Genomic DNA, 144,179 nt, shown 5'->3' with positions numbered 1-144,179 from the left:
ACTCTGCCAGCAGCGCTTCAGACTGTCTGACATTTCGCGTGGTATCTTTTTTTTTTTTTAAACACAGAATTAAAGGGAAAAGAAAAAATCCTTAACCCAATATCTTTAGAGCTTTTGTTTTGGTGTTGCAACTTTTCTGTTTCTGAAAAGAGCACCAAGTAATCTGTTGACAAGAGAAGGAAAAATATATTTAAGTAAGGAAAAACATGCAGCTAGAGTAAAACTGTGTCAGATTCTATTAATTCAGTTTTTCATTGTCTGATATTTCCAGGCACAGTGGGCTTTTTGGTAGACCTCTGAGCTCTGTTTTCTAACAGAGGCATAGCACAGGGCCTGTCAGGAAGAGGCAGTGCTCTCATTGTTATACACCTCAAAGAGACAATATAATCCTCATGCCTTCAGAAGGGCCAGGACTGAACCCCAAAACAACAGCCCTGTCTTCCTTTAAAAGGGTGAGCAAAGCTCAGTCAAAGCCTTGTTAGTGCATGCCTATGAATTATTCCCTCATCAAGTGGCCGATCACACTACATTAATATCGTGGGCACATTCTGCTTTGTTAGCAAACCTGAATTCCACTGCGGCACTAATGAAGGACCAGTCCTCCTGTAAGACACGATATCTTCAGGATGTGTCTATTCTGCTATGAAATTATTTTCTTTTGTAAAGAGTATTATGAAATTACTAACTGGAAAATATTTAAACACAACACAAGGGGGAAAATGTCTCTTTTGGGGAAGTTGCATGAATACATGGTAATGTAATTCCAATAAAAGCAAATGTAGATAGTCAATATTAAGCATCTGTTCTTAGTGTGTGAGCCAAGGAAGCACTGAGCCTTTTACACAGCACTCCTACAGAAGTTGGTTCTTTATTTGTAGAGATTGAAGCAAGAATAGGCTTTGGAAGATCCTCGTTCTACCCAGAGTGTTTTGTAAAGTCCACCTAAGTGGCATCATGGTTTCCCTGTTGGATTAGGTGACATCAGATCCTTACCAGCCCTGTATTGAATTTCACAGGTAGCAAAACCAAGAATAACAACCATTTCCTTGGCATTGATTTGGTAGTATACCAAGAGGCTGAGGCCAGCCTGGGACTGATCAGGCAGGAGAAGGGCTTGCTGCACAGCAATACTGCACTTCAAGGAAACAAATTTTGCCTAGTCTCTTCTCCCTCTGCTCACATCACAACTGAGCACAAATTCCAAAATATGCAGGAAAAGAAATCAAGTTATAGCCAGATGTGTTGCACTGAATTAAACACTGTGAACCACAAAACACATTTCCTGAAGTTAACTTCTATTTCAGCCTTGACAATATCCATCTACCTGGAGAAATGTTTCTCTGAGATTGTGTGTCCCTCAATAACATCAGAAGTAGTGGAATAAATTATAAACACTGTGTGCAGTGAAAAAAATGCTGAATCTAATTTATATCTGTATCTCAGAAAAACTTCTACCTTTATTTTAAATTTCAGAGCAAAAAGAATTCTGCTCTGAATGCCACAAATTTAAAAGGTGTAACTGGTACCAATCAACGCCTTGTGTTCTAATCCCCTTTGCCTGACTATTTTGTACAAAACAACCAAGTTCATCCAAAACAAAATTGATTCCAAAATTGATCCAAAGCTTTCTGAAATCATCAGAACTTTTCTCAACTTCAAAGGGTTTTCAGTCTGGTCTGTTAAACAAGGCATTAATCAATTTTAAAAGCGGAAGGCTGATTTAGTGCACAGTCAAGGATTTGATAACCTGTACACAAACCCCAGGATTTTCCAGAGTCTTCAGTGCTGTTCAAGCTCTTTTCTCATTTAGGTCAGCGGAAGTGCTAACATTATATGTTTTTAAAAATTCCTATATCCTGCTTAAATTTAGACACATTTATCTAGTACCAAAAGAGGACTATGCATCTCATACAGGGCTTGATCTTTTCCAGCTTGCACAGGAGTAATGTCACATGTTTACCAGTCTTGGTGGGATTCCACAGTGTACACTTCTGCAATATCAAGAATAATTTATAGAAAACTCATATCAAGATGTGTTATCCTTCACAGGATGTCTGCATATATTCTTCCTCACTAATTCCATAATATTCCTTGCTTGGGTGCTTTGGGATCATTATACTCTAAGTCACTTCTTTTTCCTTTATTATTTTATCATTACGTGAAGGAAAACTCAATTTTAAATAAGCTTGTGTATTCCACTTCACCAGTGCTGACAGACAAAGTGTCACATATTGCTTCTTTTTGTTAAGAAGTTACTATTCTCTCTCTGTTGCATAATCCTAACACAAAGTAGAGAGTATTTGAGGGTTTGTTTAAAATTATTCACTTTCATTATACTGCTACAAGTGGTGCTGACAGCAAAACCACTTGCTTGCCTAAAATAAAATGAAACATGAAGGATTTCTTTTCTTGCATATGGAAAGTTGTGTAGGCTACTTTACAGCATTTGTTAGTTTTACAGAAGTAATCTCACTATCTCAAATTTCACTCACTTTCTACCAAGTAAGCACCAAGCTTCCAGAATTATTGCATATAATATTTTTAATTTTCATGTGATAGCACACAGTTCTCTCTCCTGTTCATTACTGATTTTATGATGGGTAAATTCTGCCTCCAAGAAAAGATTGTCTTCCTTCTCCTTAGTAATAATCTGCAGGAATCCAACAAGAAGAATATAGTAGAGAAAGGAAATAACCAGAAGAAATCTTTCCAAACTTTTATAGTTATAATTAAAGAGAAAAGGTGCTCAACTATTTATCATTTAGAAAGGATTGTTTACTTCAGTAGTTGCCTGACTCAGCAACATTGAGATAAAATAAAAAAACCTTAGCCCTGTGCTCTTCCTGAGGTTGTTAATCTTGCTTCTGCCACCACACCAGTCAAATAGGAAGAGATCAACACACTGCAATGAAGGGGACAGTACGTCAGTAATTTTTGAGATGTCATGCACGCAGGTCCAGCTGCTCAGCCATTGTGGTTGTTAGCATTTGGCCTTCTGCCATCAGCTGACAGCCAAGCAGAAAATAAACCATAAGGGTTAAATCACATCTACTTATAGACCAAATCTGCTGGCCCAAGGCACACTGCAATGGTGGCCAAGAAAAGCAGGAGCACGGGGAATTAGCCTTTACCACGACACCCGCAGCAGGAACAGGCCAAGCCAATCACGAGGTAATTCCTCTGAACTCTGTGTCCAGCAAATTTCTCATTAAACCCAGGCTACTTATTCTGCAATGTCACATTCTTGTCATATATTTGATCTAGGGAAGGGTTGAAATTTTTATAAAAATATGTTGCAGACATAAATTCAGTCAGTCAATCCAACAGCTCTCCCTTGGGGAATACCTACTCTCTATGTCTCAAAAGTTGGCATTTGTAAAGTGAGCAGACTTTTGGCAATAATAAAAATCGGGCTAGTGATTGCACACACACATATATATATTACCTCCTGCATAGGGCATTGGGTTTACTTAATTATTTGCTAAGCAGTTTTGGGTTTTTTTAATGTGTCACTTGAAAATCTGAACAAAATATTTAAAGGGACAAAGATCACCTGAAGAATTTTCCAGCTCCAACCTAGATGGTTGTGGGCTTTGTTGTCACAGAAAACTCTTTGGCAACATTAGTAGAGACTGGAGACTTTAGCCACTCTCCTACTGATTTCCTATGCTGTACAGAGAAAACTCTCAGAACTAATAAAAACCGAGGGGTATTATTTTCTATCAGAAAGCATCTGATCAGAAAAATCAAAGATCTTATCCTGTGCCCACTGTTTCATACAGTACCTGAACTGGCACTCTCTGCTATCCTTCCTGCAGATTCAGAACAGCACCCAAAGCACTGCTATGATTTTTACTGCTATTTTGCATAAAGATGTGAAGCAAAACTGCTACACTGTTCAGTTCAGGACTAGAGGACAATGTTTCTTGGTCAGGCTCCTCTACTTTTCCAGATACTTGCTTATATAAGACTATTAAATAGATAAAGAACATTCAGTTTACAATCACAGTCGCAGGTTACAATAGGAGGAGTAGTAATACAGACATCTGATATCAAGGAAGGTACACACGGGTAACAAGAAGATGTGTTCTTGTGCTTACATGTCCCGTTCATCACTTATTGAAGAACACTCACAGATCACATCAGCCTCTTGTTAACACCAAGAACCAGTGAGTTCTCTGAGCCTCACTCTTTCCTCTCCCTCTGCCACACAGGGAGGCAGACAGGCACGGATGCAAACTGATGGTTGATTTTTAGAGCTGAGCAGCAAGTGCCTGCTCTATGGCCAAGAAATGGATCTGAGTCAATGCTGCAGTAATTGGAAATCTCATAAATGAGGCAAGTGACTTCTTTCTCTACACAGCCAGCTCTGCCCACACAACTGAAGAACTGGTCATGGGAGGGAAGAGAGGCTGTTTTCTTCCTGGCCTTGCTTGAGGAGATCTATTTATTCCAGCAAACCACAGTCATTCAGGTGACACCTTCCTTGCAGAAAGAGAGAGTCCAAATGACTCCAGGAACCAGTGAAACTAGAAAAGCTGCAGAGTGGACAGTAGAAAACAGCACAGTGACTTTGCTGTAGTAACAGCCAACTATGTGAAGGAGTGGTGAGTGGACCAAGAGATTCTGTAGGACCAGGGAGGCTTGAGAGATGCCACTGGTTGAAAGAGCACACATGGGACTGCCAAACCATTTCATTTGTTGGAAACATTTCATTTGTTGTTCAAAAGTACACACCACACTTAATATGAAGCACTATTACTGTAACTGAAAAATACTGTCCCTTTACTTCATTTCATTATTAAAATACCTAAAACCTTGTAGTCCCAAATAATTCAAAGCATAGAGTATAAGTAAATCTTAATTGACAGATTAGGAATGTTTTCATTGCCATGAAGATGTGACAGATATTAGTGAATTAAAGGCAACTATATTCAGGCATTTGGAAAACCTATTTTCTAAGTATCCATGGGGTCCAGAATCACTGGAACATAAGAGAGTAATACGTACAAGAAACAGAGCTGCTTTTAATCCTCACGTCTGTGACAGGTGGAGATCGTGAGAGGAATGCTCTTATAAATAAAAGGGACCCATGTTGTTAAGCTTCTCTCCTCACTCCAGGCCAGGTAAATCTCACAAGAGAAATGTGTGTTCTGAAAGTGCTGGAGATTATATAAAGAACCAGAGAAAATGCAAAAGCTACACTGACCCAAAAAGACACAGAGGCAGCAAACAGCACTAATGTTTCTGTGGATGCAAAGCCTGAGGCTACTTGTCCTCTCTCATTATAACTGAGTGGGTTCGTTTCATATAAACTCTGGATATTCATGTACAAAGAGGTTATTGCATGACCTCTGATTCATGGTAACTGTCTGTGCATGTGCTCTAAGCTGGCGGCTCAGGTAACTGGAATTAGCTAATTCCTTTCTTTCACTCAGAGCACAGGGCTAAGCCAACATGAATTACTTCATATTTTTCAAGAGCTAAAAGCATGCATGGAAGATTGAGGTAGATCAGTTGATGCACAGGAAATGATTACCTAATATAAGCCTTCACTTGTGTTTATGTTTTGGGTTCCTCTTCATTACTGAATGGGGAATACTTATCTGCATCTTTACACATGTTCAAAAGGAGTCCTTGACACACATATGGGAAAGGAATAATCATGGCTGGTAGATGCTAGAACTCTTTTTTATAGCTATAGCACACCTTTTAAGCAAAGCTGAATGACTACATAGTCAGTTTCTGCTGTTACCTGGGGTACTTATCGTCTGGGTTTCTCCCTGATTGTGCTCTACTTCATTCCTGGAGTTTGCATTCTGAATTCACTGGGTTGATCAAACTTCACCTAACCGTGCCAGGCCATCTCTCCACTTCTCGTCATTTTCTGCTATTCCTCCAAGTAAGACACTTCAATGATGCCTCAAAGCAGACTGATTTCTAGTGCCACTTACATAGGACATTTCTGGCAACCACCTGCCAGTGCAGAGTCTTTTGGCTGGTATCTGACAGACATTGTATGCAGGGAATTATGTTGTGTTCCAGTTTTAGAGATAGATTCTACCTGCAGGACCCTGTCACCACTGAAAGTTTCTTTAGCTCTGAATCATCAGAATGATATTGCTCCATGGAGCAATTTCTAAAAACAGAAGCTCAAAATTTAAGAATATGCTCCCCAGGCTGACATTGTCATTCAAACATCATTCTTGTGATATTTTTCATTTGCAGATCGAAATGTACTATATAAAGGTGGGGAAACTGAGACAAAAAAGAAGGAACCTGTTTCACCAGCACTGCACAGAAGGACAGAAAAAAATCCAGAAACAGAAAGCTCAAACCTTGCATTTTTACATGCAGAGTTACTCTGACAGCTCCTGCCTACGTACCAACAAAATTAATATCTAAAATTATTTGCAACTCAGCTGCATGTGGTCCTAAGTGAATAAATTGATCATAGTGAATCTTAAAGCTACAAATATATTCATTCTTTTTCCTACCAAAAATAATCTATGAATTTGAGTTGTAACTTGTTTCTTCCAAATTTCTATCCCTAAAGAAACATTCAAATGATTCTCCTCTAACATCTATGTAATATAAAGAAAGATTTTTGTCATATCATCATTTAAAATTAAACCTAGAAAGAAAGAACCCAAGGGATTCACTGAACTTCTAGCTCTTTATAATTTGTGGGCAAGTGCATGCAATTATATTACAAAGCCTAAATATAATATAAATTGTATCTTGACGCTAACTTAAACCGAACTTGACTGTGTTGGTGAGCTATTGTGATAAAAAATTAACATGTTTGGGGAAGTCTGATTTGCATTACACAGTGCCTGTAATCAAATTACCTCTAAATGTTATGCCATGTCACACTGTGTTTGAGATGTTGCTGTCAAAAATGCATACATACGCTTTGCAGTTTGACTCAACCTGGCTTCCTTTTAAGTGATCATGTATGCCTCTGAGCCACTTCAGCCAAATGGTGGTAAAATACAGAGGTTGGCAATTCAATTTCATTAAACCTTTCAAGAAGGCAAGAGCAGATAAGCTTTGCTTGTTCATGTCAATGATAATATTCAGCGCAGCCTAAATCTAATTCAATAGGTTCGCTCCCGCTCTCTTGTCACATTGTCATTTCCGAACCTGGTCCCCCGCCGCCCCCTCCCTGCTCCAGTTGCAGCAAAACTTTGTGAAGTGCTGAACCCACAGCCATGGGCTCCTTCCCAGTGGATGTGTCACAGGTCAAGCCCAGCCCTGGGGTCTGTGCACGGGGCTGGGCCGCTCAGGTGGCGGCTGCCGGACACCATGTCCGCTGACCCCATTGCAGCCACAGATGTTTACTGCACTTTGGGAGATCCTCAGAAAGCAGAGCAGTAAAGTAGGCCAGCTTGCGGGAAGGCTGTTACCCACAATTCATGGAAAAATGCCGGATAGTTCCCACTAGGTTGTGGTCGGCTAGGAAACGGCAACTTATTAATCTTGTGTCAGAGGGCCAGCTGCAAGCCTGGCAGTTACCATATTTCACCACCAACTCCGTGTCTGGACAGCCATTGTCTATTTTTTATGAAAAACTCCACAAATCAGCTGCTATTTTCCCCCTCTTTACGTGCAGAAACCACGCTCGGGGCTGAGGTGGCTCTGGCGCATCATCCGCACGGCAGTCAGGTTTGCTAATTCAGAGCGACTGCTTAGTTTCCAACTTTAATGATATTCCCTCAGCATATCACTATGGTTGCCTGGCGACCGGATTTCAGCTAGGCCTCTCATTTGATTCCCACACATCAGACCCTGAAAAGCACTTTTTTTCCTCCCTCCGCTTTTGATTCCGGCTCCTCTGAAACCCTTCCCCCTGCGGTGTCGGTATGGGTGGGCAGCGCGGTGGCAGAACAAGGCCAGGGGTGACGGGAGGCCTGGAGGCTCCTGGTCACACATCAAGGCCTGGAAACAAAGCCTCCAGGAGCCCTTCCTGACAAACACAAATTCCCTTCAGAAAAAGCAAATTTGGTCTTCCCTTCGTAGCGTGGGTGTCATTTTAAGACTTTCTTTAGACACTTTACTAAATCTGACGCTTTCCATTGTTTTTTAGGCCATTTCTCACAAAAGGCTTCCTATTATCAACAAGTTGCTATTGGAGTAAGCAAACAGCTTGTGAAGGCCTGAAATAATCTAATAAGCAACGGGCTTGCGTGCTTTATGTACCCACACCTTTATGGGATACAAAGTTTGTTTGGATAAATAATTTTCCACTTTTTGCTCAGTTTCAATTAAAGTATCCTTTTTTAATTAGTGGTTTTGTTTAGCTCTGCACCCGTCCCCATAGCATATGAACAAACTCTCTCCATGCTGTATAGTATAGACATTTTTCATAAACTGCTCTGGCTCAAACAAAAGAATTTTTAAAACATTTTGTTTCTTGGCGCAATTAAGGTCTGATCAATAAGACAGATACAAGGGCTGCACTGACTTTCTTATTCTTCTCTTGGCTACAACCGAAAGTCTTCACAAAGTTAAAGAATTGACTACACTGGAAGCCAGATCAGCTTACACCAGCTGAAGGCTTAGTCCTGAATCTTTAATGTGCTGTGGCAAAAAAAAAAAAAAAAAAAAAAAAAAAAAGTTAGCTATAATGAATGTTTGCTAAATGGTTTTACAGACAAAACACCGGATAATTTCAGTATTAAAAAAATAATCTGTAATATAAATTGTACCAGATGGGGAATCACCAAGTATATAATAATAACATAAATAATTTTCAGATATTACTGTTGAGAAAAATGCAGTCGGCTGGATAATTTATTAAAGGTTCAATATGAGCACTACAGAAGCAGCTTAAATGCAATGTTCTGCTTCTTGTTTGCATGGCTTTCAGATCATCCCCTATACAGCCTGCTGAGGATATAAAAATTCTTAGTTATTTGTCATAAAACACTACTCAAATATCTATTAATGATGAGCACAGAGACACTCAAATTAATGGCAATGCATGAACAGCAGGAGTAGGTCAAACCTTGTTAGCCTGTACAGACCTGAATTGCCTCGTCTTTTGTACTGATTGTAGTCTTGTGTTGTTTAGAGATCCTCAAAAATCCCTAACTTCTCAAGTAATTTGGTTACAGAAGAAACTTAGATCATTATTTTTTCAAGTTCATAGATCTTATCTTTGAAGAAAATGTGATTTTATTTTTGTTATAAAAAATAACCAAACAAAAAAACCAACCAATCAACTGAAAAAAAACAGCCAACCAAAAAACCCCCCAAAAAACCAACTAGAACATCTGAGAGTTCCTTATGCTTTGAAGTTTTCATTTTGAGATTTCCTGATTTTTCCTGAAGCTTCCACATTGCAGGGAGAGACACAAAGTTTCTCCATACATTATCTGGCAGTCCTGACTATCCATGACGGGAGACATTTAGGTTTAATTTGTCATGATCACATCCCAGGATAAGATTCTGTTGGGCATGGACCGTCCAGATAATGACCAGCTCAGACTAGAGATCTCAGTGGGCATCTGCAGTCCAATTTGAATATTGCATCATGGTAATATGGAACCATGTTAGTTTTCAAAACAAGAATGATGCAGTAGGATTTCACAGCGTGCCCACAACTGGTCCTCCCCACTTTTGAGTCATGTGACATCACAATAACGTGGGGAGGACTTTTCAAAGGTTCCTTTGCATTCTATCCTGGGCTTCCCAATCCTCATGGATTGAGCTGTCTCCTAGAGTCCACCCTGCGCCCTAATAATTTTAGGGTTACTTGACGCCTCACATGTGTCACACTTCCTGTGACATTAGTTTTCTATGCACCACTTATTGCTGGTTACATCCTAGTTTGAGACTCAGCTGAGAAGAAGCTCAGTTCCAGAAATGGGACTTGCAATTGGAAGTAGTCACATCTCAGAAAATCTCTTGAGAACAAAGGTCGCCAGCTAGAAAATGTGGGATATACATTTCTAGACCTCCAAAGCCACACAGAAAAGTTTTAGAGGCTAGTAATGAATTTGCATTCCACGTGTCAAATTAATTTTCCAAGGAATTGTAGATGTATGATATAAGGAGATAATTTCCTGGCAGACAATGCTGCTCATCAGAGTTATCATCACTAAATGCTAACACCTGCAGGACAGAAAGTTCTAGTGCATGAGTAAACTGTTTTGCTTATCTACACTGAGACAAATTGTGCTCAGTTACCTCAATAACAACTGTATCAGGGAAATATCCTCATTTTCCCACTAGTGGGAAGGAGAATTCTGCCACTGCATAGTATTTCATGAGAAGTGAAACTAAAAGAAGTCAGCATATTGGGACACTTTAAAATACATTTATACTGCTGTAGCTCCAATTAAATGTACCTCAAATGCACCTTGTGAAATGTATGCTCACATGAACATAGAAAGGATTTAGATATATAGTCCCTGTTACTATCTGAAAATTTCTTTGTCGAAAGAACAGATGTTTGATTTTGTGTTAGAGCTAAAAGTAGGACTTCTAACCTTTCCTTCTCTCTCTCTCCCCTAATCTAGAGCAGGTTTCAGATCTGTATCCTTTACTCAGCAACAACTAAATGCTCACAAGTTAAAAGACTTAAACTCTTTTTTTTTCTTATCAATCATTTGAATAACTTGGCATTGAAGATCCGCTACCCACTGCAATGTTTCTCACTTACTTATTAAGTTGTTAAGGACATTGTTTTGTACAGTACACTCCTGACATGTTAAAAAAGAATGTTTTCAGATTAGTTTTCAAGCTTCATTTTTCTTTTTGCTGAAAGTTTTAATTAATACATTAAACACATTGTAGCTGTGCAGATGGGTAAAAGAGATACTTATTTATACATTCTCTTGATTCAGTTATTCCAATTTTTAGTAGCATTATACTATACATGCAACAAGAACATAGTGCCCTTTGAGAATTGCTTCCATACTGTTTAATCAAAATTGAAATACACAGACAAAAAAATCCCATCTGCAATAAAGGCATGTATACATCACATTAAGTTACCCCTCCCCCTCATCTGCTGGAAGTATTTCCCAGAATGAAAGGTAAATGCTCAATATTGTTTTGCTGCTGGAAGGCAGCCTCGTGGTGCAGTCTGGAAATAGGATTGCCCTCTAGTTATCTCACAACCTTCTAGCTCTGGGCAGAACACCCAAAAAAGGTAGATTTGCCAAATAAGTACTTTATCTGAAAGCTTTATTCTCTCATATTGCAAGAAACTAATGCATCAGCATTAACTTAATTTTTTTGTTGTTGCTCTTTTGTGGCAACACATTATGGTTCTGGCTCCAGGTTTTCACTGCAGGCCAGAAGTTTGGTATGGAAAGCTTATTGGGGACTGTGATAATAGACTGGAATTTTCTTGTCTGTTATTTGATTGTACGGCTTCCAGTGAACACTAGAGGCTGGATTTGATAACCTAGGAAAGCTCTTCTACTTTCTGTCATCCTAAATGAAAGGCAATGAAAATGACTAGAGTTAAAGTGAGTTAGAGACTGCATGAGTACACAGAATTATTTCCATTGTCCAGTTGTAGAATCTGTTTAAAAGTTTTCATAACTATTAAAAAAAAGAAACATAATTATGACTTTTGACAAAATTGTAATCAGAATTTTGATACAAAAATGGACATCCTCAGCTCCAGATTTGCTCCCTCATAAAGAAAAAAGAAAAGAAGTCCTGGGCATGCTATCTATATAAAAGTATATGTTGCTATTCATGGTATATTTAGAGTCCCAGATTTTAGAAAAATACTTTTGTGTTGACTGAGCAATAGAAATAAAACTGACCAAATATGGAAGGTGCACAGCATGCCCAGAATCAAGTTTGCGGAGGAAAGGGACTGCAGATGTAGCACATCATATTTCTTGCATCAGAATTCTGGTGTTCTAGTAAGCAAGACAGGTTAAGAGACACTTTGCCTAAAACATGACTTTTATTTTGATGTGATTCGTTATAGGTCACAGAAAATTTGGCCCATTTTCCACTGATTTGAGATCCAACCAATAATGAATCAGAAGCAGAACCAAGAATAGATCTAAGGAGTTCTGAATCACAAGCCACCTCTTTCTCAAGACACCCACTCCCTCCCAATCAGACAGACGTCCCTTGTTTCTAAATAAATGCATTTGGTTACAAAATGGATTTATTTATTTTTAGCAAAAATTGCTCATAGTGACAAAATTTTCCATCCAGTTAATGACAAAATATATTCTGTTGCATAAGATTTGCACTCGTGCATAAAATTGCCTCTCTTGCCATAATTAATGTATAGATTGAAATTATAAGGCATCTAGAGTTGCTGATGTGTCACTTAACACCCCCATTTCTCTTCTCCACTTTTCTTTCACACTTTAGGAACACAACAGAATACCTAAATACTACAGAAAGACACACACACAGAGAAATGCCTCTTTATTGCTTCAAAATTCAAACAACTGTTGCCCCACATGAACCCAGAACACCTTCGCTACCCTTCCATGGCAGAACCAGCTGTGACAGAGTCAGCTACACCCCTGAGCTAACAGAGCTTTTCATCTTGGTTCAGACCATTGGAGGACTTGCAGATCTAGAGCACAGTGCTCCTCAGTAGCAGCTTTGCTACTGCCAAACTTCAGCAAAGCACCTGCCTTATGCAAGCCAACAGAGAAATAATCCCAAAATGGTTCTTATTCTTTGCACCACCACAGATATCTCCAGTCAGAAATCTTTCATCTGAATGTGTTGTTAAATTAAGATCTGTGAGTGGTGCACAGAATTAAAATGAAGATAAAATTATCTCACTGTGATTTAATTATCTCAATTATTTGAGTGGCATAGTGTTTCTACAATGCAGAACCACCTCTGATGAACAAACTACACTCAATAAAATAAATAGCAAGTCAAATCACTGCATAAAATTTGAAAATAAACTAATTCCAGGGATAAAAGACACTTTAATTTCCTGTCCTCTACTCCTCCCTTTTCACTTGCATCCACAGAGTAAGAAAGGAAAATATCTTATCTTGGCAAAAAAACTAAAGTTCTGTCCTAAAGAATACATGAATATTTAAAGAGCAACTTTATTCTAAATAAACCCCTTGGGAAAACCATCCCTTCCTAACTGCCTGTTGCAAGAATTCGGAGTGTCTGTGAAAATTTTGAATGAACCTCTAGACATACAGAAAGCCTCCTCACTGCCTCTGCTCTTTTCTGAAATGTTTCCAAAAGAAAATAATTTCTATGCTTAACAGACAATCTCAAAATATGTTTGCCACTGACAAAAGACTCCCACACACACTTTTTATTTTTTTATTTTTTTTTTGGCAAGCATTGAGTCATGGAGAGAGAAAGTTACTTGCCTCAAATTTGTGCCAGAGCCCAGCTAATACCAGACCTCTGTTCATTCTCCAGTCCTGTGTTTTAACCACGAGACTGTGCCTTTCCTGGCACTCATTAGAGGATTGGAATGTGCTTATGGTCAAGATTTTTCCAGTCTAAGGCAAACACATGAAAGAAAAAAAAAAAAGGAAAAAAAAAAAAAAAAGCAAGATATGTAAACAATGGGTTTTTTTAAACAGCATTATATTAGGTCTGTTAGAGAAATCAAGGATAGATTTGAAAATGAAGGTGGGAGGCAATTGATGTTAGCAGCAAAATCTGAATTAATCCAATACATCTGTGGACATTTTCTGATTTAACATATTTTCAAGTAAGCAATAGGTTTCCAGAGCCTGCTGTAATTACCAGTGACTGCTCTGTCACTGTATGATGTGAATGAAGGCTAAAAATAACACACATTCTATGCTGTGGCTACCCAGTAGGGATTTCATTCAGCCTGGGTTTGTGTATATTTCCTGTTCCACCTTCACAACACTGATATTCAGAGAAACTGCAACAATGGTCTATTTTTGTGTAGTGTGGATCTAGAATGCAGATTAAATCTTTTTAATACAAGGCCTAGTCTTGATCTACTAAGCCAAAGATTCACCCTAAGACAATGAAATTTCATCTGATACAACTCAGCTCAAAAGACTTGATTGCAAAGGGAAGATAAGCCATGGTACAGTGACAGAACACAGCCATGAGAAGATAAGCTTTCCCAGCAAAGGTATCTCACCACAGAAGCAAAACTTGCACTTTTAAGACAGACCATGAGCAAACAAAATCTCGATTCAACATATTTCTTGGGGGATGTTTATCCTTTGTGCCGAAACCCATCTCACCAGATGTTGTCCCCTTGAAAGTTTTTGTTAAAACTAATCTCTAAACTAAACTTTTTGTCTGTTATCCAGTAAACAATTATATCTGGAAGAGATTGATAGAAAACAATGTATATTAGGATAAAACTGTTTCATTACTTACACAGAACCAAAGTTGCTGTCATCTCTTACACAATATATACATGGTCACAGGGAGGCTGACAACGTATCAACCAGACAAAATCTCTAAATGAGCAGCCATTGCTACAGGCAGAAAAGAGTTCCTCCATCCTTTCTGAGTGACTGGGAGGAAAAGTGTTTCTGTAGAAAAACACGGAGGGGGCTACTTCAGCCTTAGCAGGACTGCCTGGATTTTATTCTACATCCTATAGAAAATATATTGCCAGATGAGCATGCAAGCGTGGCCCTGACACAGATGCTGGGGGAGATTACCCAAGTCTCAGTAGAGGTTCCTTTGGGACCAAGTGTTAGCCATTAGCAGAAAGTACCCTGGTAGCACATGCCACTCATGCCCAAGGTCAGCATCACCTCCCAGTCTGCATCAGCTTCATGCAAGAGACAGAAACCCAGAAACATCCTTGTCACTGAAATGATGGCTTGCCTTCCTGTGGAAATTTTCTGAGTTTTGGGGGAGTGGGGTAGCTTTTGGTTGTTGTTGTTGTTTGTTTCTTTGGGGTTTTTCACTTTTTTGAGTAAGGTTGATGTCTTTTGGGGGGTGGTTGGGGTGGGTGTCAGCAAATAAATGAAATATGAACAGGAGCTCTGGAGAGCTCCCTACAGCTCATAAGGATGGTAATTAGATTTGAAACTACATACCCTCACCTCATTCCACAAAGGGCAGAGCACAGACGGGGGATCCACTCAAGGCAGAACTGAGATAGAGACTTTTTAAGAACATGAGTAGTCCCATTCTAGGCTTGTGTGCTTTTTAATAACAACACCACATTAGGCCTCTTCAATGGATCAAACTTGAAATACAAAATTGGACATGAATGTAGCTGAGGATACAACTGAAAATTGCAGAAAATCACTTTGTGCAGAAGTTCAGAAGACAAATTTGAAGCTGCTCTGCTCCAGTGGCTGAGATGAGAGATTACGTTTATAAAAAGGAATTATCTACCTTATTAAAACTTTGCAAGCTTCTGTTGTCTGTGGGTCATCTGACTGGTACTCAGCAAATAGTGCTGAGGTTTTCTTTTTCCTACTTTGTAAATAATGAATGAATAAGAACTTACTATGAAGTGCCAGCTTAATTTTAAGGGGCATTATCTGAGGCCTAGTAAAACCAGAGGCTGAGAGGATTTTTTAGCTGAAGACTTGCACAGCCATTTCAGCACCAGGCTCATATTCCAGACTTTTTTTTGTCTAAGCCTAACATACATTAAGTACAAATTCACCTTGTGTGCTGTGGCAGCAATATGTGGAAATCAACAGGAGTTCTGCCACTGATTTAAAGAGAAACAAAGCTGGATAGATAAACATACCTTAGCTACTTGTTAATGTGATAAGAGAAAATATAAAACAAACCCCACCAATATTTGAAATCTCATTTAATAGTATTTGTGTTTATAATTATTAGCCTTTAGAAAACAGATCCCAGAATGACCTCCAGAAGAACAAACTCTCTATGAAGGAAGTTCAAAAAAACAATTTAGCTTATCTTTTAAGCAATCAAAAGTAACTACTCAAAAGACATTTTTCTTTATGTACTAGAATATTGCATGGAACAATCTCTCTCTTTTAAGTAACCATGTAAGCACTGATTTTAAAATCACCGTCTGAATACCTTGGGGAAGCAGAGCAGCAGTTTGCTGCAGTGGGACTACCCTGATATCTGATGACAGAAGGCACCATCCATAGTTTTGTATCTAGTCCATGCACTCATTCCTACAGCCTCCATCTCTACCAGGCTGGCTTTGTGTGCCCCAAGCACAATCCCCCGGGGTGTCTGCATTACTTCCAAATGCCCAGGGCAGTGTGACAATGCCCTCTTGTCACAGGAGCTGCCACAGACCCCTAACTTGGCCCTGGCAGGTCTGTCTGCAGTGGCTGTTCCCGGCTGTCCCCAGGCAGCTCTACCTCGAGATGCCGATGGACTGATGTCAGCTTTTGAAATGAGCTTGCTGGGAGTGCCTAGATTAGCTGTGTTGCCAGGCTCTAGCCACTCTAACCCCCTTTTCCACTTCAGTGGGCTGAGCTTTTGACACTCTGAAAAGCACCATTTAAAATTAATTAAAGCTCCTTATTTTGTACCAAATCTCACCGCTACCAACTCTGTTTATTATGTTTTATGCAGGGTAGGGGGTACCAGTCTGCAAGGTATTCTGGGCTGGGCTACCAAAACTCACGGATGAGGAGATATTTGCAGGGCAAACAGGATGTTAACAGTGTTTCCACAAATCACAGCTTTTGCACAGATTACTGGACTCCTCTGGTGGAATCCACACGTCCCACTGCAAGGCAAGGCAAACTTCCTGGCAACAGCTTCTTACAGAGATTTATTCCATTATTTTTACTACTGCCTACAACGTCATAAAGTTTTACTTGTGGCATACATCAAGTGATTTTTAAAAAATAATTTACTATAAACTTCCACAAAATAGGTTAATACGCATATGATTGTGCCAACTATTTTTGCATTTATATGTTACAGTGGATTTATAAGTATTTTTAACAACTTGAGGCAAATGTTGTCTTTTGGTTTTCTTTTCTGAAAAATGTTCTGCCCATCTGATAAGAAACAATAAAGGAATTTAAAGACTCTTTTATCACACGTTTGAACTGTCACCTACAAGACAGGGTAATGCAGTCATGTAAATCTGTGCATACAAAATTTTATTAGATGGCTGCTCATTGTGAAGGAGATCACAACAGTGAACTAATCCAGCACATGGAGTGTTCTTCAACGCTTCATATTTGGCAAACATCAAATTTCTGAACTATCCACCAAAATGTAAATGGCATACTTGATATTCAAACTAACAGCAGGTTGTCCCATACAAAATAGTGTTCTTTAAGTGTTAGACACTGATTGTATAGCACTCGGCACTTCCACAGTGTTTCTAAATATACTGTTGACAAACACCGAAGAGCGAAAACATAGCAAAAGGTGCAAAGTGAAATAATATAAAAGCAACAGTTAGAAGCAACCACTGCATTCAGAGTGCAGGGGCATGAAACCCTAAGTAGCTGTGGTATTCAAGATCCAGCAAGCTCAGAGGATGCCCAGCTAGTCAAAACAATTAGTCTGACACATCATTACTCATACTGGAACAGCTTCACTCTACGTTGCTTTGCACAGGGCAGTAGCATAATAGGCTCTTCAGAGTTTTACAGCAAAAATTCTCCTGGATTCAAAACCACTTAGGAATGCAATTCTGTGAAATCCTCCTTCCTGAACAAAACTAAAAGAAGGGAATTTTTGGATGGAATTTGAGTTATACACAGACATGACTACAGAAGTATAAACGTTAGGAATTTCTGGGGATTTCTGAAAGCAGTACTTTTTTTGTTGATCCTGCTTTTTCAGCTACTTACAGAGCAAAACCCGCATATATCTATTAGAGAAACTGTGTCAGAATCTGGCCCTAAATCTAATACACGTTAACTCTTCTGCTGCACAGTCTCAATTTTAATTCAACTATGAATTTATGCCAATTCCCTCTTGGCAGCATAGATTAGGCAATGTTAAAAGCTCTCAACAATATATACAGAATTGTATCTTTTTTATACTCATAAAAATTAGAAAAGCTTTCATTCAAAAGGAAGACTAAAAGGCTGTATATCTGTAAATATCTATAGCACCTAAGTGAAAATCCTTTCATTTGAGATTTACAGGATTCCTCTCTGCTTCTAAGGATCCCAACCTGTACAAATCTCCTTGCATTAAGTTAAAATTGCTTCTTTGCTCTGCCCCTTGTGGAGATTCCTGCACCTATGCAGGGCTAGCATAAACTAGCATCAACACAAGATATAAGGCAGAAGAGAATCAGACACTGAACACTACAGCCCCATAAGAAAAGGTCTCCAGAACATAAATGATGCTACAAGTTTCCTTTTTAACCAGGGAGTCTTCCCATACACCTCTCAGAGAGCTAAATCAGGTTAATGACAAATATGTCTACATGACACATACAAGGGCAAGGAGTCCTAACAGGTCTTATTGGAGATTAACAGGACTTTAAAAGTGGCACAGTATGGACTGAGACCTTGAGTCACTTTTGTGAGAAATCCAAGTGATTAAGGTAAATAAATTGCAAAATGTCTCTGCACTGGCTACTAGTGTCCCATAAACCCTGCATCAGCATCTCCTCCCAGCCCTGTGCTGCCCACTGTAGGGAGATCACAACAAACCAGCTTGGGAGTGGATCTCCAATTGAAACATCTCTCACTATCTGTTATTATTTTGAGCCTGCCAAGCTCTGTGTCTGAGTGTGCTGCCTTCTCACCTACAACATGCTCCCACAAACTCTGTGCCAATATGGAGGGGCAGGCCTGCATCAGGAACAGGAGGCCAACAGTTTTGTCAGCAGACATCTCCTGCAAAAAAGACTTCATTTGCACAAATACGTTTGATTACACAGAAATTTTATAGTGTAAAAAACGCAAAGTCCAACCAACCTTATATCTTGCCTTCTTTTGATATAATCTTATGCAATGCTAAGCATGTTGTCTAATACTTAAGTAAGCAGTCCAGTTACTTTCAGAAAAATACAAACGTTGGAGCCCAGGGTTTACTCTGTGAGCATTTGTGTTGATAGAGTTCATCTGCAAATGTGCAAATGGGGACTGGAGATAAAGTGGGAGGAAAACAAATTTTGAAAACTGACCTGGAAATGCCACCCTGGGTCTTCAAATCCAGTTTCCTGATATTATCACAAAAATCTCTTACATAAACCAGTCAAGATGCATTTAGAAACGTTTTAGCCCACTTCCCTCATGGCTAAAAGTTGTGAGAGGCTTATTGTGTTAAACCTTACACATCATGACCAACCTCTGCTCATTTCTTCTCATGGCTGCACTAGTTCTTTACTACACCTTCATTTTGCTTATCTTTCTCATAAGACAAAAAATCTCCCTTCTCAAGAGAGAAAATAATTCATTAAAAAATAATTTATAAACCATTATAGATCAGTTTTGGACTCCTAGAACTTTTTTGAAGTTATGCTAATTGTAAGTCTTTTGAAAATTAATATAGGCCCCTATGCCAAGGATTTAATCCCATCTCATTCAAATTTCCATCAGTTTTTGGGTCTTTTTTAAATGTGAAGGATCTGATTTGACTCTCCCATAAATTTTATCTTTTTTTTCTCAGAGAAACAAACACCCATAGGGTTCTTTTTTAGCTAAAAGGAACAAAAACAAAAGTTCTGAAATCAAAACACCACGGATGAAATCCCTCTTAAGTCATCTGACTTACATACATCATTGCCAAAGATTTTTTTTTTATATATATTAAGCAAGGAAAAATCTCACTCTATATAGGTGATGACTTCTTTTTCCTCACTACACTCATCAGTAATCATCTATCTCTGCATATTTGTACCTCTTGTATTGAAGGCTGAAATATATAAACTGAACTGTAAATGAGTCTCTACCTGTAATTGATCAGTTTATAAATTGTCCATTGGTTGTTGCATGCTACTGACATGACAGATTTTCTTTCCCTCTCTCAACCAGCATAGCACAAATACCTATTTAAACAAAAGCAAAACATCATCAGTGCACATTCTCTTCTCTTGTCAGAATGGAATTGACAAAGGAATAATCCCTTGTTGAGAGTTTTCTCTCTTTCTCCTCTCTTTTCCCCCCTGCTTAAAAGTCTATGAACATCTGCTTCCCTTGTTTTCCTAAACAAGTCTTTGAAAAACATCAATTCATCCTGCAGGCTTTAGGAAGTTTACTGATCCTATCGGCTTAATAGCACACTGCTACACTCGAAAGAAGGCAGTAGTGCTCTCGACTATTATGTCCCTTTTTAAAGCACGGCAAAGACATCAGGCACTCTAGCACATCCTTAGTACTATATGACAAATTAAATAACGAGATAGTCGTGAATTACCAGGACTAGCAAGTATTTTTTTTCACCCCAGTGTTACATTTTACTTATTTATTTACATCATCAGAAGGAAATGATTGCTCAGCATCCAGCTGGGCCTTCAGTTGTGCTGTTCAAAGGGAAATCCTTTCAAATGCCAATACAAAGATCAAGGGTTAAGGTCCCAGTTCTGCTCCATTTGCAGATGCTGGAAGTTGCTTATCTCAGGAGATTTTGGCCCATCGAAAACCAGAATATCATAACAAAATCTGTCATTCTCCTAAGAACAGAAAGGTCAAATTTCTGCATTTTGGATTTGCTAGGAATAATGGAATTTGGATTATTCCCGCAAATGGCAATGAATGGTTTGTTTGGGATTATTGGAGAAGGGTGAAAAATAGCAAAAGCACAATCCTTGTATTCCTCTTTCTGTCCAAATTTTTAGGCTGGATACTAACAGCTTTGCATTGTGTTTTTCTGCCTTAAATCCTCCCATAAAGGTAAGATAGGCTGTCACTGTGGAAAGCTGCATGGGAGCTGCAGGAAGACAAGTGCCATATTTCAACCCTTTCTATCTGCTGCTACATATAGGAAAGATGAAAATTTATTATGTGTGATTTGGCAGTTGTGTCTCCTCTTAGACTAAGACTAAAATGTTCATTTGCCATGAGTTCGCAGGAAGTCTTTGTGGAGCAGCTTTTTTTCAAACAAGACAGTCTTCACCTGCACCAGTGAGGGGTGGAATTTTTAAGCCTGAAGGAGAATATCTTGATTTTTTATCTCATAAACAATCATAAACAGACACTGGTGTCAAATAATATTTTCCAGCTGATTGTTTAAACTGTCAACAGTAAAGGGAAGTTGTACCCCACCAAATATCAGTGTCCAGTCCAGATGGGCCAAGTTATTTCATTTCTATTTGAAAGCTCCACTAAATTCAATATTTTCATTGAGTTTTGCATACTTGCTCTTGTAAATGGCTCAGAGTCAGACCATACAGATGAAATAATTAAAGTAAATATCACTAAAGAAGTTAAGAACATCAATGGCTTAGGCATTTGAATACACAGATGTCCCTCAACTTCTCAGGCTGGTTTTGGTATCAACCCTTTTCTGCTATGGAATAAGGAAAATTAAGGAATTTGGCTAATAATTTTACACAGAAAGCACAGAATATTTTAGTTGAGGTAAATCTCTCTGTCTGGTAGATCTTGACCTTGTTCCTCTCATTTCTGTTACAGTGCTGTGCTGGCTCCAGCATTTCCATTACCAGTAGGGACAGAAAGAAGGACAAGACTGAATAAATTCCAGACTTGTGTGGGTTTCTGAGGGCTTGTGTGACTGACTAATAATTGTATATCCTGTCCCTCAGAACACTTGGGAAGGCTTGTATAGTTTCAAGCTCACAGTGCAGTAAAGTGACAGTGTGTGAGAAGCCACTAATTCTGTGGGATGTTGATGTTTGCTAGAGAGAAATAATGTTGTCTAGCAAACACCTTTATTTGGTATCACTGGATATTTGTTGTACCCATTGGCGTTTGATACATAGTGCTAGTTCAATCAATGATTGCTAAACTGACAGACTGAAAGGGTGCTCAAGAGAAGAATTACATCACTTCAAAATTAATTTTTCCCATTTTTCCACAAAGTCACAGGCATTTTACATGAAATTCAGGTCAATGTTAGACAAAATGTTTTATAACTTCAGATACAAAAGCCAAAGCTAAACCACACCCCCTTCAAAATGTTTAAAAACTGTGAAAATAAATGTCAACAGCAATCCAATTTTATTAATTCTTTTCCATGCAAAAAGCTGTGAAAATTCATTATAAAATTGTAAATAATTTCAATTAAATTGGCTGAGTTTAGCAACTAAAACACGTATTTTGCTTCACTCTAGAGTTTGCAGTGCTTAAGCATATTTAGTGAGATTTTCATAGAAGAAAGCAGTTAATGAGACATCTTGAAAAGGGTTTGGTGTTTGGATTTTCCCTTCATCTTGGACGTTGGTTGTAAAAAGCTTTTGCTGCCAGGCAGTGTCTAGCTAAACATGTTTCCTGTACAATTACAGGTACATGGATGTACAAAAGGCATTAACATGGCCATTTAATAGCAAAGTGCAACAGTGTCTGCCTATATCTCACTGCAGAGTCACACACACAGTTATGGCTGGCTGGGTTTAGCCAATTTATTTTGTTTTAAAGAGGTTCCTCACCCTGCAGTCCATGGAATCTCTGGGTCAGATGTACTGCCTTCTTGGAAAATGGGGAAGTTCAACCTTGCTTTTTTCTGCTGAGTGGTATTGTGAACTAAAAATGCACCAATTCTTGCAAGTAAGGTAAGTCTCAAAAGAGTTCACTACTTTCCAAACTGAGAGCCTTTATTAGTTTTCCTCGTCACAGGTTGCATTTCTGAAGAGCACTATGGTATTCAAATAATATAAATAAACAGTTTTTGAAAGAGAAAGGAAAATAAACATTTTAAAAACACATATATAGCATAACACTGTGTACAGTCCTTGTTTATGACCTCTCTTTACACAAATCAGTGATTTGAAAATTAAGATTCTTGATGAGTCAAACTGAAGCAGATGCCAAAACTATTCAATATCAGTGAAATGCAGTTTAGAGTCAATAGGATTGGCCGTCTAATGACGATTAAGTATGCTATAAATTTAAATCTTTGAACTACTTGTTGAGATTTATTCAGGCAGACAAACAAAGATAACAAAAGTCTTTTGTGTGTTTGTCACTCATTTCCGTTGCTCTGTTGTTGCAGTGTCAAATAATGTCAGTTATTTAAGCACAATTAATGTAATTTTAAATTCTCAACAAATTAAATTATAAAGACTAACAGCCCAAGGAAGACCCAGCCCATTTTTCTCGTACATTTTCTTTTTTCTCCCAGTTTTGTGGTAAATTTTAAATCAATGGAAGGTTAGTTTCAACCTTGATTCTTAGAGAAACAGCCCATTTTGATTAAAAAAAAAAAATATTTTCTTTAAGTCATTCCTCCCTGGTTTTGACCAGGTGAAATACATTTTGGAGTATAATTCAGGAATATGTAATAATTTTCAGAAAATTTGGGAAAACCAGAGAAGAAGAGGTGATAGATTCCAAATTACTCTCTCTTGTGCCAGGATTGTTTGTTTTCCTTTATGATTGTATGTGTTCATTCAGTGCAGGGGGAGCTACCTTTTTAAATCCAGGATTTGGCTGGGTACTAACTACATTTTAGCAGAATAGGAAGGCAGCGTTTTAAAACAATGCTGCAATGTAAATGACCCCTGAAGGAAAACTGGAGGCTAGATAAGGAAACATACAGTTGTTTTTATCTCCTTAATAAAAGAATGCTAAGTCCTTCATTTAGAAATCTTGAAAATTAATTGAAGACAAAAAGTTCATCTATGTCTGGGCTTGTTTAATTAGACTGGGATTGGCAAAGTTATTCTGTAAAAGCAACTTAAAGCTGGTGTTCTCAAAGAAGTAAAATTAACACCCATTGTGCTAAAATTACGTTGAATTTCATATAATTTAGCAGTAAGGGGGTGAGATATTTTACATTTTGTGAGATCATATCTGAAGATTTAGTACAGCATCTAGAATTTCTTTGCAAGTAATAAAGACAATGATCCATTGTGTACTTCTATTACTAATTATTCTGTAAAGATTGTCTGTTCCAAAAGATAATTAGAAAAGGTGAAATTTGATTCCATTAAACAGAACTCATCTGGGACACAATGAAATTTTGTTGTGAAGTAGTAGACTCACTTTGAAGCCAAATAAAAAGCTTTTAAATTGATGGAATGAATAAGATTGTAAAAGCTCACACTTTTTTTTCCCCTTTTTATTCCTGCACGGACAGTATTTAAGAATAATTAGGCTAAGACTGAATTATATCTGCAAGAAGTTTCAGTTTTTAGTTATTTCAGGAAAAAGTAGTGACTTCTGCTTTTTACACAGATCAGTCCTTAGTATTTGTGTTGCAGAAATCAACTGTTGAGGCACAAAATACCAGAAACTGAAGTGACGTAAACTTGTACAGGACCGGACTTCCCTGATTCCCCAACTTGGCCTTCCAGCTACTGCTGGGAAAATAACCCCAGTGCTACCCAGAGAAACCCCATACAAGGCTCATCCCAGGCCAGTTCTGAGTCTGAGGAGAGAATTAGGTTGGCTCCAGGTCTTGATGCTTGTCCAAACCCTCTATAAGCTATAATAAGTGATGATGTAGCAGTGTGAACCTGTCTGCCCAAAAGTAGCCTGAGGTCCAGTCAGGAGCTGGAAGATTTAACTTTGCCCAGACACCAGAGAAGCCAGAACTGCTGCATGAAAGGTGTGTTTGAAGTTATGGCTGGTACTGGGTTCAGGTCTTTATTGTCTCATTTATAGGTCATATGAACCTACTTAATGGCACGGATCTTATTGTAAAGAAAAGAATGGCCGGAATATGTTGGCAACCCATTTCTTTGAGGCTAACCACGGAACACAATGCACCAGGAGATAATACGCTTGGGAAAACTCTTTGGGAAAATACATGAAGCTGCTTGAAACCAACTTGCTTCAACTCACTGGACCAAGTCCAGACATTACAGGCTTGAGTTTGGCTGACTGGAACTTAGAGCTGCTCTTGCAGCGGGATGAAAATGTTTCACACCACAGTTGTGTCCTGTGACAATCCTTTACAAGACCCTGAGCTCTGCTCACACATCCTGGGAAGAATGGCTGAGAAGGAAGAATACATTAAAAACTGCCTGGCCAAGAGGAACATGAAGATGCAGAAAAGGAGCAGAAGCAAATTTCTAAACCAGATTCTAACCAGAGTGCTCAGCTCCAGCATTACTTTCATCTGCCTTGATGTCCCCAAATTAGATGTCTGATTGCTATCAGTAAAACAGAGGCTCAGGAAATATTGCACAAGAGGGCATTTTCATGTCAAATTCTAGGAACTTCACAATGGCCTATCTATCTTGTATGGACACTGACAAATATCTGAGCACATCCCAACATCCCTGTGGAGAAAGGAAATGTTGTAATTACCAGCTTATAGAAGGAAAAACAAAATATACGCAGACCAAGAGAGCTGCCCAAAGTTCCATTGATAAGGCTATGCCTTTCTTGATTCCAGATAAGCATCCTGAAGACATGGTAAATTTCTTCTCAAGGATCACACTTTTAGAGGTTTTACAAAAAAAAAACCCAAGCAGCTCTTTTCCTCACAGTATGCTGAATGGATGTGGTTTTATTTTTTAAGACCGATTCCTATTTTAACAGAAAGTGCCATTGCTAAATTCTGAAATAAAAAAGAATTTCATCAAACTGCAACCTAATTACAGTAGATGTTGAGAACACATGTGGCTTTTTGGAGCTTTGTGGAACATTCCCATGAAGAGACACTTAGCAAGTGCAGCTTTGTGTACATTTCACAGAACTCTGCCAGCGTTACTGACTTTTACCCAGGTCTGAGCCTTACTCTAGACTGAAGTCACAAAGAAGGGATTAGTAGGGCTACACTGAGGCTGTCTGTCACATAGCAGCTAATTAACTGCTGATTGGGCACTGCTAAATCCCCATTTCCTTTGCATTTTACACATCTTCCCCCCAAAAAAGTAGTTCTCATCTAGTAGAAAAATGAAAATTGCAGTCCAGGGTAGTAATGAAATAAGGCCCTTCGGAATAAAAGTTGTTATATCAATAAGTGACAACAGCATGGTAATATTGCATCCTCTTGAAACTGAGTTAATTGCCATGCTCAATTCATCACTTCTAAATATGAACCAAAAATATAAAATTACAACCACAAAACCCCAAGCTGATCTTCAATAAAGCATCTCTTGCTACATTCTTCATAAAGTAAATTTGGAATTTGTATGTTATTTGTTACCTTAACTCAGTAGAATGGGTATAAATCTAGAGCAAACTGGACATAAGGTACAGACACAGTGAAGGTATGACAGAGAAAAAAAATAGAATTACATTTCAATTTGCATGTTTTGGTAAATGTGTGGTTTATATCAGATTCAAGGCAATCAGAACTACCCTTCCCTTTCACAGAAGCAAGTTTACACCAAAAAGGGGGTGTCAGGAGATTCTTCCCCACAGGTAGAGTGACAACACAATAATCTTCCTCTGCTGTATTTCCAGTAGCTGCCTTGTCTCAAGGCATATAAGCACTTACTACATGACCTGAATTTCGTTCTTTTCTGTTTCCTGAACGTCAGTTTATTATTTTTCATGCATTTTCTAGGTGCTGATTTGAATATATAAAAGAAAAAATTGTATCCTTCCACATTTTTGGAAATATCATTTTCCTGAAGTTCAAAATATAAAAGAAGAAAATTAAGGAAGCGTGTGGCTATAAAAAATGTTTACTTTAACTGTCTACACTGCTAAGCACTTCAATCAGAACTAGTAATTTTTTCTTTTAGAAATACCAAGCTATAAATTTATTTCCCAGCTGCAAGGAGAAATTGCTGATACATAATGTGTCTGATTTTCCAAAGTACTAGGCAGCTACCTTGAGCTGCTGCATGCCCTTCACCCCCTCTGTACATAAGAAGCCCTTTTCTATATGAGCACACATCAAAGGTTTACATCACCCAAGTGAAAGAGAATTTCAGAGGTGAGAATGGGAAAGTAACAATTTTAAGGACACATCACAAATGACAGTGTTAATCACCAATAAAAGCAAATTGCTGTTGAATAAAGGAAAGTTTCTCCTCTGGCAGAAGAGAATGTGCCCCTCAGTCTGAATCACAGAGCAAATTGGTTTTGCCACACAGAGTCACACTTTCTACTGACCCCTTGGTTCTTCAGCCCAAGATTGCAACATAACTTAAATAGATAACATAAGTTACAGGAGGAAATAGATGGGAATTAAATATGAGCATAGAGACCAAATGACCAGGTAAGTAATTCAAACTGAATGCAAAGGTTGGAAATCCAATAAGTGGGAAATTCACTCCCATTTTTGTCATTATTTAACTCCCTTCCACACTACTGAATACCACAAATGGCTCCTGAAATCCAAATTACAAAATGACTTCCTTATTATATCAGGAATATTTCTACATTAGCTGTGAAATATATATGAAAGGTGCTCAAAAATCACAGTTCATGTGGCCTAGCCAGTTACCCTAGTGCTGACAATCATGCTAGGGATGCCAGAGATGCACCAATACCTACACAGCACTTCAGCAAGACAATTTCTGAACTGTCCCCCTCAGATTAGATTTCAGCTAATGCCAAATACAGGTACATGAAGGCCTGACATGAAGGTGAAAGAGGAAGAAGGAAGGGAGGGTGGGGTGAGAAAATGCCAACTGCCTTCAGAAATTAGGTATTACATGAAATAAAAGAGCTCAAGACAGAGGGTCAGGTATCCTCTGCTATTAAGAACAAGCAGATTTAGTCATGGTTCCCAGGCACTCATTAAAGTGAAACTCAATAGTCATTATTTCATTACCAACTCTAACCATCCAATGGATACTCCAGTCCTGCCACTGTCAGTTTGCTGGGAGCAATGAGAAGATGCCTACTGCAATCTGCAGAGTCATGAAAGGTGTAATAGAGGGGAACACAGGAGCAGCCTGTCTTTCCTTTGTGTTTCCCTTATTTGACAGCTTGGTACTCAAAGAGCAAAGTAAAGCAAAACATAAGTGTTTGAATAAGGAATATAATCCAGTCAATGAGATAGCATGTGGTTTTTTTTTTTTTTTTTTTTTTTTTTTTTTTTTTTTTTTTTTTTTTTTTGTTGTTGTTGTTGTTGTTGTTGTTGTTGTTGTTCTTTGTGTTTTTTGTTTGTTTTTTTTTTTTTTTTCATAACCTCACCTTTGTTAAGTCTTATTTGTTTCTTACTTGTTACCCACCTTCACTCCATCAGTGCCGCCTGTCTAGGAAGGAGGTCTGAGAAATGATGCCAAGCTCCCTGCTATTACTCTCTGTCCTTCAGAAACAGCAAAGGTGAAATTCTGGCTTTGTTGCAATAAATAGAACACACACCAAAACCTTGAAAGGCAGAATTTCCCTAGCAGGCTGTCATCTGTAACATTAATACAGCCTTCCTCCATACACACCCTTCAGAGGACAGTGGGTTGCAGGGGGATTTACAAAAAAAAATACTAAAGGCAGGAAGGGGAAAGACTTTCCAAAACATCTGTCCCTAAAGAATGTGATTCCCCTCTACAGATATCCTCTTCACCTCCAGTCTGTTACACTTTGTACTCAAACCCCATTCCATACCTAAGCAGACAATTGTGCACCATATGCACCTCATGAACTTTTAGTATTTACTTTCTGATTCTAAGATTCTTGCCCATCTCCCAAGGTTGATGCTTCCAAAGGAAAGGATAAATTGACTCTTAAGAACAAAGTCTGCAATGAGAATTATATTTCTTTTAAATTTTGAGCACGTGCTGTGGGTTTCCAGTATACACCAAGGAAAAGAAAGCCCACATTGTGTAATAAGTGGAAATTATCCCTGTTAGACAACAGGAACAGAATCGCTTTTTTGGTGGTTACTAGATTTGGGATTTTTTACATTCTCCATTATTTTTAAAGAGCCTTTCCTTATGCAAACAAGAGCATTCACTGATCAGCACCAGTATGTCGTTGCTTTTGGTGTACATTAAGAAAATTAAATGGAATATTCTTAGAAAGACATCTGTGCCTGGGGTGACTCACATTTGATCAATCCCTGTGAACAGTTCTTTTCAGAGGATGTGCAATTATTTGCTCAGTTAGGCTTAAACTTTTTATTTATTTAATCACCCTCCTGTAAAGCTTTGATCTGAGCTTCCAAAACCCATTTTTCTAACTACTTTAGCTACATATTTTAAGTCTTATTTTCTAATCAACTTCAGCCTGTAAAACATGCAATGTTCTACTTAATGCATCCTATTAGGAAATCAAGCTGCTGCATGGATTTTGAGATCTCTCATTTTGCAGCCCCGTGAGCCATTTGGAAGCATCATTAATGTCATTATTCCAGGGGAGAAGGAGAGAACTGGCAGCAGAGTGAGCCCTCTACACTGCTGTCAGCTCTGCCCTTCTAACATTTGCAGAGTGACTCAGAGGTGAATCACAGGTTTCTGCAGGTGTACACCAGGGAGAGCTGGATGATTTCCATGTCACAGTGGTTGCAAATGTTTACTTCATTAGTTCATGGGGTTACTCAGCAGTCCTAGCCAACTCAATTTCTCAATCTTACTGTATGGCAGTTTAAAAAAAATAAAAGAGAGTAGATAGCAGCTTTGAAATTAAAAACTCAAGATCAACTGTCAATTTGTAACTAGAAAATCTGAGCAATGATGGAAGCTCAATGGATTTACGTATAGCTGCCATTAAACACACATTATGAAATATTTCAAAGCATATCAATGTTAGATCTATTATGCTCTTCACCATAAGAAAAGGATCCAGTAAAGGTTATTTACTAAAGTATCCAGTAAAGGACAGTTAGTATATCCTTCTTCACAGCATTACTCTGCACAAGGGATGGCGATCTCTGTCCACTGAAAATGCATTTGCCACAGGAAACTCACAGTGATGTCTCTACTTAGCAAGTAATTCAACAGCTTCTTCCAAGTGTCCAGATGTTTCCCAACAAGCCTTTGCATGCATGAGAGTAGTCACTTGGGATTTACAACAGCACTTCCCACCCACTGCTCCTGGTGTGGCTGCAGATTAAACTGGTGTAGCCGCGTCTTCTCCTTATGCTGCCATAGGTAGGAGAAAATTCCTGTGTACAGGACACCAGGGAGCTGTGTGAACTCCTCTGCCTTCAATTTCTCTAAACTAGATTCCATAAGTCACTGATCGACTCATTTTATTAGTCTATTTCAGTTATTTTGAATTTTACCGTCTTTTGACCTGCTCCTCTCAAGATTGTGTCATTGGCAAATGTTATCACTTGACTTCTTCCACTTTAAGCTTCTGACTGTCTAAATTCTCTCAGGACTAATCTTTGACCTGTGCCCTACTATAAGTTACCTATTCTGGGCATGAACTCCCAAATGTTTCCACTGAGATGAGCTATTTGTTCTTAGATGTAGAAACTTTTTTCCCAAACCTTCCTAAGTTTTTCATTATTTTACCTTGTAGACTATAGTTACCACACCCAAAAGATTCTGGAAATCTTGGTGGAATTTTCTCTCTGGTACAAACCAAGTAAAAGGTTAAAACCAAGTCTGTTCATTCCTGTAATTAAAATTGATCAAACTGCCTGAGACTCACTAGAAATACAGACAGTAAACCTTAATTTTCCCTTAAACAAGCTTGACCACTTCTAGGGGAGAAAAACGCTGGCTGAAAATTGAAGACTACGAGGAGAAAATGGAACTAAGAGACACACAAAAGCTGAATGCTCTGTTTTTTCCAGATTTCCTTCACATTTTATGCAAACAGCTGACATCTTCAAAAGATCTCATTAGAAGGTACCCAGCCAGAGAGCAGCGTGCTATGGCAGCTACGCACTCAGTGCATGACTACACCAATGACACACTCCCTTAAGGATGCAGTTTTAACCTCTGAAACACTTCTCTACCTAAACTATGATCTTTCAAAAATAATGTAGAATAACAATGCCAGCTCGTGAGAAGAGAGACACTTAAAACACATGTTCTGAGCACGCCCCTGTAACCCAATATGTTGTTCTGCATGTTCACATTGAAACTGCAAATGAAATCCAGGGAATCTCTGTGGAGTCAGACAATGGCAACACAGAATTGGCCATGTAGCGTTTACTAATAAATCTAGCTGGATTATTCTGGTCAAAGGTCCTACCAGGTGTCATCTACACGTGAAAAACCTCCACAAACACTTGCAGTTACAACACAGTGGTCTTGGTAACCCTGATTGTCCTTACCAATGCACCACTCCCAAAAGAACAGGCTGTGTCCTAAAGCCCCGGGTGGGCAGCAAAGAGCAGAGCTGACAGTTGGCACAGACAGATGGAGGCTGGAGGAGGCAGGATCACACAGCAGGAGCCTCAGCACCCCTCACCAGGCACCACCAGGCTCTGCAGCACCAGCCAGATTGTGCTCTGGGCAGTACAAAGTTTCCTGGGCTCAAACACAAGAGCAGTGTTCAGGTTACCAGGGGGAAACCCAGGGAAGGAAAGCCTCCTGCTCTCCTCAGCAGCAAACAGCTTTGTCACAGCTAATCCAGGTGTCTGGGAGCAGCTTTGGCCCAGACACAAGGAAAGGGCAAGGAGAGAGTGGCTCCAGAGATCCTCCATTACAGGGTGGAATAGAGGGGTGAGGACACTGTACAGAAATTGTACATTGACCTGGCCTTTAATTTTTGTATTGTTTTAGTAGTTTATGTTCCAGACCCTATGAAAAAACAGTCAGGTGAGGCAGGTACTGAATTGATGCAGTCATATTTATGAACATCTCCCCTTAAACCCATGTTGTTTTGGATTTAGCCAATAAACCCTGACTTAGCATCCCACCAAGGCAATGATACCCATAAATACCCATTTTTACTCAGCAGCAGCCATCTAAACAGGGTTAAAGACATATTTTTAAATCCCATTAGAAAGAAGTACTGTCTCAACTAAGTTACCAGCCTAAAGCTTGCACCAAATTCTTTCCAGATTTTAAATGCAGAGGACAATGGCAAGAGAGGAAAGAAATGCATTTCAAATAAAGTATGAAGCTGAAATTATAAGAATACAGTGCTAAGCTGTAAATCACATGGCACTGCACATCTACTGTTTAGATGTACTTTATTTAAAAGCTTATTAGCATGTTATGCTATACTTACTTAAGTAAACTATAAAGATGTTCTCAAAACTAGCATTAGCTATTATGAATCCATTTCTGCCATGAACACACTGCCCCCAGGGTAAAGGAGCACTAAAACTTACTACAGTTATAAATATCCTGGTTTTCACATGGCCTGATTGAAAACTATGGAGGTGTGCTTGGCATTTAATTTGGGGAAGTCGTGTCAGCTCCCCTCCCTTCCTCCTCCCCATGCTAACAATGCTGTTTGGCAGCTTTTTTATTTTATCTCACCACAGATCTTTGCCAAAACTTGAATCTGCTCCTGACAGATTAACTGCCACCGTAAAAGAAACTGGCTTTTTCTTTTTTTTTTTTTTTCCTGTGGATTCTGATTGAAAGGATAAGCTTGAACGACAATCTTCTCAAATGGCCAGGTCTTGTCTCAGGCCTGGAGTTGGGAAATGAGGACCAATACACTTGGAGAGCCTTTAGTTAGTCAGTAACCACACTTTGAATTCAATTATTTGAACAGTACAACCGACTGTGAGACCAGATTCCCAGCTGTTTTTTAACTTATGTTTTCACTTGCACCTGTGCAAAGTGGGCACAAAATACTTCTAATTTGGCAGTTGGGAATTAGACCCCATATTTACATTTGCTTCCTGATTCCTGACTTTATTCATCAGCCAGCATGTGGTACACAAGCTGATGAATTATTGTTTAGCTTGTTTTGAAAACACATCACTTGCAAACATACTTTAAAAAGATCTGCAATAATTAGCTGCATTTTATTTTCTATGCTAACTGCACCTTTTTGTGCCTTTTTATGTATACATGCATATACAAGTACATTTATATTCAGTTAAATTTAGTCCCTTATGATTAATTTAGGGTCAAAATCAGGTCTGAGTGAACACAACTGTAAAGGTGGAATTCAATATACTTATACCAGCTCTTAATTCTCCTTTTGCCTTAAGAGAATTTTCAGATTTCCAGTGTATAAGGACATTTTAATTATTAAATATTTTGCACTCACTAAATATAAGCAAGACTGTAGATAATTCTGCCCTTATATCTTGACCGAAGTATGATAAATTATCTTGCTGTGGATCAAAGGGCATGCCTGCTGTTTCATGGATATTTGGGGACCTGACTAGATATCTGAACCATTAACTCTGCAATACTGAAGATACAGCACAACAAACAGGGTCCAGTCCTCCCTGCACCAGGCATTTTGCCTCTGCCATGAAATATGAGGAAAATGATTCTCTAGCAATGATATTTGGATAGTCACAGCAAAAGCCTATTTTTCGCTCAGCTTCTGCAGAGATAAAAATTATTTTTCAGGTAGTTACATAACTGCCTGCTTCCAGTCTCTGTGCTGTACGGTTCATAATCTGGTTCAGTATATTTTTTCCCCTCATTAAAGGAGTTTTTCTCTTTGCCTTCAGGGGATGCTGGGATATCACTATCTATCTCCAGAATGTGGCAGCTTCTGGGGGTTGCCTTTTGTCCCATTAGACTTGCTTCAGAACAAGACTGAGGAAAGCCGAAGTATTCCCAAACTTCATGAGAGGGTGGTTGAGCCAACCAGCAGCTCAATCAGCTTTGTGTGCCACCCTGAGCCTTCCAGGAGACCATGTCAGCAGCAGGGCTGGTGGCAACACCTCCCAGTGCTCCTGTGTGCCCTCCAGAGGGGGGATCTGCTGGGCTCACACTGTTCCCCACCAGGAGGAGTTTCCTCTGTGCAGAGGAGCCCCACAGAGCCCCTCACGCCAACTCTCATCTTAAAGGTTGAGAATCTGGCTTATCAAAATGAGCTTTATATAACCAAATGTTCCTCAGCACTTTCCCCACATTCAAACTCATCCTTCCCACAAACATCACCTCCCCTCACTTCAGGCTCTCATTTGACACCTCTCCTAAGCTCCCCCATCAGCAACATTGAGGCCCCTCAGGGTCAGGGATCTGTATTTTCTTCAAAGCCTCACAAACAACAATAGCACTCTATAAGTAATAAATAACAGCAACAGTCATTCTATAACAAGTGGCACCAGCTTTAACAACTCATACTGTAAGTAGTGTTGAGAGTCCACTGCAGGATCTTAACATCATCTCTGTTGATACAGACAATGAAACTAACTTCAGGTTGGGGAAAGATTGATCAGAAACATTCATCTGGGTTAATATCTGTAGGCTGAGGGTCAGAACATCATTGAAATATCAGTCACAGCACTTGGGATATTGCTGCCAAAAAATATAGAATTGTAATAATGCATAGAAGGTAAGAAATGCTTGAGGCCACATACACCCAGACCTCTTCTCTTGAAATGATATTCCATGCCATATTTTTTCAAAGTGTCACACCAGCATAGGAAAAGCCTTTGCCCACCTTAATTTACAGAATAATTAGCACTGAAGTTTCAGTTAGATTTTAATCTGGGAATGAAGTGTGCAAATCTGAAATATTATGAATGGAACAATAATCCACCAGAAGTCCACCTTGCTTTCCTGCAATGGTTTTCGGTATACAGGTTAGTGAATGCTGTCCCACAGATGTGCTGGCTGCACTGCTGGCTGGGCACCCCAAGGTTGTCCTGGTGTGGCCTGGGAAGAAAAGCCCTGCCATCTGCCCATTTTCTCACCTGGCTGGATGGGTTTGGGGAGGCCACATCAGCAGCTGAGGAGACGAGAGGGGGCAGATACCCATCCAGCTGTGGAGAGATGGCTGCTGCATCAGAATTAAGAGCAGAGAAAAAGATTTGCCCTCAACTGTATAAATTCTTGTTAGATCTTATTCCAAGTCATGTGTATTTATAGGTATACATTTACTTACATAAGTGTGTAGATATATATACACACATGAAGGTCAATAAAAATGGTGTGCTATCTCATCTATTACCATAATCTAGAAGGGGAGAGGGGGAAAGCTTTTCATCTTCCAAGTTTTTAGCCATTCTCTGAGGCAAACATCACTCCTAACCTTGTCTACAGTGTGACATTATTGCAAAGCTAAGGACATGTGTAAAAACCCTTGAAGGAGTTTGCTTTAAATACTTTGAAATGCACTCTGGCTTTTTGTTTTGTTTAAGTTGGGCTGGACAATTGACTATTGTACAGAGGTAGATTGCATCCACAAGCCAATATCTGTAAAGCAATTTAAAGGTCACTTTAACAAGTCCAGTAAGAGTGAACATTAGTAATTCTGCTAAAAAACCAGACATTGCAGGATAAACCAGTGTTCTGAAAGTAACTGCTATTCTTTCTTCTCTGTGTTCCTGAACAACTCCATCCTCATCATATCTGATCACCTTCCAGCAGCACAGTAAGGGATGTGGCTGCATGTATTGCATCCACTGTACTTGTTCCCTTATTTTCTTCCAAATTGCTTTATGTGATCATCTTGTCCTGTCTAAAATCAACAAAATCATGGAAATTTAATGCAACTTAATACTTGTACATGGAGGGCTATCAATGCAGTAAATCCCAAGACAATTTCATATATTTATTAGACATTTTAAAAATGTCTAATGTGTCTGAAGAAACCTGATATTTTTCAAGAGTAGAGTTTTTTGTGGTTTATGGTGTGGGATTTGTTCCTTTGAACTGAACAACCCCTCACTACAGTCCTATGACAAGACACTGGAACTATAATATAGCCTTTGCTTTAATCCTTTACAAAATAAATGTTTAAAAGTCTTACTTATAGTCATCCTCTTAAATGCAGTTGGTACTCCTGACAGTGATACCCAGACTGAAAGTTTCTGCAAGCATAATTGCAAAAATATTAATTACTAATATTACTCTAATTACTCAGCTTTTATATACCTCTGCTTTCCAGAAAGAATAAGAAATGGGACACGTGATCAGGACTGTAAGTATTTTTTCGAAGTTGGATTAATTAACATCATCTCAAAACCAGAAAGAGCAAAGTTACCAGGTATGTGGAACATTAATCACATCACTAGTAATTAGTGCTTGAATACAGAAATGAAAAGACAAAATGAGGCCATAAGAAATTAGTCTAATCCAACTAAAATTTACCAGAAATACTATAAGAAGTAAGATTAAAACTACTCTTTTTTTTTTTTTTTTTTTTTTTTTTTTTTATGGACAGAAGGATGGGTAGGGAAATCCTGTCTGTCTGGGCCAGATCAACAGAATAAGAATGCTTGAGAAAAACAGCAATGACAGATGGGAAAATTAAAATTGCAATATGTGTGATTTAACTATGTTATGATAACACCAACACAGAGGTATCAGAGGGCAGTGCATAGAGCAGCAATAAACCCATGAAATACATGGTAAATTATGACTCATCCAGTCCTTCTGTAAAGGGCCCTAGAAATTAAGGTTCAGAAACAGAGCAAAGTCCTGAACAGGCCCAGAGGGACCTGGGACTACTAATCAGTGAGATGGATGCAAATCAAGTTTGTCCTCAGAAGGGGAAGTTTGGACACCTCCAGAACATCATTTTGGAGGATGTCTCTCATATGTAAATCTATTTCCTATTCCACCAACACTAAGGTGTCTCCCCAGCTCAGCACAGGAACAATGAATGGGCTGCAAAATGTCACTTGTGGCACTGCCCAACTATACCACAGCAAGCAAACACCTGGAAGAGAATTGCACTGTACCAAACCAAGTCATGGCCGCAGTTGTTCAAAGTGACAACAAAAATAAACAAAACAGAGATAGGAAAACAACCATCAAACATCATGGGCATCTCTTCTGTCATGTATTCATTGCTCCTACCTTTGTCAAACATTCTGCTTGTTTCACTCTTTCAAACATTGACTCTTTCACTCCTTTTAACCTGACGGGCCTGCTGCTGATAGGTGGTAGAGATGAGCTTCCTGAAAAGAAAATCTGAACTCTGGCACATCTAGAAGAAAATTATTTTATCCTGAAGAATTTATTTATACATTCTCAACCATTTTATTTCTCACCATTGCTTGTTTTGATACTTGCTTTCCTGTATGGCCATGCAGGTTCTCAGTTTAAATTATATAGCACAAGGCAATAATTAAGGTCCACAAATACGAAAGAAAGAAGTCACTTCAACAGGTGAGTCTTATTGGAACTTCTCACTAGGGCATAAACATCCTGGGTATTCCTACACAGTGATTTTAACCTCAGCAAGTCCAATTATACCCAAGCATGTGGACTGGGAACAGACTTTTCAAAGCACAAGGGAACCAACCTTTCAGGTTCTCGAATAGTTCACAACCCGATCTCTGCAAACCTATTCCTATGAATGAATGTTATCTCAATGCATATAAATAGATTTCCACTTAAAGAGAGATTGCAAAGCTGGCTGTTTGCTCTGCATTATTTGTTGTACTTCATTAGTCACCTAAACCCCATGCATCTGAGCATAGTTTACAGCTGCTATTGCCTCGTGCCATTCCTTGGAAAGTGCTGAGCATTCCCAGCCACATACAATGAGCAGACAGGGCTTAGGATGAGCAACTAAGCAAGGTTATTCTCTGAAGGCCAGGGATATGGAATCAGGAATAAAACCAATTTCTTTTGCTATATGAGACCATCTTTTTCCTCCCTGAGATGTAAAGGTTTAATTTCCAACAGAAATCTGGCTTTTCATCATTTAGACTCTGAGTCAAGAAAGTTCTGAAGTTTATTGAGCAACAGTGGAATGGTATCTTTAAACATTTGGCTAAATCAGGGCTTCTGTGTCTATATTGTAACACAGCTTTTATCAAAGAAACTAAAAATAAAATCCCCACAAGTAAAAGAGATCTTTTCTTCACTTGTGGCTTATTGGTTTTCAGCAGATAACCACTTGGTTCCAATATTAATTTAAAAGAAAAAAGGCTAAGATACAATCAGCGTAAAAGCAATTAGCCAAATTATTTAATGGATTAATATAAATTACATTGTTTAATTACAAGATCAAACAAAATAATGCTGGTTTCAATTAGAGCTATTCAAACCCGTGGTGAAAGAAGAAAACCAACTGATTTTTTGAATGCTGCCATCCAACTCTCTCTCAGCAAGGTTAAATTAACTACATGAAGACATAAAAATTTGCAGTAATGACAAGTCACTACATAAATACTCTCAAATAAATTTTTTTAGCTATTCAGTAATTCGGATTTTACTACCAAAACTTGCAATAATCATAATAAGGTGCATAGAGAGGTAGAGGGGCAAAAGAGAGGCAGGGAAAGATGTAACCCCGTATCAGAACCAGATATTGTCTGGTTCCTGCACAAAGACAGTCCTCTCCATGTAGAGGCTTTTATGCCACTTAGCTTTAAAATTCTGCATTACTGTTGGACTTGTAACCAGCCCACCTCACTGACCTTTTCTCCTGCACTTCTTTCCCCACACGGCACTGCCCTCCTCATGGGCCTATGAGCATAAGGGTGCTCATTTCCAGGTATTGTCCACCGAGTGTGATATCTCCATCTCTAACTCCTTGTCTTAACCATCCTTGTGTTTATTCTTCTCCAGTTTCTGAATAAATTAATGTCCCCTCACCCTGATCTGCTCTTATTGGCTCTTACCTCAGTAATTGTGTTATACAATGTGTCTCATTGCATGAAAAATGCTACGAACTGAGGTTTTTTATTAAGGCTATGCTTCATGAGGGAAATATCAAATTTTCTGCAGCCTAAACTAGCACAGTCCAGAAAAATGCATGTCCCCAGCTGACGTGCCCCACTGGCACTCCAGGGCACCATTTCCATGAGGGGTCCAGACAACAGTTTTGCTGCCAAATATCACCCCAGTTGAGTGAGCTGCTTCTTCTTGCCTATATCCATATGCCCTTCCCTGATGTGGGTCTGCACACCACTTCTCCTGCCTGAATGGAACCATCACCAGCAACACACAACCTGTGTGCCAGCCCAGCTTCTCTCCCAGGACACCTGGAGTAGCTGCAGCACTGAGAAGGAGCCAGGCATCAGCTGGGGTTCAGGGCTCCTCCCTGCTCCCCCTCTCACCGACTGTCTCTGCCCTCTATGCAAAAGTACTGCCAGAGCCATCGAAACCTGAGCCATAGAAACCTCATGAGGAGCGTGACTCTGCCTGCACCTAGAACAAGGGATTCTGCCTTTAGGCTGTGCAGAAAGAAGCACCTGACTGTTTGATTAGTATTTTGTGTGCTGCTTTGAAGCACTCTGCAGAGCCCGGGTCCTTGGCCCAGCACAGCTTGCTTCCTACCCTTTCAACATTACAGCACTGGTTGTTCCATCACAACCTGTCCTCCCACCCAGTAACTAGGGATGCAAAAGAAATCCCAGTGCAACCCAGGCTAAAAATGAACGTGCCCATCATAAGGAGAAGCTTAAATCATTACCTGCCTAATGCATTTGTAGAAAAGAACAATTGTAGGACATGAAGCATTACACAGACATAACGAGCAGCATGACCTTCACTATGGTCCTGCTTGCTGACAATTAAGGATACCATCTCAGAAATCTCACATCTTCTGACACAACAAATTTCCAAAACAAGGGAGAAAATACAATGCGGGAAGAGGAAGAAGGAGAGCAAAGAGCTGCTGTGGCCAAGCAGATGGAGGCCACCAGAGCTGGGTCCGGGGCTCTGACAGCCAGCACCCAACTGCTTGGCACCGACATCGCAAAGCACACAGGCTTAACTAGTTGGATTTCCCTCTACAGATAACAGCAACCCAGATAAAAATAGAACTAACTCTCTGTTGAGGATTTTTGTTCACCAAGATGTAACAAAATGCCAAAGACCACATGTTTTCAACACTGCTTTCCAATACATTCCAAGAAGTATCTTCCTTTAAAGCCACCATCTGTATGAGCACAGCAGATTGACAGCAGTGTTGCTTTGGCAAGGGCTGGCACTGCAGTTCAGGTGAGCACTGAATTCACTCCTCGTTTTAAAGGCATTTATGATTTTTAATGGGTCTTGGGGCCTATCAGGGGTTGTTCATCAGAACTCTGTTTCATACAGGAAGCTTTAGGCTACATGGGCTGCACGTGAAACGAATACAAAAGGTGGTTAAAATGTAAATTAATCATTTGACTACAGGAGTCAGTGGAGATATTTCTCCATCCAGCTTGTGGTTTGAAAACTTCATATCGAGATTGTTAAGCTTGTGTAAAATATAACCAATTCAATATATTTAAAACAAGCAGCTCTCAAATAAAAAGAATAATTTTCCCTTTGTCCAATTTCATTATTTGGGCTTCTATTTGGAGGGCGGAGCCAGGATGCTGGATGGAAGGGGGTGGTATGTGTATGCAAGAGGGAAATCAGAAATAGAGCAAATAAACATCTCAGCCAGACTAAGGCAACAGGAGTTATGCTTACTTTTCCTGTGAATCTGTATGTTGTGTTGGGTTTGCTCCACTGTTTGTATCCACAACAATGTGAGGATGTTGCTCTACAGAAATCTCTGCACAGCCAGGACCAGGGGAGTGTTGCTGGTTTCAGCTCCTGAACTCTGCAGGCAAAAAAATCTCAAGCTTGAGCTCACTGCAACTCTAATTAAAAATGAAGTATGGATGACTCATTTCACTGCTTATTGTTAATGGTTAAGCTACTGGAAGAAGCCCTACCAGAGCTCCTCCAGACCCAACAGACTTGTGCTGCTCTAGCAGGAAGTGCATTTAGTTGAGAGCTGGAGTTCTGGTCACAGGTTAACAAGGACCACTGAGGGCCCTATAGCCAGAAAAAATATTTGCAATATATCAAAACAGAGATCTATGCTGGGGGAGGCAAGGGGGAAATAAACACTCACATACAGTGTAATTACAGTAATTTCTTCTTGCATGGGACAATATTTTCACCCAGTGCTTTCAGCCCAGAGGTAAACGATGGTTTCAGCTGCAGTGAAAATTGACAGCAGCAGAAGTGGGTCTGCACAGATGTCTATTTTTGTGCCATGCTCAACTCAAAACGAGCAGAACTTACTGGATCTGATACTCATGTTCACGGTAACCCCTTTATCTTTGCTGCTAAACCCAGAGAAAGTGATATTTAATGCAGGTATGTTCCAAGTATTTCACCACTATACATCACTGTGGATCCTGTTTTTGCTGGCACTCCTTATTTCAGCTTCCTATCAAAGCTGAGAAAGTTATACCATTATCAAAGGTATAAAAGCATGGTTTTCTCTTACATCTGCAGTGCAGTTACCTGAGCCAGCAGCAAGGGAGCTTGTTCCACATATCAGAAACAACACAACAGCATTAGTACAGACCTCTACACATGCTACTCTAGTTTAAATTCACCCTCTCCAGTAACTCAGGAACAGCTCTCAGGAAAAGCAACTCTACAGTGGACAGTCAAGCCAGCTCATTTACTCTTAGCTTCATCATCTCTAGGCTGCAGGACACCATGGACAGTGCAGACCTTCATCACACACAGATACAACCTCATCTTGTCTAGAATGCATGTATCTGGGGAATGCTTGAAACACACAGGTTAAGGTTTCTTTCTGTCATAATGACATTGATAAATGAGTTTCCTGTAAATAAAGTTTCCTTCATGTATCTGGTTTCCTTAGGTATTCATTCATCTGGAGTGACTTGTGTTTTATACATCAAGAATTCTTTATTCTAAAAAATGCCAAGAACAATGATTCAGTATCTGACATTTCATCACTGTCATTCTTCAATGTTATGATCTGCTATTAGCAAATGCATTAGTCCATTTATATTTTATATTCTACTTCTCCTAAAGATTTTAAAGATATTTTGGTAACACTGTCCCTTCATAGATGGTATTGCTTGAGAGAGAAAACATTTCCAACATGATCAAGAGTTACAGAATGAGCTATCTATAGCAGAACCTATTGTATTAACAAGACAAGATTTGTTTTAAGTTCAATGGAGAAAAGACACCTTTGAATTGGAGGAGTTAAAGGGTGTTGCATTACCTAGGCACAATAGGATAAGTTAATGATGAAGTTTCAGTTTTAACTTGGAAACTGCTGGGTTTTGTAGGTTTCAGCCTGTCACTAATAGGTATATTTTAACGAGATACATGGGGATTTAGGGGAACAACTCCCATTATTGTTAATGGGATTCACACAGCTAAATCCCTGTGCTGGAAATGTTTCTTGTAATATGACTTTAATATACCCTCTGTGTGTGCACACACATGTATGTGCGTGTCTAGTTAATGGTTAAATGTATAAATAGGAACATTAGACTTCCAAGTGTTACTGTTTCATTCCATGGTGTATAACTAAAGTAGAAGCAAAATAGAAGTCCTGAAAGTGTGATTTTTTGACAGCAGTGGGTAAACCTGCCCTGAATGTTTGGCAGGAGCAAGGACATCACATCAGTCACACACCTGTGGGCTCACAGCACAGAGACCTGCATCCCTCCTGCACTTTGCTGTGTATTAAGGCAGGGTGACTTTTGTACAGTCACTCTTCTTCCAGCTGGATCCCAGGCAGAAGAAGGCTATTGAAGATCTAGTCAGTGATACCTGGGAGCAATGTGCATTGAGCTGGAGAGGAAATCTGTGAAATGTCTTTGTGCTGCTGATCTGTCACTGAGCAGCTCCTGGGGCAGCGGCCGATGTGGAACCTGGATTGCTCCTGGGAGAAAGCTGGGCCTGTGCCCTGCAGAGCTGATTTACCTGCACATGGCTACTACAGCAGCAGCAAATGAATTGCAACAGCTCTGTAAAGAGTTTCCTGAATAAAAGAGAGTTTAATTTTAGAAACATGAAGTACTCTCATATTATTACCCACCAGGTGGGAGGCGATGCACGCAGGAAGCAGCCAGCCTAAAAGAGACGCCACAAGAAAAGAAGCATGATTATCTGAGGGGCCAAGCAGCACCTTGAAACAGAGCAAACACATTGCATCAAAAGGAGTGGCCACCAGGATGCTGGATTTTCAGAAGTACACCTGAGGGCACAGAAGAGCTGAGACTTGAATCGGCACAGAGAGCTGAACATTGAGGGATGAAAAGAAAAGCAGAAAGTTAAAACTTTTTTTCCTTACCATTTAATCAGTGAAAAAGAATTAGGAGCAAGTCAAACTCAGTGTCAAAAATAACATCTAAAACGCTGGAACATCAGATAGAGGTATTTGATGAGAAGCATCAACCAAAACAGAATGAAACTTTGCAGAGGGAAGAGGGCTTATGGGTGGGGAAAAAAAAGAGAGCAGAAATTTTATGGTCATAGCTGAAAGCAGTGGCATGCACATATAAAGATTCACAGAAAAAAGAAGTGTTATCCAGTGGAAACATGCCTCCACACAAAAAGGACAGCTGAACAAGCCCCCAGGTTTGGAAAGCAATGACAAGTACCAGAGTGTGAGGAGGATGTACTTTCTTGAAGAAGTAAGAGCCAATAAATAAAGGTTTCATACCATAGAACATGAAAGGGAAAAGAAAGCCAATGTATACCCATAGTGAAGGTGGAAAACAGAACTCTATGTCTCAGTGACAGAGAGATCCAGGAAAGAATATGCAAATAAATGTGCACTGATTATGGTTACAGAGATTTCCAGTGATAATTAAGACATCTACTGAGGTCTGGAGCCCATTTACAAAAACCCCAAAAGGATATGTGAACTGAAGATGAGGCTATTGCCCATGCTGCTGGCCTATTTGTGACTAGTACATGATCAGTGACCAACTTGCTTTCATCTGTATTAGACAAGTGGTAATTTAACTCCTGAAGCACTGATAGGCATCAGCCTTGAGACTAAACAATGGGGTCATGGAAGAACATTCACCTACATACAGAGGAGTAAAAGAAAATAAACAGTATTTCTGGTTTAGAGTGACTCGTGTCCCACTGTGAACATGGGACTATCAAACAATGACCAGACTAAAAGACATAAAAGACATTTGGTCATTTTTAGAGAGATCCATCTTGCAGACACTCTGAACACCTCTCTGAAGCAGGTACCCTCTTGTTACCTCCAGAGAATTTAAAATGTAAATTGAATCTAGACTAAGAGGAGATTTTCATCACTATTTGTGGAGTAACTAGCTCAGGCACCAGTCCTGAGAGGTGCTTCTGATCGTTGGTGTGGTACAAATAAATAAAAAAGAAAATGTTAAAATAAACCAGGTACCTACTGCCCTGAAAGATTGCCATTATCCCTCTGATTTGTCTGATTTTAACGCTGAAAATGAGAAAGGATCATTCATAGTGGCTGTAAACCCACCAGAGCAGGGTAAGACCTGCCATTACACCTATGTAAGTGACCCACCTTCTGGGATAAAATATTCCTACTTCTCCACGAGTGCTCTCCTATTCTGCATAATTTATTAAATATGAATTGAGTAAGGAAAGGAGTTACTTTACAGCCTGATGGTGAGGGCAGTGACACAGAAAGAAACAAGTTCAGTTCCTGACTCAAACACAGCCATTTAACCTGCAGCTCCTGGGCTGGCTGGGTGTGCTGGCCAGAGCCTGTCCTGTGGCAGCAGCAACTGCTACAGGGCCTTGTTAGTGCCACCTGCCAATGGTTCCAACATTTACTGGAATGACAAGTGTTCTCCAGCAGCCTGAATTTATTTTGATGATGCACGCACTTAGTATAAAGGTTTGCAAAATGGATTCAGACCTGTTTAAAGATATCATCAAAGTGAAGGTATTTTGACCCTTCAAAGTAAAAAAGATTCCCTCTTGTTTTACTTCACTGGTTCCTTCTGCAAACTTCAGTTTTGATTTGAATGCCATATTCATTTTGATAACAGATCACTCTTCTACTTCCATATCTCACTGCCAAATGGGACTCACCTGTTATCTCTGATTGCAGGCAATTCGAACTTAAAGCAAGCCTGTCTATCACCTACTGTTTTAACAGCTGATTAATTAGGGCTACAGGGATCCTGTGGAGAGCTTTATCTGAAGAGCGGCTCAACCATTAGTAGAAGAAACTTCCTTGTACACTCCTAGCTCAGATAACAAAGTAAGATAATAGTTCACAATCCTCCTCCAGCTAATACAAATAGAGGCACTCCCTCTTATCCTAACACATGAGTCAAACCAATCCTCATGATATAGTACTATAGCTCTGAAATCTCCAATGTTTCTGAAAATGAATATCAGACAACATGACATATTGTTAACCAAAGTGTTACTAACAAGGATAAATTGCCTCTCTTCCTATCCCCTTCTGTCTTTTAATTCTCTCTCTCTTTTTTCCTTTTTTTTTTTTTCTTTTTAATTAACTTTGAAAGTAGCCAGTTCCTAAAGAAATATGAGGATACACAGTGGTCCTGCTCCCATTTTGGGTTGCCGTTGCCAAATAATGAATTCTGTCTTTGCCTTGAAAATACGTTAACTCGCTCGTTAATATTCTTTTGGATGATGATTGGTGATCTAGAGCATAAGAAATTCACCATTTTTTCAGTGTTTATTCCTCTAAATTTGTTTCATTTATATTTCTGCCTCCCGCCCATGAATTGTTCTTATCTTTTCCTATGAAATTGGAACCCAAATAAGGCAGGCCATACATCCAATGCATTGATATGCAGAGCTCAGTTGTGCAAGGCACTGTAATGCTCTTGAAGCCAAAACACTGGTTGGCTCCAATACTGATTAAACAAATTAATGTGAAGAAATGCCTGTCAAGCATAAATGAAACACCAAATCAGTGGTAACGTGCATCTCAGGAATTCTTTAAATCCAGAACTTCCAGAAGGTGGCTTCCCTCAAAATCCACTACTAGCCAGTCTCACTGAAGGCAATTATCGGGGAAAGTGAGCATTTTATCAAAACAGACCCATAAACTCATACATACTCAACATCCTGCTGCTGCCTATTAGGCCTTTAATTCCAGTTTAAAAAAAAAAAAACAAAAAAAAAAACAAATGAAACAACAAAAAAACCCCACCCCTGATTTCTCACCCCAACCAAAAAAATCCAACCGGTATGAAAAAAGCAAAAAACAAAAGGGCTGTAACCCTGCAAAAGCTTTTTTTTTTTTCTTTTACTTTTAATAGAGGGCCTGCATGAAGAATGCAGCATTTGCCCATTTCTGATATTGCCCATCAGCAATAAAAGCAGTATTTCTAGCAAGCTCAGTATGAAATCTCATTGGCCATGGTCACAAAATCATCTCTCATTATCTCATTATCAGTTAAGATTTCAATGCAGGTTTTTTATGGTACATTTCCAAATTCCATCTAGATTGGCTGGGTTTCAAATGGCTGAAACAACATGATGTTTCTTCAGGATTCAGTCCCATTTAACTGAATCCACCCAATACACTCACAAATGTTCCTCATTCTCTAGGTAGGTAGATTGGTATTTTGCAGGTTATTGACGGTAAGAGAAGGCATCAAAAGAAGGCATCAGAAGGTGGCACTTCCACCTTCACCCAAAACCTTAAATTGCAATGAATATATCATTAAATCTTTCCCATCAGGAAGATATCGCTATGTCATAAGGAAAAGATAATCAAGGAGTGTACTTCCAGCAGGAGTAGCTTTACAGAAGAGAAGGAATGAATTCATCCATATCCTTGATAAGACATCTACATTTTTGGAAGTTCTGCATACTGAATGCCAGGAGTTTTGAGCTATTTCATACATATTTTACCAATTAAATGAATGCCATATGAATCTTTTCTAAACAACCTTGCAATATCCATCTGTTTGAATGATTTCTCAAGAAGAAGATTAGAGATTTTAATGCCTGATTCACATATGTTACTGAAGGCATTAAACCTGGCAAGTTGAAGCAAGTGTAGAATTGCCGGCCAGGCTGGAGGAAGGAGGCTGGTTTAGACCTCACTCTCAGAGGCCCAGTATCACCACCACTGTGATTCACTTGTTACTTTCACAGACACAGCTTTATTTTTTTTCCCACATACAACAATGATTAATAAAGCATCAGCAAAACTCAAATTCCAGAGAATTTACTTTCTGCCTAGGATCCCAGCCAGGTGTTTCCCACAGCTAGGCACCCCTGGCCCAGAAGTGCTCAGCAGGGAGCAGCACACTCATAGGATGCTGGGCAGCATTTAAATTATTGTTTCTTCATGTGGGGCCAAACCCTGTCCTCACAGATCAACACAGCCTTAACCTGGATCATCCTCCAAAATGTGCAATGTGATAGAAATCATATTTCACCTGATCTGTGACCATTATATATCTCAGTGAAACATGTTCAGCAGGAAAAAAATGCAATTCCTTTGTCTTTTTCAAGGGAAAAGACCTTGCATCTATTTTAGTGCTTTGGAAAACTCCTTTTGGCAGAATCTGTGCCAGGACTAATGACATATGGTATCTTTCCTAGATGTGCAAGTTGAAAAGAGAATGAGAAGACCCCTTTCATTACAGCATAATAGCATGCCTGTGACAGTTCAATAGCTGTAATGAAACATGACAACCCAGGTCTGCTTCCAGTGATATTTCCAGCCACAGTCTGAATTGCACACTTTGGAACATGTGTCAAGTCACACCTCAATGCAAAATTCCTATGCATTTGAGGGGAGGGGGGTAATCTTAGTTTTTATATTTTGTAATGATCAGCCATTTTCAAATCAACAGTTTCCACAAAAAGTTGCAAATGGTTATTTGTTCTCAAATAAACATATTTTTTCCCCCATTGGCTTGGGATATTTAAAAACATTTTCCTGAGACCTGTAATCTGTAATCTGCGCAGTGATCATTATACTTAAACAAAGAGCAGAACATGCAGTCACAGTCAAATAAAAAGATTTTAAAAAGCAGTATGCATGTGTCTCCTGTCCAGCTGGAGAGAGTCTGAGTTCAAATCTGGCTGCTGGAACCTGTCTTTAGGTGTGCTTCTTATGCATGTAAAATGCCAATACTTGCAGTGTATTGCAGTTTAATAGTACACACATGTATCAAAAACCAAAATGCAAATCGGGATCCTCTTGTCAGTATCCTAAATTTAGACCCTCTTCACCCCCTGGCACGGCTTACATGGAGTTACAATACTTTCTTTATACCAGCTAAGGCTTCTGACTATGAGTTACCAGTTTGTTTTACATTGAACCACTTGCCTTGATATTTAAATATGGTGACCTAGGTCAACCGAAAGTCACAAAATTTTCCTACTGCTCTTAAGACCTACAATGACAGATTCTCTTTGGTTAATATCTGCTTGGAAACTAAAATGGTGAAAAATTCACCACTTTCATTAAATGACAGCTCAGACTGTCATGTTAAGACATGACTCCAGAAATTATGACTTGAGGAGAAACATTAAGTATTTCTATAATTTCAGAGAGAAAAAATCCCCACAGCTGATGACACCAACTGTGCACCCACTGGTGCACTTGTACAGGCAAAAATGCATCTCAAATCTTATGCAGATATATGAGATAAATCCTGCAGAAACAGAGCAGGGCTGTACGTGATGAAAGACAAAGCAAACTCCTTCAGCTTGGCTCCCAAAACTCTGGGTTGGAGCCCAGACTTTGATGCCTCCTGGTTGAGAAGTGAAAATGCTAAACAAACAAATAAACAAACCCCCTATGGATTAGCAGGACTGCTGTAAGCTCACATATTTCAAATTGCTTGTAAGTGACAGGGTTCTTCCATGTTCCAAGCAAACTGTACACACTGAGTGAACAGAGTCCAAATTCACCCATTTGCAGCCTTCATCTTCACTGTTAACTTTAATTAACAAAACAAAGGCTTCATCTCAAAAGTATTTCTCAAAAGTTGATTTTTCTTAAAAAAGGAAAATCTCTTTGTCCTCATTTTTTTCCTCTCTCCACTCAAACCTTTTTAATACTCCTGTGGTGGCACTAATAGGATTCCATTATCTGACACATAGTGAGTCATCACAAAGAAACAGAAAACCTTGCTTCCCTATGCAGGAGTCAAGTACCTGCTCCTTTGTAAGGTCTCAGCAAAAAGGTCTCTGTTCATCTTAATTCCTCTCTTTACTGCCATGTTATAAAAATAGGGGCGCTTAAAAATGAGTATATAAACACAGGGTGCACAAGCAGTCAATAAAAGTCACATAAACAGAAAAGATGTAGCTGGTTGCATTTTTCATTGCAAAGTCCACACCGGTGGGTCAAAGGTTCAAGGGCTAGAGTAATTTTTTGAAACTTTCTAGAATATATTTTGATATTGCCCTCAGCCTGGATCTGTGATTTGACTAGAAAAAGATGAGGACCTTGGGCAATTTGGCTTTGCACTCAAGCTGTAACATGTACTTAAAGCTGAACACGGAAAGTGAAATTAGGCAAGAATTATTCAATTTAGAAATAACTTGTATAAACCTATTGAAATGCAAGCTCTGGAAAATGCAAACAAAGTACATATAATTTTAACCATTATTGTACTAATAGGGTCAAATTCTAATCTCAGTGACCTGGGTCCATCTTCTTTGATCTCTTAAAGGATTGCACACATCTGCCTAAGAATGGACTCAATAATTATATGTTAGCTGTGAGCAAAATCAGTCACAGTGAAAACAAACACCTGTGCTGTTCTCAATTGATGGCTCACATATTCAAAAGTATTTTACATCTTTTAGTTTCAATTCTAAACTTCCTGCAAATTTGGAGGGATAGTGCTGAAGACAATGGGGATTTCTATTGTTGTAATGAAGGACAGAGTCTGTCCACAGAGATATATTTTTAATAAAATCTTCAAACAGTCATTTTAAGTGAATTTCACAATGTCTTTACTCAAAAATGAGCTGTTCACTCACTGAAAGTAACAACCAAAAAGAAAAGTTAAGGGATAAAAAAAAAAGCTTGAAACTGTAGGGACTGGGATATTTAATCATTGATAGCAGTGGCTGAATTGTAAAGAGGCTCAAAAGAAGGTGTATGTGAATGGAGATGTCAGATTAGCTTTCCTACTGGTTGGGATTTCAATAACTGACAGTAGATAAGATACAATTAGTATTCATATATTGAGGCCAGAGATTTGGAACCAGTTTTCAAAGTATTGTCTAGCCTTGAAAAAGCATGAGCTGGTTTATTAAATTTTTTAAAAATATGTATTTTAGTAAAATTCACTTTGCTTCACAAGAGAAGGAAAAGTGCTGGATGATTGTCTTAATGTTTCAAACACCAGAAAACCAGCTGAGAAGCAAATGATTTTTGAGAGTCCTGGAAACTGCACGACTGATCCATCAAGACTTCCACTGTACTTGAAAGGTCCATGGGTCACAACCGCAGGAAGTCACATTTTGAGACCCAGCTATGAAGTTATTCGAATGGCCTGAAGATATATCCCACATCAAATGGCTGACCTCCTGCACTTGCATACTGCAGGTCAGCTTACATTTTTTAGCCAGAGGCCCTTGCTGATTTCCTTTCATAATACCCTGGAACAAAGAAACACACTCTCAACTTTCTGGGAAGTCTCCCTGGGTTACCTAGAACTCAGCTTGGCAGAACCAGGCACAGCAGCTCTCACAAACAAGTGCATCCCTTTCAAATGGAGGCACTAACAGGGTCCATGCAAATGCTACTCCCCAGCGTTTTAGAGGCCACTCAAAACAATTTCTCCAAGTAGAGTCTCTGACTGCCTTTAACAACTTTTGTCCCAATTCTGCATCGCAAAAGCACTTCAGATTATTTGGCTTTGAAGACGTAAAATGATGACCTGCATAAATACTTTCCTAAAAAGCTTAAGTCACCCTTATGTCCCTTGCAGGAGGTCTAAAATGGTCTTACCAGCAGAATTTGCAGTAACACAGCCAGCTTTCTGTAGACAAACAATTTAATTTGTAAAATTTCTGATTTACCACAGAGTAAATCGATTAGAAGTAATTAGTGAAATGTTAGAGCTTCATTTACTTTTCAGATTTCTTTGGTCTATTCAGAAATGTTCACTACTGTGAAAAATGATACTGAAAGTTTATGCTACATACATTTGATGAAAAATTATAGAATTAAAAAAAATATCTGTGGAACCATTAATGTTACCTTCCACTTGTGCACTATATCACTGCTGTGCCAGTGTTTCAGCTATATTAATATCTGGGACAACATTCTCCAGTCTAACATCCACATAACTGAATACTTGCAGAGCACCAGATTCTACAAGATACAAAAATATCATGAGTGGTTTAAAACGTTCATCAAAATTATTATTCATTTATATTATTCATTATTGTTCTGTATTAATTTCAGTCTACGTTAAACAATGAATATTTTGCCTCTAAAATGAAAAAAAAATAACCTATGTGATTCTGTTAACTGCTGAGAACAGAACAGCAAAATGTATCACCAAATACAGAAAATAAGAATACTTAAAAGATCACTTACCCAAAGATTTCAAAAATCTTCAGCCTGGTTGATTTATTTTGTTTAGTAGAAAGAATAAACTTTAGATTTTTTTTTTCTATTTTTTGCTTGTTTGGAATGAGATTATGTAGCCTGTATCTAATATATTAAAGCTTCACAGTTTAGTATTCACATTTTAGGGCCATCTACTCTCCTGCCTGAGTCAGATTTAAAGGGAAAAAAAATAATAAGAGGGAGGGATTTATCTATAGAGGCACCATCAACAAGTACAACAAAAAAGAAAATAAAGGCAACCAAGAAAGACACAAATCCAAATGACCAGAGAACCTGTAAATACTAAATTAGCATCCAGACAAAACTCGTTTTTAGGGCATTAAAACACTGCCTCATAAAGACAAACAAAACCAATATACAAGAAAATTATTTGTATTTCATTTTAACTTCATCTGCATGATGAATTCTGCATGAAAATTAGGTCAGTTGCTACAGAATTACAAAGACACTACAGCATAAAAAAACTTGGCTTTCCTCTAGTTTGTATAAATGGAGTGAAATGAAGATAAATTGTATTTTCTGTGAGTTTATTTCATTTATTTTTATCTTACATAGGGCAGTTATGAACAAACTGAATTTGTCTCCTCTGGCTCTTAGCAAGGACACTGAGATAAAGTGAAGCTACACTCCTGAAGTGCAGGCATTTGTAACTGGGCTCTCTTTTATCCCCCTGGAAAACTTCTATGTTCACTTTTCAAATGTAATTTTTTCAGTGTGGGGTTGTTGGTTTTTTCTTCTTTTCTTTCTCCAAACATAAGTCAAAAACGTTGTTGCAGTTCACTTTAGAAGACCCTAAGGTCCCTGGGCTGCTCTGAGCCTCAGGGACCCCAGAGCACCTTGACAAAGGACATGGTAGCTGATTTCGGAGAAGATTTCATCCCCCTCTGAAGCACAGCATCTCAACAGTGAAAAAGCACCAACTTCCACAACATCAAAATAAAGCACAAGACAGGACCCTCAGGTTCACAGTAAGAAAAGACACCTGCCAAATACAGAAAAGTTAGAGAAACCCTGCAAGCTGAGTCCAAGCACTGGGAAGAGTTTCCAGTTCAAGTCATTGACCAATCAACATCCATTTTTTGGAAAGTGTTTGTTTTCCAAATGCTGCCTGAAAATATCAGGTTTTTATTATCGAAGGCTGAAATCCCATGGAAACAATTACTTAGAAAAAAGGTCACAAGTATGCAGGTTTAGTGAAAATAACGCTGGTGGCACTGTGGTGCTGCTTGTAAACAAAACACCTTGTCCCTGCGGAGAGACTGCAGCAGGCAGCTCCCAGCCAAAGCAGTGCACTTCTTACCACAGGGATATCCTCCAGTGAGCATCCAGAAAGTCCTACCACTGGAAACTGCTTGCATATATCAAAAAAGAAAAATTTTCCTGGTTATTTCGAGCTGTAAAAAGGAAAAAAAAAGGAAGAAAAATCGGCCTGCGCTCAAATCTATACTCACACCTAGGAAAAAGAAGGATTGAAAAGAACTCTCTGTATGTGTGTACACACACACGTTAGCTATTAAAAATATGGGTGTGCTTAGCAGCTGAATAGACCTCTTCTATTTGGAGTATTTTTTAAATACAATTCCCAAAGCTTAGTCCACATCATTAATGCCGTGAAAAGTGAGGCTACTGTGTGGCTTCAAAGCATAATCTTTTTTCAGAAGAGTAGACATCTGCCGCATTCATTTTACTGCAGAGGTTTTTATAGAAAGAAATTAAATAGGAGAGCGCCATGTAGGGGGAAGGGGTTTTTTTAATGTAGAGGAAAGAGTTCTGCCCTCACGTTAATATAATAGGCATCAGTAAAAGAGCACTGGGACAAGCAAGCTGGGCTTTGCTCTCCACTTTGGTGGGTCAGATGGGTGGGTCAGGACAGTTGTTTAGGTGCTGTGGCCAGGCTGCAGCCCTGGGAGCCACCACTCTGCTCCTCTCCTGCAGGGCCTCTGTGCCCAAAAAGTCTGGGTTAAGGAAAGCCATTAACCCAAAACATTTTTATTAACTAGTTTCATATGGGGATAAGTGGACCTGGAAGCAATCCCATGCATAGGGAGGCTGGTGATCTGAGAAGAATAATCCACAGGTAACCAAGAGGTTGCACAGAGCTGCAGCTTTTTTATCTGCATCCTCAACAAACAGGACAAGGCACACCACTTCAGCTGCAGGCTTCTAATCTTCCTTTTCTCATCGTCCCCTGGTTGGACCCTGAGTGATTCAGGGCAGCCTGGTCACCACCCCAGAGCCTGAGGAGGGCTCAGCTGGGTGCCCCATTGCAGCCACAGCAGCTCCAGAACAGCAGGGGCAGCGATGGGGCCTCATCCCTCTACCCCGCTGCCATGAGGCACCTCCTGTGATGTTACCAGGATTTAAATGCTGAGGATGTAGCTGTTACTTAGCCAAGGCAGATATATGCTTCTCAAAGTATCTGAGCTACTGTGCCTAGAGCCACTGACAGACTTCTTTTGTTCTGCTGATTACAAACTGACATGCAGGAGGGAAGACACTGAAGCTGCCCACGTGTAAAAGGGAATTTTCTCAGGGATACACCAACAGGACATCCTTCCACTGCTTTTCCCCACACACCACCTGTCACTCAGCTCTATTGCACAAGTCTGCTGTAGCTGGAGTTTCCAAAAACAACATTCCAGAAGACTGCATCATCCTGGACTAGAAAGCAAAAATGAATGCATGATCTTCCTTAGCCCTTAAATTCAATGTATATACACAAGAAGGTGATGATTATTGATTTCACAGTCATATAATGCTATCAGATACCTGAAAAACATATGGAAAGGTAGAACTGAGGTTGCCTTTCAGGAGAAGAAACAGATACAGAAGTTCCCCTTAAAATGCTTTTGAAGTTACTGCAGACCAGGAAAGGATATGTTGCTCTCCATGACCTGCCAGCCCTACCAGAAAACAACAGCAGCTGCAGTAAAGAAAGGGACACCTTGAACTTTTGGGAGCAAAACCTGAGGGAGGGAGACCAGCAAAGTACTAAACCTGCTTGCTGTGGAGCCTCCAGAACCACATGGCTTCCAGAGAGTATGGATAGACAGCAGCCAGGAACAATGTGAATATATTTGTCTCCTTTGAGGCTGATGGACAAACCAGACATCTTCAACATAATAATGCTGCTGCTCCCCATCATCACACCTTAGACTCACACTATTGCTTTCCATCAGGTACCACATCCGAGACTCCCCACAGCCACACAGTGTAGCTCACAAAGACACACTGCTAACCTGGAGAAATTTAACCTGGTTCAGCCAGCTGGGTCTCAAGGGAAGCAAGATACAGAGTTTTAATTGCTTTAAATGTTTTGATGTTAGCAAGATGTGTTTTAAAATAGCTCTTTCCAGGAGAAAGATACTTGCCAGTGTGCTGTGACTACAGTTTCTGTACCAAAGGAAAAAAAAACAACAACAACAAAAAAAAACAATCCCTTGGATTATTTTGCCTCCTTGAGAACAAGTTGCAGCTCAAGCATTTACCTGACGATAGATGATGTAATTTCTCTTATATCAACAATAAGATGTTGAGATTCAAAGTCAGCTACAACTTGATTGATAATGTTTGAAAAGCACAAAACTGACAGTGCAAATACTCTGCGTTCAGAAAGCTGAGGCAGAGAACAATAAGTGGAAAAAAAATAGAAAGAAAATTGAGCTGCACAAAAAGTTACAACACAATCACTGCTCCAGCTATAATACAGCAAAATGATAAGCTGAAGTATATCACTACCATGAAAATATTACCCCCAGCTAAGGATTAACTTGAATTAATTTAACTTCTTGAATTAACCAATATTGCCCTCAAAAGAAAAAAATAATTGTGGTATATACTTTCATACCAGGTAAATACTGAATTTCTTTACCATGCTGCTTCCACAGTAAGGCTCAGATTTGCAGATCTTTTACTATGACTCTTAGAGATAGATTTCCAAAACACCTGAGTGTTAGTTCAGTAAGATGAGACATATTGAGAAGTTGGTGCTCATTATATGATATTGAAATTACAAACTTTTGAAACAGAAAAAAAGGGATGTGCTTTTCTATTAGGACTCTCTCAAAGGGAGCATTAATATCCATTGATCTGCTTCACTATCACTTTCTCTGTTAAAGTCTACTGCTTGCTCTGGAATAACATGCACCCCATTTTTTAGTCAAACAACACCCCTTTAATTTTCATTTCAGTCTTTTGCATCAAAACAAAACCTGCATCTTATTGTAACTAATATAATTTATTTATACTTGATATCATTTGAAAAAGTGATGACACACCAACAGCTCAAGCATGAAGCATTTTTAATTCTTTAGATGAAGTGACATGATTATCAAATAACATTCCCTTAATATTTAAATAATAACTAAAAAAAAAAAAAAAAAGGTTTGCTTTTAAAAAGTGTATGAAATATAAAATAGAATTCTTTATTCTACCCTCTGTGGTTTGGAAGATACCTGGGGTGACAGGTCACAGAGTCATAGAAACTTGAGCAATCAGTCCATCCCTCTGTGTGAAACATTTTCTGCCATGTATTGCTCATTTCTTGCCAACACTCTTGCCAATCACTGTTTTCATTACTTGCTTTGTGTTTATCCATCTCCTAACTCATTACTCTCCTTGACAAGCCCTTTCTTGCTCAATAATTTTCTCCCCCCCTTGCTACCATCTACTAGTGACAAAAATTTTCTAGACGTTAAAGCCCAGTAAGTTGGGTTTTAATTACTCAATCTGCTTTTCAAACAGTTGCAGTTTACTCAGGTGTGCTGACACTAACAATAAAATAAAAAAAAAATAAAATTCAAACATTTAGTACAGTAATTCTGAAATTAGGCATCATGACCCAAATGGGGCCACCCACAGGAAGAAAATGCAATGGAAAGAGAAAAAGGAAAAAAATGGGTAAAATTCATCAATGCCAGGTAGGAAAACCTTGAAACTGCTTATGTACCATAATTTCCATGGCCAAAACCACCCATATCCTCATTTTCAAAGTGTACATTGGCTTTTTTTTTTCAATCCTATTGTTTAACATTGGCCTGATAAAACAAAACATTTTCACCAGGAAAATCTTTATGTCCTGACAGTTTGATCCAAAATGTTCTCTGGAGGCCTGGTCAAACTTTTGGCACATACTTCAGTTCAGTCAGGCCTCTCATGTATCTGAAAAGTTTTTTTTTTCCAAGTTTGCTTATTGGTTACAAAATTTAGCAATCATGCTGCTGCTTCAGTGGCATCATAGCCAGAACACTGTGAGGTTTTGTTTTTGCAGAGAGGGACTGGGTGGGGAACTGATGTTGGTTAATAGAAGGATTTGGCTGGGAGCCTTTTGCTTTGGCTTTTTTCCAGCAGAAAAAATGCCATTTGTGGTCTGACAACAGGGTTTCTCTTGACCAATTTGGCTCCTCCCATAAGAAACAATAAGCCATGACTGCTTTATTTCCAGCTAAGTTCCAAGGAGTTTTTCTCTGCCACCAGCGAGAGGGAAATGACAGCACATGTGAGTGCAGGGAATTCAAGCTACTGGAGACGTGGTTTGGATTATCCAATTTGTGGATGAAAATTGAATTACTATATGGGTGATAAAACAAAATTTTATGCAAACATTCCTCCCCTATGAAATCTTTTAATGTGGCAGAACTGATGAGATTTTGGCTGCAGAACAACCAGTTTCTGAAGCTCTACAGATTCCAGAATTGTCTTTCTTGATAATGTCAAAGACATAGGGCAGCACTATCTTTCCTTTACTTCAGTCCTGGTAGCTAAAGTCACAGGTCATCAGAATTCTGAAAAAATTAAATATTTATTTAAATTTATTTCTATTATTAACCTCCTTTGATCTCCATGCAGACAGTGCCTGTTGCCTAGAATGAGAATTAATATTATCTAAGTGTAGAAGAAATACTTTTACTGTGAAAATCCATTGAATAAGGGCCATCACTTGAGTATACCAGTCTGAAGCACCAGTTTGACAAGTTGCAGAAAGAGGAAAGGACTAGCTCAAGCCAATGGAAATTAGTATTTCTGTTGTTTTTAATGTTGGTGATTGGTTCTGATATACCAGTTTGCACAAATTTCTATATCATTTGTCCACCCAATTTACAGATGTTGTGATCCATAAAACCCCCGAGAATGTAAGAAACAAGAAACTAAAAATAATCCCCATCTCCCATGAAATCCATGAAAAAAGGGGCAAGAAAAGAAATTAAACCTAACACTAAAACATTTTCTCTCAGAATGAATAGGAAAAGAATGTTTAGAGAAATATTCAAAATCATGTTACTTCTGCTACACTTCATTTTTAAAATGCTCTCTGTGACTGCCTAAGTTCCTTTGACAGAAATGCTTATTTCAACACTTACTGTATCAGACAAGAGAAATCCCTACATGTGGTGAACCTTCCTCCTTTACAACAAATTTAGTAGTGGACCTTAATACTGCTCCGTTATTTAAAAAATTGTGATTGTGCATTAAAAGGTCATGCTCATTTTCTAAGCTTTCCCTGTAGAAAACATGCATTCCTATATATCTGCACTGTTACTTGAGGGCTGCTTTCACTACAATTTCCTGAGCTGTGGGGCTATAATCTTCCTTTTTGTTTACTTGTCAACAATATTAATGCTTTCTATTTTCAGCACTTTACTCTTTTCCCAGTCTGGAGATATGTCAAGAGGCAAAAAAGCACACTTAGGACTTGACTATGTAATGCAGCTTCATCTTCAGGCATATTTACCATTATTCAGAGGTTAAGAATTTATACTTATTTCATAAACATACCAGCATATGCTAACTAAATTATACATGGTACATGTCTTACATTTAAATAGAAAATAAAATTTTCTGTCAAGAAGTGAATGGGCAGTAAAAATGTTTTCCAACCATTAGGCTCTTTCCACATGATTTTTCCAAGCCTTAAAGGACTCCCAAATTCAGTACTGCTGAACCAGGTAATCACAAAAATGCTGAAAAATAGTTCTGATGAAGAATTCTATTGTAGTGTGCAAAGAATACTGAAGCCTATTACTGTGATTGGTGGTTTTATCTCTCTCTCTATAAGCCTGAAAATATTTCACATGAGCTGAGTTAAAAGTTTCCATTAATCACTGTCAGCAACAGAAGCCAATTCCCATAACAGACTATTAATTTATGCTGTACTCCACTTTGTTCATGAATGTGGCATCTCATGACATTAGTCAGAAAAATAATATTAATTTAAGATCCAGGATTTTTGCTGTACTCCTTTACAATGTCAGTATTTCACTATTGGCAATATAATTCATAACTCAGAAAGGCCAGCAGTCCTTCCTTTGGCAAGGTCCTCATCTTTCCTAGAGCTTTATCAAACAGTATTAAAACAAGTTGAACTCTTGGCGACATCTTTTGGAACTCTTGGAAATTTTAGCACTTCCCAATCAAAGGGTCCAGATATCTGACACACCATAATGCTTCAGGGCTACTTCTTGAACTGTGATACCTCACAGAACATGATACTGGCATTTGGTCACAATGTCTTTTTTTGATATTTAAGATTGACACTTGCTGCAATTACCCTTTCTGCAAGATTCTGCTCCAGAGATGCGCAGCCTCTCAAATTACTGACAGCCCTGCCACAAACCTGACTTTGTTCTCTTAACCAACTACTCCCCATGGCATTTCATTAAAGGGACATTTTGACTGAAAGCAGTCTTGCCAAATACCTTTCTACTCATAAATTGGTTTGTCATTCCACTTCTGGCTGTCTTTGTTGAATGACATGCAGATTTGGAGGTAATCCAATTAACAAGTGGAGCAATTAATATCACAAACTATCTTCATGCTAACTTTGAGATAAAGGGTTAAGCATTTTCCAGTGACATGAGATCTAAACAACATATTAACAATTCTTACATTTATGCAACCTCCTCCACCATAGCTCAGCATCATCAAAAACTGTGAGTTGTTGCGTCATTGTTTCTCATTGAATCCTCCTGGGAACTCTAAAAGATTTTTGCATCAGCACTCAGCTCAAAACTTATTTGTATGGAAGACAGAGATACTGCCTTCATATGCTACAAAATGAAGCATTGGTTTAACAAGTCACAGAAACAAGGAAAAACCAGCTTAAGACAATGGATCTTAATTTTTCTCTTATTTTTTCTGTTGGTGATCAGTTCTGAAATACCAGTTGCACAAACTTCTACCACTTTTTTAAATATTACACTTCATCTCTTGAGAAGAGTAGAGGATATTATGCAGACATCTTGGCTGAGATCATTATCAGTCCAGTATGTTTAATATAAGAATTCCTCTATATTCTGAAGTAATGGTCCAAATAACAAAGCAAGTTTCCTCCCACTGAGTTTTCCAGAAGCCAAAGTCAAGTAAAATATTAGTTGTGATAATTTTACAAAAGAAAGATTTTTGATTATTGAAATGTCTTCTCAGGGCAATTTTGTGCTTTCCTTGCTGCTATGATAAGTATCAGGGGAGAAAAAAAAATATTCAGCTCCTTACAGAGGAGAAACTGTGTCATACCCACCTTTTAAAAGTGAGTCTTCCAGGATCAAAGCAGAACACAGTAAAAGCTTTAGAAAAACTGTGCTGTTTTACATCAGGGCTGAATTTAGCTCCACATCTTTGGCTAAGACTTTAAAAGGTAGCAAAAGAGAATGAAAAACAAGGACAACACAAGGTCACTATCATGGAATGAAAATAACTGATGAAAACTTGCTTTTTATTTTTCCTTCAAATGTTCAAAAATTGTTGTTTAGTTAGTCAAAATGCTAATTTTAGCTATATGGTGAGAAAAAAGGAGTATAAGAAGATAGTGGCTCAACAGAACTGTGTGTTTGAGCAGAGGCTAAGGGACAAACTCTCAAGAAAATCAGCTAAACAAAAAGGAATGATTAAACCAGTTGACTGCCCTAACTGTGGCTCCACTCACTTCTGCCCTAGATAATCACTTCTAGATGTGTTATTTTCCATTTGTCCCAGCTGGCATTCACTATGTTTGGATGGTTAATTTATTGGCAAATATATTAAAGATACTTTGGGGGACTGCTTATTTCTATCACAAATTCCAACCTCTATAGTATCAGCAGCACACAAAACAAATTACTGCATCCCAGGATATGGACTTACGCTTGACCACTTGATGCCAGTTGACACACTTGTTAAAGTACTCAGTAGGTCTCCAATGACCTATTGTATGTCCTGAAAGGCATTCCTGCTGACAATCAGTCTGCATTTCACCCCACTGCCAAAAGGGATGGGCAAAGTAAGGTTTATTTACCAGAGAGATGTTCTCTCACTTTCACATGTTCCTAGAACAAATAGCATATCTGTACTTCTTAACATTAAATATTTGGACTTGACTATTTCCTTTCATTCCAACTGAATTTACATTCAGGCCGGGAAATGCCAAACCCCAGCTTGGTCTCATGAACAGCTGTGAGTGGGATCAGAAGTGACACTGCTTGAATCCTCACAAAGGCAGAAAAACACTTTTCCGAGATTTTCAGTTCAATAGTTTCTTCGTAACAAAACTTGAAAAAGCACCCGTAAGCATAAGTGCCAACCTAGCTGAGAAAAGCACCACCACTCTCCACTAAAACCCAAATGAAACCAGTCTCTAACTGAATTTCCTGCTAGTAGAGCAAGAGGGAAGCCTCAGACTGGTTGTGAAAATTTTCCTTTCTCCTCTCTCCGCTAAACTTCAAGCTTCCTTACAAACTTTTCAACAGTTACAAGAACATTATGAAGAACAAAGAGAAGAATTGTTGCTCTTGGATTACTTGGACATAAATACTAGTCAAGATTATGTTGATTTATCCAGACCACTCTTACAGATCTCTGCTAATGCAATATCCCTCACTTTGAAATCTAGTTGCAGTCAAAGAGCAACACTCATCTCAAACCATCCAGCGGTCCTCATCTCTTTCTAGGCATCCTCTTCCTTCTACTGGAAAATGAGGTCTAAAAGGCACAGTACTACTCTTCAGCTCTAGATTATATAAACTGCAAAAGTGCTTGAAAGCTGTTTCAAAGACTCTTGTGTTCATAGCTGTAGTGCCTTCATCACTGTAAAGCACTGTAAGACTCCTGTAAAATGGCAAGTGAGGGTGGAACCTGTAGAGGTATTTATGTGTCTGACTACTTCACAACTTTCCTCTGTATTTCTTTGTGCAATTTCGTCTACTATGCATGTTCTAGGTTTAACTGCATACAGCTGCTTGCCCACTGGATTGGCCTTGTGACTGTGCATTTCAATTTGTTACGCCTCCAGAAAAAGTAAAAATCTAAATATAGAGGAGTCCCACCCTGAAGAAACAGTAAAGAAATCAGAAAAATACACCCTGAGTTTCAGAACACTTGGCACCAATATATGTAAAAGAAGAATGAACTCCAGTTCACTTGCAGACAAATCCTACTGCCTTGGCACAGTTAGTCTGACAGCTAGAGCAGTACTATGACAGAGCATAAATCAGATCTTAATCATTTCATCCCTTTTTTCGGAGGAGCACAGCTGGTAGGATCAGAGCACACCAACTGGGACGTGCCATTTGATCACTTCTATTTCCTAAAGCCTGGTGTTTAAAGGGAACCTCAGACCATTGGCTCTGTCTGAGTGAGTAAATTCTTTAACACTGAGGCCAAGGCAGGAAGAGCAGCCCCCTCCACACTATGGGCTGCCCTGCCCTCTGAAACAGGAGGGCCATGGCCAAAGTGCTTCTTGGTAATGGCTCCTGTGCCACCTCCAGACCTTGGGGATGGGTCATGAACCAAAGGCATTTTAACACAGTAGAGAAGGTCATGTAGCAGTGCTCAAACAATAGTATGGGAATAGCCTCCAAAAATCTCTTCCCAATTACCACGTGTCATATACAGTTACCACAGAACTGGACATATCAACCAGAAAAAAAAATAAATACCCAATTTAAAAAATCTTTTTTTCTAAAAAAATCTAATGGTTTTTCCTTTCACTTTGCTGGTTGAGGTCCTTAAGGTGGTTACAGCATAGCATTTTATTGAGCCTTAAATACCATAGACTCCTTACTCAGTGTTCAGTATCTTTTCGTGTGCAGAACCATGAAAGTACCAGCTTATCATCAGCCCAACCAATATTCAGTACCTAGAGCAAAAAAATCAACTTCTATTCACAATATGCCATTTTTAAAAATATAATCCCCTTCCTACCACATTGCACTGAAACCTGTATTTAATTGTTCCCACTCTCTGGCTACTGTGTAGGATTCACAGCTAGGAGGGAATAGAAGAGTTTAATGATGAAGAAACACTAGAAATGATACGCAATAAATTTTGCTCTGTCTTCAGAAAGAAACAAACCAACACCAATCTTCCATTATTTCGCCCAGGAGGAATAACTGATGTATCAGCTTGTTTTTACCACTGTAATCCTGAGCACTGACAGAACATTAACGATCTCCCTGACTTCCAAAACCCTGTCAATATTCCCATATATAAGCACATCCTATTTTGGGGGTCTCCTTTATGCTGAACAAAGACAAAAATACCACTGCTTTTGTGTGTACCACACAACAGATGTTTTTCCTCATCTCTGTCCAGTAACACAGCTATGCCACAGTGTTGCTCTTCATAAAAAAAAAATACATTTTTAACTTTCTTATTGTCCTTTCACATGGCTGCTTTATCCTGGATGCTTTAGTGGCTGTTATCAACTTTCTACACTTCATAACTTCTGAACTGTATCAATTGTTGTTAGTGTCCCTTTTCCTATTCATTATAAATTGCTTTTTTATTTCTAATCTCTGCTTTCACTTCAACGCTGAGCTAGAAAAGGCTTTTAGGCTTTTTTTCTTGACTGTAGAGTCATGGATTTTTGGACTATCTAGTGTACCTGTACTTTATAAGAACCTTCAATTTTCAGCCACACTTCTCACGCTCTTATGTCTTTGTGGAAATTATATCACATTCTTCCCCTTTTTGCTGTATACAAAGTTTGCTACAGGTTTTAACAGTTGTCCTTATAGAATCATTTCTTATGGACAAATAGCTTCAGGCTTGGAGTGGTTGCTCCGCAGATGTTATTTTTATACTCTCAGAATAACCTGACTGGTAGCACTAGCTCCTGTCACCCACCTCCAGTGCTGGCAGGGTCACCAGCTCAGGGTCTCTTCACCCTCTACCAGCAAAACTGATTTACTTCCAAGCTGTCACAGAATCCTGTTGAAAAAAGCTTTACCTAAGGACTGTCTGTAAGCACATTTACATGTGGCAAGGTTCTGTTAATGCCTCACCTTTAAAATAAAACAAGTCATGCTAATGTCAAACTTGAATTAGACTCTTTCTGCCTCATTGGTATTTATGAGACACCAAAGAATCACAGAATGGTCTGGGTTGGAAGGGACATGGAATCATCACAGTGTCATAGAATGGCTGGGGAGGTTGGGACCTCAAGGACCATCTGGTTCCAACCCCATGTCATGGCCAGGGAATACCCAGCAACATAATCTCTAAATTCAAGCTAGAGAAAAGTCCAAAGGAAAATTGTGTTCTCTGGAGGTCGGGATGTGTTTTGTTTCCAAACATCTCTTCTCTCTGCAAGAAAACAGAATCTGCTTGGGAGCTCCTGTGAGCAGCCGTGTTGGTGGAGAGCACCCTGAAATCCAGATCTGAATTTAGAATCCTGAGACCTTCAATTTTAAAGTCACTTAGAGGAAAATGGACAATTATTGATTTTATGAGGCCCTTAGGAAAAGTTCAGAAAGTGCGAGGTTATATTTGAAAATTGTTTGCAAACAAAAAAAGGTGCCTTAAATTGCCTCTTCAGTTCACAGAAATAATAGGCTTCAGCAGAGTTAAGATGCTACGAGTTTTCAAATTGTCATTGAAAAAAATAATGGAAAATGCTCAAAATGTTGGCACATCCTTGTAGCTCAGAGTGTGGTATATGACTATTGTCACTTCTATGCACTAATTACAGAGAATGGAAAAGGGCAGCAATAAATAAAAACCAGATGGGGAAATGTCATCCAGTTAATTCAACTCTGTATCCTTCTAATTCACAGGAAACACTTTATTTCTGGGTCACAATGGTTAGTGCTACAGCACATTTTATATGCTGGGAGTTTTTACAGCAGAGGGAGTTCTTACATTACATCTTTTCCTGACATTTTCTGACACAGATTTTCTTTCCTCTATAGAAGATGTGTAGTATAAACACACAAATCTAGAAAAGCAGGATAACTTTATTGACTTTTCAGATTGGAAAGTGTCAGGTTTACAGGTGCACATTCATGACTTGTGTTGTTCTTACATTCATCATGAACACCCAATGAGGGAGAGGAGCAACATATTTAGTACAGAATCACATCACTAAAATCTGCTTAAGATTCACAAGGAGAACAATTGAAAAGTGCTCAGCAGCCAAGTATCCTGTGCCACTCATTTTCTGATCACTGGACTTAACCTAAATAACTTCATCTTATTATCTTGCTTTGTATGACATCAGCTCACAGCTTTGTAAATTGAAGACATGAAAAATTACCAAACAGCCCATATTCTGTGTATGGCGTACCCAAACCTTTAAACATTGCTCAAATCTCACAGCTGATTACCAGGACTAAAAGCTGTTGTGACAGTGGGTGGGACAATCCATGCACAACCCTCCCTTCACCACATTAATAAAGAGCATCAACCTCTGTTGCTCCACCAGTAAATCTGCCTTGTTCTACTCCCAATTTACTGGACTACCTACCAAAAAGGAACAGGAGAGATGAGCAGTTAAACCCACATTTCATCCCACATGGTGCTACTGTTCTCTCTGATGGACAATGTGCCAAGTGTCAGATGTGATGGGAAAGGTGAGCCAAGTTCCAGATTCCCCCTGCAGCTTGCACAGGCTCCTGTACCCCTTGCCCTGCTCTAGGGCTGGTGATCATGACTTTTTTGACCATCTGCATTTATGTGTAGCTCTGTCAAGCTGCTTAGGGCTTCCCAAGAGGGTGAGAGACAGAAAAGGTAAGTCGGGATTTACAAAAGTCAGGAACTGGGCCCTAAATTAAACAGAATCTCACAAGTCAAGTGAAAGACTCTGGTTAGGCTTGGCAACTTTATCCCTGGCAAATCTGAAATGTCTGGAAAAAAAAAAAAAAAAAAAAAAAAAAAAAAAAAAAAAAAAAAAAAATACAGATAGTAGAAGAGTGATAAAGTATCTCTTCAGTGTCAGAAACTGGTTTACATGCGTGTACAAGGAAAAGAGAATAAAAATACAGCTAAAACAACATCATTATTATCACTGTAATATTTGACAAGAGTAATTTTAGAGCACTGTTCCAGAACCTGAGAATTCACAGGCCATTTACCATCATTAAGGAGTGGAGGGTAATAAGACACCTGCTGGAGTTAAGTAGTGGGAAAGGAAATGCACCTGACCAGGACAGACAACATATCTATGGAAGCAGCAAAAGGAGATAACTTTTCAGTCAAATTTGCATACTCTTCTATTCTAACCAGCATGACCCACCTTCCTTTCAAAAATGAACTGATGGGATGCCCTGGAGAGAAAGGGCTTTACTAGACTGTATGCAGCAAATACTAAATTTTCTCAGTCTGCGTCCAGAGAACTGGAAAACAAAACATATTTGGGGAGTTTTGTAGGGTATTTTTATTTTCATATCTGCCTTAGGAAAAAAATAAACACTTTTAGGAAATAGGAATTGAGATGCTGAGTTTAAAATACTCCAAGCCAGAAGTCCTATTAGGAATTACCAACAAGAGAAAATATTTGAAACTGTTTTGAGCCTACTAGCTTCCCTATTTTATTACCCCAAAACATTCCACTCCTTCTGTCCTCAAGCTTTTTAAATTCTGGCCTTGGATCAAGCACAGCAGAATTGCAGATCTACTACCTTATGATCCCATGAAAAATCAACCCCCAAGACCCCTCCAAAATGACTTGCTCACTCTCCAAATTCCCTTTTCGATGGCAAAAGTAGATTATATTTAGCCTAGGTTCCATTAAAAATTGCCTGTCTTTAAACAAGGTGCTGGTTTTTATTCTTTCTGTCTTCAGTTATATAAGACTTCACTGCTGTCTTCACTATGATAACACTCCAACAGTCTAAAAAATACATTTCAGGTGTTCAACATGAAGGAGGTTGTGTGAGTTTAACCTTCCTTGGGATCCTTGTGAGCTTTTTGTATTTAATACTTGTTTTATCTGAAGCCTGTGGAGGTTCTAAAATATTAGAAGACACACTTTCTGAGAACTACCTTTCTAGTAGCCTGAAGATATAGCCTTGATGTTGGGCAACAAAGTTATTCTCTGTAATCCCCTTGATGTTGTAAATGAAAAAGAGGATGGAGCTAACATCATCTGAACTTTGGGCAAACCATTTGCTCAAAAGCACCATCAAAGAACCAAGCCCTGCCAAAAAGAGGGGGAAAAAAAAACTTAAAAAAAAATTTCCCAAAGCATACACAAAATGAAATTGGTGCAAATTAACTTCATTGTATTTGGAGACCCATACAAAACAAAACCCACCACAGTCTATAAAGGAAAGTCAGAGAAGACAAGGATTGAAGTTGTAGCTTCACAGTAGCTATCTTTTAACAGCTTTCCTTTTTCCAACACTTTAACCTAAAAAAAACTTCCCATTGTTATGCCCCTATTCAACCTCCATTCGAAGTCATTCACTATGCATTAATTACCACTTTCTTCAATGCACCGGGAAGCTCCCAAACATGCTCCTGTTTTCAAAGAGGCACACTTCCATGGCTCAGCTTTTTATATGCAGAGCCTGCTGAATTTTTTTCCTCTGCAGACTTTGAGATTCCCCTAAATTTTGCATACTGTAACTGTTCAGAAAGGGAGGGGTGAAAAGACAAAAGGCAGATTTCATGCTTCCAGAACAGTTGTTTGCATCTCTTTCATTTTTCTTTCCAGCTGTGAGAGGCAGCAGAAGGTTCTTTAGCAGGTGTCCTGCCTGCCCTATGGTAATTTTTAACTTTCCTTCACTTACTTTTATGTCTGTTGCATTTGTGGAGGTATTTTCTCTCCTCCTGCTTTATTGCTGTTTTTCCTTTCTTTTTTTTCCCTTAAAAAAAAAATCCGAATTTTCCCTATTATGTCATTCTGTTCAGCTCTGAACACAGATTATAAAAGTGAGCAAGGCATAAATGTTCAGAAGTCCCAATATATAAATTAAATCTCAGCTGTTTCCTATTCATGCCCCAGACTTTTATCGCTGCCAAACCACACAAGTGCTGCACAGACACAACTGACAACATGACAGACAAAACCATCTCTGATATCAAACCCCAGCATCCACACCTTAACCTTAAATCACAGAACCTCTCTCTTGTTAGCCTGTCCCAGTCTCTGCAGAGCAGCTCTTGTAAGGACTCTCCTGGGATAAATGTGTGAAAGAAATTAAGCATTCACCTAAGTCTTTGCAAGGTTTAAAAAAAAAAGTAGTTATTATTTAAATGATCAAAAAAAATTTTTAAAGCAAAAGAAGTGTTTTCCAGGGATAAGCTGGTTTTGATTCCGTGTACTGATTTTAGTTTTATTTGCAAAGTCTCTACCCTTATAACAACAAAAGTAAGATAAAGAAAATGAGAGACAATTAAATGAATCACAGAGAGCTATGAACCTTTTGTAGAAATTCAAACACCTCCATGAGAGGTTTTTTGATTTGAAAGAAAAAACTCATTGCAAAGCACAGGCCTACATGTTTCTGGTACAATATCCTCCATTCTTAGTCCGCAAACATACAATGATCATCAACACTCAAAACGCATTTTGATAAAAACTCGGCAGAAATTTTTGTAGACTGATTCTGCACATTTTATTCTGTAAGCCAAACAACAACAGAAGATTTGAAGCTAAAAAAGGAGGACTGCTACTGATGTTGTCAAGGCTAAAAGGTCACTGTCGCCTCCACAGCGTTGTGGTCACGGTAGTTTGAATAATCACATCACAGTGCAAAAACTCCTGTCCTCATCCTGTACAAAAGGCCTCCTTCACTGAAAGTCACACAGGTGATTTTTAACAGATACTGATGCATTTTAATAATTCTCAGCATTGCTGCTACAGCCAGTAAGTATTGTAAGAACAACACAACTTATATTTAAATGATAGCAAGATAATACCAAGAATTATCTTATTTGACTATATTTCTTTTATTCAATATAAAAATAAGTATCTTATATAATATAGTGTCTTAGCAACAAAAATATTTTCTTTTAAAGGGTAAGATTTTAAAGGGTATCTTCCTGCCATTTAAAAGCTATAATTAAAGAAAAAAATAAAAATTAAAAAATGGAGGAAGTAAAAACGTCAACCTTTTAAACTGCTTAGCTCTTGGATTATTAATTTAAAAATCACATCAAGTTTCTAGTTTATTTTTGCAGCATTTTACAATGGCAACCTGCTGCTTAAAGAAATTTTTCCTACCTTTTTCCTGCAGTGAAAGTAGCATCCAAGTAAGAATAAATCAGGAAGCAAGTGGCAAGAGAGGTCTTATAAGAGAAAAGTTGTCTTTCTCCTGAAGGGGAGGTAAAAAAGGGAAAGGAAAAAAAAAAAAAAAAAAAAAAGGAAAGCTCTACTTCAATCAACACAGTCCAAGTGTAAATAACCATTCATAGAAGAAAATATTTCTATAATGGAAATAAAACCATTTTTAATTCCTGATTTTTAATGGCATCTGGTAGAAATATCAGAAAAAAATATTATTTGTTGTCTCACTGATTACTTTTATAATAGTTGAATGAAATGTCTTTTTTTTAATTTTCATAACTAATTTAAGTGTATATTGAAAGGTAAGCCCCAGCCTTTGTACAGAAAAATACTAGAGAATGCCTTATCCTTCTTTGCTTTTTTAAGTATTCCCAAAAATTTTCATGTTAATTTGTTTCCCCTGCTACAAACGTGGGTTCCCATCAAATAAGGGGTACAGATTTAGAAGGAGTGAAGCTGAGATGACACAGTGCCCATGTCCTCATGGCCCTCCTGCAGGATCAGAGCATGGGATGAACCCCAACCTCTGCACAGGACTCCAGGGACATCCCTTCTGACTGCAGCTGCCCACAAGCACCTGTGAAAGCTGCAGGGCTGATGCCTTAAAGACAGTTGGATGTACAGGTCAGGGCTTACAAAATCACAGCCTAGCTCTGTATCTGCTTCTATCAGACTATTCAAATTATATTTTATGGTGAGCCTGACAAATTCAAAATTGCAACAGGGTCTCTGTTTCACAATTACAGAGTACTGAACACAATAGCTCCTGATTCACGACCCAGGATTTCTGGGTGCTACAGGAGCATAATTTGTATTTCATAATTCTGAGATGACTTCCACATCTGAGGAAATCCCTCAATTGCTGATTGACACACAGTGAGACACCACACCAGGACAAGATCAACTGTATGATCTAACTTCTCATATCTGGTCTCTCAGCATTATGAATTGACAGATAATTTGTACTGACTTAGAGGGATCTTTGGTTTTACATGATGTGGTTATTCTGACACACCCATGACCTGACTATGCTGTTCACTGAGTATCTTACAGTATTTAATTGCCTGGGAACACCATAGTTATTGGATGAACAAGAACTACTGAGCATGAGAGAGAAGAAACCCATGCAGTTATACCATGGGACTTTTTATGTTACATATTCCCACAACATCTCAACCCCAAAGAAAAATTTGTTTACAACAAACCCTGTCTGAGCTTCTTCGTCTCAATAAGCCATTTAATTTCACCACAGTTTCTGAATGGCTGAGATTCTTCTACAGCCATGACTAATGAAAAGCAACAATTTCAACCTCCAATTTAAAATGGGGTCAAGTTTTCCAGGAAAATCTTGAAAACGCAGTTGAGCCCACAGACTATAATCTGAGTAGAGAGAAGACCATAAACTAAAAGTATATACTATTTTAAGCCATCAGAGAGATACAGAATCCCACTGAAGGATATTTGAGCACTTGGACTTGGCAGTCCTGAAGGCACCTATGACCCACAGCCAGGAGGGGGAACTGAGGTGATTTCTGGTTGTAGAGTAAACACACACAGCAAACCAGAACTGTCCCTAAGCCCCATGCTGAAAGAAATATCTCGATTTTCCACAGTCCCAGAGCTCCTGTACAGGGCCAGGAGTTGGACTTGGTGATTTAACTCAGCATATTCTGTGATTCCAAGGGCAAATCTGGGTGCACACACTGAAGGGATGGGTACTGAATGTTTTAAGGGATAACAAAGAACAGATAAACTCAAAAGTCAATCCTGCAAGTTACATGAAGCCCAAATACTCTCTTTTCCACCCTCATTTTAATTGCAGTATTTTTCTGACAGCTTGTAGTAGGTTCTGAAGAGCTTTTCAAGTTAAGAAAACATGGAAGCAGAAACAATTTATTCTATTTAATTTCTTAAACCAAACAAAACAAGGATGCGTCCCTATTATAAAGACAAAGCATACATTCAAAAAAACAAGTGCAGGGAAACCCTTCTTATGAGAAACAAGACAATATGTACAGACAAAAGGTCTTCTGGCAGCCTTTTGCTATTACTTTTTCACTAATGCACACTTCCACAAATTATAGAGGGCCACGGAATACACTCCAGGCTGCATGGACCAAATGCCTTTCATGAAGTATCAATTAAAATTAAACATTTAACTAATTTGAAAAATAGAGCTATATTTGATTTATATTTTGTTTTGGAAGGTAAAACAGTTTCTGCTGTTTTCATTACACTGTTGAATTTAAAGGGAGGGATAATTAGCAAATGTCATGAATCTGCTTGTGCCTTTGATAATATAAATTTAAAATAATAAAACAAATAGATGGGAAAATCTGGTACCTTGTGTAGAGCCAGAACAACAGCCCTGTACTACAGCTGTTCTCGAGGACTGTGCCTATCAATCCCCACCCAAAAGCAATGCTGGATATTTTAGCTATTTGCTGCCCCCCAACAAGAAACATTTTTGGGTAGTAGTGAAGATAAATATCCAATATATCCAATATATATATGAAGATAAATATCCAAAATATCAAATAACCCAACTAGGATAGTGGCAGTTTCTGAGGAATGAAAACTGGATTATTTAGGTTCCAAGTCTTCAGTGTGCACAGGGAAGAAAAATCTATTTTAAAAACTGCCATGTAATTATCACCACTTACAACTACCCCTTCCTGCTCTGGGTACACTATGATCATTCCCTTTCTCTCCAATCCTTTTAAACCAGCTGTTTCTGGAGGACACAAGGTCTGATTTTCTGCTGAAATGAACTTCCAGGCTCTTGCCTATGTTTTGACTCTCGCCAATTTTTGCAGAATTGAGAAAGGGTCCCTTTATAAGTTATCAAGCAGAATTTTTGCACTGGAAGATCAAGAAAATCTTGAAGCTGCTTCTTTAGATGACAACATTTGCAATTTCCACCTGAACCATGGCAGTTGCTGATCACCTCTGTGAATGCTATGCACAAAAAGGGGTTGGCTTCTGACCCCTGGGCCTCCCAAGCAGCACTTAAACTAACAGCATTATACTTGGCAATTCTTAGGGGTAGTGTTTGTTTGCTACTTCCCCTCTGAATTGCTGTATTTGCTTTGCTGAAACCTTTTTTTAATGCTGTTGTAGTGCATGCAGATGGTAATGCAGGCATTTACACACACAGTGACAAGATTCAGATATCCATTACTTGCTAATGATCATGCCAAATATTTAAAACATTTCTGCACACCCTTTTTTTGCATTTATTTACAGGTATAAAATAAGAAGCCAAGAACTGAAAAAATAAATATGGATCCTAAAGAGAGAAACACAAGTAAATTTGTTCACTGTGGTGTTGTAGATAGTTCACAAGACTAGAAGCTAAGAGACTTGAGGGTAGAGCTCTGCTGCTGAACTTTTATTCATGTTTCATTTAAACCAGCACTGACCTGAACTAGAAGTACCAAAACTGCAGGGAAGGTAATTTTCAAGGCTAGGAATTGTAAATCCTTACTTTATTCCACTGAATCAGCCCCTTCAGCCTCTCAAACTGGAAAGCCTTTGGGGCAGGCCCTCTCGAACTACCATTCTAGTGTCCAGAACAAAGTGGTCTGATATTTCTTTGTCCTTCTTGGTCCTTCAGTATATTTCAATATACTCTTTTCAGTGTTTATATTGAAAAAAAAAATAACCTTGAGAGGAGTACCTCAACTGTCAGTGTATTACCACTTCTTTCCAGCCTAACTAGTTATGTGGCAGTATCTACACTAGCATTTCAGGTCAAGAGCATGTTCAGGAAGCAGAACTCCTCATTTGCTGTGCTTTAGTTCCCAACACACTGACCTCTGTGCACACAAACTTTCTTTCACATGAGACTGAACTGGAAGAGGTGGTCCATGATTATTCCCAATTCAATTTTTAATTCTGCATGTGGATTTATCACACTGTTCATGGACATTCAGATAGATATGGCCAGGCTAGAGGGAGTTTTGGACCAAGTCTATCCCAAAGCACACAGTGTGGATGTCAGCTTCCCAGTACCAAACACCCTCATATTGCTGTGGTAGATACAACTTATAGCACCTGGATTTCACAGAGCCAGAATTGCCACCCAGGCACTTGAAAATCACCTTAGAACAAGTGAGCTACAATTGCCCTTAAGCATAGAGACAGGAACGAAGGCAAACGTGCTGAAAACCTGCTCATTGTAATGAAGGAAACTGAGAACTCTTGCCTTATTTTTAATCTTCTTTACAAATTCTCACTTTACAGTCATACCTACAAGCTGTTTTAAGCAATTAACTCGAATAGGAAAATTGCAAATAAACCACAACAATTAAACTGGGGTAGAGGGGAGTTTGAATGTCGTGTCTGTATCTTTAATCCACCTTTTCATCTCAGACTACCCACCTTCAGTACTACTGTGTCCACAGGGTCTCAACATGCTTCTGTATTTGGCATACATCCCCTTTCATGTGAAACCAGATAGTGCACTATTCCCCATGTTTTTGGGAATTTTTTTTTGACAGAAAAGAAACAGTCATGAAGACAAATTCACGCGACCAAAGTTTATAAAACATTTGGTGACAAAGCAGGAATTCAGTCCAAATATCCACAATTAACAACCATTCTATTCTTTGTAACTTGTAGTTGCCAGGCTTAATTTCTGCCACAGGCCTTAGGTATTTAACTGTCAAGCTGTTTGCACACCAAACGCATTGATTTCTAAATATCTGCTTTCTGCTTGTACTGAAGCTATTACATTTTATTTTATGCTTTATTATCTGAGATATCTGCACAACACACAAAATGTATAAATCTCAAAGCTCTTTTGGATAGCAAAAAAACCCTCGGCACCCAAATAGACATAAATTTGTTATTGTGGTCAATTACATGAGCATTGAGAGTAAACACTAATCTAGTGTTAATTGCAACTGATTAAGGAGTAGTCAGCACCAACAAACCCTCAGTCTGACTGTGCTAATTGTGTGCTTATTTTCACCTGTAACCCATTACTACTCTTTCCATCATTAAAGAGGAAAACTCCCTGAATAGGTGAGAACAATTTCCATGCCCAGAGTTAGAAGAGACAATCAGGTGAACACTATAGGCCACAAGATTAGCCAAATATTAAAAGGCTTTTAGAGCATTATGGGGAAAGGCACCATGAAGTATTGACCACAGAGATTGGCAATACAGATTGATCCATATGATATGGAGCCACTGTCCTCTGTCAAAAGTCAGGACCACTTTTCTCAGGCCTCCTAAGAGTGCTGTTCAAAAAGACAAGTGAAGCCTCCTGCTTTTGGAGCTAAAGGATTTAAAAATTGCTCTAAAATCCTGTCTCAAAAATAAACCAAAGACATATGTCTTACATGCTCTAGTTATACTTTGTTAGAGTTGAAACTATCACTCCCAGTTATTTCCGTGGTCTAAAAGACAAAATGGTACCTAAACCATCAGTTAAACTAATCTGTTGAGAGAAGGGGCAGACAGACCAGTTCTTCCTCCAGCTGGTTTAATAACCAGATTTCATTGTTACAGCTGGGATAATCAATAGCAATATAGAGCGTGTCTCATGCTACCTGAGTTTAAGTCCAATTTTGAGAAGAATCAAACCTCTTGAAGGCAAAAGATACCATGATGTGGGATAAAGTTTGTACAGCAGAGACTATGGAATTATATCCAGTTAATCCCCTACTGAGCCAACAAATCTCTGGATTGCACGTCTTTCCCAGATGGCAAATCCAAACTCTCTCTTGGGAGTTCATGCCAACAGTTAACCGTCCATGCCACTAAAAACCACAAACCTTGTTCCTGACATACGTGTCTGTCCCACGACAAGCTTTTTTCTGTTGACTCTTGTAATGTTCCTTGCTAAATAGTCGAAATCTGAAACGTTCCCATAATGTTAACAATTACCTGGACTACAAAGGTCTGCTGCTTTTACCTGCCTGACACAGTTTTTGTAGGACCTGCACATTATAAAGTTTCAGAAATTGTTGCACATCAAGTGGGGTTGGGCAGAGAAATTCTTTCAGCCAAGCTCTAGAATGCAGTTCTCCCTCCAAGAAGGTGACTACACATCCAATTGCATCTCAGTCCTCCTCCTAATAAGCTAAATAGATGAGACCAGGGAATTTTTGGTAGCATTGTTTTCCTGTCTTTGCAAAAGAGTTTTATCACTTTATTCATAACTGATGGATGAGGGGGAAACTGCATGCCCTCAATTACTTCTACTTTTTTTTTTAATCTTTATATCTATTCTGTTTTTATCTGTTTGTTGAAATCTCTGTATTGAAAAGATTAATTTACTCAGCATTCCACATCAGTAAAAGTACTTTTCTTTGTGGATAAAGAGAAAAGCTCCTGTATCCCCTGCCATCAACCTCAGCTTCTTAGAAGACTTTTTTGTCCAAATGTGACTCCAATCTACAAACATGCATTCAAATATAACATGTTTAAATATTTATTTTTTGCACATTTTTGTTGACTCCCATTTAAAGTAAAAGAAAACTCTTCTGTATTTTCTAGTTGTCCTTGGAAGATTTTTTTTTTTTTTTCTTTGCAGGTTATTTGACATGAAGGTTTCTTCACAATCTAATCTGCTTTGTATTGCTTTCAAGACATGATGGCTGGGCTTGTCTGTTCAGAAAACCAATTGGTTTACTGAAACAAAAGACTGTAATTTCCATGTTTTCCAGTATGGCAGTTTAACTCCTCCTTTGTCTGTTAAACTATTTGAGTGCAATCGAATTAAGTAAAACAACTAGTCAGACCTGTAGTGACATAAAATATAGAACAAGTCGCTTATGTCACCAGTGCTTAAATCCAGAGAAACTTTGCAGAAAAGATACCTTTGCAGAAACGATGCTGACCACTATTTAAACCATAAAATCACCTTTGTTAGGTCTTTGACCCAAAATTAGATCATCAGTTCCCCATCAGTGTAACCCTTCCCCAGAATTTAACCTTCTGAGGATAAGACAGTGCTGTTTTCTGTTTGTTCTCAGTATCACAATTATTCACCTGCTGTTTCCAGTCTCCAACTGAGAATTGAAGGTGTGCCAGATTTGTGACAGTTGTTTGTACAAAACTTGGATAGTTCAGTAGTTCTTATGGAACATGTCTGAAAACCACAGCAAAAAGAAAATTGTATTCTTGGAGACCCAAAAACTCGCCTCATTTGGCATCTCAACAATTTTCCAAGGACTCAAACCTGTGCCTTGATGTTTTTCCTGAAGGGCTGTATTTTAATTCATGACAAAACCCAACAACTGAAAAAAATCCCATCAAATATGCAGGATGAACAAATCCTGATATCATCAGGTCTTTCAAGCACAGAATGCTGCTCATACCATTACTGGCCAAGGCCATGCCCCCTTTGCAACAGCCCCCATAAAGCCATCAAATATACAGCCAGGTACTTCTTGTTCATTTCAGAATTAGATGTAAAGGTTAAAAATAGAAAAAAAAATCAACTTAAAAAAGAAGTCTCATTAAAATTGTCTTTTTTTAATTTTCAATCCAGTCAGTTCCCCAGCTCTCCTACAAACAGCATTTTCCAGCCAAGGCAATCATTTTATCAGATCTGTAATGTAACCCACCAGCAGCACTTCTTGCATCTGTGCAGTAGCCAACAAAGAGCTTGGAGAATCACCAGGAACTACAGCTACCTAAAATCCCTTCATCTTTGCTGTCTCAGAGTAGCCACCCAACTTAGCCCAGCAGAGTCCTTCTGCCTTTTCTGTTTGAGGAAGAAGCCTGGTAAAGCTGACCCTTTTCCATCATAAACTAGACTTTGCCATGGAAGGCAATATTTTAAATAAACCATTTCTAAATATGCAAAACAACTCATTACAATTTATAGAAAGGTCTAATCCATAAATTTCCTGATTGCTCACCAGATATCATGTCTCTGAAATTCTAGTTCTGTGGGAAATGAGAGAAAGGACTAAGAATGTGCAGGTCCAAAACTATATGTCCTCACACTGAGCCTCGCCTCTCTGCCTCACTCTTCTACCAAGTCAGCTTCCAGGGGAATTCTCTAAGAGCCTGTCGGGTAAAGATTATCCCAGGGGTGTGGGCCAAGGATGCCAGGCACAGAGAATTGTTCTCTTTGCTACTGCTTATCCCCTATCGGGGAGCTCCTGAGGCTTTTACAGAAAAGGTCATCCCTCTTGGGAAATAGCATCAACAAATTACACCTTCAAAAGGCTGGTATAGCACTATTGATGTTTCAATGGGGTGAGAAGTACTCCAAATATGAGTTGGATTCAGAAGCTTGAGGGTTTTTTCCCCATATCAATGAAAATTTTTATTTAAATCTCCTCAGAGGCAGAGGGTGAAAACCACTGGGTGCAAGGCAAATATTCCTGTTTAAGTGCACACACATACACACATTTATTTTCACATGGGCCACAAATATGAAAGAAGTACCCTCAGCTTTTCATAACTCCATCTGCTGAGAGACTCTAGTAAATCCATTTTATCACACTTTTTTATGCAATATGACAATTAACGTTTCCCCACATGAGGTTCATTTGTTTTCCACAGATTTAGTTGTTCTGGGTTGATAGTATGTATAACAGGTCTAAAAGAATGCAAATGTACTTAAAAATTTAAATTTGTGCAGGACTGAAGTGCTTCCATGAAATGGGGCCAAACCTTCAAATTCATAGCTTGGAACTGGGCTGGGATTTGTCATGAACAAACTAGTTGTTTCTTCTAGTGAATTCGGGGTGGGTCAGTTCCCTGCCAAGGTTGCTACACTGAATCCCCCTTGACACAGAGGAATTCAGATCCATGAGCTCTTCTCTTGCCAGCTGGGTTGACTGTGGATGGCAAGAAAAAGATGCTGAAGTGGGCCAGCATCAGCCTGCTTTAGTGGCCAAAGAAAATTTCAACTCATTCCTCTCCTGGTAGGGATTTCTGTATTTATCATTCTGTATCTATCATTTCACTCACAGCTCTTCTAGGTGTGAGTCTCTACTGTGAACAATAATACCTACTTAAGTTGATTTGTTCATTGATGTTTCACACTTATATTTAGCTGAGATGAAAAGAGGAGGGACAAGTGGGTGGAAAAGAGAGTAAAATTAACTACTCCCCCTCCTCCAATTCTACTACTTATCCCCACCTGAGCAATGCCTGAGAGAGACACAAATATATGAGAGAGACATACACAATGCCTGGGAACCTTGAACAATGTCCCTTTCTGAGCGGTGACATCTCTGCACAAGCAGTCAAGCTCCACTTCTCCTGTTGGAAAAACTCCCCTCACTCAGTACTCAAATGAAATAAGTCAATTATTTGTGCGAGCCCCACAGAATCATCTCCATAACCCTCTCCATGAACCTCAGGCCAACCCTTGACACAGGGCTGTAAGGGTACAGCACGGGAATCAATTACACTTTTGGAGAGAGGGGTGGAAAAATGACTTTGGGGGCCCACCGCAAATTGCCGCGGCCGTCCTCTGGCTCTCGCACGGCTCCAATCCAGGAAGTGCCTCTCAGCTCAGTTTTCAATTATGTTCTCATCACAATTTACAACAGACAGTGTGTAATTTATGGCAATTACCTCTCCTGACATCCCCCTTTAAAAATTTCAGATAAAGAGACAGACAAAACCTGAAAGTGAGCCAAGCTCACCTGGCCTGCCTGCTGTACTAAGTTGACATTCTGGGGAGAAAAAGGTATGTCTGACAAGGCTGTGAAGGCGATACTTTACAGAGCCGTGAATGCGTGCTGACAACTAAATCAAGCAGAAGAGGAACATAATTGTTGTGGATGCATTCCTTTATTTGTTAATGCATATATACAATATCATAACAACTGAAAGCTGTGTAAAGGGGTAATAGGGAACACAGCCTGTCATTCTGGGTAAAAGACCTGTGAAAAAATTACTTTACTATAAAGTCGTCCAACTTATTTGGTTTATACTTCCTCCCCCAGCAGAAACAGCAAACAGAAACAGCAAACCCCCTAAAACAGTGTAAGAATTTCTGGAAGGAAAGCTAAGTATTTTAAAGAACAGCAAGCAATCATTTGGCTTTCTATGACCTAAAATATTTTCAGGTATTATGCAGGAATCTTTGCATTAACAAAGACTTATTGTGGTATTTTTCATTTTCCAAGATCTGAAAGTAAAACTGAAAAGCCCTGTGAAGCAAAAGTAATGTAATTTCTGGAATGAAATCTAGAGCTGGTAACAAATATTTTGACAGTCCTACATCTTCATTCTACAAGAACACCTAAAAAAATTGGATCAATTTCACAGCAATTTCATTATTGTTACAGATTTTTTCTTTTTTCGACAGTGTGAAAATTCCCTGTATTTTTATTTTCAGAATAAAGCATTCTATCTGTTTTGTTTACTTTAAAAATCAAAGAAAAAACTTTAATTGAAAAATGTTTTTCCTACAAAGTTCCTTCATCAGGAGTTTTAAACTGGGCAATTCATTTTCAAAAACCAAACTGAAATCTGAAAATCCACCTCTGAAAGAGGGACACCAAGAAAGGCTCTGACCCACTGAAACCTCTGGGAGTTGTGCCACTAACTTCAGATGAGCAAAATTTATGCATATACATGTCACAGAATCATCTAATAAGCTGAGTTGGAAATGACCCATCAGGATCGTTGAGTCCAACTCCTGGCCATGCACAGGACAACCTCAAGAGTCACACCATGTGCCTGAGAGTGTTGTCCAAACCCTTGGTGAAGCTTCTATATGTAAAGATCATCTGAAATGTTCAAGATGACATCTATTTAAACTGCAAAGTGCTTTCTCCTGTAATACTCATCTATATTTGCAGGCAAAACCCTGAGCTACAGATGGTGCTACAGAATTTCTCCCCAATTCCCTGGAAGGGAAAAAAAAATACTTCTCAGATATTCAAGAGCCATAAGGACCATCCGTCCTAGTGAAAGCTGTCTTCTAGTATTTTCAGAGCTCCTACTACTGTGAAAACATAATTAAAGCGCCTTTAGTACTCTCCTACTTTGTTTAAACCACTACTTATTTTAGAGCATAACGTTTATTAAATGACAAAGCCTGAATCACATATCTGAAATAAACTGTGAAAGGAGGTGAGTGAGCAAGCACTTAGAGAAAATGCATCTTGTACAGCAGAGCTCATGAGACAGTCCCCCATGTACGTAAGCACAGGTCACAGAGGACATGGAGGAAAACAAACCAATGCTGCACAAAGTTGTGGGTATTTGTTTAGCCTTCAATATCAGACCAGCAGTCCAGCTGAGAACAACATCTGGATCTCTCAGCTGAGTATCCCCTTTATTAGGGGAGAGTACAGAGAATAGTTACAGACTGTGTCATGTTAATTACAACAAAGCAGGTAGTTACTAGCAGAAATGAAGGAAACTGGTGGGATTTTCCAAACTGGGGAAACTCCAGCAAACAGATCAGAAATGGAACAAAACGGCTTTAGCTCCAAGGAAACACATTCCTAGTGGTATCACTTGAAAAGCATTAATAAGGGCCTGCATGTTCCCATCTGTTCGTGGGCTCAGGAGAAAGTCTATGTGGTTTACAGGAAACCTGCAGAATCCAGCATTTTACAACAGGCACTGTGAGGGCTTTGAAGGAGGTGAGGTTAAGCCTGGGTGGTGACAACTAGTGGACTAATGGGGACTTTTCCGAGGTTCTGCTGAAACCAAACAACTACTATCTCCTTTGTGAGTCAACACTGAAGAAAATCATCCACTTAATCCTTTCCATTAGCCTTCAATATCAGCAAAGAATCTTGTGAGATGTTGTGGATAAACACATAAATTTGCCAACAATGAATGAGAGGGACAGGTCAGGCTGCAAATAGGTGGACTTCATCACTTTTGAGTAACAACACATCTTCACAGCTCCTATCTACCAAACAGTGCCATCACAGGGTTCATTTCCTTCTGTAGTGGAGACCTACTCCTGTTTTATGACTCCTGGTAGCCAGACACATGGCTGCCCCAAAACACATGTTCAAGAAACACCACAAATATAGCAAAGGTGAGGAACACTGCACACAAAAGTTTAGTAACTTTCCTCCTACCTAAGGAGTTCATAGTGAGGGATGTGGTGGGTATATTGTCTTCCTGAGAGATCTTGCAGCTGTAACTTCTTGCTCTGCCCAAGTCAGTGTGAGCTCTGAGTTCTGCATGACCAAACCTGACCAAAGCCATGGTCCTCAGTCCATAATCAAAACAAGCACTTAGAATCTCTTCTTTCCTTCTGTCTACAAGGTTAGCAGTGAAAACCTGAATCTTAAAATCTCAAGAATAATCTTAGTTCTCAGTTAGTGATCTGAAGAAATAAGCCCACCTCTGCGAAAAGATACAAGAAAGAGAATAGACCACAGGTACATTTTAATACGTCTCCTTAGATAACAGACAAGTAAAAATATTTTGTGAAACCTCATGGATAAGAGCAAACACAACAGCAATTTCACATTAATTGCATTTCCCTTGGAAAAGCCAAGAAAATTGTTGTTCCACTACAACAGAAAGTAAGGGGCTACATGCCTGTAAACATAAACTCCTTCCTTAAGATTCAGGAATGAAAAAACCCAACTGTATCTAGTTTTGGTTTACTGACAAACAGCAGCAGGGATTGTAACAAAGAATCAGGGTAGCCAAAAACACAGGCTACCATGAGAAGGCAGGCCCTTCTCATGTGTCATTATGAGAATCAAAGGACTCACTCTTCCTAGAAAAGGACTGTTTCATGAAACAGTCATTCTCTTTGGGTTGAAAGAGCTTCAGGAGCAGCATTAGTTGGGTGCTCCAATAATGATCCAGCACAACAGGATCCAGAGATCTGGACTGGAGCCTTAGGGGATGACAATAACATAAATAATCAATGACAACAACATATTTTGGCTATAGACAAGTGGCACCCCATCCACAGCTCACCAAAGTAAATGGAAAAATCCCCATTGCCTTGGGCAACTTAAGGGAACCAGAGGTAAGCATCAGCCCTTGCTTGAGTTCTACCTCACCATTTGTTATTACTACATAACACATTTTCCATGTCTTCTCACCATAAAATATTAAGAGGGTATACTCTATGCACCTCAGGCGTGCAAAATCAGCAATTATAAGACTTTTGTTTCCTTTTTAAAATATCAATAACAATAATATTAAATGCAATTACTACTATTTTAGTGTTAAAATAAGACCATAGCACATGTGAACAACAAAAGTTATAAGTGTAATTAATATGAAACAAAAGTCTCTTTTCCAAGATGGCCAGCAAGGACTTTCTAATGATTAATGGAGAGGGCTGAGGAAAAGAAGTATAAGGCATCAATAATACCTTGAAGCATCAACAGCTCCCAAAGACAAACCATAATTTCAAGTAGAGTCATCAGACCAACAGAAATTATCTCCCTTTTTATAATATGATTTGAGTTTCCATTTTTAGTTTGCATTAAATTTTCAACCTCTAAGTGGGATGAGAAAAGTTTAGCAATTGCTGATGTAGAAATATTTTAGTCTAATACACCTCAGGTGTATGAGATTTCATGTTAACAGAAATAAACGTTCACAGAGGCAATTTAATCTAGATTTAGCTCTAGTTCTGTTGCATGTTGGTTAAATTCTGATATCAACAGGGTCAGTAAAGCCTGGACATAGCATAGCTGAGAGTCCAGCTGCAGTAATGGATAGTTTAGGGGTTTTACTGCTCCTTACATCTTTTCATTACTGACTAGTTTGCATTGCACTCAATACAAAACACGAAAGGAAGCAGATTCAAAATGAGAACTTTGAAACCTATCATCCCACAAAATCATTGGGAATTGGGTAGATATTTGTGGTCCAATTACTAGTAAGAAACAGAAAAAAAGAGGTGGAATTCCAAAATTTTAATTGTCCTTAGTTAGGGGAGGAGGAAGAGAAAAGAAAAAACAAAGTCACCAGGCCTTTACCTCAGAAGCTCTGAGGCCTTGCTGCAGCCTAACTCAATAATTACATTGTACTGCCAGCAACAATTCAATTTTTTTTTTCTCGCCTGAGGGTTCCAACACATTTGCACCATAGGGAAGCCTTTTCTCTTTACATCTCAAAACTCTACCACAAACTCTTCCTTTATTCATAACAGCCAGATCCCCAGCTGAGATAGGCACTTTCGTATTGCTCTAGATGACAGTTTTCTGTGTTCTTTCCAAGCTCAGGGGGTTTAATAAACATATCTGGCAATCTTTCGATAGCTGGAGGGCCTGGGATGACACTGTGTGCAAACAATATGCTCTCACTGCTAGGGAAACAAGTTTATTCAATTCAATTAATAGATTACAGTCAAGATACTTGTTATCCTGCAACGAAAAATAGGAAAAGGACTATGAGACTTAAGGTAGGTTGCAGGATTAGCACCTGGCAAAACAACAAGCCAGGCAAAATAAGACAAAAAACCCACTTCTGGGTTTGGGGAGCTTGGGGGTTTTTTACCATATTAACAGTGGCACAGGCTGCTGGTCTCACCACAGAACTGTCTTTTAATTCACTTTAAAAGGAGCTTGGCCCTCTGAATATGCAGAGTCTTGGGTGCAGCACTGTAAAAATATCTGTTTCCTCCTAGAAAATGGGGATATTCCTTTTCATTTACCTAACTACTAAACACTAAGGGGTGTTTTTCATTAGACATGAGCAATAATTCTTTCTTGCTGAAACCGCGCTGTTTACAAGCCAACTACAACAGCCAAGATTTGGTTCCACATTTGAAAGGAACTGAAGTAAAATTCTATTCTGAATTTAAACTCTATCCAAACCAAAGCATTTTCTTAACATAAACAATTTCTGGAATACAGAATTTTCTTCTATAGGATATATTTCCAATGCAATCACACTGGTCTAAATAAGAGAAACACTCAGGCTTTCTGGAAGTAAAATACTCCAGGAGCTGGTGGTCCTGCGTATCCCACCTTTAAGTATGGATCTGCAACAACTTGTCCTTTCTGAAATGTTCTCAGAACAAGTTTCAACTTGTAGAAGTTACCACGGAGAAAATCTAATTTAACTACCAAAGTGACAGGTAAGTTTGCCTGAGGGATAATTTGTGGTTAAGGCACACACAGGAATACAGGAGGCAAAAATTTATTTCATACTGTAGACCTGAATGAGTAACCCAATATCCACGTGCCTCAATACTTTAATGTAAAAAAGGGTTAAACCCCCTTCTTTTATCTGGTTTGCCTATTCTCTTTGGCAACAGGGGCTGTATCTGGCCACGCCTCCTCTGGGCAATGGCTGCCCTAGTGGTACTGAAGTCCTCAGCTACCAGTCAAATTCCAGCTCAGTTCAAGGGCATAAATAATAATCATTACTTAAGTAACTCTACTCCTATTTCAGTAGATAGAGGCATATTTTGTTCTTCAGAGTACTGGTACTATTTTGGGGTTTTTTAAGTTAAAATAAATTAAAAATAGCATAATAAATAAAATAAAACTAGCCTCAGGACTGCCAATCCAACAATCTGCAAAATATGGTACAAAAGACAAGAAGATGGATAAAATATATGAAAAGGAGTTGTGTTTGGAGAGGAGAAGAATGTCCCAGAAGACTGATCAATTCTCCTAGAGATATTCTTGGGAATGTGATATTTGAGATAAAAGTCACCTTTTTGTAGCTGGGTAAGGTCACCCATGAACCTCTCCAGCATTTGAATCCCAGAAGGGGCTCACTCTGAGTCAGATGTGCCTCATTGCTGCTATGCAGGCCAGGGAAGGAGGGAAGAGCCTGCAGGTCCTGGCAGGAGTACAGAACTTTCCCATTTAATCACCTCTGCTCTGCAGCAGCTCTCAGGGTCCATGAAGTCACAGAGCCAGGGGCTACACACTTGATGCTACTCCAGCCCATCTTTGCTCTGAATCGTTCTGTCCTTGTGGCCTTGAAACCGAAAGGTCAGTGACTCAAGATTCAGTCAGCAGGTTGTTCCTCTTACTCTAACCCACATGTTTTCTGTGCTCTAAATATTGAGGTTTCATTTGAACAAATGCTTGAAAACCACAGTGTCTTTCACTGGGATCCCTGACTGTTTCAGAACCGGGTCACAGTAATTAGTACAGTTGAATGAAGAATCAAAAATTAATTATTTATTTACCTAACATAGGTGGTTCCTTTGTTCTTAGATTAGCCAGGAGCTCATGATGAATTTCCTTGGAACTCAAGCAGTTCAGCAAATGTCTCAATACATCTATTCTGTGGCCTGCTCAGGAATTTTCAAAATTTCAGCTGAGTTTCAGGGTGCAGCTTAATCCCATTATATCATTGCTCATCTACAACTGGAAGATACTAGAGTGCTACTGTGAGTTCATATAAATTTTAAACTCAATTGCTAAAATATTCCAAGCCAAAGGTATTTTAACCCATACAGTCCTACCACTTCAGTGTTTGCAAAACTCAAAACCACACATCTTTGGAAAAATTTTAAGTTCTGAACAAGATACAGTGTTCTTATATTATTGATTTCCCTGTTATAATTATTGCATTGAACACAGTGGGAACTGGCCTGTCTCCCGAGCAGTAACATTCCTCCACAGTTTTAAAGTTCTTTTTACTAATGAAGAAAAGGCCTATGGAATTAATAGAGATGTGAAATCAGTCAGAATAAAACCTTTATGTTTTCCTTCAAAGTCCAGCAGATTACTCCGAAGATTCATAGAAACTAATAGGCAGTTTCATGCTTCCAGATAAATTTTACTCATTGAGTTACTATTTTTGCAAAGGATACAGAGCAGGGGAAAAGAAAAAGAAGTGAGGAGTAACCAAAACTACCCTGGCTATCACTGATTTTGTTCCAATTGTCTTGGTAGGAATCTGATCCTGAAGTAAAACACAAAATTAAAAAGGTTTTCAGCCAGTTTTCTTGTCTAGGTCTAGTACATGCTTACATAATACAGTAGATCCTGCTAATTTTGCAAGGAAAGTTTGAACATTTTTCCAAGGTTATAATTCATTTCTTACACGGGTAAGGAAATGGCTTTTATTCTTTTGCTATATGAAATACAGCAAATAAGTGAATCTCTTAATTCCTGCATAAAACTCAAATTCTGCTTCCACTTCAGTCAGCAATACAGTAATTAACTTTTAGCAGTCAGGATCAGCACTAAAATATTAATGCGTGTGATACAACAGAGGAAAGCTGGAAAATATTATATGCCATAGAGCAGAAAACTAGGCAGAGAAATACATGCACAAGTACAATTCACGTTCTGATTTCCCCTTCACTTTCAAGCGCACATTTGTTTGCTTTATGAGAATTTGCTAGCTACAACAAAAGTTCTATTGAAAATCTTGATGCTCTGATGTGCTAAGGAAAAAAAGCCTTGTTTCTCTAAAAACAAAAAAATCTGCATTTAGAAATTAATCTTAACATTCTTAAGAAAACAAATTTCATACTTAAATTTTAGGTCTTTTAAGAAATTCTAAACTTTTAGAAATACTAAAATATTTTGCTTGAATGAATGAGTCTAATCTCTACTACTTACCTACTTGGGATAGGTGTCTATTTTCAGAACAAACACTCCCTGAACTCAGTGTACACTGTGCTTGAGGAACCACTCAGCAACTTGGAGCTGCGTATTTGAGAATAGTTTGTATCTGTAACTGCTATTAAATGAAAATCAGTACATCGCTGGTTGGGCAGCTGCTAAGATTTTATAATCACACAATAGGGAGGATTAAATACTTGTAAAGAGTGCATTAGACTAAATTCTGTGCTCAGTTGCAATGGTACGACCTTAGGAAATCAATGGGGTTCCACATTTGCAAATGATATGGGGTTGGTCCGTTTCTTTTAAAAAAAAATAAAAATTAAAAAAAAACACCATAAAACCCCCAAACCTCAAGAAAGTTCAATTTGAGAGAAAATGATTGTGCTTCTCCCTCTACTGTTCCATGTCTCATAGCTAACATCTGGTGAAAATTAAGAAGCAGTTTTTCCCCCTTCCCCCTCACCCCCCAATCAAACAAAAAAAAACCCCACAATACAAAACCCCGCATATATATCTGATGTATTTTATACATATTCATCCTCATAACTTGACAGATGGGAGGAATCTTGCAGTCATTTCTGAAAGCAGACAAAAGGCCGTTGGTTCTGCTCCACATGATGATTTGTGAAGACAGAATATCACCCGCTTCCGTTGATGATTATATAGTTCTATCCATCTGTCTGCCACTGGAGGTTGTGAGAGTGAGATACAGCTCACACCGTCTTCATAAACAAAAGTAGACTGTGCTGTCAGTAGTCAGACACGCCAACTAATTGGAGCTGTCGACAGACACAATATTCTGTGTCAACAGCTCTGGTAACAGTTTGAAACAGCAATGATATGTTGGGTGATGGTGAGGATGACACATATGTCTCTAATAGCATGCTAGAAATCTGACATAACTAGAAAAGAATTACTAAAATGTAATTCCCAGCCTCTAGTTCTGCTGCTCAGACTTCCGAGTCAGCACAGAGAGGAAAGAGATGCTTGTGTGTGTTCATGTTCTTGTTCTCGTACTTGTACACATCTTCTTCTGTATCACTTCATATGCTGACAGCTTAATTTGATGCTCATAATGCCTAACTTAAAAACTAAGCTTTCTACTGAATTTCAAGGAATTCATCAAAATTCCCTCACAAATTTAAAATTAAAGGGGGGGACCATTTCCACCACTTTCTTATGAACTGGAAACAAACTAAAACAGGTCAAACAACAGCCTGGCTAAATGGACAGCTCTTACTGCATCTGGGCAGGAAAGAAAAATGTTATCTTACTGAAAAGGGGTTTGGTGGACTCATTCAAACAATAAATTGTCCCCTGATCTTGCCAAGACTGATGAACATTCTTCATTTTAAATTAAAGCCCAAGGAAAAAAAAAGTGCAGGATTAGGGCCTCAGTTTCTCTTTAGCAGAAAAGCCTGCACCATCATCACTCCTTTAGGAATTGAAAGCAGAAAGAAATCAGTGTAAAAGGTTTATAAACAAAGTACTAGGGAAAGAGAGAAAGTAGAGGTTTGCTCTTCGCACATATGTATGTGCTCAGCTTGCACATTTATCTGGCTCCTCCCTTGCCAAATGCAATGCAACACTGGCCAGACTACATTACATAACAACATAGTATGCTAGTGTACAAAAATACAACTTGTTTCCTCCAAAGAACTAAACAAATATACAAACATCACAGCAACTGTGGTAGTAAAATGAATAGTAAAAAGTCCTTTCATGGGGACCTGCAACAGCAGGTCTGGCATCTCACCCTCAAGGCCCAGAGCTGTACCCAGAGCCCTGAGATCTGACAGTCACCATAAAGCCAATAATAAAACAGAGTGACAGTCCTGTCACTGATGCACGTGACCACATTGCAGCCATTGAACAACAAGGTCTTAAAGACTTGTAATCCCGGAGAAGCAAGAGGAGGGATCAAGCTGGAAAAGGCAGGTAAGAGGCCAGATGAAGTTCTGCAAAGCCCCTGGGAATGAGGCTGGAGGCGCCAAGTCCACAATGTATCCAACCTCAGTGATCCCAATTTGGGAGGGAGGAGCTGGATCCCAGAACGTCCTTTCCCAGGAGGGAGGATTCAGCACCCACACGGCAGCAGGATCCCATTAACCACAGCCCAGCTCCCAGGGGCCTCAGACACCCCCATCAGCCGCCTCAGCAGCTTCTTGCCAAACCCAGAGGGGCAGAGCTGAAGGAAACAGGTTGGAAAAGACGTGCCCGGAGGGCAGGAAGTCTCGAGCATTACTGAGGAACACGCAGTGACAATAGCTGAGGTTACAGAGGAAGAGCCTAGTCTTGTTTGCAGCATAAATCCCGACATTATCTCCTGCTACTTGACCTGCTGGAGCAGCCAGCAGCACCAGGAGCATGGCCTGAGCCGGCTGCTTCCAGCCAGGAGAGGGCACACAAGGCAGTTCCCCGTGACACCGTTTGCTTGGCAGCCACTTATTCTCCCCATCTTCATGGCTGTTTCTGTGCGCTGATGTCCCTTGTGAACCATACAGACTGTGTTCAAAATCATAATGGAAAAAGAAAAGACTAAAAAGATAAGCCAATATCTGCTGTTGCCAAAGCCGCAGAACCAGGAAAACCTGTCAAAATATTGTAAGAGGGAGAATTTAAAAAAAACAGGAGTGTGAAAAATAAAGTCAAGCAATGTTATATCCTGCACCTAAGCAGAGAGCAAGTTGGTACCCAGGAAGAAGTGTGTATAAATAGTGTGTCAGCCATTTACTGTGAGTGTGACTCTAACAGCTGGGCTGTTTGCAGGAGATGCAAATTTGGAGCCATTCAGGGAAGGAAGAATGAAAGCTTTGGCACTCGCTGGGCAAACACTAACGGGTTTGGGAAAAGGGCCAGCAAAAGACAAACTACACAAAATAGTGGGTGGCCAGACTTAGGATGAGGAATAGTTGGGCAAAATACCACAAACAATCCAGCTCGAGGCAAACACTGGACACTTCAAGAGTTTTACTTTTCAATTGCAAAACATAAGCAAAAATCTCACTGCAATCACTGCACCTCCACAGCCCCAGCAGCCCTCATAGCCCACAGACATTTGCTGATATTCTTCTTGCATTACACTCCTCCATCCCTACAGTGTCTGGCTCTGAGTCATCCCTAGTCACAAGGACAACTCTATTAGTTGCCATGTTCAAAAGTTAGTGGAAAAAATACCCATAAAGCTTCTACCCTAGAGATCAGTTGAAGGAGTTTGGAGAAGGTCAGGCTGCTTACAGCTTTAATCTAAACAAATAGGTGGGCTGTGATACCAAAACAGTGCTTACAAGAGACCCTGTAGCTCGTGAGCAAAGTATGAGGATATTTCAGGACTCTATCCTCCTGCTCTGTGAGACACCAAGATTTTATGGAGTCTGGTTTCTGTTACAGCTACTTATGGCAAAATTACACCAGGTTTCTTTCAGGTCTTGTTTTGTTGTTCCGGCTTTTTTCTTAATGAGGTGAATCTAAGCACAGCATCAACACCCTCTGTGTTAAATCACACACATTTATTTCACCAAAACAACCCAGGGCCTAATGCATTTTAAGGTAAGTTCATTCTTCAATCTTCTGATGCCTTTTCATGCTGTTTAGACTCAGTGCCTTGTACCACATCGGTATTTAATAATTATTCCAGCTGTCTCCAAAGCCCTTTCACCACACCTTGTGTGGCACATTACAGACAGCTTGGATTTTTCAGGTACAAATTGCTAAACAATTACTGATGAGAGAAAGGTCATAATAATAGGTTACAGAAGCCTTTGCAGCCTGCCTTTACTTCATGGCCATTTATAAAGAACCATTTCATCCCATTGTTATAATGATGAGAAGGAAGTAGTTTAAGGTAGTTATAGACAAGCAAACAAAAGGCAGGAGAGCAGTGCTGTATAACTTCTACTTTCACTTCCTGCCTACTCCATTACTTCTGGCATTATGGGAGAAATAACATGATTGGAATGACCTAAAGGTTATAACGGGTGGGCAAGGTTTGCCTTGTCGAAAGCAGTGTGAGCACTGTTGGCTAAACCTTTTTGAAAGCTGAAAGTGGTGCCGTTTAACAAAAATACTAAGCTGTCATTGAAAAAAGTACATTACTTAGAAAGAGTATTTCTTCATGGGCTTTCTTATCTCTATTTTCCCCCCCTCAAATGGGGTTGGGTTGTTTTTTTGGTTGGTATTTTTCCCCAGAAGGAAAAAAGGCACAATGATGAAATCTCTCTGTAAAGTTGAAAACTAGAGGACAGAATTTGCACTGGTAGAAACTCCATTAGCTACATATGAATGCTACTGGCTTTAAAATGGCCAAATCAAAGTCTCAATGGTCCAACCTATGGCATTAGAGATCAGGCAGCCAAACTTCTTTGGATTTCTAGGAATTGTGTGAGTACAGTAATTTTTATTACCCCAATTTTTTTGCAAGAAGTGTCTCCCTGCTAGCTGCTTCCTCAGTACTTGAGGTACAGGATTGGATCCAAACATATCACAAAATTTGAAGCCCAGTCAAAATTCACAGAAAAATCCAGGTTCTTTCATAAGAACCTCCCTTTTGAAAAAAAAATTCAGGACAATTGGCTTGACCAGGAAAAAGGAATCTTAAACACAGCCAGAAGAATAGTGATGGGAGCAATAAGGCAATAAGTAATTTGGCACTTTTGGCTAAAGGATAAGACTCCCTCAGCCTTACTTATAACTTTTTAAATTTATGCAAGTTAAAAATAACACAGTAATAAAGGCAAAGGGTCACTAATAGTTCCCAACATTTCCACCTATGTTCAAACATTACCAGGCATTTGTTCAAGAGCAGCCCAGTAAGCAGGAGGCAAGTCCACTCAAAGCTAAGCAATACCATAAGAACAAAAGAAGACCTGGATCTCCATCAGGAGGTGTCATGGGCTTCTTTCTTTCAGAGAAACTTCATTTTTTCAGCCTGAGGAAATTGCTGGGGGTAGATCCCCCAATACCACCTTCCATTTATTCACCATTAATTTTCATTACTTTGGGTCCTAATTTCTCTAAGCTTCACTTTCCCTTCCTGCAAAATGGAGATTAAGATACTGGTTTACCAATGGGAAGAGAACTGACCCTTGGACCACCCTCATATCCATCTCATATTTACATATCCAAACTCACCCTATGTGCAAAATAGACAAGGTGGAAGCCAGGCAGACTTCTGAATTACTTATCTCAAAATATATTGAGGCTGCATCACATATTCAGCATAAATTAGGCAGGACTGGCCAAGCCTTTTTTGTGATGGATAAAGCCTCACTTACTGCAAGGGACTGCAGGACACACACACACAGACTGTAGTCCACGTGGCTGCAATGTGCATTCTTCACACTTTACCCTGCCCTCAGCTACAGATCACAAAGACAGAGCCAAAGTTGTGCCTCCCAAAAAGAGTCCATGAGAGAAAACTTTGCTACTTCTACAGTTCTAGCTTCAGAATGGAAAGTATTCTATTCCTTGCTTCATGGGACTAAGTACAGTGCAAAAGGATTTCATCACAGATTTTTTTTTATATTGGCAAGTATAGAAGATAATCAAGCCCTGACTTTTAGCAGATTTCCATTTCTTGCTGCCCAAGATTTAATCAGCTAGATTGATAACCAACTATTAGTTTATTTTTGTCAACAGTAATATTAAAAAGTAAAAGCAAACAAGTCTGTAAAACAATTTAAATGCATCAAAGTTTATATCTCACATTACGTAGCAAATCCCGCTCTCCTTCAGGAATCCAGCCAGGCAAACTTTTGTTCCGTTGGCCAGTTGCTGGAATAATAGCCTCTCCTTTGTTTCATCGTGACTTGATTACTATAATTATTTGCCCGCTAGACTTCCAGCTACTGCTCTGATTGTGAGGAGTACAGAATACAACTGCTAGACTACATGCTGCATCTAAGTCTTTCCATCACATTACCCCTATATCCCCATATTAAGAGAGCTCCATTGCTTCCCAATGCAGTGGCGGCCCGATTTTTTAGATCTTCGTACTAATTTACAAGGCTTTACATTGGAAGCCTCAGATAAATCTTTTGCTGCTCCATGTCTGAAGAGTCTTAGGGCTGTACTTGTATATGCTTTTGTCTCCCCCATAGTGTTTTAGACCCTGAACTTGTTTAGCGTTACTCACATGAGCAGGTTTACAGACTTCAATGGGACTACTTACACGAGTAAGAAGTACTCATATGAGTAGATATTTGCAGGCTCAGACCCTAAGTGACTTGGAGAGCTTTACTATTATTCACTTCTTGAAAAGCACTTGCAAAGAAACAAGAGAGGACTTACGGTATTTATTCAGAGTTATTATATATTCACCATGTCTTCTTCTTAAGCCCTCTTTGTTCTTGAGTACATGTACTCTATCTACAGTAGCGATACACAATATTTCTCTCAGGGGATTTTCACATACGAAAGTAGCGGAGGGTTTGACATGTTGGACTGTTGGGGGTTTTGTGTTGTTTTGTTTTGTTTCTCCCTGTGAGAATTTGTAGATACCAACTTGAGACAAAGAGGATTTTGTTATTTCTTCTATTGCAGCAGCACTAACAAGCTTGTGCCAGGAAGTAAGGCTCCAGTGCATTAAAGGCATGGTTCACACACCTCACAACAAGCCATCTCCTGCCCCTAAAGTGTAAAAGCTGCAATTTCTCTACAGTTTAAATTGAACACTCTCATTTTCACCTTAAAACACTTGTTTCCTTCATGCATTTTCAGCTATGAGGACAATCAGTTTTGACATCAGACTTACAGCCCCCAGGTCTAGAATGGCTCATTTCTACAAAAGTTCATATTTTCCACCTATATGATACACACAACAAGGCACACATATATTTTTTTTATATAATGAGAAATGTTCTCTTCTCTGGAAGACTTATATTCCTTGGGAGAAAGAGGGGCAAAGTGAAAAAGCTGCATTGTTCTGTAGCCTGCCATGCTAAGAAGTTGCCCTTGCTGGGAATGCTGGATATGTCACAAAAAATGTGCAAACTGGGCTCACTGAACCCCCCAGATCTTTTAAAATAAATTAAATGTCTTTTCTAGCAGCACACAATGGAAAGGTACAGATAGATCATTAAAAACTAGAGGCTTTCAGAGGCTCTCAATAGTGATTTTTTTTCTCTCTGAAAACACCAGAAGAGATGACAGACTTGATCCTTTGCAGTGCAGAGTGCTCCTGAGCACCCTCTATTACTGCGGATGGGATGGAAAAGTGGAGGCATTCAGCACCGAGCATTGCTTGTCACCTTGCACTGCTGTAAGCTGCTAGAAAATTCTTGCATTCCACACACAGCAAAACCAGTCCCTCTGTTCAGAGTGCCTGCTACCTCCAGAATAGAGACCTGGGAATTGTTTCCACTGGAGATTTCTGTACTTGGTGAGCAATACCAGTCTAGCAAAAATTTCAGGTGGATTTGCACAGGAGCAAATTGCTAAGACTGAGTCCATGTGATTTTCCATCCAGGATGAGCTGCACTCTAGGCAGCATTAAGTCTCAAATGCACATCTGGTTTGAGGGTCTGCTCTAAAGTCTTTGCAATAACACATACAAGAAATAACCTGGATAGACAAGGTGAGGGCCCAGAGCAGAGTGGTATGCTGTAAGAATGTGGTGGAAAACTGTTACTATTTTCTTCCATCCATCCATCCCTTCTTCCCATTAGCCAGGAAGTTAGTGGCTTTCCTTTCCCAAAAAAGAAAAACAACCACACCAAAAAAGCCACCAAAACAAACAAAAACAAAACAAAACAAAGGCACAAAAAAACCCCAAAGCAAAACAAACAAAAACCCCAACAAAATCAAAAACACCAAAAAACAACCAACCAACCAACCAACCAACCAACCAAAAAAAAAAAAAAAATCCCTCAGGTGAACTAAAGAAAGTCTGATGTGGAACAGTTACAGCACAGGCCAACTACTCAGAGCTTGTATGAAGAGGAGGGGGCTGAGGCTCTTTGCTTTCAAAGAGTCTCCAGTCCTGCACTGCTTGCATGCTCTCACCTGTGTATTTAGACTCCAAAGAACAGCCCAGCTCCACAGTACTGTCTACCTATCATTGCATGTTGCTTGTTTCACTCTAAGTAAATCTAAAGGAGGGAAGAGAGCAGGCAGGGAAGAAGCACAGCCAATACAAATGCAATTAACTTCTACTGGTTCTGAGCCTGGCCAGACCATGAAGTACCCCAGAGCTGGGCAGTTCAAGGAATGCCTTGGGTCCAGCCATCTCTCAGGGCATTCTGGACCCTGCAGATCTTTCTCCACTTTAAACTCAAACCTGGGGAACTTTCAGCTGGCTGAAAGACAGAAATAAAGCTTGCTCCCATGGCTTTTCTCAGAGTTCTTAAAGCTCGAGTAATAAGCTGATTTTCCTGTAAGAAATGCTGGCATACCAGTGTCTTGTGTCAATTCTCGTGGGTCACCATGAAAACAAGATGGGTGGCAGGAAATTAGAAGAATTTCTCTTAAGCTTGCAGCCTTTGAAATCCTTTAGGTCTGAGAGATGGCAACTTTATTTTCCCTTCCCCAACTTTCACTTCTGAGACACAATATGTTGCTTTATGGATAACACTCTTCTTCCTTCCATTTTCAAGGGAGAGAAAAATCTCCTAAATCTACTGACTTGGCAACTGGATTTTGCAAGCACAGTGTACCAAGAAGCAAAATTAAAACTTTATAACAAACTTAATAGCTTTAATCAAAGTAGTTACTGTTTAAGATTCTTGAAGCTAAATTCTAACAATGCTTAAACAGAAAAGGTAAATGGAGGTACAGGTACAGTAGGAACACATGAACTATTTTCTTCAAGAAGTCTCATTCTGCTAATTAAATCTTTTATCAAAAAATTTCTGATACCAATTTTCACAGTTTATATTCCCTGCTCATATTTAATATTCCAGTAACAAAACTCAAACTAACAACAAGGAAATATTAATGTTAGGATTAGTATTCTGAGGTAATGCAGTATAATCCCCTGTGAAAATACCTAATATTTTAGATGCAATAAATAGGCCTGATAATAATATCAAGCAGCAGTAGATGAATTCTGAAATTACTTCCTCAGAGTCTCAGAGGTTTAAAATTTTCCCCATTCCTCCCTGTCCAACACAGGAGCAATGAAATGTCTCTGTGTACTTTAACTTGTAAACCAGCACTAGTACTTCTGAGAGTATATATTTTTATCCTATAGCATTTTAAAAATTCAAAAATTTTTATATCAGAAATTTTAGTCTTTTTTTGGGGTGCCTCAAATCTGTAATACTTTATTTGAAATCTTCTCATTTGAAGCATAAGGCACTACAGATGTCATTAAATTTGAGACCTGGAATGTTGTAGACTGACCATATAATAATGAAGCTCATGAAGCAAGAAATGGGAAGGCTTTTGAGAACTTGGGGGATGAGTTTTAGAACACTAGTTGTAGAGAACCAGGCTTCCAGTGGAAATGAAGACATATTTGGCACAATAATTCTAGGTACCTAAGCACATACATTTTTTACTGCTCAAAGCCCTCACGTTTCAACCAAAACACCTCAGAGAAAAAAAACTTAATCTTATTAAAAGTGACCAGAGTGGCTACATGTGAACTACATTGAATTCACTGGTCAATAGTCAAAAGAGAGCTAAGAATTTTTTTTCTGTGATAATTTTATAATCAGAAGTTCTGTGCTTGCACAAATTAAAAGTTCTGTAGGAAACATACTTAATAGAAAAAAAAATTCCCTAGATACAATGCCTCTGTGTTTTGTCTCACTCCATATTAAAATGACAGAAGCCTTGCAGAGGAGAGGAGAAACAGAAGGAAGCAAGAGGAACAGCAGTGTGCCAGAAGCAAGTTGCCTGGGTTTCCAGTGCCCCTTATCTTTCTGCTTCCTTGCTTGTCTCCCCTCTCTAGCTTTGAAAAATTCAAAATGGGACAGGGATTCCCAGACACCATGCTAAGATCCCATAAACAAGCCCTATTGTTTGCTCTCCTAAAACCCAGACTCTCTAAGAAGCTCCTGGCCACCCACTCACATACACAAGTACACATGTTAGAGGCTTTCCCCCCTCCACACAATGTTTTGTTCTGATTCATCATTTAGGCTATTTTAAAACCTTGCGTATTTTTCGTAGGAAAAGATGTCTAATTCCCAGACAGTTTAAGGTAGAAAGCTGCCAGCTCTTCTGCAGTTGAGTGCCAGATTTAGGAAATGCAGACACTATGTGAAATTCAGCAGTGCCAGAGGCATTTCAGGGGGCTGTGCAGCATCTCCTGCTCTGTAAAACAGTGGAGGCCCAGAGCTCCCTGAATCCCTCTGCTCCCCACTTCATCAGACTGAACATCCCAGAGCAAACAAGTGGGGTGGGAGAGAGGAGCAAGCAAAGGAAGAAGTGGAAGGATCTGGTAGCCAGGACATGAAACCATTAACTTTCACTGAAGTCAGCTTGTGCACCAGCACATCCCAAACCCAGGTGCACAAGACAGACCCAAAAATTCCATACAGATATTTCACAGGAGGCACTCAGGTTACCTAAAGGAGCTCTGTGTCTCACACACAACTTGGCCTATCTGTAATTGCAATTCTAATATTTTATTCAACACTGACACACAAATAAAAGGTAGGAATGATGTGGTACATTCTTCTTTATAATTACCTGGAAATCAAAAACACTGGGGTAGGACTAAGCTGTCCTCCAAACACATCCAAGTGTTGGATTAGTTGGTAAAATGAGAATCACACTTTCAATAACTATGGAGCATGTGGGAACAGGCGGATACATTCCCATGGCTTTGAAGTATGGAGGTTTTACCACTTCCTTTTACTCTATAATTTCATATTTTACACATGAGAAAAATAAACCTTAAATACAAAGCATTTGCTTTTAAGCAAATCCTGCCTTATTTTAATGGCTTATGGTCAACATTATCACATAACACACTGCCATTTACAGTGGAAGGCTGAGGAGAACAACTCCCCCTGCAACTCTGGTAGGCACCCAGGTTATCAGTCATTATTCTGCTATTTAACATAATTTATTTTACTGATCAACTGCTCCAGTGGAAGAAAATCAGACACAATTTTCTGCCATTAAGATAGTTGTAAATGTCCATGGGATTGTAAAGAATGAAAGAGAGCATATAAATATAATATGTATCTCAAATTTGACATCTTACATGCATTATGGTTCACTCCTGAAGACAAGAGTATTCAGGAATGCACTTGTCCTCCTAAGATCTAAAGGACCAATCCTTTGCTCTGTTATTCCAATAACACACTCATGGACCTTCACTGAAAGCAACAGAATTACAGCAAAGTACCAAAGAAGTTTAAAAAAGAAAACATGTTGAGGATGGGAATTTGAGAGCCTCAAACAAACCGAAAACCCACTCCCTCATGGTATATATTGGCCTAACTCCACTGTGATTAGTGTAGACAATTTACACCAGCTGCCAATCTGCTCCTTGAAAATTAAGGACAGAAACCTAAAGGTATTCTGGAAATCTTGGCATTGTCAGGCTAAATATGTACACATGCCTGATTCTTTTCTCTTGTCCCGTAGAGGATGCAGCTTGTTAAGACTTTTTCCAGCAAAATATATATGTTTAATTTATGTGATTAATTTCTGTGTTAATGAAGGTTGAAGGACCGAGAAGGCTGAATGCATCTATTTATCTGGGGGCCAGATAAAAATTGCTGCTCAACTAGCCAGCCCGACCCTAATATGGAAAGCCTCAGCCTTATTCAGGCTGGGAGGACAATTAAATTTTTATGCTCATTTAATCCTGTGCCCTTTCAGAGCAAAGGCTGACAATTGTGCCCAATTTTTCCAAATGTTTGCTGTTACATAACCTTGACGAACCCACCAAACTCAATTTGTGCGGGGACTGTTGACAAAAATCCTATTGCAATAAAATTCTGACACTCTCTGGGGTTAAACCCTGGATTTAGAGGTTACAGGAAAAGAAAAAAAAAAAACCAGCACTCTAAACCAGCACTTGATTACTTCCTACCTGCAGAAAGCAAAATCATATTACTAGGTATATCTAGTCAACAAAATACTTCTATATGAAAGGAAATGCTTTTAAAAGTCTTTCTCCTTCTGAAGAACTACCTGTAAAGCTGGCAACATTTTGCTCTGATACTCAGAAAAATTGATTCTTTCAAGAACTTAAATAATTTTAATTTTTTTTCCCTTTTCTTATTTTTGTCTTGTCACCTGGCCACTTCCTTTAACAGAGATTGATTTAGGGAAGCTGTACTGTATTGTTATTATTACAATTATTATTATTATCTGTGCTTTTGCAGTTTAGTGCAGCCAGTTTATCTTATTACTGTTACGTTTTTCAAGAGAGATTCATTTAAGTGTGACCTAGGCTATTATTTTAGGTGCCTCTTGCATCTCTATTGGGCATTTAAGAGTTGTAGAACTCTCTAATTTATTTAAGCAGGGCACTTTAAAGCAATATCTCAGTAATTTTCTTTGAGTTTAAGGAGCCCTTCTATGTTTTCAAAATGCTTGAAGTTCCTCTGCTCTTCTAAGGATGGCAAATATTTGAACAACAAATAAAAATGTTAGAAAAGCAAGTTCAAGACAGATATGGAGGCAGAGAAACAAGACAAATGAGTGCAGGTGGATTTTTTTTCTGCATGGAAAACTCTGCCAAGAATAGCCACACCAATATGTTGGTTGGCAAAGTAAAAACTGGTTATTCCCTCAAAATACTCATTTGTGATGCATTTTTCTTAAACACAGGATTTTTAAATTGCTTTCACATAACTCTTTGTAGTAAGTCACAACAAATTAACTAGCACAAGGAAATACTTTTCCAAACACCACAATAAACGTTTTCTCTAAGAAACATCACTAGAGATGACAGGGATTTTATCAGCTAGAAAGTGGACTCAAGGGAAGCAGAATTCACAGCTTTGTAGAGGGGATTCTAGAAAAATATGACACAAGTATGATCACATGTATGTCCGCCAGTGTCAGGGAGAGATTTATACATTTATACTGATGGGGCTCAGTGTGAACACTGGTCCTGCAGTTCTTTCCCATGCAAACCTCTCTACACAGGAAAACACAGGGCTGTGAGGAACAAACCTAGAAAGATATTTCATCAAGACTAAAATAAAATTAGAACATACAGTGCAAATTCCTAAAGTAAATAAATAAAGAGATAAACGAAGACCATTCAGAGAAGGGCCATGGGGAGCAGGAGACAGAGCCTGAGGGAGGGGATCAGGAAAGGCAGCAAAGGACAGAGCCCTCCCATTGGAGAGAGGGAAGGCAAATCCATGTTAGACAGGGAACACATGAAGCTTGGTCCAGATCCTTACACTCTTTCCCTCCTCAGGACCAGTTAGCACAGCTGGAATGCCAGACCCTTGTGGAATTCCACTGCCCATTGCTTTAATACTTATTTTTGATACTGCTGCCTGCCATCAGCTTGCCCTGAGGCTGATGTAGTGCTCCTGGCTGTTTTGCACCTCACAGTGAGGACAATAAGAACAACCTATGCAAACCAAGACCAAGGACCTAAGTAATTTTGGGTAATAAACTTAATGAAGATTGCTCTACCACTTTCTTTCCTTTCCCATATTGCCAGGAATGTACTTAGCCAGTGGGCATTTGCCAACTTTAAATTGATTTTTTTGCAGGATACGGCTTGGCTTTTTTCTCAGCTTCTTGTAATTTATTATACATGATGAAAGATGAACAAATACATAGTTCGATTTTACTTTTGGAGGGGGAATCCTAAGAGTGACAGGTCCCATGACACCAAACACACCAGCTGCTCTTTTATTTTCCCATGCTTCACAGTAATGACAGTCTCAGCTCTTGTTGCCAAGCCTCTTTGGAAAAACATTTTTAAAATAAATGTAGCACACATGAAAACATGCCAGAACAAAGATTCTCCAAGAACAGAAGATGCAAGGGTCTAGTGGGTAGTTGGGCTACATTCTGGCAAATCAGAAAACTCACTAAAAATTATAGTGGTTTGGTAAGCCACGAAAAGATTGTTCTCCCTGACCCCAACTAAAAGATACATATTAATTTCCTGGACATAAAACCAAACAAATCTGAATTAGTCTGAAGTTACCAGTTCTAGCCAGGGAAGATTAACCATGGTCAGAGTAGCCACCCACAGGAGCTATTCAAGAAGATTAAATATTGGAACGTGTCAGCAAGGGAAGCAGTAGACTCATCTCTGATTTTACAGGTCAAAACATCACACACAATGTTTTGACTAAAAGAGAAGTTATTGGTCCCAAATCAGGTCCTTTGGAAACATTTAAAGAGGATATTAAATTAGGTGAACTCTTGATCTCTTCTTTGAAAGCCATTTCTCTGCACATCTGTGAATGAAAGGCTTTGGAACATAAATGTTAGTGTCCTCCTTTTCAGTCAGTTCCTGGGAATTCATCCATAATAGACAATCTATTATACTCACAGTATAAATGTTCAAATGCTTGAAAGTCCTTTCTGGCCAAGCTTCACCTACTCAGGGGTTTTGAGTTCTTTCCTCATAAACAAAGCCCTTCAGATCTTTGCCATCTTTTGAGGCACGGCTTCAAATTTGCTTAAATATTTTGCAGTCCTCCTGAATAATTTTCTGTTTCCTCAGAACAGAATAAACCATCCAAACTCTGCAGCTCTCAAGACAGCAGTATTTCTACCCACTGGTAGTTCAACATAGACATTTCCATCCAACATATAGCCAGTTTAATTTCTTCTCCCTTACTCGCATGGAATTATTTCTACCTAGGTATTTTCTATCTCATGTATAACTGCCCAGCAAATGTTTTCCCCTAATTCTTCTGTATTTTTAAGGATCTCCTCTCATTTTACTGCTACAGTTGATAGAATCATAAACATCTTTACAAAGTAAAATAAAAGAGCTTGCTGTCTTGTTTGCTATTTTGCAACACTGAAATATTGTGAGAATGCAGAGCCTCAAAGCTGTCTTGGCAGGTAAGTGAATGAGAATAAGATCTTTGGAATTTTCAATTGCCTTGAAAAGCCCTGGCTTGGCCTAGGCATAACACTGTGGTTGGTCTCAGGAGACATGAATGGGTTAAGTTTATAAAGCACTTCGTTTTCCAGCCACAGCTATGGTACCTTGGGTAATTACGGCAGCTTAAGCTAGACCACACCTTAGATAAACCTGTAATGCTGGCGTTTTCTGCAAACATTTTCTTTACTGCAAGCTGTGGCTTGCCTCTCACTTATATTTGCTCTCCATTCCCAACTTGGTTTTTCCTTAGCTAGTTTGTACTCAGTTGAACCAACAAATCAGAATTTGTTGATTTAGTTCCATACCTCTTCAGTCTTTGCGTGACACAACCGTACCAACTGTGCGGTACCAGCTGCCGTGGGGGCCTGACCACTGCTCTTTGTGCCACACGGAAAAGGCTGGGGATGAAAGAGAAGGAGGAAATACTTCCAAAGAGAAACACTTTGTTTTTCTTAAAGGTGAAAGAGGCCACCTTGGTAATAGTTAGCCCTAAGAAGGAAAATTCAGTTTTGGGGATAAGTGAACGCATTTCCAGATCTCCAGTGAGCATTTTCAGCAAACTTCAGAAATGCTGGTGTTAATTTCTCATCAGACTTCATGGGAAAAACCCCATCTCTGGGTATAGACAGCTGAGGGCTCCACAAAAAGCAGTAACTGTAGAGATTTTCAGTGACCTGTTTGCCTGCAGGTGTCAAGCTGCCATCCCTGCAGGTAGAGCTGCCATCCCTGCAGCACCCAGGAGCTCTTGAGGAGCACTCCCCACTTGGGGCACTCCTCAGACAAGCAGGGATCTGCTGGACCCATCCCCACCAACCCAGCTCAGTCTAGAGGAAATACCTTAAGGATGATGTACAGAATCAGCCCACAGCTCCTGCCAGAGGGAGGAGCAGTTGCAGGTGAAAAGCTCTTTTCCTCCCAGACGTGGAAAAGGATCTCTGTCCACAGCACCAGGCTCTCTACAGGCTGATGATAGATGCACTACACAATATTAATTGCAACAGCAATCACTAATCTGATAACTTGAGCTTTCTGAGTACATTCCAGCAAAGCAAAACAAGGTAATCCTCATGCTACCTGACATTTGCCCTCAGAAACAAGCCTTTATGAGAAACAAAAGTGTATATTAAAAGCTAAGGAAAAAAAAAAAAAAAAAAAAGAAGATTAAAGGATAACGTTTTTAAAAACACCTAGTATTTCACTCAAAGAAAGCAATCCCTGACTTCAGTCAGAGCAGAATTTGGCTAATGCTGACCACGCCAGGACATCACAGCTTGGCAACAAATTACTTAAAGACCAAATAATCCAAATTAAATAATTTTTTAAATAACAATCATATCACTTTATTTGAGTTCACATTTGAAAACTCAATGAGTAGCTTAACCTTATCTAGAGTTTTTTAAAAAATCACACTCAATAAGTCTTCACCTAGTAAAGAAATAGATTTATGAATAAAGAAAATAAGATCGCCATAATTATAATCTAAATATTCCCATGAGTCAAAAGATTCACAACACTTAAGTCCTAGAACCTGATATCTGGACCTAAAAAACCAAATCTAATTTTCAAGAATTCTGAACTTTCAAAGCAAAAAAATGACATAGAAGAAATTAGTCAAACCTCAGTGTGCTAAAGGGAGAACAAGGATTGTGTATGTTTGGGTATAACAGCCTGAGCTTGAAGAGAATTCGGGCTTCTGTTGCCCAAAATGCATACTCCTTCCTGGGTGATTTCCATGCAGGGGTTTGCCATTTGATTTTAAGATGTGCACAGCTTGACATGTGGCATTAAGTGCAATAAGCATGACAAGAAGAATAAATAACAACTTTAACAGCAGGAACTAACTACATAGCAGCACAGAATTAGTACACTGATACTGTAAATACCTGGTGCAAATAAGACAATACATCTCAGTTAAGCTGCAGATTTTTATGACACTTTGTGGAACAGTGATGATACATCTTTGCTTCTGGGTCCCGTGTTCACTGATTTATGTCCCTTAAGACTACTATTAGCATGTCAATGTCCTGAGCATCTTCCCCAAGAGAGTGATGCTAAAAAGACAAAAAAACCCCATAACTCCAGAAATAGTGGTGGTAGTGAGAGAGAGGGGTTCCTTCCAAATATCACATCTTCTCTGAGAATTAGACCCAGCTTCAGCAGCTTTTCTGGCAACCCTTAGTCCTCATTTCAGAGACAATTTCTTCATTTAGAAAGAATATTACTAAAAGGTGAGAAATTGGAACCTGATGCTACCAGCAATGGGAGATTCACTCTCTCAGTGGGACCACAGGCTTGGCTCCTGGTCCTGGCAGGTTGTGGGAAGCTGAGATTTAAAGCAGTGATATTTTCACCTCTACAATAGCTATTCTAAGCTGCTTACAGACAGTTTAAACAAACAAATCCTGAGACTTCCTCACTTAGGCTACAGCAAGCAAGGCACATGATTCTGCAGGTGGAGGAATTTGAAAAGCACACTAATACTTTTCCAAAGTTCTCAAACATTCTAAAGCCATGTTCTCTTTCAGCATGCAGGGAGCAATACAAGTTTTTCAGCACAGATTAAAGATGAAGAACACACAGACAGTTTGTGAATCCTAACAAATCCAAAACCTCATAAGGTACTCACACTGCCCTTTATTTCTAGGCACACAAATCTCCAAATTCTCAAATGCAGACTCACAAACATGAAAAACACTGCTCCCCTGCATTGTTTGAATTCTTTCCAGTTTCACTGATCTTACACAATGCTTTGAAGTAAGGCTAGTTATTTTATATGCGAACTACTTATTAAATTATCATCATTTCAGAAGAAGATTATCCATATGAAGGATAATTCTGAACCCCGGCACATTCATGTATAATACATACACACCATGTTCTTGATTGAGAGAATTAACATTTACATGGCCTAAAATTCAATGGAAATAAAACCAGATAACCCATAAGCTTTGTGCTGATTATATGTCTAAGTAATATCACCTGAGTCCTGGTAAAGACTCTCCTAAAATTAATTGCTAAGCAAAGGAGTTATTTCAATTTATGTTACAAATAACTTGAACTCATCGAGAAGCTCAAGATCTGCTTTTTATGATGACAGCACAAAGCCTCTGGAGAGTCTTCTGCAAATGTTTTATTTTCATCTCTTGCATACAATATTAACCAGCCAATAGAAGATGACTGCAAGAACATACTTGGGAATATTGCAACATGCTCCTTTTCCAGTCTAAACTTCAGGTATCAAAGTTGACCTATAAATAGATATGACTCAATATACTCTTGAGAAGAATCCTCCATCTATTTTTATGCAGACACACAGCAACATGCATTCCTTTCCCTCTGCAGCTAGATAGGTATAAGGGAGGAATGCAAGTAACAAATCTGTTCTTTAGGTTAAAATAACTTGGCGTAGGTTCAGATCCTCTGTCCAATAAGTAAACAACACAGTTGAAAGAGATTTCATAAGCAATAAGGAGTACAATAAAGGAGCCTTTCTGGGGCTAAACTCAAATAGTTGTAATTTACTGAGAGCAAGAGAAAGTAATTTTGTGGGAGAATGGATACAGCAACACGAGGTGCTAAATTGCATTTTGAGTTTCATCAGTGGCAAGTGTAATGAAGATGGATCTTATTGATAAAATAATGCCTTCTACCAGCAACCTGAATTCCACCACACCATTAACTCATGCTCACCCAGCTGTAGGTATTCTCTGGATATAAACTGTTCCACACAAACATCCACAAATCCTTAGGACTATACTCAAACCAGTGATCAGAACAGGGACAACTTCATTTATTCTCAAGTACACTTGAATTAAAGCCTTTTAAACACTAATTTTAACAGGTCCCAATGTATTTTCCTCTGTCAGCTTTGGAAGTAAATTAAACTTTCCAATGTCCACTGGCTCAAAGTACTATCTACCTGTGTCCTCACTAATGTCTGAGTTTGTTCCTACAGGACCAACAATGAGCTCCACTCAGACAGTAGCACAAAAGTAATGGTGGGACAACTGGAAGCTTTCAATCTTTTATATTCACAGTACAACAACCTTACAACAGAAAACATAGATGGAAATCTGCCTGTATTCCTAAGTACAAACTTCAGCATTTAGTGTTCTCAATGACCAAAACCTTTCGTAACATAGGACACCACCTCTTCAGCATGTTTAACATATCTCACAATATTTCTGTGTTCCTTCAGAGCCAACAGCTCAGTTTGTAGCAGTAGTACCACGGAGAAACCTTTCTCATCACAAAAATGGCATGGTGAAATCATCATTTTGTCTAGAGGAAGCATGAGCAGGAACATAAACTTTCCCTCCCTTGATGGTGCACATGCAGCTCCATCTTGAAGCAGAAATGCCACTTCTAAAAAATGAGGGATGCACTCAGTTGTTTCTCCAAAACTTGAAGAAAACCAGGAAGCATCAAGTCCTGTCAAAATTTTAGCTGGACAGCCCTTGGTCCTAATCAGCAAAGCTCAATTTGAAGCCCAGGCAGAAGAGATTGGCCAGCTCAGAGTCAAAGGTGCTTGTATGGAACATTCAAGGATTCAAAGGACCTAATGACCTGCATCCAGTGCAGTTTCCCAGGATTTCCTATTGAAGGACTGAAGCTCTCCAAAAGACTTTCTACACATATACTCAATCTGCTCTTTACTGAAAATCAAATTTACACTGGATAATTGTTCACCTCCAACATGGCCCAGAACCTCAGGTGAATAGACCAGCCCTTTGCAGAGAAGGGCAACAGGGAAAACCATCACCTTTAAAACCTCCATAGATAATATAAATTTGCACTCTGGCCTTTAGCTGGATGCATTCCTTGGAAGCCTCTGAAACACACACCGCAGATGTAGAGGTCATAATTGCCTTAACAAGAAACTGTGGACACACTTACATCTAAAACTCCTGCAGCTGCCCATTTCTTTAATTCTCAGATAAAAATCCTCTGTTTTTAAACTGTGACCAGTCACTGCAAGGAATAACACCAAGATTTTTCTATAAGATACAAGATAGTGGGCTCTGGTCACATTCACAAAGCAGTCTGAGGGTATTAACTTCATCAGTCTGCTCCTACTGATGCCTTTGCATTCTCTAAGGCTGGAGATGCAGTCATTGTTGGTGAATCAAGGAGCTTCCTTTGAATTTCCACATGCTAAAAGGAGGAAAATCAATCTCAAATTCAATGCTCTCTCCCCCGCCTCCTTCCAAATGGAAAAAACTGCTCCCAAAGGTCACGACGGCACTACCCTCCGAATCTTACAAGAAAGACATTAGAGCAGAACACGATCCTGTGCTCCATCATTACTGGGGGATATTGGAAAGAGGACAAAGGAACGAGCACACATAAGTGGGGAGTGGGCTCTTTTCTTGTAGTGGTCACATTCAACTTGTTTGTTCAAGAAAAAAAAAAAGGAGTGGAACAAGACATGCATGCCTGATGCTCTTAGTGCTTAATACACTGGAAAAATTGTTTAGGAACAGTTCATCCTTAAAATTATTCTGTAAAACCATCAGTCATTGAGATCTTATTTTATCTGTTGCATATATGTTTCTTGTAGTCCGCCATATTTAAATGTACTTATTTTTCTTGTGTTTTTAGCTTGATTTTCATGTGTTTTGATGTGGACAGCTCCCTGAACTTTCCCTTCCTTTGCTGGTCCTGCTGGTCAGTGATAGTGCACATATATAGTGCAACTGTTATCTTGGGGCTATCAGCTGTGTGAAAGATCTTCCCAAGAGGAGCAGAAGTCTTCTGCCAGCATGGATATGGAGCTCATGGCCCAATCCTGTTCACCACTTTGGGTTCTGTCCACTTAACAGCTCAGTTCCCTCACAGGCCCAAACTAAGAGGGGCAGTAGAAAGCAGTTTGCCCAATGGCAGCATATCACAGGTACTTCACTAGATCTGCTGTGGGCACTACATGAATAAATACATCATATATTGTTTCAGTTGAGAGGGCAGAGAAAATGTACAAACTAATTAGTGAATGTATTGTATATTTCATCTTTCAGCTGTAGGACTATAGTGGGGAATATTCCAATTCCTCTCTTCTTTTTTTTTTTTTTTTTTTTTTTTTTTTTTTTTTTTTTTTTGAGAAAAGTGTGTCTGGGGTTTTAAATATACTTGACACTCAATATTCAATACTCAAGTTAATCAACTCATGGATTCTATCACAAGTACTCGTATTTTCTTAGACCACAAATCAAATTTTAAAAATTAGTTTTTAAATATCTCAACATTTCTACTTTTTATGCACTCTGATGACTCCAGAATAAAAATAGTACATGAGGAAGCCAAAAACATTTGGTGCTGCCATATGTTTTTAAAGAACTCAGCCTTGTGTGCCAAGGATCATCAGCCTGGAGTGGAACTGGATCATGAGTTCCAGTCCAGTATGGGCAGCTGCAATGCAGTGCAATCACACCAGCAACATCATACACCTCTCACTTTAATAGTAGAAAATCTTCCAATTTCCAGTCTAAATTTATTCATGGACAGTGTTTCAAAAAGAAATGCAGTAAAGTATTGTGCTGTGACTTACACCTTTTGTATTACTTAGATTACAGAAACAATGAGATATGTCATAAATGTCATCTGGATTTATTTTGGTGTGCTGCTGAATGACATTCAATGGTTGACTCGTCTAATTTAAGTCTGAAACGACTGTTAATTCATGTCTAGATTGCAGCTGAACAGGAGCCAAAGTTCATTCCACTTTGGTTTTCTGCAAAATTTAAATCGAGGAAAATGCTTAGCATTTTTCTATTCTTATTCTGTTAGCAACTTAGCACCAGAGATGAGAAATCTGTGCTAGCACTGGTGGGCTCCTGCATAAAAAAGTGAGGAAGCTCTAGGCTGACAGTGGCTCACCTTTGTCTGTGCCTAAGGTCAATTCGGCTCCAAGATGCTCATTCCTACTTTGCAAATTTGACCCCACTCCAAAAGGAGAAGGCTACAATGCCACAGAAACTGCACAGAGGCTTTTTTTGCGAGGAGAAAACTGGAAATTATCTACTTTTTAGTGAGGTCAATCTCCAGCTCCTGCATGGCTTCAAATACAGAGGAAACCCTCGCTGCAAGGAATGGGAGGGAACTACCCTAACACAGAAAAGTTTGCTACCTGAGTCACAGCCAGTGCAGGCTGTACAGCTGCTCTGAATCAGTCTGTGGCCAAAGTGACATCATGTACCAGCTCGTGAGCTCCCTTCAGTGACAGAGGTCTGGTGCAGCTTAGAGGTTGTGTGCAATGGAGCTGGCCAAATTTTCACCAAGGGAGAAAAGAGCAAACACTTCTACAGCCACCACATACAACAGTCCTCAATACAAGTGCTGCCCCAAAGTCCTTGGCAGAGGTTGCCCCAGCTCCAGCAGACAAAAACTCCTGAAAAAATACAAATTGTCATGAGTGTGTCACAACAACTTGCAACACACCTACTAGGGATTGTGAGCTAAAAGACAGTTGCTTTAAAGCAATATTGGCCTTGTGATATCCCACTACAAGAAAAGTGACATGTGCTTACACGAGTACTCCACATATATATAGGACATATACCTAGAGAAAAACAGCATGGGTGGGAAAGGAAGGCTACAAATAGCAGGGCAGGTTAAGTTTCCCTAGTTAAAAAAAGACAGAAGGTCCAGTGCAGTCAAAATTCCGTGGGGCAGGAAGGAAAAGTCAAGAGAACATATCGAATGCATTAGGGAACATCAACAAATACAGAAGAACAAATTGCAATGTGTCAGATCACTCTTTCATTGATCACAGAGATTGCCATTTCACAACTCCCAAGTTTTATCATTGAGACCTGTACCTAAGAAATTTAAATCAAAACATGCCTCCAAATCTCAGGTAAATATCAATTTTTCTGAGTATGCTAAACTTAATGAGGTAAGCCATCTTATTTTCCCTGTAATGCACAAATTTATCTTTGTTTAAATACTGAAATGCATTCTTCAGAGTCCCCTATCTAAAGCATCTCAAAGACAATGATTGCTCCTAGCCCTTATGTGTCTTTTAAAGCCTGTAGGGAATATACCTGAAGTTATGCATCTCTTTCATTTTTCACATCATCATTTATTGTAATGTTTATCAATGAGAATTTGTCCAGAGGACTCAAGTACCTGCTTGCTCTCACCATCATCTCTAAAATCTCCAGCAGTGTTGTGCAATCATGGAGCATCTCCAGATATCATTTCTGCAAAATGCAGCATGAGACCTCACGCTGACCAGGCAGAGTAGTGATACCAGAGCATGAACAATAAATTCCCAGTTATGTGGGCTCTGGTCGTAAATCCAAGTGAATTCAAATAGGATAGGGATCAGTGCCTTTTGTGAGTAACAGTTCTTCTGCATTGCCACACACTGAACTTGTCCCAGGCCATCTACCTGACAGCTCCAAGGACAGTCCTTATGCCCAGAGGAGAGTGTTTCCTGTTATTTGCCATATATATATATATATATATATATCGATATAGATATAGGTGTATAGATATAGATGATATAGATATAGAGATAGAGATAGATATATCAGAATGTGCAACCATGACTCCAAATGTGTCCTTTCAGTAAAGCCACATGGAGTAGATGTATGTGAGGATGGCAGAAAGGACAAAATGCTGTGCTCCCTCAAAATTCATCATCTGCATTATTTAATGTGGGAAGGTAAAACTGAACTATTTCACACCAAAGGGAAAATCCCTTGAAAATTCAGGAGGGAAGCTATCAGCTGTGTCTGATATCCTGCTTCTTGTCACCCATATTCTTCAAGGTAAGAAACTTTGCTATGTGGGGAAAGCAATTTTTTCCACCAGCTCTCCTACAATTCCTTACTAGCTAATTATTTTGTCTTACTCTGCCTGTGCATGTGAGCTTCAAATTGTACCCTAAGCCAGCACAAAGAAACTGCAAACAGAACTTTTTTTTGCTCTCCCAAGTACAAGGCTCTTGTCATTTGTTACCCTCTAAATTATCTACAATTATTTTGTTTAGCAGGCTAATATGGGAACTCTGTTTAATATGACAGAAAGAACAATTTAACTGAGTTGTGCTTTGTATCACACATTAGCAATCAGCACGTTAATAAGTCTGGAAGATTGATATCAGTTTGAAAGGCAAAACCTACACAAAACAATTAATTAAGAAAGTTAAAACAAATGAACTGCTCAGGATGGAATAGGATCCATGAGACAAGCTGGTAAAAGCCCAGAAGGAAATACTCTTAATTGAAAACGTCAGTAGAAGGCACACAATACAGTTAAACATTATCTTATCAGAAAATTAGCAAAATGTAATTTTTTTATTGGATTTTTACAGATGTTATTTTTAACCACATCAAAAAAACCCACCTCATGGCTATTGGCACAAATTGTCATAATTACTATAATTTGAAGTCTGAGCTGTGGAGTGACTGCTCAGATAACTATCTCGTCCTCCTTATGCTGTATTAGGAAAGCAGCCGGGAGACATATCCTCTCATGTTTTTTGTACTGGGTTTGGACTTCATTTGTGTCTATTATCCAATCTCATTCTTGAGAATACTAAAGAATAAATTCTTTTCCCCTACCTGAAACACTGGAGAAAATCAGGAGGTTAACATTAACAGAGGTAAAGTTGACTTTAATTAACATACCAATTACCTCCCATTTGCAAGCAAATTGTTTTATTTCCTTTCATATGCTCCCTGGGGAAGTCTATCTTTTTCTTTTTTTTTTTTTTTTTTTTTTTAATACGTGGTCATTGACTTTGGGAGGAAGAATCAAGCTCTAAGCTCCCAAATGAAGAGAGAACCAGAAGAGAAATAGTTAGCATTGTAGCCCTGTCCCAGGAATCCCATGTTGTGGGGTTACCAGCACTTTCTAGCCTTGAAAATTGGTGTGAAGGTGTTTTACAGATTGTGATTTGCACAACACTGGGAAATTAGATCTCTCTTTTGATTGTTTTTTCTAATACTCCAAATCTCTAAAACATATAAACGTAAAAATTTTCTTTCTTGAAGTGAATGTTTGGGGAAGTTAAAATGAAGGGGGTGTGGATAGAAACACCCCACAAATGGGATATTTATTCCTTATGCAATATAACTACTCAACGTTTTGATAATATGAAGCCAATACATACTTTGAACTGTGGTTCCACCAGCACCCATGAAAGCTAAGTAAGGTTAGAAGTTATCAGAATTTCAATGAAGGACTTTCCAAGAAAAATGTTAAGCACTTAAGGAACTGGTTCTGGTAAATCAGTAAGCAATGCTCTTCCTGTAAGTCAGGAACAGGACAACCTCTTTCCCAAAGCAGTGCAGTGCCCTTCTGAGAGCAGATGTTCTTAGAAACAAATAACACAGGTCCTGCATCCTACACACTTGGTAACCTCCGAAGATCTTACAGGACCCTTTTTCTCTGGACTGGAGCTCTTCCTGTGAGAATCAGAACCAGGAGTCAAGGTGAGCAACACTGTTGTAGCTACAAATGTGCAGGTACAACACACACACCACAGCCTGAGGTGCCTCGTGCTGTCTCCTGCCTGGCCTCCACCTGCCCCAACACGAGGGAATTCTCTGCAATGTCCTCTTGCCCTGTCCAAGGGCCTCCCAACAGTACTTATCTTCACAGGAAAATCAACAAGTGGATAGGGATTGTCCCTACTTTATTCATGGCTACACTAACTCACAGAGAAAATAAATAAAATCCTGGAGCTCCCTGTAGAAATAAGTGAATCCCAGCAACTGGAATGCTCTGATTACTCCTGAATCTTACACTATGAATAAATAAAACCACAAAATTTCGAACCGCAAGGGACACACTCGTCCTGATTCCCATCACACTACCTTGTTACAGGCAAAAGAATACGGAAGGTGAAAGCAGGATGCAGCACATGCCCAGCAAGGCTACCCAGGTGTAATTCTGTAATTTTACCATACTGTGAAAACTATACAGGTCATATGTTCAGTAGATCTAATATCCAGGAGGTCCTGCCAACATCCCACAGGTGTGCACAGGAGTGCAGAATGTGAAAGGAAAGCAATTATGTGGGTGGGTACACACACAAAACGGTGTTTCTAAATCCCGGATGAATTCATTCCGCACATCTGCATCCATTTCACATTGAGGAATTAGATAAAGGAGAAGAGGAAGGGGGAAATTTTTTTTCTTTTAAAGATATCTGAACATTAAATTCTGCTCTTTGGCTGGCTCCATCGTCAAGCATTTCACCCTTCCCTAAGACCTACTTCAGCAGCCCCTTTGTGAATGGGCAGTGACAGACCCAACCCCGGCATCCCGGGGTCAATACACAGCCCCACCTCCTCTGCGGGCTGTGCTGACTGAAGGGAGAGAGCTGCAAGTAGGAAAAAAGTGAGAGAGAGGCATCCCCCCCCTCCTTCCAGTTTAATTGACAGGAGGGATTTTCTTGGGGATTTTAACTTGAAAACCAAACAATAAGCTACAATCCAGTCATTGTTCTGGTCACTTTACTCACATGTTACAGACCTTTATTTTATTCTGTGTCTGTTTTTGTCCTCTCAGTTTACACTTGTAGAGGTAGGGACCTGGCTATGCATCTGTGTTTTTGGAGTGTTTCCACAACGCAAAGGAGAGGTTATACTACAAGCACACTAAGTGTGACAAAGTGACATTATACCAGGCCAGCAAGGGGGAGAAATAAAAGTTGAAGTAAGGTCTCTTGGGTCTCAGGGAACAAACACTATAGAGTCAGTTGGACTTTGTGTGTGGAGAAGGAGGGGAAGAACAGAAGTTGTATCACACTACTCTCTGCAAAATATATGCCTAGAGATAAATAAATATCAAGCAACAGGTGATTGCTGCATTAAATTAACTTACACCTGATGGATCAGGAATGCAGAATACAATCTCGTTTTAAGTGCAGAAAAATTGGTGCTGAGAAATTGGATTAACCTCCTTTGCTGAGGAATACTTTAATCTTCTCTCCAATTTCTTGTTGGTCTTTGAAGGCACGCTTTGCTTAGCGCAATTGCCCTTCCCTGTTTGCAAATAAAGAGCTGTATCCTGCAGTCCTTTCCCTGAATGACAGAATTTGGACCTTAAGCTGCAGTATCTTATTTCTACATTAAATTTTTCCTTATTATGAGAAAGCTTAATCTTCAGTGATTGTTAGATTTATTGATTGTTAATGTTAAAGGACAGCATATAAATATTATAAATATATCGGATGCTGTTGTGATAGTAGAATCTAGATATATAGGGGATTGGTTGTTTTGGGGTTTTTTTGGTCTCAGCATGTGGAATCAAGTTCAGTTTAACTAAAAATACAAACTTGTAACTCACAAGATTTCAGGAGGGTACTGAAGATGAAGCCTGAGTGGAATGTAAAATCTCATAATGCAAAGCAATATTTATTGAGCAGATCAAAGGCATCCAGTCCACATGGGATACTTCACCTCGACATGTTTCTCCTGCCCTCTCTTCTCCCTGCTCCAGTAACCCCATTTTTTTTCTTCAGCAACACCCCCAGTTTTCAGCCCCATGTTCATATCACATTTTGTTCCATGTGTCTCATGTCCCCTGCCTGCCATACCCTGGCTGTCGCTGGCATTTCCCCTGTGCTTGGCCTGCACAACACTTCAGGTGCCCAAAGCAGACAATCTCTCCGTGGATCCATTCCTCTTTGTTCCCAGGACTGTCAAGTCCATTTCACACCCAGCAGAGCTCTTGTGCACCATGTATGGCAAACCCTAAAACTCAATCGTGCTTTCAGCTGCCTGATCCCCACAGGTACCAAGGAAAACAAGGTGTAAATGAGCTTCATTTTTTGTTCAAACCCAAAATTCTTGAAGTGGACAGGAGTTTCCATTGACTCATAAAATCTTTAGAAAATTACTTTCCAATAAAGCTATTTATAAAAATACATATCAATATTTATATTTATAAATAAACCGCTAGCCATGCTCCTAAACTGCCAAAAGAGAGCAACTCATTTTACAAGCGCTGAATAACTCAAACCACCTGGGAGAAGGAAACCGCCGCACTTAATTTTTTCCTGTTTTTCCCTTTTGCACTTCATTTAGCCCTTTCTGCCCGTGGCTGCCGCAGCCCAGGGTGCTCCCCTATCCCGGGATTAGCAGAGATCCCCGGCGATTGCTCACACCTGCAGCTCGGGCCGGCTCCGTTCCGCCCTGTGCAATCAGCCGTGCCTCCATCAGCCCGGCCTGACAGGAAAACAGAGACCCACCTGATGGTCACACCAGACACCTGCAAAGGGCCTGCAGCACGAAGGACAGGGAGCGAGGGAAGAGGTGGAATTACACAATGAAAAGAGCAGGTTGATGTTTTGAAGGGGAGGAGTATTACCTGCTACGCACGGGCACATAACAAACACCTGACTGTGGAACCAGTATTCCTGTGCAGCTCCCAGTGAAGTTGTTTGCTTGTTTAGTACTTGGTGGAGTAGGTCTCATTGACAGAAATCAATCTACTGGTTTCAAACCAAGAGGTCAGGTCTCCTAATAGCTACTGTTTCAGAAATCTAAATTTAATTTGCTACCAAATCTCTATTACCAAAATGTAAAGAAAAGCTGATGAAAAACTAAACTATTGCTTTGTCACAGATGCACCTTGAATAAGTGAAGCCAACTGATTTCCCTTTCTTTGAATTGTATCTGTGAAATGAGAACATGGATCTCTGACATTCTCCTGTAGCTGGACTATAACTGTGCTTATTACTGAACACGGAGAGCACCCTAAAACATCCATAACTAAATATGATCAGTAGGGTGTGTTTATGTTTCAGTGATTAGTTGCAACAGAAAACCACACAAACTCCAAATTGTGTGTGATTACTGCTGTCTCCAAGTACAAACATGCTCTCTCAGAGTATCACAAGTGTGACTACACAGGGCCCATCACAGATTCATCATTTGAGAAGAATAAAATTCTCTATTAAAAAAACATGCAGAAGAGAATGTCAGAAGCAGGTGTTTGTTCCTGCCTATTCCCTCTCTTAAAATTCACATTAATTCACTGTAGGAAGGGGGTTCGCATCTCATTATAAATATTATTTTAAATCTTGTTCTAGAAACTGACAAAACTCAGGCCTCAGCTGACGTTATTTACTTCTGGGCCATCCGTTCATCAAAGATAAGGATGTGACCCTGAACCAGTTTTAGCTCCAGCTTATGAGCTGAGGTTTAAAGGCAGCGCATAGAGAAGGGTTGGCAGTAACCTGTGCCTCTTAAGGCAGCACTGAGCCCCAAGACCAATTATTTTCTAATGTTACTTCTTGTTTCTAACTACTGTAGAAAGTGCAGAAGCCTAATGTTTATACAGGAAAGAAAAGACTTCATCTCCTTGCCTTGTAAAGGGGCAGACAACAAAGCACTGTGACCTTGAGCTCCTGCAGGGCTGATCACGGGCCCTCTCCTTTCCAGGGCACTCTGTACTTCAGGACTAAACAGATTTATTTTGCTTCAGCAATGGCATTTACCCTTAGCAACATCAGCATGGCCACAGCACTCAAAATATTTGTGAGAAGCACCTCAATATTTATCTGCCAGAGAGAGAGGCAGGATGTGTCAAGGTGAGGATGTGTACAGTGGAAACACAGAGGCAACTGGCAAGGTCTGTGTGTACCCAGGGTCCACCCAAGACCTCCCAGCTGTAGGGTACCCATGGAGGGAAGGCACTGAGGAAGTCAAAGATAATTGAACACCATGGTTTCTTTGGATAAACTGGATCACACAGCCCTCACTGACAAGCCAAGGGCTCTTTCCTCTCTTATCAGGAGCATTGCATTACCAATGATGCCAGACTGGAATGGCTCCAATCCAAGTACACATTTGTTGACACTTCCCTACCTCTGAGCAAGGACACATTTTGTCCCAACTTTTCCTGTACTTAGCAGTTCTTCTTTCTGTGACCAGTAAGGAACAGAAATTGTCAAACCCTTTGCATGTATCTGTTTCACAAGTACATGTAAAATCTCTGAATATCCAGCAGCATATTGACAGCCATTGCTGAGTCTTGGATGTTATTTTGCAGCTAAAATCAAAGTAAGAAACAATTAGCATCATCCCACTTTGTAAGAGAGTACTTTATCAGCTGAGTAGAATGCAGAGTATAATTATATGGCTACATCCAGAGATTACACACTGCGTCAAATGTCAAATCATGTCGTGTTAACCAAGTTATCCTGAAATTGTTCAGAGATAAGTGAGAAAGAATTTGGTCTCTCTCTGTGTGGTCTCTCTGCTGGGTGCATATTTTCCAGCTGTTATCCCCCTGACCTGCATACCTGCCGTGGACTCCTTCAAGCTTATCAATCAAGCTAGAGAACAGAAAGCCTAGCCTGACATCTGACCAGCTAACAGGAAGCCAGCAGTAACCCTCTGCTATCTAGTCCCTTTCTACTTATCCCCGTGATGTAGGAAATGAACCAACACCTTGCAGAAGAATAATGAATGGAGCTGATGCATCAAGGTCAAACAGGCCTGACAGGTCCTTAAAAAAAAAGAAAAAAAGCAAAAAAAACCCCACCAAGAACTCCCTATTTACTCTTGAAGTCAAACCAATACAGTCAACATTCACTTATAAATGATTAATGTAGAATGGAAACTTCCTGTTATTCCTCTGGTTTGAGAACCAGGAATAAGAACTGAACTTCATGAAGGCTTTTTTTCATTACAGGCCCAGAAAAGATTAAATCACCTACTTGTGCCTTTGACAGATCATTTCTACAGGGCACATAGCCCCTGTTGGTAAGCACTGGCTTTTATTTGGGGAACATAATATTTTAAAGGAAAAAAGGACCAAAAGCAGTAGGTCTCCATGCTCTTCTGCTTTACAAGTATTAAACCCATTCACCTGAGGGGAAAATGGACGTAGAATGTTATTAGAGGACTGGAAGGATAGAAAAGGGTATCAAGGCCAAGCCTATGGAAATTGCAATGGCCATTCCATCTCAGCCTTCTGCAGAAGCACCAGTCCATGCATCCTCAGATGATCTCCCACTGGAGATCCAGGACTTTTGCTTGGTTTTCAACTTACTGGTGGCATTTTTTAAAATTTCCTTTTGGACTAGACAAATAGCCATAAACAGCCCAAGCCAGAATTTAGTTTATTTAGTGCTTCCAAATTTTGAAAGTGTTCTTTTCTAATCTGTTGGCACTTGAAGATTTTCAAATCAGTGGAATACAAAACATCATTCATATGAGTCCTCTTTCATGATCCTCCATCTTAGAAGTGTCACATAGGTATAAAAAACAACATCAACCTCACCTTCAATCAAGGATGTCCTGAGTTTTATTAACAAAAATCAAAGCCATGAACTTTCTTTTTAACCAATAAGAAGGAAATTGGGAAGGAAATTCAGGACTGGGTATACTGAGGTTTAAACCACTATATACAACTGGATCTGTATCCCTAGAGGGGAAAAAGAAACACCAAAAATATAAAACTGAACCGTGTTTGGAGCTTAACTTTTTCTTTAACCTATATCCTCCCTTATAGTGCAGCTGTTTACCACCATCTCTCTGAATCTGAGAATGTGTTTTATAGCAATGCTTTGTCCAATTTTAATAGAAATTTACAATAACCAACAGATATATATATTTAAAAAAAAAAAAAAAAAAAAAAAAACACCAAAAAACAGAGCCCAAAAAAGATTAAGAGGCTTAATTACACCACACCTATGCAACATGAGGTGCTTAAGCAGTGACAGCAAAGAGATTTCTTTTCTCAGAAAAGATCAGATATGAGAAAGTACTGAAGCATTAGTAGGGCCCACCTGTGTGTTAGTCTTAGACCACACTAATGTAAGTTTGCTTTTTTTATTATTTATTTATTTTGCACAGATTAGGGAATGGGGAGAATATAAAGGATAACTCCAGGCACCCTTTCATAACTTTCTAGTATAAAAATTCATTAGCATTCCACAAATAATGAACCTTTTAAACCCAGCTGAATGCATTGGTTGAGTTGGCTTTCTGGGATTTCTGTCTCCTCCTCTCCCCTTCTAACACTTCAAAGGAATGCCTCTTTTCTATTAAAAGTCTGTGTCTTGTAAAAATTTACCACACCCTAGGATTTCCCCTCGTGGAATACACTACTCAAACTTGTAATTCAGGCATTTTATTTTTAGAAATTTCCAGGACAAACTCAACTGGAACATGATTGATCAGAGAAGGGAGAGGAGGGTTTGTTTCGGTAATTATACTTTCTCCTTCTCCATAAATCACAGAAATTCAATATAAAATAGTTCTCCCAGAATCCAGAGAGAGAAGCCACACGCAAGTCTGGTAAGTCCTTTCTAGCCCAGCTCTGGGGTGAAGAAACATGGACACAAACGGACCAGGTCTGGCAGCTGCACAGGGCTGTGTAACCCCAGGAAAACAAAGGGGGCAGCTGGGCTCTCAAAGGTCAGTGTTGGAGCAGCTTTGGCACCATTTTCTAACAGGAACAGCAGAAGGAAAATCCAAACTGAGTGAAAGCTGGGATCATGTAGACTTCAAGATGGGGAGAGACTTCAAAATGGGATTTATATTCAAATACTATTTGAGACAGCAAGGCCAAAACACACATGAGACAAACAAGAATGTCTGCCATGTACCAGGAGGACCTTGCAACACTCAGCTCTATGTGCCTATACCATGTTCACCATCATGATGAACGTCAGGGATTATTGAAATGTTGCCTATTTGTCAGCCCAGGGGGTGCATTCATCACCAGGGCTGCATAACCACAGCACATATCAAGCCCTTGTACACAGCACACATTCCTGTTCACTTAGCACCTTATGCACAAAAACCTTTAAGAAAATAAGTTCCAAAATGCACCAGTTCTTGCAGTCACCTGTGTCACAGGAAGGGCCTCTGTATCAGGCTCCATTGCCCTGAATCAGAGAATAAAGGTATGTGCTGTGTCACCTCATGCTATTTCCTCAGATAAAAGGAAAAGGCTTCCATCTACAGTTCATTAAACACAATCTTTGCAATGTCTTCCACATTAGAAATGAACAGCAGCTTGGATTATCTTTGTTTATTTATTTTTAAAGGATCACATTTTTTTGTCAACAAGGACAGATAAAACCTCAAAACAAAGAGTACACCAGATAATTATTTTTAAAAATGTGTGCTTCTGAGTCACACTATGTAAAAGAGAGATATCACCTCCACATATACATGCACCAGAAAGGAAATTAAAAAAGAAAAAGAAGGAAAGAAAAGAAACCTTCTCTTTCCCAGTGCAAACTGCACACAACACTGGGGTATTCGGTCAGAAACGCTGATTGCATCTCTGTTATTTGAGTTCAGATTCACTCTAACTTTCAATCACATCACCTGTACTCTTCCAAAACAGATTCAAAGGTCTAAAAGAGCAGCTTGATAAAAGAGAGGGACAGTTATTTATTTATTTATTAAAAGGACATTTTTCCCAGACTTTAACTAAACCTCATCCACTCTTGTCACTCTGGGCAGACAGTTGAAAGCAATATTAGAGGAGGTAATTGCATAGATCAGTCAACAGCCTTTGTCCCCTTGCCACTGAGACTTACAGTAAAATGGGCACAAGAAAACATTGTACTGGATTAAAGGCAGGTCTTTTTCTCCAGTTGCTTGCTGCTTACCAGCTGTTGTGTTCAATGGCAGGGACAGAAGCTCTGGTGGTATCTATAGGGGAAATCTAGCCTGACACTGGCTCTTCCCCCCTCCTCCCCTTCTCTCTAGGCTGGAAACAGATTACTCTTTGTTTTTAAAGTGAAACTTTACCAAAAAGTATTCTATCTTGTCATCTACCATTAAGTCATTAATCATGTGTGCAGAGCACTTTACTAGCTATGAATTTTCAGGATTCTGAATTTACAAGAACACCATTGCTATAACTTCTCAGGTTGACAAACATTTTTCTGAACCCTTTGATCTTATTTGGAGCAACTCATGAAAAGACTCAGAGTAGCTGCTTAAACAAACAGTAGAGGGAACAGACAAATTTTATTAACATTTGATTGTAAATCACTGGCAGCAGCCCACATGCTGATAAAAACAGATACTGCACTGCCAAAGAAAGACTGTACCTGCTATGAATATGTCAGAACAGTTGCAAGAAAGCTCCAAGTGTACCTTGTAAGTGACAGAATTGCTGCTGCAAAGTACAGTGAGATTGAATACAAATCGAAGGGCACTGAACAGATATGCAACAATAGAATTAAAAAGTCAAAAATAGAAATTGTTTTGTGTCAGAACATACATCATCAGCACCATCTTTAGGAGGAGAGTCATCACTCAGGTTTTGACAGCACAGACTGTGAATGGATTCTGTTTCCACAATAGTACATTTTATCTTCACATTCTGACCTAATTCAAAAGCATTGAAAAGCTCAGTGTTGAGACTAGCACTGGAATTCTTAAGCCAAGTCCTATCATTTAAATCATGCAGTAGTTTAATAAGACTATTACAAACAGCAAAACAACATCAGCTCCATTGCAGCATTTGCATCACATAAATGCATTTTATGAGAAAACATTCAAAGCCAGCTCATTTGTTGGTGTATGTTTAAATTCTCTTGTCTGTAACTTTCAGGAGGGAAAGGTGAGTTGAAACAAGTATTTTGTTATTGCTTACAGAATTTTCTAAGTTGCAGCTTACCTAAGAAACTATACTCTGGACTTTCCTGGAAAAAACCTCACCACATTCTGAAGTAATTATCATTGTGGGTTGTTTGGGGTTTTTTTTATTAAAGCTTCTGAAAATAAAAATCAAAGGTATATAAGTTATCAAAGTTTTTTACTAAATAAATTTCTACCTTTACTCAAGGCAGATCCTAAACAAATTATATACATTTTTTTATTATATTTGTAGACATTTTAATCTAAGTTTCTGACCCACACTTTGTGGTTAGGTACTTATCCTTGTGGACTGAACCAAAACCTCAGACCCAAAGAACTGTAAAATTTTGAAAAAGTTTGTTTACAATATTTTTATAAAATTTTGTGAAATTTTACTGAAGTTTGTTATGAACTGAATTGGAGGCAACCATCTTTTTCTGTTTTACTTTGACTTCATTTTTATGAGAAACAAGTTTAGACTTGAACAGATACCTAAACTCCAAAGTTTTCTAAGCAAATGGCTCCAAGTTGGCTTCCTGCTGGAAGGGGAAGGAGTGCATAGTTGTGCCACGGAAAGCTTAATCAAGGAAACCCCCTCCCTCCATCTCCCCACCCATTCTCACTCCTGCTCCCTTGTCACAGTTGGCCACCTTGTTTCCTGCAGCAGCCTGGTGGGTGGAAATTTAATCGGGATTCCCCACCAAGACCTACACCTTGTGCCTGGGAGGTGTTTGAGCCTTTCCCCCGCCCTGCACACCAACCCTTCCCCAGGCAACAACACCCCACCGGGGCCTCTCCGGGAAAGGGCTGGAATTCCTACGCATTTGCCTTTGTTTAGAGTGGAAACAAGCGATTAACTCTCTTTACTGTTAATGGAAGTTAAGGGCAGTGGTTAAACTTGCCACTTTCAGCAGGGTTTAACACACCTGAGAACACCACCTTTTACAGAAGGAAACAAGAAAACATGCCAGCGCTAAAGGAGCTGTTGGGTTTGATGTAACAGCCCTTTTTGTAAAGTTAACTGCATTGAAGTCTCTGGAGAGTCTCAGGGTTGGAGTCACGAAATCACTTTCAAAGGAGCTTACTCACTCGGCTTTTACATCAGGAGACTTCCCTCAAAAGCAGAGTCCTAGAAGTCTATGGCACAGCCATACAGCAAGACATCTTTGTCCCAGGATACCATTGAGCAAATATCCTCACATTACCTGTAAAAATGGTCCTGGGAAATGTGTAGTTGCATTAATTCCTTGTGAGACATTTTTGACATCTTTAGCTTCCCATATAGATCCACCTCAATACTGGGGAGACCAATATTAGGATTGCAGACAGACAAACACATCCCAAAGGATAATCTAGGAGAGACTCCACATGCCTTTTAAGATTTTCTTTTGGCTGTCAATTGTGGTCATATCAGGGCAGCCAATCAGTTGCTTACATGCCTTACATTAACTTGCAATTAAGATTCAATATCTCAGATGAAGACATTGAATGCTGAGCTTGAATCCTGTTCTCCTGTTAACAGATAAACATAAAGAGTGCAGGACAGTGTTTGGCTGGTCTTACTTCAGATACCACATTACTGCTTACAAATTGGGTAAATTACCTTCACTGCACCAACCTGAGGTGCAAATCAAACAGAAGGATCCCCAGGAATCTGCAGATGCAAAAAGGTGGGTTACAGTTGCATGGCAAATTTGCTTGCCAAGTTGCTACAAGGGCACATGAGGAGGGGAAATGGCCTGTAGGATGTGGATTTGCATATGTAATCAGCAGGGTTAAATAGAGACACACATGTAAGTTTTACCCGTAAGTGGTTTTGCATGTGTACACATACACAGGGCAGAAAACTGGGGCTTGCAAGTGTCCTGATAAAACAACATGTAAAGTAAGATCTCCAGGACACAGAGAGCCTGGGCAAAGGGCCAGGAGCTCTGCAGTTGTAATCTCATCTGTGCAACTGAATCACTGTGGGTTTAGGCAAGTAATTAAACTTTCCACTGTCTTGGTTTTCTACTTGTGTTAGATACAGCCCAGTATTTTTCCCTTTATGTATGAGAAGGGTAAATAAAGATAAGAGCCAGTACTTTACTGCCTGGTCTTTGTAGTTTAGAGAACCAAGAACAGTAAGTTTATTACGTTACTTGAGTCTAGATTTTTTCTCTCATCCCACAGATATCCAATGATAGCTGCAGAGGATATGACAGATTTATGAATCCTTCAGTGTAGGCACTATATAAAACCAACTAAAATTAATTATTTCAGTGACTAAGACAATGAAATTCTAAGATCATTTCATACTACAAATTAGTTTCTCTGGGCAAGTTTTCCTGTTACATTAGTTTGATATAATGGAGATATTGTCTCCTGTGGTGGCAGGTATTTTATCAACATCTATTACACCCAAAAAGGAGGTTGTGATGTACTACCTATTCAATGATCTTGATTACTTCATCAGTTTACATGATTTTCTTAAAACAATAACACAACATCTTTAAATCATTTTAGGACCTAACTAATAAGCTACAAAGCAACCAGAAGTCCAGGTTCAGAGAGTGGAAGTTTCTCTGAGATATTATTTGATTTCTTTGGCCCATGTAAAGCAAAAGTCCCACAGTTAAACTTAACCCAGCCTGACCAATGTCAGTTAAAAACAGATAAGAGTAAAAAGGAAAAACAGATCTTCTACAGCAGGTAAAACAGCTCAACTTCTATCCTGTTCTACAGTGACTTATACACAATCATTAGTGTGTAATTCACAGCTCCTAACACAACTCCTACCACCTCTCTTTTGACCTGGGATATGTAAAGGGCTGCCATGGCACAGAAGGGACTGAACCAACCCCTTCAAGGGAAGTCCTGCCTGGAAGGCTGGATGAGATGGACACAGCTGAAAGGTCACAGGATATGAGACTCATGCAAGGTAGTGCAGGTCTTTTCCTTGCTGAACTGTAAACCCTAATTACAATCTCTTCTTTTCACTTGGGAACTGACTTGGACCCTCTATCCTTGAATCTGCCCCAAGTAAATGTCTCCTGCATAGAGAAGGTGAGAAATATGATGTGATTTACCACCATAAACTAAAGTGAAATGTTCCTATTTAAAGTTTATTGCATCTATTATTTCCATAGAGCATGACTGTTTCCAGCAAATGCCTGTAAGAATGCCAGCCCTTTTGTATTGCCTGCAATTAGCTTATCTCCAATTATATAAACAGGTACATGATGACAGTCTTCGGTAATAGAGGTATTATGGGGAAAATAAGGGTTGCTTTACTTTGAGTCTAGGTCTTAGCAGAAAACAGATTAAAGCTTATGTGGATATACAAAATAATAGATAGGCTAATTCTATTGTCTGCCTCTCCTAAATTATTTTATTAGATGGAACATATTAATTATAATGAAAGAGAACCCCTGACTCTGTTGGCTTCTAATGAAAATTCCTTTGTATGATCACGGCAGGATTTCCCACCATTTTCTCTTTCTGATGAAATTAACTCCCTATGGTTGGTCACCAGGATAAGCTCATTTTAGCCAATCAGCTTGGGAGCTGCCATTTACCTCACAAAGAGAGAAAAAGGTATCTGCTGTCATGGCAACCAGTGGCTTTGCTCTGATCATCTTTGGATCCTTTAGCATAATGAAAAACACCGGCTTGCTTTTTAGATGATTAATCTTTTCCCCTGTGAACCTACTTGAATACATTAGCAAAACAAGTATGAAAAATTTGTTTATCCCAAGATAATCATTAGAAAATTACCTGCAAGAGTAATTCTCATTAGGGCAGAGTTTGTGAATAGGGGACCATATGGTGAATGAAAGCAGCAAGAAGCAAAAAAATCTCAAAGCTGCAACAGGTTGCAAAGTTTACCAGATTTCAGCCTGAATGTGGAAATTGGTTAAGCATCAAAAGTTGTGAAAAATTGTTGTCTTACTAAAATTTCAAGTGGGTTATAAGGAAGACTCAACAAATTTTATAAGCAGGCCTGAAAACCTTTACTTACACAGACAATCTTTTTGTATGTGACCAGTTGTGCTAATTCCAGAGGACCTGATCCCAACCATATCTCATAACCCTGGAGAACCTTAACTTCAGTGGTGCTAAGCTCAGAGCTAAAATCATGGAACTAGATTCTTATCTTACTCACTAGTGTGAATTTAGATGTTATTATTTTGATATTTGAATGGCACTATAAGATTAATATTGTGGATGATTTTGTATAGCTTTTGAGAACCAACTCCGGGAGAAAATGCAAGAGAAACTCAAGATTTCATAATACACTCTCTGACTTCTTTGGTATTCAAAATCTTATTTTAGCTATGTAAATGATGAGAAGGTAATATTATACTGGGGCAAGGTGAAAGAAAAGTGAGATCATTTGCAGTATTGAAATAGTTTAATTATGTTATACCCACAAGAAGTCCCAGTAGAACAGATTTGGAATTCATACTATGTAAAGCTAAAATGACTCCTCCAGTTTCAACAAATCATTAGAAAAAGATAGGAAAAAAAAAAAAAAAAAGGAGGAGGAAGAGATAAAAATTCCTATGAGGTATCAGCTTGGTTCTAAGAGCAAAACCTGATGTGATTCTATGGAGTCTGTCTCAGTACATTGGAGCAAGACTGTTCATACCAAAGGATGTTCCTCTCAGTTCTCTTGTCTATACATTTCTCACCTCAGCAAAATTTTTTTTCAAAACTGGGTTGTTTGGTTGAGTTTCTATTCATAAGCCTAAGATAAATAATGTCCTCTGTTATCACACTCTGTTTACCACAAGAGAAAAAGTGTTTTGATTCTAACTCTTTTGAAAGCTTAACTGTAGTGTTTAAACATTCTCAGAGAACACCGAGTCTCATCCTTTAACTTCATTGCCCCATTGTGCATCTTCCAGGCTCAAAGTTACACCATAATGACAGAACTGTAAGAGGCCGTTTCCCTGTGCAACACTTTCATTTGAACTCAGTGCATAAATATTTCACATCAACGATACAAGCAGTTAATTTTGAAGCTCTAACCAGTTGTTAATAATGGTTTTCTAGCTATGAGAGTTTTGTGTCTATTTTTTTTCTGAGTGGTGAGCACTTGCCCTGCTCAGGTGGTATCTCCTTCCTCAAACAGACTTCTGAGAGCTATCACAAACTAGGTAGGAAAGCACATCCAGGATTACATATTTACTGTTGGATGAACCCAAACCAAGTCCTTATGTTTTTTTCAAATGCCTAATTTTCAACGGAAAGATATCCCTTACAAATTATACACATTGGATTTCCCACACTGTGGTTTTCCTCCACTTATTTATTTCTAGCCTCAAAGAGAAGCTGACTGAAGAGCACAGAAAGGACAAGGATGACTCTTCCCATTGTGGGTGAATCTAGGAAAAAATCTCCCTAGCTATTTATAGCACAGCTCATCACACACCTACTTTTTTTTTACAGTTTTACAAAACTCACTCATTTTCACCTCTCCTTAGGCTATTCCATGAAAATACCCACAGATAGAGCAGAAAAAAAATATTCAAGCATTGAGGAAAACTTGGGAAAGGAATGCCTGTATTTCCAATTTGGGAGAGTACTTGTAGCTGCTGGACTTCAAACTTCACTTTGCAACTAACTTTTTCTGCAGGTGACCCTAAATCCTGGATAAGGTCTGAATGAATTTCTGGTGGAAAATCTCAGGGGAATGGTCTCCAAATGACCTCCTTGATCTGAGATCTAGGTGGCAAGAGGTCCCAATCAGCTGCTGGGTAAAGCAAGATCAAAATACGCATGATTAGCATATTCAAAAATCCATTTTATTAAGCCAAGCCTCGAGTATTTAGCATGCAAATTTTTCCAGGGCCCTTGATGGAGCATTGCCATCAGCACCAACCACTGAAAGCAAAGTGATAACAGATGCAATAGTATCTCCAGGGTGACTTGAGATTTTCATCCATATGAAGTAATTAATCCTTACTTTGTGTATGTCTGGGTGTGTTTATGTGTTTGTTCTCTTTTATTATCTTACCTTTACTATCTACAGTTATCAGCTAAAACAATTGGAAACTTCAGTCCCCCAACAGTACAGGAATGCACAGATTAAAAAGCATACATCCTCTCCAATGTTTACTCATGATCATTTCTTACTTTCATATTGTGTTAATTTAGCACTGACAAGAAAATCCTGTGCATTTGATGAAGAGCTTTTTCCATACTCTTAATCTACTTCATACCAATCAGGAGAGGTGAAAAATATTCTTTAACAATTAGAACTCCACAGATACATGTTGTGCATTAAATGGTAACTATGTAATTAAAAGGAACAAATTTAAAATCTGACAACAATTGGTGCATCTCCAGCATTTAAAATGATTCAATTATTAATAATTCATGCTCAAAACCCCATATGTGGGCAATGAAGCAGAGAGAGAGATGAAAACGAAGTCTGATCCATGACTAACCTTACATCTGTACAGAGCCTTACTAAACAGACTTACAGCATTATGTTTTCTACAACATTTACCCAAATACAGTAGGAAATTGTCATACCATAATATGTATTTGCAGTGATGCTCAACAGTTAGTTAATAGCATGGGGGAGGGGAAAGCCATGCTAATGCACAAGAATCCACTCACGTGTACAGTTCCATACCAAGCCCTGTGAATCAGAGCACTGAGTGGCTTAGACACCTGAAAGATTTTAATTTCACATGAGTTAAAGCCAAATTTGCTTTAAAAATTTTGAAGATCCGGTTCAGTCTTTATGATTTTGATGCTGGTTTGAACAAAACTCAGGAAGTTTAATCTCTAGTACAGTATGGTCAGACTTTTAATGAGAAACAGTCATCCTTCTGAGATGCTAGTCTACATTTAAAATAGTAATTAGAAGATGATTCACATTGTCTCGTAGCTCACTTATCCCATCCAGCAACTTGTTCTGAAATGTTATTAGATCTGCTCCCATGAATTTGTTCTGAACTAGAAATTTGCACAAGCAACTCAATACCACAGATGTCTTTGTATCAATTCAGCCCAAAATCAAACCTCATAAGTGAGAGGTTGACATAGTCTGTTAAGCTACAAGAAACAATTACTTACTTCTAGATCTAGATTTTACTTTCTTCTTTTTTTAATCAGCTTTCCTTTTATAGCTTTCTTGGCAAATTTGATGCTGCAATAATCTGCATATGAAAACAACAGCAGTGATGTGTCTGAGTTAGCTGCAAAGCCATTTTTCAAGCAGCCCAAGTCAATGAAGCTACACATTATGCTAAAGTCCTCCTGATCCAAGCTTTAAAAAAGACTGAGGAGCACAGAAAGGGAAAAGGTGTTAAATCCTCGCATTAATAATAATGAAAGAATATTGAATTACTACTGTAATTTGTACCACTACTATATTGCTGGACAAAACTAAGAAGAGGAGACCTCCCAGGATAGAAATGCATGCACAGTGTCCTTAGAAATAAAAACCCTAACAGACATATGCAGTGTTATACCTTTCATCAAGTGCCACAGATATTTAAGAAGCAGCCCACAATATATTTATGAAAAACATGTCCATATTTTTGCCATTAAAATATATAGTTGATTTTTACAAAGTTCATATTTTAAACACACTCCAAAAAAAGTGTCATAAATAGATCTGTTTACTCCTGCGACCTTTTTGATGTCCTGGTTCTAATCATCGTTCCATATGTGGGGGAATGAGGGAAGAGACATGTTTATTCTGCAGCTGATTTATTACAAAATCAAGACCATTCAGATTCAAATTCCACCTCTCTTTAAATACATTGTTGCTGTTCTCTCTCTCGCACAATTTGCCACCACATGGAAAGGTCAAGTCCACTGGTAAAGTAATTCATATGGTTATCCAGATCCTATCCAAGCCATAAATTAATGTGACAAACTGCCTACAGCATTTCTTCTATTTCTAATGTTATACACAGGCAGCTCCAGCCTAATGTACTGATAATTAAAATAAAAACTGCATACACCTCCCCCAAGAACACACAATCCAAACAGGAAGTCAATTGGTTCCAGTATGAGACTTGCTGAGGGAGACAAGCAATCACCTGTAGCAAATGTTAACTTCCAGCTTTCAGTGGAAAAATTAAGTCTGCTTAACCTCACAATTGCCACCTCTAACATGATCACAGAGTGAAGAGCCAAAGGAGAGAAAAAAGATGCAAAATTTCATCAGAATCCTGATGTTCCTGATTTTACACAAAGCAACCAGAAGAGCTGCAGGCTGGTCTCCTAATGCTCTGAAAATTAAGACTTATGGAAATCACATGTGAACATGTTGTTTCTCAGAACTTGCTGCTTTCTTGAAAATCTCAAGCCCACGGTGGAAAGATGCATTGCAAATGGGCTTTACATTCTGTAGCTAAAATAAGCTTCTTTATTTTGAAACCACAGACTAATCATCAATGATGCCCTCAAGAATAGTCAAAGAAGATTAAAATAGGAGCATTTCTTTCTCTTTTTTTGGTACAGTTAACAGTTTGATTAGTAAACTTAATCCCACAAATAAACTAGAACAACTGGCCCTGCAGACTTCACTGGAAATGAGCTAATGTGCACCTGCTGAAGATTCAACCCACAAGGAGGTAGTCTCCTTGGAAACCACTCCTGATGGTCTGAAATACAATAGAAACAGGCACTGAAGAAACTTAGTTTAGTGTAGGTTCTGGGAAAGGTGATGAAAGATCAGGATTTTGCCCCAAAAAATTAACTATCTGAAGAGGGAACACTCAAGTATGTTATGTATGTAAGTAGTGTAGGGAGTCTGGGGTAGACCTGGGAAGAATCTACATTAAATAAATCAAGCAGCGCCTACAATACATCATCCATCCCTAAATTACTATTTCCTTCACTGAGGCTCTGTAGCTGAGCTCACATTTTCAGGACAGTTTAACCCATGAGAAAGTAGTTTACCCAGCATGGCTCAAGCTCTGGTCTGAGCCTGGACATTCACAACACCTGCTAATATTCGCCTGTCCTCACATGTTTTTTAGAACATCTTTCATTGCTGATTAGCATTACAAACAGCTACTTTCTGCTGTCCTCTCTCTCCTCCCAAGTCTTTCATAAAACCTGCTGACTGATTTATTCAAGCACTTATCTTTTAACTTGCTGTCACCAGACAGGTGCACACTTGCAACAACCCTTGTAGCTGAGTCCATTTAACAGCTCTTTTAGGGGCCCATCCTTGCAAGACACTGAGCTGCACAGAATTTAGATACACATGGAAAGCAATGATTTAGGACTCTCTCCAACTTGCAGGCAGTGCTCAGTGCCTTAGGCATCAGTTTCTTTCTTGTTAAGAAGACTGTAAAAGGACCATCCCATCTAACTGTTTAATGTTATTTTAATAGGCTACATTACATGAACTTGATACAGTGGTGGTTATCTGGGTCAGAGGCTCCATTTGCTCCAAGGATCTCAATCACAAAAGTAATCCCTACTACACAGACAGATAAGAGGGTTTGGACAGTGTTAGGGTCCAAGCCTGGGTGATCTTGTTTGCATATTTCAAACCCACTTGACCACACCTGCACTCAGATATTTTTTGTTGACATTTTACTGTCAGAGACTAGAGATGAAAAGGGGAAAAAAAAAGAAGAGCAAATTCAGAGGGAGATTTACTCATTCTTTTAAAGTCACTAAGACAGTAATGAAAAATCCTAAAGATGTAATTCACCTAAAGTAAGCAGTTTCCAGAATCCCTCTTTTCCTGCCATTCTCCACTAGTCACATCACAGGCAGACCTTTCATAGGAGCTGAATTTTGACTGTCTGGGGGAGCAGGTAAGACAACAGCCACGGTTTACACAGGCACATAAAAAGTGTATTACTGATTACTAATAGAGATGTTCTCCAGAGAGATCACTCCAGCTGCAGGTGAATCATGGATAACCTCAGACACATCCACACACACTCCCTCTTCTGTGTAAAAACCAAGCTCATTGCAAAGAAAACACCACCACAGAATGTGAAAGGAATGTTTAAGCAGTTTCAGTCTGTCTCTCAGGTATTTTCCACTAGTTCTCCCACAGAAAATTATCCAGAACTCTGCATCCGAACTCTGGACTAAAGCTTTTTTGGAGCTGACAGAAGTCTTTGTAAGAAGGAAACCAAGTGCAGTCTCAGTAATTTCACAGACAGAAGATTCTGTTGTGAGCACTATAATGTTTTCTTCCAATTCCAGCTCAGTATCATAGAGTTGAATGTATGTCCTGCAGGCACAGCCCAACAACTTGGCTAAAATATCCAGGCTCAATTCAAAAATCTTAATGTAGTGAAACATTTACTATAATTTCCAGGAAAAATTACAAGATCACACTCAAACACAAACACACACACAATGTTCCACTCAGCATAAACAACATCATGTGTAAAATTAACTGTCAGCTCCTGTAATTTTAATTCTTTTAGATTCAAACAATATGAGTGTTTCCATGAAACCTGAAATCCCAAAACATCAGGAAACCTTGACAGAGCTCTTGAATATAAAGTTTTTTACCCTAAACCATTAAAGCAAATCACATGAAAACAAAACATAGAATTAAAGTAACTGCAGTGGGAAGAAATTCAAACCAGCAATAAGTATATTTTCTTTCATTCCTGGGGCTACCTTTTCATTTTCTTATTCTTAACTTATATATCAGGAAATGGATTCTTGGCAAACATCATCCCATCTAGCCAGACTCCTAATGCCCTTGTTAGCATGCATTTAAATGTTTTGTTTTCAAGTAATCTTCTAACTTAGCTCTCAAATCAGTATTAGATAGTTCATTTTTGACCCTTAGTCAGCAGCATATCCTCATGGCTCAGATACATTTTTTTCTCCCACACAATATAATCATGTGCAACCAACTCTCCTGTGTGGGATGAGCCACAAACCAACAGTAAATGGTTGTGAGTTAGGACTGGCAGTCTTCTCTGGGAGGACCAGGGGGTGCTGGGAATGTTTCACCCATGGTTATACCTTTTTGAGCTTGCTGGCAGGTTGGAGAAGGGGCAGCTCTGTGCTCACATCCCGCTGCTTTTCAAGGCCTCAGGTTCAGAGGATGCCATCAAGCTTTGGCCAGAAACAGATTGTCCTGGCACACTCCCCATGGTCAGCTTTGGGAAGCAGCTGCATACTCAGGAGAAGGTAATTTTCGAGGCACCCTAAGGAGCAGCACTTTTGAATGAAGGAGACCATGGGGTTTGACTTTTTTCTTACTCGCTCCAGGGCTGAAAGGAGTTTCACAACCCTGTCATTTCGTTTATGGATAATGATACCCAGCATTTAGGACTAGACCTTTTTAAACATATCCTATGCTGAAAAGATGAAGGCTATTAATTTAATGAGACTCATACCTCACATAAATCCTGTAAAGACAAGCACAATGAGAATGAACTTTTCCCAAGTGACCAGACACATCAGTGCCATGCCACAGCAGGTTAGCTGTATCAGAGGCAGAAATGTGGGAATAAGCACCACTTATTCCCTAGACAGAAAAACCCACAGCAAGATGCAAGATGTGGGGATTTCATGCCATCATTCTGAGGGTGAGGTGGGGACTGAGGCCTCCAAACCTGACCCAAAGCCTTGTTGCCTCCTGCAGAGAGATGCAGCTGGGTGGCCTGGCTGAAGATGAGCCTTCCCCACCCTTGGGGACAATTTCTACCCTGGTTCCAAGGAAGCTTTCTCACAACACACCGCTTTCTACTGCAAAACTACTCAGGACTGACCAAAACCTGGAGTTTTTTTGTCAGAGGGAGGGGCTGCAGTAGGAAGCTGAGGGCTCCTGAGGCACCTTCCCAGCCCCTCATGGCATTGACACTAACTGGGAAATAGTGTCACTACTCACTAGTAGTGTCACACACTAACTGGGAATTAGTGTCACTATTCACTAGTAGTGTCACACACTCACTGGGAGTACCCCAACTTGCTGCTGAAGCGGGAGAGCCCCAGGAAGAGGGGGTCTTGTTCAGCCACTTCCTCAGAACAGGGCTCCCCCCCTTCTTGGCCTTGGTTGACATTGGATTTGTTCCAGACCATAAAGAAAATGAGTGAAACTTATCAGCCTCGAGCCTCAGGGCCAGATTTATAGGCAGAAACAGAATTCTGTGATCTTTTTTTCATGTATTTATTGTTACGGTCAAAATAGGCCTCTTACTTTCAATGTGGAGACACTTTTATTGCTCACCTTTTCTCACATGTCCTCAGGCACAAGTAGTCACAGCAGAGGCAAGCCAGGCCTGGGACTCAGTGCAGACTATTGCTTGTGTGGAAAGATTTCTGCTCCCTGGATTCCCTGGGTGAGGGCAGACAGCTGCACCTGCACTGTGTAGGTCAGTCTGGTAGTACCAGCAATGGGAAGAGATGAAGAAATTCTCAGCCCTTACAGCCCACAGTTAACCATTTCATTAATAACACAGTTTGGAAAATTTCCCTTGTCAAACAAGAAATCAAGCTCAGGCAGATAATACATCTTCTAAAAAAACATCACCCATTCAAGAGTTCTTATCCATTACACCCACTACAGTGTTTCCCTTGGCTTTAAAGGGATTTCAAGTTGGAAAGGGCACATGGTAAGTCGTTCTCACTCCTTGGTAAGATACTTCCTTTGGGTAAATACCTTTACAGCTTCTGAATTTATTTTTCTCTGACTACTTCCAGAAATTGGATCTTGCTCTGGCCAGTTAATTAAGGAAGATGCTTTTTCACATGTAGATGCACATAGTAGTCAAACAGTTACCAGAGTCACAATCTACAAACAGCAATTCAGCTGAAACAGTGACACTTTTTACTTTGCACTGAAAAATATTAAGGATGTTCAAATACAGCCACATCTCTGCTCAGGGGGACTAGCTGCTTAAACTGTGATGACAGATGACTGTTTCACAGCTGAATATTTACTATGTTCAAATTCTTCCTTTGAAGGTGCTTGTGTGATTAATTTGCTTTTTATCCAACTGTTAAACAAATTAAAGTTATTATGAGATATAGAAGAAGAGGGTTCATTTAATTTAAAGCCTTCTGAAAACAAATATTATAACCATAAAGATGTGGGAGTGAGTTTCCTTGACTATTCAGTGTTCTTTTAACCTTAACTTGATCACGCCAGATAAAAAAAAAAACAACAGAATTAATTACTTTTACAACAAAAGTATTTATTATTCATAAGGCACAAACCTCTGCTTAGAGCTGTGGGAGATTCTGAAACTACAGTTCCATTGATAGGAAAAATCAAAAAGAAAATCATCTTTAGAAAGGAGGTGGAAAGGAGTAAATAGAGAAAGTTTCATGAGAAACAGGCAGACAAAAGTAGCCCTTCCATTGGTCTTCCCCACCCTCAAGAACTAAGTTCTGTTCTCAGTGAAAGCTCTAGTGGTGGCAAAATTTCCTCCACTGAAATAAATGGAAAAACTCCAATTGTCAGCTGGTGGTAACTGGGGTGGGACTTGATCTTGAGAAATGTCTTTAGTCTCAGCTAAATGAAAAGGACAGTCTAGAGCCTGCTCAGACTTTTTAGCCCTTTTGCCTTCAATTCCTGCACACCTCAGAACAAGCTCGTGCTTTCAGCTCTTTCATTGCCATTTTCTCTGCTGTAGCTTGAGAATATTTTGCTTTGCAATCATTAAAAAGATAAATGCATTCAAGGGTATTTTAATTTATTTTTGTTAAAGAAGAAAAGTTAACTTTTTTAAAGAGGAAAAAAAGCCCTTCCTGCTAAAGAACATAGCCCTTCTCTACCCAGCAAGAGAGCTGAGCTGACTTTACTAATTTGTCCCAAGTAGTTGGAGAGCCTCTGACAGATTTTTACAAGACACAGAACATTATTATTGCATTATTTTACCTGCTTCACTAAGCAGATTTTATGACAAGATTCTCAGGGAGCTCCTGCAGAGTGCAAAAAGGTAACTTTAACTGAGCTGTCTGGGAGTCTGACATTAACCTTTCCAAACAGGTTTTGCTTTATGCTCAGGGCAGGGGTTTATTAATTGGCTGAATGAATCAGCCAGCACACTGAGGTCTTACAAATGCAATCACTTATCTCTTTACATTCAGTATGGACATCTAAGTGCCTGAACTTCCATGCTTTTACCTCCAGCAGCTTAAAAGGGGGACTAGTGCCTGCATTGCTGGGCTTGTTTTTCCCCCTGAAGCCTGCAAGCTGCATCATGCCAGAACGGGGAGCTCCTCTTAGATATCAAAACTTTCAGACAGCTACGTTCCTAAAGCAAACACCACCAAAGAATATGACAGCCCACACACCTTTAGGGCACTTACATTACAGACATCAGTACATGTCAGAAAGGTTTAAGATGGGATAAAATAAACAGGCATAGAGTTATTGTCCTTAATTATCCTATGGATTTTCCCCTTTTCCATCCCCCATGGCTCTTTCTTTTTCTTTTTTTTCCAACACAGAACCAGAAAAACATGAACGATCAGCAGGTCTGGGAATACGGTGAGAATCAGCACAGTTGGACAAAATCCTCAGAGAAGCCTCAGAGCCAACTGGGGCTTGCCAGGAGACCACCCGCAAAAGCGTCTGGAGACCTCACCAGAGCAAATTAGACTGGCTCCCTGGAGAGCCCATGAAAAGAAATAGCTTCAGAGCCTGCCTTAGTCAGACTGCCTGGTACAGACACTACTATCATCCCCCTGATGTCAGTCACTTTGAGCCATGGTCCAGCCATCCCTGATCAGCACAGAGTGCTCAGTGCCATCCCCACAGCAGGGCCTGCCCGTGATCATTCTGACAGTGGCAGCCAGGTCTCACAACACAGACACCAAAAGCACCAAGGGTATTGGATAATGGTAACTTTTAATCCCAACAAACTTCACCATTCTGCACATCAAGTATTAGAACCTTCTTTCTGTTCCTGGACTTCTCAGGAGGACGCCTGTGGATATTGGGAACAAGCACTAACTTGTCATCTCCCCTTTTTTCTCCTCAGTTCCATTTCATTATTTCGTTTCAATGTCTAACATACTGTATAGGATAAGGAAAATGTAACAACAGCTTAAAAAACTGTGCATACCTATTGATAAATAAACTTCACAAAGCCATCTCCTATCACCACCGTTGCAAATACTGGCTGCACAAAGAAGTTGGATAGATGCACCTAAAATTTTACTAAATCCATTCAAAACAATTCAACACAATGTCTGGATCATTCAATCTGAGCAGAGCCTTTAATTGCCCTACAACTTTCTTTTTTATTATTAATGTGCAAGTTACATAGTCTGAACAAAATAAACATCCTACAAGGCTTGGTATTATATATTGGATACACTTAAAAAAAAATTCAAAAAACTGATGGGGTAAAATATTGTGAAGACTTTCCTTGACAAAGGAAAATTTGGAAATCAGAAGATGTGAGCCACACCACTGCAGGCAGGATGTTACTCTACAGGATTCCTATAAATGAATCAAGCAGGAGACCACTAAGTTTGAGAACAAGAAAAATAAATACTGCCTAACAAAAAATTATTCTATCCAATTTCATAATCACAAATTTCAGGCTGCTGGATGATTTCCTGCATCTGAAAATAAAGTAACATTTTAAGAAATATTGTCATCTGGTTCTGGAATTATTCATGCAGAGATTTCTTGGAAATTTAAGTGGAGTTACCTCAAACATATACAGGTGTGAGGAGCCCAGTCGCTTTAGGATTAGCTGTTCTTCAGAAACCTTAACAATGATATGAAATTTGAAGCTCCTCTTGAACTTTTCTACTAATTCAGTAATTACTGCTGTGCCTGAAATTGGCCTCTTTCCTGTAATTGCTCAGCATGTATTTTCAATCAAAGAGGTTAACATCTGAATTTAGATTCCAATTAACACCCAAGGTGGACTTTAAACAAAAAGTGGAATAAATCAGGGACTTTTCCCAGCATACTATTTCAGTAGCCCACATAGGCAAATGCACACACTACATGTTCTAGAAATTTGAAGATTTGCAACAGCGCATGATCCAACCACGGTCAACTCATCAGATTTGTGGAACATCGGGATTTACAGATATCACCTGGGATTAGGCACTTTGCATGTGAGCGCACAGACACATCTGTTGCTTTGTCATCAGCTACAGGGCAGCCTTTTCACTGATGCAATTTAGCATGCACAGAGATGGCACTCCAAGTTTCAGCACTGAGAAATGCATATAGAAAAAATTTTACTTGCACAACTGGAAATCACAATTCTTTACAGTCTGGCTTCAAACTCAGATGAAGGTGTGCAATGCTCCTTAAAGCAGCCAGGAAACACATTGTTTTAACCAGCTGTTTTAAAAGGGATGTCCTGCTAGATATGGCTAGGGGCAGGGACAAAGGGCAGGGGAAGTGAAAAAGTTTATATTAGACATTAAAAGAATTGGACAAGTTATTAGCTCTTAGGATAAAAGTGTGATGCTATAAGGAGGATTGCTGTCTTCCATTCCGAGGGAAAGCTTATGACCCCAGTTCTTCCCCCAAAAAAAAGATTTCCATGATGAATTCTAGACAGTTAGTCTTTAAACATTTAAGGAAGCAAACCTAGAAGACATTTTCCTTGAGGAATGACTGACTTAACAACTAAAGACTGTCAAAACGTCCCTATATTCTCCATGAAATATTGCTGCAAGAGCCTGATTGTAAAGGTACATCATTGTGCTGTACAAGGCTTTTCATGGTAGCAAAAAAAAAAAAAAAAAAAAAAAAAAAAAAAAAAAAGGAAAAATTCATGTTGCTTGTAAGGCTGGCACCTTTGGCTCAGGGAATCTTTGAGTCCAAAACTGCTAAAGCTGAAAGAATTTCTGGAGCAGTGTTGCCATATGCTTGTATTGTTCTGATGCGCCTCCCCAAGCACCTTCCATTGACCAGGGTTGGATACAGGACACACAACTCAGTAGACCTTTGCTCCAACCTGCTATGGCTTTTTTTATGTTCTCATGTATCCTCTGTTGGGTTTTTTATTATTTTCCTTAAAAAGGAAAACTGTTTCCATGGAAACAATTATGTCAGTGGCATGTATGAGTTTAGTAATGTCCTTAGGAAACATTTACAGTCAGATCACAGAGGTCGCGATGTCTTTATGAATATAGATCTTTAAGCAAAGGTACTGTTAAGACAACAAAAACAAGTTCAGAGGTTTTCCAAAGTGATAGGTAATGACCACATTTCATCACTGTCCCTTATTTCAAGTTCCACATCAAAATGTTTCCCTTTGAATATTTGGCCTCAGCTGTGAGTGCTGAGCTTTTGAAAATAGGATGCAGAATGCTCTGTAATGTATACCTGCTACAGGAAATGTCACCCTCAGTAAGTTCTTAGTCATGACTCTGAGTTTCTGTACACAGACTGCCCCAGAGTTCTTGGTATAAACATAATTCTCTAATAATCTAGTGCTAGAAGAACTGCTATACAACTAGAACTAAAAGGATAAAAAAAATAAGATTAAGACACATAATTATTCCTTTGACCGCAGAGCAAACCGCATGACAACATGATATTATACTCACTGTTTACCAACCCACATTAATTTTAAAAAAAATCTTATCAGGCTATAAAAATATTTCAGCTTTTAACCTAGCAATCAAGATAGGGCTTTTCAGATAAACAGGAGCTTTGAGAGCCAGCCTGTGAATGTGTCTTCCTTGCATGACAAGAAAAGGATGCAAAGAGGAGTTTTTTTTCTGGCCCTCTCTATAACTACAAGAGCACCTCTGAGTGCTGGTTTGGGATGTTCACACAGTCCACACAGACAGGGATGAAGTGATGGGGTCACAGCTCTGCAGACATGCAGAGCAGAAGCACAAGACCATGCCAAGCTTCTCCCAGGGTGTGTGTGAGGCTGCACTGCTCCCTGCTCTGGGCTGCATCTTCGTGCAGCTGAAGCATGAGGTGAGAGGTGTCCTCAAAGGCTTATGGCACTGCTAAGCTGATATCCTGATCTCTGCCCAGCGCTCAGCCATCCTGTCTCTTCTGCAGCTCTCTACAGCTCTGCAAAGAGGATGTGCAGCCAAATCCACGTGTGGAAAGAAACTGGTTCACAGCTTGCTGGCTGGTAGAGCCTTAAAGGAGGTCAGGATTTTTAGCAGCATTTTGAAAAGGTACAGAGAGAATTAGTGTGGGAGACCAAGGTAGGCAAACTGTTCCAGACAGCTGATGCGGTGGCAGGAGGAGATCCAATTTAAATTCACTTTAGTATTAATTGTCAGAAAAAGGATGAGATCAGTTTATGAACTAGGAGCACTGTGCAGTCAAAAGTTACAAGCCCGAGTTGTTGCCACAAAGTAGCTGAAAGGCTTTTCTTTTGAAAAGATTAAACTTCAAAGAATTGCAGAATAAGATACACAAGAAGTGGCATGTGCTTTTGCTCGATAATGTTTGATTTTCAGCCACCCCCTCCCCAGCCCTATCACACTAAATTCTTAACACTGAAGTTGCAACTAAGTAGCTGTTTTATAAGATAAATGACTGGGAATATGAAAGACTTTGACCAAAAAATAAGAAAGGCTGCATAAAATGGATTGAAAGAAGCATGGATAGCATTACCCAGTGTAGGAGACCAAGGTTTTGCATATTTCTTGACCAAAGGATATAATACAAGAGATCAGTGTGTCCACGACAGGTTAACCCAGTGGGATGACATTTGCCTTGTAAAAAAACCAGGATACTACATCTGAGTCAGACTCTGGTGCTGCGTAGGACTGTGCCCTCTGTGGTATTAAGGGGTTTATTTCTTGCTGAAACCAAAAGGAGAATGGGTCACCAAAACATATTTTCTAACTGGGACTTAAATGATTAAGGATAAGTAAAACCCTGAACACGTTACTCAATGCAAAGGAAAGTAAACTGAGGTTGACCTACTGGTGACCAAACTGCAAGAGAGAAGGCAGTGGAAATATTTCCTCTTGAGGCATGAGAGGCCTTGCTGGCACTTCCCTTTTTTTAACACATTACTTTGACAATAAGAGCAAGTCTCTGCCCAGTTCAGTGGGCTGTGGGGCCGAAGAAAGCCAAAGGAAAGAAAACTACACAAGGACTTCAGTCTGTTTGGAAAGTGGGACAGGCCTTTCCCAGTTCCCATGGCTGGTTTCAGAACTGAAAGTATATTTCTCCTTTTGTTGCCCATATCTAATGAACTAAAGGATTTCTGTGACTTAATTCTGTAGAAAGAGACACAGATTCAAGGGAGATAGAAATAGGACAGTTTCCTAGAAAAGGAATTACATCTCTTTTAGGATAACTGCCACTAATAATCTCTCATGATCAAGACATACATTAATGTAATAGAAGTTGCAGCATATTTACCATATCTAGGAGTTTGAGAGGTTTTTTCCATTCATCCTAAATGGTCCGAGAGTTTCTGTTTCAGGATGATTTCTTTCTCCTGTGGATCAAGAAGCAGTAATATTTCCAAATACAGCAAATAACCCCAAAATCCTGAAGATAATTGAGTAGTGCAGCACAAAGCAGGGAAAAGCAACACTGATTAGAGAGGAGGAAATGGAAAAGCAGCATCCTTGTACTCATCAATTAGATCAGCCACAGCATCCATATGGGAGCCAAGAGTTCCTTGAGTCAAAAATCCCTCATGGACCAAGACTAAGCAATCCTTTCTCCCTTAAAAACTGTGTTCCTTGGGAACAACAAAATTCCCACAACAACAGCCAATTCCCACACACTAGGTATTTTGGCAACCACCACATAGCAGAGAACACCTCTCCTGAAGAGGCAAAATCAACCTTGGGTCTATTGCTAAATTCCCCTCAATGCTCAGGTTTTCCCTGAGCAACAAGTACACTAATTTAAAATTTAATAGCAACAATTTGCTCAGTAACTTTGGAACAGGGAGGGAGAGACCTTGCTACTAAACAGCAAGAATGGGCTTCTCATCTTATTTTTTTTTGTAAAGGATTCATCTGCCACAGTCCATGAGTGTATGGCATAAAGCCCTGAGTAAGCAAATGACTTCAAATTATCCACTGGCAATTATGAATGAGAGAATGCATGCTGGAGGTGGAATGAAAGAAAATTGAGAGATTAATGTGAAATATAAGGTTATAATTAGGCATAGGTATCTGTTTTCTACCTGCTTTTGCCCATGGGGAATTTGGAAAAATAAATACTTTTATTTAATAAAATTCTCAATGCCAACAGAGAAGCAGGGCAGAGCTTTTTAAAAGCTATGACAACATATGCCAGACAGGCTGTGTTGCAATGGGTTTACATTTCAACATGGAATGGGTTGTAAGAGAACACAGCCTGCTATAGCATGTTTCGACAATATAAAAAAAAAAAGATAACTAAAAAATTCATTCCAAGGGAAACAAAATAAACAGTGTAATGATCCTGCACTAGGACTATCTGTAGAAGCTCACATGCATGAAGGAACTGAGGTTTCTAAGAGATGATCGAGATATTTTAACACCTGAGAAGAAAAAAACCCACACCATCAAAAAAACACACCAAAAAACCACCATCGCACAGACACAAACCCACACCACAGCTACTCAGTGAAAGAGAAGACAGATTCAAACAGCTGAACTTGTTCTTTTCTCATCTTGGCAGTTATCAGGAGGAAGAGAAGCAGCATTCTGTTTTGACGCAGGGTTGAACGCTGATTTTTCCAAACAGTTCTGTTATCCTCTCACTTTGCAGTGCCACCACCTACATCAGCTAAGGCAACCTCTAAGCACTCATTGACAGATGCAAAACCATTTTACCATTTTAAGCATGCTTTTCCTGAAAATTCCAATCCCTGTTCTCTTTAACACATTTTTCTACTTCTAAGTGTAGATTTTGGGCAGCTCTGAAGATGGTGACATTTATTTGCAAGAGCTGACCCTTTTTTTGTCTTGTTGTTGTTTTTACTATTCAGATACACGTGGAGCTTTCTCTCCTCAGTCACAATGCCCACAAACATCACCTGCTCTGAGCTCTGATGAATGTTCAAGAGATCCCAGAATACTCTGAAGAGAATTCTCTTAATTGTCTTAAATTTCTCTTCTAGAAATAAGACAAGACACTAGTGAGCAAACATTCCATCAATTCACACCAGCCATATCGAGCTTTGATACTGGACCACAAAGTGCAGCAGAGATTTGGACATTTATATCTTTAACTAAAGTATGAACTAACTTTTTGGTCCTAGCTGGAATAACAAAGCCTTTGTCAATCAATGATATTTGCGTTTTAATCCCATTCCATCTGAATCTGTGTGCTTTAAATTTATTTTTTATTTCAGTAGGTTGTGGCTCTTGCTGTTCTTAACAAGATATCTTTGGCAACATTACTTGTTACACCTCTTTGAAAGAACAGAAGTTTATTACCCACCACAAAAGGCTTCTCTTTCTACCCTTAAACATCAGCACCAACTTCTAAGGATCAAGCATCCATTCTTGAGGAAAAAAAAAATAAAAAACTTTTGTTCATCTGTTGAAGAGTTCAACACAGTGAAGTTCCCCATAGACATCAGCTGTCTTTAAAAGAGCATAAGACATCCATGCAGTCTATTTTCCTGCACTGGTTCCTTCTCTTCAAAGGTATTTTCTGTATTTGGACCTCAAAGGCATTTTCTGTATCCAGATCGAAGTCCTGAGGAAATTTCTGGGGTTTATGCACCCTTCACTTTTCCTACCAAACAGTAATGGTTCACCCCTTTGCTCCTCCTTCTCCTCTACCTGCCCTTTCCTACCTGAATAAGTTTCTTCAACTTCACTGGTCCAGCAGTTGGAAACAACATTACATCATCCTATGTCTGACCAAGCCTTTCCCAGCCATGGAAGATATTCCTCCCATTCCAGCAGAAAACCCAGCTTGAGATGTTTCATCTCCAAGCTCTTCCTTCATGGCCTTTCCACCAGCTACAGGAACAGAAATATTTGTCAGGCTGCAGCATTTCCAGGCAGAGTGCAGCCCCCAGGGTTTGTGATGTGCTGGTTTTCAGGTGTTGATGAGCAGGCAGAAGTGGTGGGGCTGGGAGTCCCCAGGTGAGAGCTGCCACCAAAGGCAGCATGACATGAGACTGTGGAATAATTTCCTGCCAGCAGGCTTTTCTATGTGTTTAGATGAGTCAGAATGTCAGGGTCTGGCCAGCTGTCAGGGCTCTAAGTGTAGAGAGGTTTCTTTAATGACATTATTTCTGAGAAATAAACAGTTGTCTGTCACTCATTACCACACGCAGGTCCTCGCATCTCTGAAATGCTGAAAAACAGCATCTTACAAACAAGGAAAATGAGTTATTAAGCAATTGGAAAATGATTATACAATTATGTTCTGCTCGGGTACCATTAGTCACAAGGAAGATGGAATATATCCAAGCTTTTAAAAGTGAATTACTCACACAAAATTATGTCTGCTGAGAGTCACTTCTCCTTTAGGGTTCAATATCTACAGTGCAAGATTTTCAGAGGAGAAGATGAAGGAGGGTATTGTGGTAAAGCATTAGTACAGAAGCCAGGTTTGAGTTCCCTTCCAGCCAGCAGTGGTGAGCAAGCTGCAACTGGCATTAAGTTTGAACTGGTACAGACAGTCACAGACTGATGGTAGCAAAGCTAAGGAGGTTTGCAGCAATGAGGAAACCAGCTCCTGGTCCTCATTAGAATATGTGTGGAAGTGAAAGCCAATCATAGTTTACAGGCTGTAAATTCAGCAGTCCCACCACAGTCAGTCTGTCCTACTTACAAGCAGGGTATTTTCATTTCAAACTAAAACAGAGCCCTTTTTTGGCCAAGAGTATTTCTGATGGACCATTTTCATGCCAAGCTCTGTAACCCCCACATACTCCAATGTCCTTAGAGAGATGAGAGTGGCCCCAGCTGCACTTTTGGGTCTCAGTGGGCTGCTTTTGGTCTCTCCATCCCATAGCAAATTTTATACAGTTAACAATTCCAGCTTAAGTTCTCTGATTTTCTTTGCTGCTTGTACGTTCCAAACATGCTTCAAGTTCATTCTTGTGTCAGCATTAAACATTTCACACAGGTGTGGCCCCAGCAGAGCCGATAATAATTCCGCACTTTCCCTGACCTTTTGCCCAACCTTCCTGTAAACTGGCACATCATCTTCCCCCTTTCCCACCAAAAAATAGTCATTTTGTAATATAATACATAGCCTTTGACTGTGTTGGGGCTGCTGTGCTGCTCCATTGTGTCTCTTGGAATGCTTTTTACTGGTACTTCAATGTAGTAAATGAAAGGGTGTAATACAGGACAGGTAATAGACAAGATTACAGATTGTGTCTACTTGTCATTAGCTGAAACTAAGTGCTATATCAACAAATAGCAACTGTCCTCTGCCAAAAAAAAAAAAAAAAAAAAAAAAAAAAATCAGGATGTTTCAGTTTAGGTAGCGCAGGAATGCACAGGGTTAATAAAAGAAAACCAAACCCCTGTAGTTGATCCAGTACAAGTTTAGTCATTGTACCCATCCAGAGCTCACTCTGATTTCATTCCTTCACTTCCTCATCAAGCAAGCATCAACTTATTGCAAGTATCTTCTTTCCTCAG

Source organism: Zosterops lateralis (assembly GCF_965231275.1).
Source record: "Zosterops lateralis genome assembly, chromosome: 10".
Lineage (NCBI taxonomy): Eukaryota > Metazoa > Chordata > Aves > Passeriformes > Zosteropidae > Zosterops > Zosterops lateralis.
Note: the sequence above shows the minus strand (reverse complement) of the source record.